Source organism: Phyllostomus discolor, chromosome 7 (genome assembly GCF_004126475.2).
Source record: "Phyllostomus discolor isolate MPI-MPIP mPhyDis1 chromosome 7, mPhyDis1.pri.v3, whole genome shotgun sequence".
NCBI classification, from domain to species: Eukaryota; Metazoa; Chordata; class Mammalia; order Chiroptera; family Phyllostomidae; genus Phyllostomus; species Phyllostomus discolor.
In genome coordinates, this window is record NC_040909.2 from 7,604,798 (window position 1) to 7,748,976 (window position 144,179).

At 43.8% G+C, this 144,179-nt stretch overlaps 3 protein-coding genes and 1 pseudogene across 9 annotated transcripts; 2 read left to right on the top strand and 2 right to left on the bottom strand.

The window, feature by feature from the left end:
- The first annotated feature begins 465 nt into the window (after positions 1–465).
- On the top strand, positions 466–20,732 carry ZNF445 (zinc finger protein 445). Of its 4 annotated transcripts, none has more exons than XM_028518330.2 (7): positions 466–601; positions 11,465–12,034; positions 14,183–14,351; positions 14,690–14,766; positions 15,062–15,188; positions 15,689–15,805; positions 16,537–20,732. In XM_028518330.2, exons 2-7 carry the CDS (start codon positions 11,606–11,608, stop codon positions 18,696–18,698), a joined length of 3,081 nt encoding a protein of 1,026 aa, XP_028374131.1. In that variant the 5' UTR covers positions 466–601; positions 11,465–11,605; the 3' UTR covers positions 18,699–20,732. The 4 variants fall into 4 exon arrangements, with proteins under 4 accessions (XP_028374131.1, XP_035886343.1, XP_035886341.1 ...); XM_036030450.1 differs by having other exon boundaries at positions 15,689–15,796; positions 16,534–20,732; XM_036030448.1 differs by lacking the exon at positions 466–601 and adding an exon at positions 739–899.
- A 7,377-nt stretch (positions 20,733–28,109) lies between these two features.
- TCAIM (T cell activation inhibitor, mitochondrial) lies at positions 28,110–55,687 on the bottom strand. Of its 4 annotated transcripts, none has more exons than XM_036030451.1 (11): positions 55,528–55,685; positions 47,491–47,562; positions 44,754–44,889; positions 44,125–44,278; positions 39,664–39,916; positions 38,119–38,241; positions 36,548–36,645; positions 36,177–36,268; positions 32,540–32,772; positions 31,785–31,916; positions 28,110–29,751 (listed from the first exon to the last, which is right to left on the bottom strand). In XM_036030451.1, exons 2-11 carry the CDS (start codon positions 47,517–47,519, stop codon positions 29,511–29,513), a joined length of 1,491 nt encoding a protein of 496 aa, XP_035886344.1. In that variant the 5' UTR covers positions 47,520–47,562; positions 55,528–55,685; the 3' UTR covers positions 28,110–29,510. The 4 variants fall into 4 exon arrangements, with proteins under 4 accessions (XP_035886344.1, XP_035886345.1, XP_028374215.1 ...); XM_028518414.2 differs by lacking the exon at positions 55,528–55,685 and adding an exon at positions 55,016–55,133 and having other exon boundaries at positions 28,121–29,751; XM_036030452.1 differs by lacking the exon at positions 31,785–31,916 and having other exon boundaries at positions 55,528–55,687.
- A 2,074-nt stretch (positions 55,688–57,761) lies between these two features.
- On the bottom strand, positions 57,762–109,783 carry TOPAZ1 (testis and ovary specific PAZ domain containing 1). Its single transcript, XM_036031509.1, is given in 22 exon segments — positions 57,762–58,129; positions 59,388–59,571; positions 62,116–62,319; positions 63,527–63,691; positions 70,121–70,286; positions 72,733–72,833; positions 73,504–73,678; positions 74,818–74,884; positions 77,929–78,044; positions 79,146–79,238; positions 79,446–79,597; positions 81,391–81,454; positions 83,190–83,315; positions 84,035–84,120; positions 85,925–86,061; positions 87,924–87,991; positions 95,553–95,680; positions 96,355–96,416; positions 106,194–107,064; positions 107,067–107,177; positions 107,180–108,640; positions 109,195–109,783. Coding segments are annotated over 22 exon segments (5,346 nt in total). The 3' UTR covers positions 57,762–57,909.
- Positions 63,658–64,421, top strand: LOC114501757 (annotated as a pseudogene).
- Positions 109,784–144,179: the final 34,396 nt, after the last annotated feature.

The following is a 144,179-nucleotide window of genomic DNA, read 5'->3' on the forward strand; positions in this document are numbered from 1 at the left end:
AGTTTCGTGAGCCTGTAGCTGGGAAAATACCCTCTCCCCCGCCCCACTCCCCCACCCTCGTTTGTGGTGGTGACCAGGGACGAAGAGGCTAGCCCTGGACACTAGCATCTGGTTCCCCTCGTTGAAGGGGGACCCAGCGAGTCCTGAGTGACCAGTTAACAGCTTCTCGCTGCCAGGACGGGTTGGCGGTCAGCTACGTCTTCCTGATCCCTCCTTTGACCCCTGGCTTTGGACCCTATTATTCCTTGGGGCGGGGAGGTGGGCGGTGCGAGGCGAGGGCAGTCCTGCACGCACATTGGGAAGGAGGTGGGAACACGGGCCAAGGCTGATAGACCTGTGGGGCCCGAATGGGCTTGGGAGGGGCGCGGGCAGGCGTCTTGTGCAGGAGGTGGGGTGTGCTGCGGGTGAACCCCCCAAAGGCTCAGGGGCGGGCCAGCATTGCCCTGGCACGGGGGAGAAGCCGAGATGTTGGCCCTCCCAATTTCCTAGAGAGGCCGCCGAGGCCCGGGGCGGTGACGCGCGTGCGCGACCCGCGCGACAGAGAGACCCTCGCCGGGTGTGCGGGCGGCCCGAGGCCCTAGAGGGGGCGGCGCGGGAGTCGGTGAGCGATCGGGTTGGGCGGGGTTGGGCGCGGCGCGTCCTGGACCGCCGTGCGGCGCGGGTGCGGGAGGGCGGTGGCGGCGGGGCCCGCGGGGGGCCTGCGCGGGGTCGGGCGGCGGCTGGGGCCCGGGGCGGGGTGGGCTGGCCCGGGACCGTGTCCCCGCCGTCCTGCGGGCGGATGTGGGAGCGCTTCGCCCGCCGCCCCGGGCGCCTGGAGGAGAGAATTCGGATCAATGGTTTCCGTGTTCTTCCAATTATGCAAACAAAGCGTACTCATTACGGACGATTAGGTGACTGGGGTGAGTGTAAGAAAAGTAAAAGTAGCCGCAATCTGCCGATGTTTTCTTCGGGAGGCTTTCTGCTATTTTAAAATTTATTCGTAATTATGTAAACTTATATACATATAATGAAATGGGATCATAGCATTGCTAATGAAACGTATTGTGATAAAACAATGCTGCGGTGAAATAGACATACAACACCGTATGCTACATAAAAATTTACTGTTTTAACCTTTTTAAAGTGTGTGATTCAGTGGTATTAAGTACATTCATACTGTTGCTTATTGGAATATTACGATATCTTCAGTTTGCGAAATGCCGGTTAATTTTGGTGGTAGCATTATGATACCACTAAAACATATTTCCAAGTATAGTTAAAAGGAAACATTGTTTGCTGCGTATTTCCCATTGTACCTATTGCACGAGGCTGTAAATGCTCAACAAGTGCCGTTTGTGGAGAAAAATAGAAAACCCTTGGTTATGAGGTTGGTTGTTTTCAGAATGAGAGAGTAGCATGTGAAATGCAGTTTGTTGAACATGAGGTACATCTTTGATCTGACACCTCTGGGCTGTCTTCTGGTTTGCATAGGCTCACAAAACCAAGAATCGTTTCCTTCCGAAGTTACAAGTGGTAGCTAGGTAAGAGTGCTGGGTTTCAAACTGTAATTCATAAGTGAAGGCTCATTAATATTAGTTGGTTATTTTACAAGGAAACCTCAGGGAGTGTTTCTACCTGTTTTTTGATGAAAGACTTCAGGGAATTTCCATCTGTTAATATACATGTGCCTGTATTCATTCAGGGATTGACCTGTGAAGCTGCTCTTACATGTTACGTTGATGCTGAAGGTATGAGACAAATTTGGTTTAAAAAGTAATCCTTCCTGTAAGTTGAAAAGACGGGACTGTTTTGAAGATGAACTTCAATATGTACTTAAAAGAGGAACTAACGAAACCATCAAAAATACTAAGTTTTCTGTGGTTCCCAGTATCCAGGAAGTAGTAGCGTGTGAGCAGTCTGAGATGACCTAGGGTTGCGTGAGAGTACAAATGCGTGAAGTGTAGGAAACAGAGCTTACCTTACTTTGCAGTCTCCAGTGTTTGCACATTGGAAACTGTCTGAAAGCACTCCCTCCTTTTATCACACAGTGTAACTTAACACCTGCCACTGTCTAACACACCATATGTTTGATTTATTTCATTGTCTGTCTTCCCACGAGGTCTTCAAGGCAGTGCTTTGTGTCTGCTGTATTCACTGCTAGGACCTTAGTGTGTGGCACAAAGTAGTTGCTTATTAAATATTGTTAGTGGAAGAATGAATCTCAGTTGAAGATAAGAATTCATTGTTATCTAATGCCCTCCATTGCCAAGTTAATCCTAAATATCTAAGATAGGAATCAGAAAAAAAACACAGTAAGAACTCAAACTTCTTCCATTCTGAATCACTGCAGACTTCACAGGGGGTTGCTGAACTGCACGGAGTCCCCTTCTCCTCCCACCCAATTTGCCTTAGGTCACACCTTGTAGAACCCCAGTGCAGCACCAGCAGGAGACATCGACGGGGGTTCAGTGTGATTGGTGAGACCGTGGCTTTAAGCAGAGTTCCTCAGTGGCTGACCGTTGGCCCTTGCGTGCCAGGACTCAGTCTGGAGTCCCTCGTGTCCTTAGTTGTCATGTCTCCTTACTCTCCTTCCACGTGTTCCCCCGCCGTCCTCGTTTTCCATGACGCTGACACTTGGACATGCTTCAGATTTGTAGTTTTAGGGTGACCACCCATTTGGTTTTCTGTTCATTCTCTCCTGTATGGGTTGAGAATGACGTTGAGTCTAATCACTGGTGATATCGACCTCAACCTGTGATGACTGCCGGGTGCCACGCTGTAAAGACAGAGTCTTTGCCTTTGTCATTGGCGAAGTATTTTGGGGAAGATAGCTGGAGACTGTGCATAGGAATGTCCTGCTTCTCCCTGGCTTTCACCAGTCAGCCAGCATTCTTGGTGGAGCTGGCCCGCAGCAGTTACTACTACTGCAGTGTTCCAACGGTGACTGGCAATTCTGTGACTCCATCTACTTTGATTACCTGCAATTCTTTGTGAGGGAGCGTTGTGCCCCCCTCGCCTTTGTTTATCTGTTCAATTAGTTCTACCTGCCTGTGATGTTGGATGTGCGATTTTTTTTCTTTGGCTTACAATGCAGTGCCATTGTTGTTTATTTTGTTGCCTAATTTGTTCTAGCTTTGGCCATTGGGAGCTCTTTCAGGTGTCCCCATGAGGTGTCCCCATCCCATCCCTTTTTGTGTCTTTCCCTGACTTTCTGGCCCCAGAAACTGCTCCTCTGGTGTCTTCTCTGCCCGCCCTGGAATCAGCCGCTTCTCCACAGGCCCTGGTCCTGTGTATTAGAGACTGGTATTTAGGCATCAAGTTTTGGGCACTGGGTTTAAGCTCCTTTCTCAAATGAGGTATTTGTGTAACTGCTATTTTATGATTTTAAACATGTACTAGAAGGGAATTCTCTCTTTAGTGGTGATTACTGAGAAACTTGTTTGCTTATTATTATCCATGTATAGGGTCAACCTATGTACCCTCACACTGGAAGGAAAACCATGAGAATAAGAGACTTTGTAATGAGGATTTTTAAAGGAAAACCAACAAAATTACATTGGGTGTGAGTTGAGGGAAAAAAATGACAAAAAGAAGAAAATGTCCATGAGAAATGGGCAGATATTGCTTGGGAATTTCTCTGTTCTTTTCAAAGCATTTATTTTCCTGCTGGGAATGAGAGCGGGTTAAGGCAGGGGTCTGCAGCCTCGGAGCTGGGCCAGTACCGGTCCAGGCATGTTAAGAACAAAATGTGCCTGACTATAATGCTCTTGAATCATCCCGAAACCATCCCTCCCGCCCCCCAGGTCCGTGGGAAAATTGTCTGTCTCGAAACCGGTCCCAGGTGCGAGAAAGGTTGGCGAGTGCTGGGCTAAGGTGCGACTCTTGCAGAGGTGAGACCAAGCCAGCTCACGTTTCCCGTCTGTGGGCTCACATTTGTGAGAGAGTCTCAGCGTGTAAATGAATGAAGCCTTTCTCCTGTCCTCCAGAGCCAGCTGGGACTCGAGGGGACCCTGTCACATCAGGACACCTGAGCTTATCCGGACAAGTTCAGTGGCTCCCATCTCTTTCCTACACTCTGGGTCTTTCATTCAGAGTTTGAAAGGTCCACTCCTGGGCCTTTTGTCCTTAGTTTTATCCAAGTTCACGGTTGTAGAGGGTGGTCTCCCTGTTTCTTTGAAGACCCGGCGTCCTTTGCCACATCATTAGGCAGTCAGCCTCCCTCTCCTGTTTGCCAGTCTCTGGTCAACAGATACTTCACTGACCTTCTCCAGACTTGAACAGGCCAGTGTGGAGCTTTTTATTTTTATTTATTTTTATTTTTTTTTGGGGGGGGTGCTAATTTCACTGTGGGTCTTGATTTCCTGAGACCCGGCATTACCATGTACATTTCTTACTGGTTGCATTTCTTCAAAATACTTGTCTGGCCTCAAGTTCGTTGTCTCTAGCCTCACTGCCAGATTTCTCCTCACCTTTAGCATCGCTTCGTTCTTCAGTTTTCTCGCTCTCTCTGGTCTGCCCTGCAAGTTTGGCCGGGAAACTCAGTCTGCTCCTTCCTCTGATTCCAGCTTCCTTCTGAGCAGTGTTTCTGCTTCCTGTCTTTGCAGCGGGAGCTCAGCGGGGCTGGGGCCAGGGCTGGGCCCCCAGAAGCACCCTTTCCTCTTCTGCCTGCTTTCGCTAGGGCGTGTCTCCATTTGTACTCATCCACTCCATCATCCCTCTCATTTTCCTTTGCTTTGTTTTCTCTGAATATGTCCTACCCCGCCCCCTTTTCTCGGGGCAAGGCTGCTTTTCTCCCACACAGAAGAGCCCTTAATGTAGTTCTCCCCAAGCCCTGCCCTGGAGCGCGGGAGTCTCTCCTGGTGGCTGGCTGGGGGCCTGCTTTCTGAGCAGCCTCGTTCCTGTCGCAGTTTCTGAGTCTCTTCCTGGGGGCCCTGGCAGCACTTGCTGAGTCCAGGGTCGATGGCCGCCGGTCGGTTTATACCGAGCGTGGAAGAGGACGGCTGCTGTTTAGCGCCGTGGGTGAAGGCCGTGGATGAAGGCCGTGGTTTCTTTACCTTTGCCTCCCCAGGGGTGAGGGATGGGGGGCGCCACAGTTTCTGCGGGATGACCCTCGTCTGAGACTTGCGCACTTTGGGGCAGGGGCCTGCTTGTCTGTCTTCACCCTTTGTAGATTTTTGCTTTCTTTTAACATCATTTTATTTCTTTCTCTTTAAAAATTCTTTATTTATTTGTATTTAGAGGGAGTGGAAGGGAGGGAGAAAGAAAGGGAGAGAAGCACCAATATGTGAGACACAGGGCTGCCTCTCACGTGTCCCTAACCAGAGACCCTGCCCGCGACCCAGGCACGTGCCCTGACCGGGAATCCGACCGGCGGCCCTTGGGTTTGCAGGCCAGCGCTCAGTCCACAGAGCCACACCAGCCAGGGCCCATAACTATGATTTCTAAAACTTGCCTTTTACTTTAATTTTTACTTTAGGAAACTGGGAAATGACAAAAATATAAAGAAAATACAAATATAAAATAGGAAGAAAAATGACACACAGGGGTAGCACTTCTAACATTTGGGTGTGTTTGCATTCCTCACTTTCTGTGTGCACTTGAATTAAAAAAAAAACGGAGAGACCTAGAACATAAATTCTGTGTTAAAAAATCATTTTACTACTGCCCTGGCCTGTGTGGCTCAGTTGGTTGGAGCGTTGTCTTGTAAATGGAAAGGTCGCCGGTTCAATCCCCAGTCAGGGCACATGCCTGGTTGCTGGTTCGGTCCCAGTTGGGGTGCATGTGGGAGGCAACTGATGTTTCTCTCTGGCTCTTTTCCTCTTCCCCTCTCTCTAAAATCAATAAGCATGTCCTCGGGTGGGGGATAAAAAGTAAATAAATAAAAATAAATGACTACGGGTAAAGTAAAGTAAAATCTCCTTTAACTACTATTCCCAACCTCTGCCCCATCAATCAGTTTTTGTGAATCCTTCCAGGACACATTGAATTCCTTTGAGAACTTCTGTGTCCATCCAACATAGACACACGTGTGATTTTAGGTTTTTTTCTACAGTTGTATCTAGGAAGTTCTTTTGAACCCAGCATGTGGTGGTTACTGTTGGCAGAGGCAGTCCGGGCAGCTTGGAGGGAGTGGCCTTGCGCGGGGAATTCCCTGTGGAGAGGTCAGGAGCCCCCACAGCCCGTGCTGGGCCTTGGCCTTGTGAGGGGCTTCTTTCCCTGTTGGGTGCTTCACGTAAGCCCTTTGTTGTGCTTGCATGCCTTGCCGGTGGCCCCGGGCCCAGCCCTGCTTTCTGAAGTTCAGCCCCACCTGCAGGGGGTCGAGATCCTTCTAGGGCAGCATGAAGTGTGCGGCTCAAATCCACACCACCTGCGTAATGTGGGCTGTGAAGTGGATCCGCTGTCTCGGGCACCAGTGGGTTTTGAGGGGCCGAATTTCTAATAGTCTCTCTCTCCTCTCGTCCTGTGAGTCAACACTGTGCCCTTGAGCCTGGTGTGCTTGTCTTCTGTCTCAGCAACTTAGTGTCATGCTCTAGTCTCTCCTGTGGGTGACACTTACTGCTTTTGAACCTTGGTCGTGCAACCTGACCATCCAGGGAGCAGTGAAACTGTGATGTTTGAGGTCCCACACCCACATGTCATGGATAAAAAAAATTCGGGAGGGATATTTCAGGAGTGAGGAGTCCCAGCCCCACACCAGGACCCCCAATTCAGGCTTCTAGTGCTAGGAAGATAAGTCCCCACAACTTCAGGGATTGAGTTCGTAGCAGAAACTCCTGGAGCCATAAGCAGTTCCTTGTAAAGAACCCACACACCATCTCGCCTACTGAGACTCATTCCTTCGGAGCTCCAGCACCGGGGTAGTAGCACGAAAGGCACCAGTGGCACACAGGGAGGAGCTAAAGTGTCTGGCATCATGGTGAGCAGAGGCCCTTGTCCCTTTTCTAAACCCTTCCTCCACAGAACTGGAAAGCTGGTGCCATATCTTGAGATTCCATCAACCTGGCTACACTGTTTGACCCTTTGAGATCCCCAGGGACTCTGCCCCACCCAACTCATGGGTCCACTGAAGCTGCTTTTCCATATGAATGACTGGTCTTGGCGCATGCTTCACAACTTCCTTTTTTTTTTTTAAAGGTCTTATTTATTTTTAGAGAGGGGAATGGAGGGAGAAAGAGAGGGAGAGAAACGTCAATGTGTGGTGTCCTCTTATACAACCCCTACTGGGGACCTGGCCCACAACCCAGGCATGTGACCTAGACTGGTAATTGAACCAGCGACCCTTTGGTTCACAGGCCGACACTCAACCACTGAGCCTCACCAGCCAGAGCACAGCTTCCTAAATTCCATTAAACAAATAACAGTTGGCTTCAGTGAGCCCCACGCCCTAAACTAGCAGCAGCCAGCCTAGATTCACAGCTTGGCTTTGCCTGGGAATCTCCAAGCCCAGCACAGGTAACAGCCATCTCAGATTGCTCTATAGCTCAGGCAGGGTGGCCCTGGGCAAAACCCAGGTGGGGGCTGAACTTGGCCTGCACGATTTAGGGAAACCTGAGGGCCAACACACCCAGTGGACAGCTACAGACCACGTCAGAGCACCACCCTCCTGTCTCTGCACAGCTGATCCTCCATGGAGGGTGGAGATTGGTGGTGAGTGGTCACAGCCAGTCCTTGCAGCTGACTGGCCTGGGAAAATCCCTTCCATTGACTTGCCAACAGCAACCAAGGCTCAACTGCAAGAGGAGGGTGTACTCAGCCTACACAAAGGGTATACCTTGAGTACCCACCTTGGGTGATGGGGGAGGCTGTGCCAGTGGACCCTACAGGACACCTACTACAGTAGGCCATACTACCAAGACACGGAGTCAGAGCAGCTCTACCTAGTACATAGAAACAAACACAGGGAGGCTGCCAAAATAAGAAGACAAAGAAACATGGCTCATTTGAAAGAACAGATCAAAACTCCAGAAAACTGAATGAGATGGAGATAAACAATCTATCAGATACACTGGTTATGAGGATGCTCAACAAACTTAGTGAGGAGCTCAGAAGCATAAATTTCCAGTCAGAAACAAAGGATATGCTAATTGAAATAAAGAACAATTTACAGGGAAACAACAGCAGAGTGGATGAAGCTGAGAATCAAATCCGTGATTTGGAACATAAGGAAGCAAAAAACAACCAATCAGAACAACAAGAAGAAAAAATCCCCCCCACCCCGCCCAAATGAGGACAATATAAGCAGCATCTGGGACAACTTCGAGAGGTCCAACATTTGCATCATTGGGGTGCCTGAAGGAGAAGAGAAAGAGCAAGAAATTGGAAATCTGTTTGGAGAAACAATGAAAGAAAACTTCCCCAATTTGGTGAAGCAAATAGATATGCAAGGCCAGGAAGCACAGAGAGTCCCGAACAAAATGGATGTAGAGAGGCCCACTCCACAACACATCACAATTAAAATGCCACAAGTTAAAGATAAAGGGAGAACCTTAAAAGCAGCAAGAGACAAGCAGTTACCTACAGTGGAGTTCCCATAAGACTGTCAGCTGATTTCTCAAAAGAAACTTTGCAGGCTAGAAGGGATTAGCAAGAACTATTCAAAGTCATGAAAAGCAGGGACCTACAGCCAAGATTGCTCTACTCAGCAAAGATATCATTTAGAATCGAAGGGCAGACTAAAGAGCTTCCCAGATAAGAAAAAACTAAGGGAGTTCATCAAAGGGGACTTATTTAAGAAAAAGAAGATCAAAACTATGAAAATAAAATGGCAAAAAATAAATATCTGTTAATAATTAAGCCTTAAAAACAAACTAGGCAAACAAGAACAGAGAGAGAATCATGGATAGGGAGAGTGTTTTGATGGTTGCCGGATGGGGGCGGGGAATGGGTGAAGAGGTGAGGGGATTGAGAAGTACAATAGCCTGGGTTGCAGGCCAGGTCCCCATGTGGGGTTGTGTGAGAGGCAACCACATATTGATGTTTCTTCCTCTCTTTCTCCCTCCCTTCTCCTTTCTCTACATATAAATAAATAAATCTTTTTAAAAAAGCACAAACAGGTAGTCACAGAATGGCCATGGGGATGTAAAGTACAGTACAGGAAATGGAGCAGCCAAAGAACTTATACTGTGTGACCTGTGGAACAATGGTGGGGGGATTGCCTGAGGGAGTGGGGGTGCTGGGTGAAGGGGAGCAAAGGAGAAATCAGGACAATTGCAGTAGCATAATCAATAAAATATATTAAAAAATAAAAAATTTTAGAGTATGAAAAAATATTTGTGAAAATATGAGTGTAAATAACTATTTCTTTTTCTTTTTCTTTAAAAAAATTTTTTAATATATTTTATTGATTATGCTATTACAGTTGTCTCATTTCCTCCCTCTACCCTGCACACCCTCTCCCACCCACATCCCCCTCCTTTAGTTCATGTCCATGTGTCATAAGTTCTTTAGCTTCTACATTTCCCATACTATTCTTGCCCTCCTCCTGTCTATTTTCTACCTACCACCTATGCTACTTATTCTCTGTATCTTTTACTATTCTCTCCTCCTCCCACTCCCCCGTTGCTAACCCTCCATGTGATCTTCTTTTCTGTGGTTCTGTTCCTGTTCTAGTTGTTTGCTTATAGTTTCTTTTGGTTTTGTTTTAGGTGTGGTTGTTAATTGTGAGTTTACTGTCATTTTACTATACTTGTTTTTTTATCTTCTTTTCTTAGATAAATCCCTTTAACATTTCATAAAATAAGGGCTTGGAGATAATGAACTCCTTTAACTTGACCTTATCTGAGAAGCACTTTATCTGCCCTTCCATTCTAAATGACAGCTTTGCTGAATAGAACAATCTTGGTTGTAGGTCCTTGCCTTTCATGACTTGGAATACTTCTTTCCAGCCCTTTCTTGCCTGTAAGGTCTCTTTTGAGAAATCAGCTGACAGTCTGATGGGAACTCCTTTGTACGGTACTGTCTCCTTATCTCTTGCTGCTTCTAGGATTCTCTCCTTCATTTTTACCTTGGCTAATGTAGTTATGATGTGCCTTGGTGTGTTCCTTCTTGGGTCCAACTTCTTTGGGACTCTCTGAGCTTCCTGGACTTCCTGGAAGTCTATTTCCTTTGCCAGAATGGGGAAGTTCTCCTTTATTATTTGTTCAAATATGTTTTCAGATGCACAGTTCAAAACACTGGTGATCAGATAGGTTGGCTATCTCTCGGTCGCTTAAAATGATGGGTTCTGGGGCCTTGATTTGTTCTTCTGTTTGAGCCATCTCTCTCTCTCTCTCTCTTTTTTTTTTTTAATCTGGTCGCACCTGTTACAGTGAGGGGCGGAGCCTTAGGTGTTCACCAGGGCGGGGCACCCCAGTCGCTGGGTTGTGACGTTTATGTGGGGGCGGGGTCGAGAGGGAACAATGGCAGTTGCTCCGTTCTTCTTCTTGGGACCTCAGTCCCCTCTGCTACTTCCCCCAAGCAAACTGGGCCCCTCTGGTGCCAGTTCCCGTGTGGGTGGGCTTGTGCTCGCCGTGGGACCCTCTAGGAACCTCCCCTGTGAGGCTGGTTGCCTCTCTCTGCGCCTCAGCTGCCACAGGTGACCTCAATCAGTGTCGGGGGCTCTATTTCCCAGCGCTGTGATCCTGGGTTGCGTGCCCTGCCTTGCTTCACTATCTCGGTCTCACTGGGTCTGCCGGTTGCTGGTTGCCACCCCTGAGCCCGGGTCTGCCAGGTGCCGGCTGCGCACTCAGGATCCACCCGCTGCTGTCTTGCGCGCCCCCGGATGCTTTACTCGCTGGTCCCGCTGCTCTCTGCTCTCGGAGGCCAGACCCGTGCCTGGCTGCTCGTCCCCGCCCCTCCTACTGGTCTGGATGCACGGGTCTAATTCAACTTCTTGGTTGTTCAACTTCCATTCAGATCCGTTTTCTGTCATTTCTGGATGTTATTCTGTTTCTAAATTGTTGTCCCTATTTTGGTTGTGCGTGGAGATATGGTGTGTCCACCTATGCCTCCATCTTGGCCAGAAGTCTCATTTTTCATTTATGTCATATGAGTCTTTTTTTCCCTTTGTCACAATAGCTAGAGATTTATCAGTTTTGCTGATTCTTTTCAATGAACCAACTTTTTATTTCATTGGTGGTTTTTCTTTTTTAATCTCTTTTTCATTAATTTCCAATCTACTCTTGATTCTTTCTTTCCTTCTGCCTGATTTCAGTTTAGTCTGCTCTTTTCCCAGTGTTTTAAGGTGGAAGGTTAGGCTGTTGACCTGAGATCTCTCTTTACGTGTGTGTATAGGAATAAAGCCCTGGACGTATTTTACTGTATTCTGGGGTATTTTCTCAGTTTACCCTGACACGTGACAATCTAGCCTTACTGGACACTGGCCGGCACCGCTGTGCAAGTGCTCACGTGCCTTCCTGTGGTACATCCAGAGATGATCTGAACTGACAGTGTCAGGCTCCACTGTCATCCTCACAACCCCCCCCCACACTAATATTCATCATTTCAGTCTCTTGCAGGTGACCCCTGATGTCCTAGCAAATGGCATTTCCCACCACGGTGCTGAAAAGGTACTCCCGAGGCTCCTGCAGTGACTCGGATACCACAAGGCTTGGTGTGCGCCCAGCTGGGTGGAGCCTGAGGAGCGGTGATGCCTCCAGGCAGGTGGTACACTGTCCACCCGGCTCAGGCCCAGGCTTCCAGGGAGCGAGCGCGCCTTCAGGTTATAAAGAAGGAAGAGGAGGATGAAGGCTACACTTCAGTGCAGGCTGCTAGGCCCCAGACGCTCAACCGCCCGGGCCAGGAGCTGTTCCGCCAGCTCTTCCGCCAGCTTCGCTACCACGAGTCTTCCGGGCCCCTGGAGACTCTGAGCCGGCTGCGGGAGCTCTGCCGCTGGTGGCTGAGGCCCGACGTTCTCTCCAAGGAGCAGATCCTGGAGCTGCTGGTGCTGGAGCAGTTCCTGGCCATCCTGCCCTGCGAGCTCCGGACCTGGGTGCAGCTGCATCACCCCGAGAGTGGCGGGGAGGCGGCGGCTCTGCTGGAAGACCTGCAGAGAGACTCCAGCGGGACGCCATGGACGGTGAGTGTGGCCGAGCGCGCGGTGCCCGGTGAGCTCCGTCTGCCGAGGGCCAGCTCGTCTGGGGTGGGCTTGGCCTCTGAGCCTTCCTTCAGCCTGGAGAGTGCAGGGGAAGTCTGCCCCTCCCGTTCCCGTGGCACCCACGCAGCCGGGCACCGGGCCCTAAGCTGAGGGCCTTTTAGCAGGCAGCCCGCCCACCTTCCCAGAGGACGATCGGCTGCAGGAGGAGGGCCCGCCAGTACCCATACATAACCGTGGCACATGTTTGGACGTGGTGACCAAGAGTGTGCAGAGTCCACGGCGCATACTATCTACTGGGAGCTGATGCTGGCCTTAGAGTGGGGTGATGTCTCTTGCTCGTAAGGGGGAGGATTCGAGGCTGGACTCGTGGCGTCTGCGTACGTATTAAGACCTGGAAGAGCAATCTAGTACCGTTTTGCTTTCTCCTCAGTAAGCCTTTTGAGGGTTTGTTCCACGAGGGATGAGACGCCCTCCCGCAACCTCGGTGTTCTCACCGATGATGCTGTCCCTTTCAGAGCTGCCTCAGTTTATTGAAAAGAAAATGCAAAACTGATCTAACAGTGAGAAATTGTTCGGTATGTGTTTGAGCGTCTACCGCGCCCTTGGCCGTGGCCTAGGTGCTGTGAGCGGAGTTGCCAGCCCAGCGCCGGCAGGGGAGCAGCGGGCGGGTCACGGACACCCCGCCGCTCCCTCGCCCACGGGCGAGCTGCTCAGTGCTCCCCGCGTCTCTGGAGGTTTCCTTTCAGACGGCGTTTACCGTTTGCATAGACTTCTTTAAAGTTGTCATTTCTATAAAAATATCTGCAACTCTACGGATATTATTCATGCACAAATAAAAGTTACTTTTAAGATTTCTGAAACATATTTGACCTACTTTTCCCACATTTAATATAGAAGTAAGTCAGTCACATAACGCATCTGAGCATGGTCTACCAGCCGTAAATGGTGATAAATCGATACGAGGTGTGAGTGTTTAGAAAAGGAAACCTCTAAAAGAGCAGTTATTGTAATTTTTACAATAATAACGAGATGGAAAGGACCTAAACGTGATTTATTAAAAGAGATAAGGTACACGGGTATAAAATTGTGGCATGGTTGTAGTCAGCTCATTTAGATCCACACATAAGGGTTTAAAAATCCATGGAAACATTACCGAACGAGCAGAAAGGCCCACCTGGGTGAAAGTTAGCTAGAAACGAGAAAACCAGAACCGGGCCGGGAGAGGGCCTCTCAGAACCGACGTGCTCAGGATGCACGTGAAGTTGCAGAATCACCCCGTGGTGCCCCCAAAGGACCAGCCCGGGAGAAACCAGCGTCCGGGAAGGGAGAGCTGGGCTGTGCTTCCATGGTCGCCGCGTCTCTCTTTCCTCCCTTCGGCAGGTTTGGGAGGGACCAGAGATCACCATGAGCAATAGCGGTTGGTGTCGTTAGTCCGTAGCTTGGTGGCAGGTGCCTCCCGGCCTCAGCCTGCGTCAGCACCTGTGTGAGTGGGGACGTCGTGGCCCCAGGACCGGGAAGCAGATGTCGCTGGCTCGGTTGCCTGTGCGCGTTTGTACACGGGGTAGTCTTGCTTCTGACACCAGCACTGTGTGAAGGCCCAGAGTGGAGGGTGCCTCCTTCTCCCTGGGGGGCACTGCCATTCTTTTGGCAGCTGAAACATTTTCTTCTGTGCTCCGTGGTTGACCCTCGCGGTGGCTTTGCCTCTCTGTCAGCGTTACTGCTCCAGTCAGGCGGACGGCCTGGGAGCCGTGCTGCCGCCTCTTTGGGGTCGCTTCGCATGTAAGGGCGTAGGGCTTGGTGGACATTGTCCATCTGCGTCTCTGCTTAACTCTCAGGTGTAAACGTCGTTCGTTTCTGAGTTCCAGGCCAGGGGTAGGGGCTGAGGGCTAGTGGGGCCGGTGTTACTGCGGCACCTGAGGCCTGACCGCTTGCCAGGTACTTTCTGATGTCGAGCTGGACTCCCTGGCTGCACCGGTCACCCCGATGGCCCACACTAGAGCCCTGGGAGGCTGAGAGGTGAGGGGTCCTTCCTGGGCTTTGCCCTCCTCCTCTCCCCGTAGGTAATAAAAGGCCTGGTTCTGAGGTGCTTCCTGATTCCCACGGGGTCCTCTCGCATCTTCTTCTCCCCAGGACCCAGCCCCTGCCCGGAGCCCAGACGTGCGCTGGACGGGCACGGGAGCCCTGCGGGCTGCGCAGACGTGGCCCTCGGCGCCGCCGCTCAGGAGCAGCCCCGCCCTGGGGGACCGCCTGGAGCCTCCCCCTGAGACGGCAGTGCGTGACTTCCTGGCTGGGCAACCCGGTACTCACCGCCTGGCTCCGAGCCCCCAGCCTTGTGCCACCTCCCCAGATTCCTGTGGTGCCGTCTGTCCTCTCCCGAGACCCCTGCCCCTCCTGGCCCTTAGCTCTGTGTCTTTCCCTCCTCTTCCGTGACCCTTGTCCGCCTGGCCCCTCCTCCCGCTGTGCCCCCACCCCTCACTCTCCGGCCGCCAGCAAACACCGGGGAAGTTGGAACTGGGCGTTTATCGCAGGCCACGCCTGCTCATGGGCGCAGGAGGGCTCTTGGGGGGGCGGTCAGAGGGCCTCGCAGTGGGGTGCCAAGCGCTGGGCTGCCCTCTCTCACGGTTCTTTCTTCTTCAGATCCTCCAGCTGCCCAGGTGCCTGCCCTTTCCCAGAGAGAGGGGTGCCCAGAAGACGGGGGGACAGCCCAGCCTCAGGTGAGCCACTGGACCTGCAGTCCTTCCTCACATCCCAGCGTTGCTGCCTGATGGGGCAGCTGCAGCGCCCCGTGTCCTGCGTCTCCGTCCAGTGACCTCACACCCAGAGGCCCATGTCCCAGAGACCAGGCTGTCCCCCGAGGGACCAGTGCTCTTCTGCGTGACGGTCTTCTCTTTCACCCTTGCCAGGCCCTCCCCGGACTCACAGAGCGCCAACCCCACCCCCGCCTCCTGATGGGCGCTGTGCGCCGGGAGCTGTGGGCTGGCTGTGAGTGCGGGACCGTTTTTTTTTCAGGAGGCTCTGATTTTCAAGGACGTGGAGGTGACCTTCTCCCAGGATGAGTGGGGGTGGGTGGCCCCTGCTCAGAGGAACCTGTACAGGGACGTGATGCTGGAGAACTATGGGAACCTGGCTTCTCTGGGTAAGCCTTGCCGGCCCCATGCTCCTGCCCACTTTGCTCCTGCCGCCTCAGCTTTCATTACGGTGCCCACGCACGAAGGGCCTGCCCCGGGCTGAGATCCCAGCTCTGTGGCCCAATGACCAAGCCACTTAACCTGTCGTCCAGTCTCTTCTCTTGAAAAAATGGGGGTGAGGGTGCCTGGTGTGCTGGGTCGTTATAAAGACGAAAAGTCCCATGCGTCAAGTTCCCAGCCCGTTTAGGCATCTAAAGTGCGTCAGCAGGTTTACCCGAGGGAGTCGGCATGTGGTCCCCTCCTCCAGAGAAGCCTGGTGGTCCTTTCGGCTGTGACTTCTTCTCTCAGCCCCTTGTCGCCGCTCGGGGCTGTTGGGAGTGGCTGGCTGGGCCTCCTGCCTCAGCCTCCCCTCCCGCCTTCCTGGCCTTCCCTCCTCCCAACCAGCCCCCAGGCCCAAAGGGCCCTGGGGAGGGGCTCTGTGTGACTCCCCTGCCCTCCTCCTCTGCAGTGGGGCCGCTAGCCAAGCCTGCGCTGATCTCCTGGCTGGAGACCAGGGAGCCGTGGGGCCTGAACGTCCAGGGAGCTCAGCCTAAGGGCGATCCGGGTGCTGCCCCTGCCCCTGCAGGTGAGTCCCAGAGAACCTGCCAGATCCTGCCCCCCCCCCCGCCATCTGGTCTTCTCTTTCTGCGGTGGTCTTTGGCACCGGGAAAATCGTGGGGCGCTCCCTGCACGGTCGGCTGGAAGGAAGATCCTCGGTGGTGTGGCTGAGGAGTGCCGGGCCCTGGGTGTCTCCCGTCCAGACGGGCCTGTTAATTAGACATTCGTGTCTGGCCCTGCCCCTTCCCTGGACAGCCTTTTAGTGACGTCCTTGTCCATGGGAGGGCCTCACTGTGCCTCCTGTTTCCATCTGCTGGGGCCTCTCAGTGCTGTGCTGCACTCCCGTGGAACCCCCACTGCCTGCTCCTCCCTGCTCCGAGGAGCCCTCCTTCCAGTCCCACTCCCCTGCTCCAGTCCCGCCAGGACAGCCCACCCTCCTCAGGGCCCTGGCCCCTTTTTGTGCCGTGTTTCCTCTCCCCGCTCTCGCACTGAAGTATCACCCTGGCCTCTCCACCCTTTTCCTTTTGTAGCTGCATGTGATTTCTAGCTGCTCTGCCCTTCTTCCCTCCCCCCGTCCCTGCCATCTGGGACACCCTTCCATGCTTTGCCTTGCCGCTGACTGTTCTGTAAAGGTGTCGGCAGTCAGGCAAAGGACACAACACCTAAGTTCATGGCCCGTTTTTGTCCTTCGGTGCTTTCAGCAGCTTCAAGGGTGGGGGAAAAAAAGAGTACATTCTCTTGTGTTTTATTTTGTGTCAGGAGGTGAGCTCCAGATGAAAACAAACAAGCTCATCTTAAATCACGAGCCTTTGGAAGAAGCAGAAACCTTAGCTGTGTCGTCAGGATGTCGCGTGATGAGGGTGTCCGAGGAGACCGGGCTCGGAGAGCCTTCGGAACCGCAGAGCAGCCCGCAGGAGCGGTGTGGCGATCCCACGCCAGCGAGTGTTAAGAAAAACGAGCCCAGCTTCAGTCTCAAGACAGAAGAGGAACCGGGGGAACCGGGAGGGGGCAGCGGCCTCGGCCTCAAGCCCGTGGCGTACCTGCGAGTCCCCAGGAGAAAGCGGGTGCTGAAGCGCGGCTGCGGCCGGCTCCTCCGGGGCGGGGCGTACCTCCTGGACTACAAGGAGTTCGGCAGGGGCCTCTGGCGCCTGCTCGGCGGCTTCGGCCTGCGGCAGAGGCTCCACGCCGCGCTGAAGGGGGCCGCGAAGGACACACACGGGAAGGACTTCCTGAGCTCTTGTCTGCAGCGGAGCCTGCACGTGGCGGGGACTCTGCACAGGTGCAGTGACTGCGGCAGAACCTTCGGCCACCGCTCCCACCTCGCGCACCACCAGAGGCTGCACACTCAGGAGCGGCCCTTTAAGTGTCGGGTATGCGGGAAAGCCTTCAGGTGGAGCTCGAACCGCGCGCGGCACGAGAGAATTCACACCGGGCTGAAACCTTACAAGTGCGGTCTGTGCGACAAGGCCTTCCAGCGCATGTTCGCCTACCATCTGCACCAGGAGACCCACGCTAGCCAGAAATTTCTGGAACCCGCTCAGTGTAAGGAAGAGCGCCCCTACGACTCGAGGCTGGATCATCTGCAGGACCAGAGTGGGGAGAGCCTCTTTGACTGCAGCCAGTGTCGGAAGTCCTTCCACTGCAAGTCGTACATCCTGCAGCATCAAAGGATCCACACCCAGGAGAAACCCTACAAATGTACCAAGTGCAGGAAAACCTTTAGGTGGAGGTCCAACTTTTCTCGCCATAAGAGGATGCACCAGGAAGACAAGTTCTACAGTCAAGACAAAGGCGGAGAAGACCCCCGGGAGCCCCCCGGCTGCAGCCAGCCGCAGAGCGCCCCCGCCGTGGTGGAGAAGGTGTTCCTGTGTCAGCAGTGCGGGAAGACCTTCCCGGGGAAGAAGTCTCTCCTCAACCACCAGAGAGTCCACACGGGCCGGGAGCCCTACCGCTGCGGCGAGTGCGCCAAGGAGTTCGCCCACAGGTCGGCCTTCCTGGTCCACAAGAAGCAGCACGCCCTGAAGAGGAAAGCCGAGGCCGGGCCCCCCCTCGGCCGGGACAGGGGGCTCCCGGGCCCCCCGAGCGGCCAGGCCGCCGCGGAGGAGCGCTTCAAGTGCAGCCAGTGCGGCAAAGCCTTCCGCAGCCACTCGTTCCTCCTCATCCACCAGCGCGTGCACACGCGCGAGAAGCCGTACAAGTGCAGGGAGTGCGGCAAGGCGTTCCGGTGGAGCTCCAACCTGTCCCGCCACCAGCGGAGCCACTCGCTGAGCAAGCTGTTCGCGTACCACGACAGCGGCGGCGCCATGGACCTGCAGTCGCAGGTCCTCACTGGCCAGAAGCCCTTCTGGTGCCAGGAGTGTGGGAAGACCTTCACCCGCAAGAGGAGCCTCCTGGACCACAAGGGCATCCACAGCGGGGAGAAGCGCTACAAGTGCAACCTGTGCGAGAAGTCCTACGACAGGAACTACCGCCTGGTCAACCATCAGAGGATCCACACCAAGGAGAAGCCCTTCCGCTGCCAGTGGTGCGGGAAGGACTTCATCGGAAGGCACACCCTCTGCATCCACCAGAGGAAGCACACCCGGGCGGCGGCCCCCGACGGCCGCCCGGCGGAGGCGCCTCCCTCGCGGGACACAGGGGCGGCTTCGCAGGAGTGGAAACCCAGTGGGGAGGCGCCCCTGGACGCCCGCGAGGTTGCGTGCGAGAGGCGCGCCAGGCCCGCCGGACGCGAGGACGAGCCCGCGGGGAAGAAGTGTCACAAATGTAGCACGTGTGGCAAGACTTTCAGCAAGACCTCACAGCTCATCAGCCACAAGAGATTTCACACGCGCGAGAGGCCCTTCAAGTGCATGGAGTGTGGGAAGACCTTCAGGTGGTCTTCCAACTTGGCTCGGCACATGAAAAGACACATAGGTGATTAGCCGGGGGCCTGGCGGTGGGAGGAGAGGGGTCCCCGGCCCCCCTGCTGGGGAAGCCGCGGTTGCAGGTGGTGCGGGCACAACCTTCACAGAGCGCCCGGCCCTTCCCTTTTCGGGCGTGAGTCACAGAGCCTCCTGAGGGTTTGGAGACTCAGGGTGGCCACCGTCCAACCCACTGGGTGGCGAGATTCTCCTCGGTGACCTTTGGGAGACTCGGGCCCTCAAGGGTGGCCTGTGTTCTATGGCCCGCCCGGAGCTGCCCCAGCGGGTCTTCTTCCGTAGCTCTCCCGGGAGAGACCATCGCCCTTTCGTTTGACACAGTGTCTGTAGCGTGGTGGGGTGTGGCTGCTGGGAAAGGGGCCGGTGGGGTCGTGGTTCCCCCTGGGTCTGACCGTTGTCACGGTGCCTGTTCTGTTTGACCTCGTAAATGTGAAGCAGCTTGAACTCTTCCCAGTGGCCCAGGTTCCTCCTGGGGAGTTCTGCCCATGGCCTCCCCCGCACGGCCAGCTTTGGGTGTCTGCCGTGGGCGGCATGCGGAGGGGAGCAGGGTCCGGGCTTCCTCCCTGAGGAAGGGAGCTTGCTGTGCCTCATCACCCTCTCCCTGCCACAGGCGTGTGCGGGCAGCGATGTGCTGGGCTCCCCACGTGCCAGGGGCTGTCGTGTGCGCCAGAGACCCAGCAGGGCCAGGACAGAGAAAACAGTCTGTGGTCTTGGATCATGACAGATGAGATAAACATGAGACACATAGTGTTCGGTTGGTGTGTGTGTTGTGGACACCTGAACCAGAGGAGAGAGAGGGTGTGCTGGATCGTGAGGTGCGTTGCGATTTCAAATAGGCTGGTCATGAAGGCCCTCAGAAGGTGTAATCGGAGCAAAGACCTGAAGGAGGTCAGGGAGGGAGCCCTGTAGGTGTTAGAATCAGGCACAGGAGGTAGGCTCTTGGCTGGCGTCCTCAAGGAGTGACAGGAGGCCCCTGCGCCAGGGTGGGGTGAGCGGAGCCGGCTGGGCCCAGCCCTGTGAGCGTCTGGTGCTCTTGGGCAGTTTGAGTTGAGGAGTGTTCGCTCTGAATGCGAGTCACCTTTTACACGAGATAACCACAGACCCAAGGACTCGGTGAAATGACAGGGCTGAAAATTTTGTGTGCAGTTAGCCCTGCTGCCAGAGTCCGAGAGTAGACTCCCGTCCCACCAAGCGTCTGAGTGTCCTGCCAGCACCACGGCTCTCCGCAGGTGTGAGCAGCTGTGGAGACGGCAGCCTCGCGCCCCAGGCCCCGGTCTGTCCCTGCTGGCCCTGCCTTCCCTGAGCCTCTTCTCTGTAAGCCCTCTCTCGTGGGACCCCCTCTCCTGGTACCTGTGTAGTCTGGGTTTGCAAATGTGTCACCCCCCACTGCAGTCAGTAAGGCCAGGGTCCGGCGCTTGTTTATCTGGGTGCCTCGCAGAGGAGGTTTTGCACACGGTTGCCTCTGTGAAGGACCGCACAGCTGACTTTAGGTAAGTCTTGACTGGAAGTTTTGAAAGGCCCCTCACCCCCTGGTGAAATGTCGATGGGAGGGTGCCAGTGGGCAGTGTTGGGCTGCCCCCACCTCAGCTCCCACCTTGCACTCCACGCAGGTTGGATCACACCCCTTTTCTCAACCTGCCCCGCCTTCTCTCACTCTCAGGAGGAACTGGAGTTGGGCCCGAAGACAGCCAGGTGGGCGGGGACTCCCCCCGGAGCCGAGTGGGGCACAGGCCTGTCAGTCAACTGTTCTGTGCGCTCAGCCCCACCCCTGCTGACCCGGACAAGCAGCTCCGGCCAGTCGCAGTGGCGGGCAGAGAAGAAAGCACGGGAAATGTAAATTCATGTGACCTTCTCACACTCATCCACCTGGCAGATTTTTAAAAGCCCTGGTGTGAGTGTGCACCAGTGGCAACACCTTGCGTTGGGAGTGGAGGTTGTGACAACTTTGTGAGAAGCAACTTGAAAAGTCCGGTGGAGTTGTGTGCACTCTAACCCGGTGATTCTGCTCCTGGGTAAACCACAGAAGGACTCCGCGTGTAAGACTCGGCGTTGCACTGGCGTTCCCTGCAGTGTTGTTGGGATTGCGGGACTGGGGACAGCTGCAGTTTCCATCAACAGAGGACCAGAGAAGCGGGCTGTTTTTGCTACTTCAGAAGTGGATATGAAAGAGCTCGAATTATATCTTTCACAGATCCATCAAAAACGGTGCTGAGAAAAGTGGCGGAAGTTACATGCAAACACCATTTCTGTGAACTGAAACGCCGTGCGTCTCTGGGTCCCGTCACTTCCTATGTGTTTCCCTTTTTCTCTCTAAAATGAACTTGAAGTGCCGGCCTCCCGGGGTGGCGGGGGGCGGAGGATGGCTAACGAGGTAACGTGTGTACAGTGATTAGACTAGTGGCTGGCATGTGAGCGTTGTTGGCATATAGTAAACCGTGTCGTTACTGTTCGGCGGCGCCGTAATGTATTTCCTGTGGACTCCAGTTACACGACGTCAGGGTGTGGAACCCCGTCCTGGAGTGACGAGCGAGAGTCCTGCTCTGCCGATGACGTCGGGGCGGGCACCCGGAGGCTGCAGTCGTGCCGTGGTTCTTTAAAATAGATGCAGACGATTTGGCATGTTGATTTAACAGCATTGTGCAGTGGGTTCTTTTCGTTTTTCTTTTAACTGTTTGCTTTAAATACTTAAAAATAAAAACTTTTAAAGCATGGGCTCTGACCTCTGATTTTATAGGAGTCCTGGCCCTGCCCTTTAGGCGATGTTAGAATGAGTCAGTCTCTCCAGGCTTCAGGCTCCTCCCCTGCGGAAATCGGGAGCAGCACAAACAGCGCTGGGGAACGGAGTGGCTAAGCTGGGCCGATGCGTATAGATGTAACACCGTGTGACTTAGACATGATGTTCCCCACGTGTCAACATGTGATCTCCACAATGTGCAGCTCACAGGAAGTTGTAAGCTATCTTTCCTTCATTCCTCCTTGCCTGAGAGTAGCCAGGAAAGCCAGAAGCCACCGACCCTTAGTTTAATGACGAGATGGGCTCTGTGGATGGAGATGCTCCGTCATTCATTCCGCCTTGTTAGGGAGGTGAGGAAGGGTTCGTGTACCCACTACCACAGCTCTTAAGTATCAGCCAGGTTTGTGTCAGGAGCCAGAAACCGTAGCGATGATTTTAACAAAAAGTGTGTAAAGAATTGTTTGTTAGATATGTTTAAGTAGAAGGCAAGAAGGAAATGCGAAGGTGTCAGGGTGGTGGTGACTGCGAGAAGCAGCTGCCAGCCCAGCCCTGGGTGAGCTCATTTTTGATGTTTGACCATTGGTAACTTGGGTTAACTTTCCAGCCCTGTTCCTTACACCGGGGCAAGCTGATGGAAAGCCAGGTGCTCCTTCTCAGCTCCAGAGAGGGGGTTTATGCAAACCCCAGAACCCCTGCCCTTAACCGCAGTAAAAACCAGACCTGCACACCCCTCCTTTCAGTCAAGGTAAACCAACTGGTACGGGTGCCTGCCCCTTCCCCAGAGAGCCTGGTTATGGGAGTAACTCGCTTTTCCGTAACCTCTTGATGTGTGTGATGGCCTTAGCCTTGACATTGAACCAGTTCGCGTGGTGATGGAGTGTTCACCCCACCTCTACTGTGCGAGCTGGAAAGCAGGAATAGAGGGGTTGGAATTGTTCGAAGGTGAGACGTGGGAAGAGAACCCCTGCAGGTGCAGACCTGTGAGGAGGGGGCACCGCGGGGCCACTGCCAGTGCCGACTCCGGAAGGGCCCTGAGTTGCCCAGTCTGCAAGCCGGATTCAACTGCCGCCACCAGGAGCAGCTGCCGGTGCTGGGGTGAAGGAGCCTCGGGGACAGGAAGCAGTGCCCACACACAACAGGGCAGGAAGGGGCTCCTCTTCCTGCTTGTACTGGCTTTCTCCAGAGAAGCAGACTCAGTAGAGTGTATGTGTCTAGATAGAAAGACTGATTTGAAGGAACTGGCTCGCAATTATAGTGGAACCTGCAGGGTGGGGCTGCAGACTGGAGGCGGGGGAGAGCCTCTGCTCCAGCCCGCCGACCAACTGGGGGAGGCGGCTTTGTCTGGGGAGGGCCGGTCTTTCTGTTCTACTCAGGCCTTCAGCTGATTGGATGAGGCCCATCCAGATTATGGAGAGTGATGTGCTTGCCTCATAGTCCACCTGTTTAAACATTAATCCAAAAACACCCGGGGTGGGGGGGGGGGGAACCCAGAACATCAGGCAGCTCCCGTGGGGGTTTACGGGCTAGGCCAGGAAGTAGACATGAAATTCATGGTTACACGCCCCCAGCATCGTGGGGCATCCTCTTCTGTCCCTGGGTGGCCGCACTGTCGGCACTACCCAGAGCTGTGCTGCCCACAGATTCCCAACCCATCCCAGGTCACAGGCACCCATAGAAGGGCACACATTTCAGGGTCCGGAGAGAAGCAGCAGGTGGCGAGGGAGGCCCTCTCTTGCACGTGGGTGGGGGTTTGTGCTGGTACGTCAGGCACCCACACGAGCGAAGGTAGAGGCCTGTTGCTCCACTGCAGCCGACTTGTCCGCATTGAAGGAGGTGAAAACCCAGGAGAGTTCTCCATCCGCCCGCTCACCCAGCACGGCTTCCAGGAAACCCCGCGGCTGGTGGGCTCCAATGCACTAGCCGACCCCCGCCCAGCGGGCCACGGCTTTGCTCAGACACCAGCTTTTCCAGAACACGAGAGACTCCACATCACTCCGAGTCCCTAGTGGTACCGGCCGCTCCGCCTCGGGGAGGACGGCCTTTCCATCTCCTGTCGGCACCACGGGCTAGAGCCCCGTGACAGCCGACAGCTGCTGGGTCGGTAGAGGGACCGAGGTGGCTAGGCGGGGAGCGGGTCTGTGAGACACTCGCCCCCCCGAGGGCCCCCGGCATCCACCACGGACGGTGGACGAGCTCTGCCAGAGGAGGGCGTGCCCCTAGTTCGAGGTTTCCGTCCTAGAAAGAGCAGACGCCGCCTGGGGAGCCCTGCAGGAGACCCGCAGAGTGAGCTGCCGGAGAGGAAGGGCTGCGGGGGCGGGGGTGGGGGCGGGGGCGGGGCTGTGCGCGGAGGCGCCTTACACAACAAAGGCCAGGTCGCTAGGGGCCGCCCCCTCCACGCCCCGCCCCCTCCCGAGGGCCCTCTTCCTCTGTGAAGCTCCCTCCAGTGACTCCACCTTAGACCTTCCCGACAGGTGAGCTTCAAACTCCTCGTACCTTTCCACCCCCCAACTCCTGGACGCCGGTCGAACCCGCCGTGCCCTCGCTAGCGCTGCCCCGATTCTGGGCATCCCTGGAGGGTTGTGCTGACTTCCCCATGGCCTTGTGGACCGTCAGCAGAGGGTGGCCAATTTATTTCCTTCTCCAGGCTTGCCCTTGGCCCCTGCCGTCGTCACCAGCAATGGCAGGAGAGGCCTCCCCACACTTAGAGAGAACCTCTCATTCCTTCTGCTGTGTCTCGCGGACTCAAGCCACAGAATGCTCTCTCTTTCCAGGGCGGGCTCAAGCTCCTAGGCTGGGGCACCGGCTAATGCAGGCTAGTGCCGCTAGTCGAAGATCTGTGGTTTTCATCACATCTGTAGGGTGCCTTTGCCGTGTGATGAAACACAGTCCCCGCTTCTGAGGGCGAGGACATGGCCATCTCTGGGGGGGGCATCCTGCTGGCCACACACCGTCATGTTTTTGTAAAATTTAAAAGTGATTTTTTTTTAAGAAGATCCACCATTCTCTATTCTGTTAACACAAGAAAGGTGTTCCCCCCCCCAGCTGTAGGTCATTAATCATTGTTGCTTCCTTTACAAAGTAAGTTTAAGGAATGGCAACCAACCTTTGCTTAATGGATGTAGAATTGAATTGCATAGAAAATTCCATAGAAGATGTTGCACATAACCCTTTGTGTTCCACGGAATTGTTAGTACACCCCCCACCCCACCCCTGACCCTGCTCTCAGAATTAGGTCCAGGTGTAAAGTATGCTTCTTAGTATACTTAAGATTTAAAAATTTTAGCCCTGGCTGGCGTAGCTCAGTGGATTGAGCTCGGGCTGCGAACCAAAGTGTTGCAGGTTCGATTCCAGTCAGGACACATGCCTGGGTTGCAGGCCATGACCCCCAGCAACCGCACATTGATGTTTCTCTCTCTTTCTCCCTCCCTTCCCTCTCTAACAGAATAAATAAAATCTTAAAAAAAATAAAAGATTTAAAAATTTGAAAAGACATTAAGACCCTAGAATTCATCTGGAGCCTCCAGTTAGGTGTGTGCTTGGTCCTGGGAAGAATTTTTAAAAAATAATTTATTGTTTTTTTAGGGAGAAAGGAAGGAGGCAGAAAGAGGGAGGCATATCGACTTGTTCCACCTATTTATGCATTCCTTGGTTGTTGTTTTTTTTTCACTTTTTTTTTAAGATTTTATTTATTTTTAGGGAGGGAAGGGAGGCAGGGAGAGAGGGAGAGGGAGAGAGACAGAGAGAGGGAGAGGGAGAGAGACAGAGAGAGATACAGAGAGAGAGACAGAGACATCAATGTGCGGTTGCTGGGGGTCATGGCCTGCAACCCAGGAATGTACCCTGGCTGGGAATCGAACCTGGGACACTTTGGTTCCCAGGCCGCGCTCAATCCACTGAGCTACGCCAGCCAGGGTTCCTTGGTTGTTTTTTTAAAAATATATTTTATTTATTTTAAGAGAGAGGGGAAGGGAGGGAGAAAGAGAGGGAGAGACAGCAATGTGTGGTTGCCTCTCACGTGGTCCCCAACTGGGGACCTGGCCCGCAACCCAGCATGTGCCCTGACTGGGAATCCAACCAGTGGCCCTTTGTTTCGCACACGGGCACCCAACCCACTGAAGCCACACCAGCCAGGGCTCCTTGGTTTTTGTGTGTGCCCTAACGGGGATCAAACCCACAACCTTGGCATATCCAGACGATGCTCAAACCAACTGAGGCCCCCCACCCCCACCCCACCAGGGCTTCTGGAAAGACTTCTGGTGCATCTGGGAGGGGTCTCCCTGACAGAGCCCGAGTGCCTGTGGCGGCTCCCTTCCCCGGCGGTGCAGGTGGAGCCGCCGAAGGTGACCTGTGCAGTCTGTCTTCTCTCTTGTAGCGATGTCTACGAGTCACTTTGATCAGGGGAGGAAACCTCTCAGTACGTTTTTCTGGGTGAACGAGATAACTGGAGAAGTCACCTACCCGCCACTGACGGCAGCTGAACCTGCAGCTCCTCTTGAGCACCCCCAAGAAAATCTCAGCGTGGGAGTGCTCTCGGGGCTCCACCAGGGCCTCGCCAGCCCCCCCGAGCCACGGGCTGACTCTCCATCCCCTCTGACGGCTTCGCTGAGGTACAGTGGCTCAAGAAACTCCCTCCCACCTACACTGACCCACCACCGGCCGGCTGAAGCTGCAGCCAGGAGCCCCTCGCTGGTCTCCGCGACCCCTATTACCATCTCACCACCAGGAGGCGCTCTGTCAACATTGGTCCCCTGTGGACCAGCCCCTCCACCACTAGCCTCTGCCTTTCCTTCCAGCACTTCCATCCTCTGGGCCTACACCTGCAAGCTGAGAAATGCCCTTATTGGGAAGAACTGATTTTCCTTTTGAGCTGGAGAGTATTTGCCTGGCCATGCCCCTTAAGAGCCTTTCTGCGCCAGAGTGGCCTGTCACCTGCACACCTGCGTGCCCTGGGAGGACGCGACTGCCTACCCTACATGCCTGCCCGCAGGCTCTCTGCTACTTTCTTATAGGAATGTGCCGGCTGCTTCCACACTCAATATAAATCTCACTTATATTTGGACATGCAACGTTTTTAAGACTTCCTTTGCCTCCGAGCCTATTTTGCATTTTACTCTGAACTCCTCAGGGGTCGATAATTCGGCTCTGGTGTCGGTGTCATGGCAGTGTGTCCAGTTCCCCGCCGGCCCGAGGGGACCTCCGTGGTTGAGACAGAACAAGCGCAAGCTCAGGCTGCGGCCTGTGCTTCTGACCTGCTGGCCACAGGTCAGAGGGTCCCACCCCCTCCTCCTTGGGTTCCATAAATTCACTAGGGTGGCTCACAGAGCTCTGAAACCTTTTACCTGCGAGACCCCTGGTTGTATAAAAGCACACGACTCAGGAGCAGCCAGAGGAGATGCGCAGGGCGAGGTAGGGGAAGGGGCTGGGGCTTCCATGGTCCGAGCACTCCGCACCCCAGCACAGCCCTCCATGTCCTAAAAGCCCCCCCACCCTTGGGCTCTAGCCTACCTTCCCGCTCCTCATCCCCACCCTGCCCTGTGGCTTCACAGTGCCCACCCTCATGTAGCCTGAGTGGTCCTCACCTGCCAGTTTGTCCTTAGGCCCGTCCATACTGCGAGGCCCCAACCATGCAGGTAACAGGACCGTGGGGGCTCTTCCCTCCAGAACACACCTGGGCTGCCCCAACAGGGAGAAGTGGGTCCCAAAGCCCATGCACTTTACTTTGAGGAAGACGCGCTGCTACCTTAGCTCTAAGGATGTACGCTGCAGTGACTTTTGTGTTTTAAATGAATGAGCGGTTTGCTGGCTTAGGACTCAGCCGGCTGCAGTGCTCAGGAGCCAGCCTGGCCTCTTTCTTGCCCTTGCTGGGGGCCCTGCTGGGTGGGAGCCTCAGCCTGGGTCCCAGCAGAAGCCAGAAACCACACAGCAATTGAAATGGGACGCTTAGTACATAAAACCCGGCAAACTTGGGTGGAAGGATGACTGCAGACGGAGTAAAACCTTATGGCACTCCAGGGAGGAGGGCGAGCCCCCAAGGAAGAGAAGGCTTGGCAGGGGGTCACCTCTGGAGGACTGGTGGTCAGGCCTCAGCGGAAAAGGGGTGGCCGTGCCCCCTGGATGGCAGGGGAGTCGGCGGCAGCCCTGGCCATGCTCTCCAGTCACTGGGGCAGCAGGAAGCAGCCCCAGGCACGAGTGAGGTGCAGGCAGGTCAGCGGAGGGTGGGTCCTGCGGACAAGCACAGGAGTCAGGGCGCCCGTGCAGCAGAAGGCTCAAGTGTGCGTGAGTCGAGAGGGTCGCCAGTTCCGGCCAGGGTCACGTGTTCTGCGCCCAGGGCTCCTACCGGATTTGCCACACCCACCCTGCGTCCAACAGAGCAGCTTCAGACCAGTAGGGGGCCCTCCTCCCGCAGGGTCCCTGTAGCGCCCTCTTCCGAGAAGGCTTACCCTCGCCGCGCTTGTTGCACTGGCGGTTCAGAGCTGTGGGGAGGGCAGGTCCCCAGGAGCTCGGTGGTTCAAGGGCCTGATCCCGTCTGTCTGCGGGGCTGGGGCGGAACGTTCTCTTTTAGGTTAGACTGGGAGAGGAAGTCGGCCAGGCACGCCCAGGCAGCTGATTTCCTGTAATTTCCTATCACGCTGAAATAGTTGTACAGCTATTAATAACTGAATAAAAAGAGAAAACAGTGATCTGATTCACATATTTATTATGTAACAATTAGTTCTGAGACAAATTTCAATTCAAAACGTATTACTGAGGGTCCTATATTAGCTGATTTTAGAAATGGCATAATCCAAATGCATTTTTCCAATAAACTTTCTTACATAACAAGTAAGGAATTTTTCACTCCCATCATTTGACTCTGGGAACATTTGTTACATTAGAAAACAACGTTAAGTACAGCTATTAGGCACAGGTTCAGAGGGATGATATGCACGCGCACGCACACACACACACACACACACACTAAAAATTACAAATCAATATTTCTTTGGAACACATTTAAAGTTTAAATAATCAGTGTTTTAGATTGATTTAAAACATACATCAAGAATGTTTCTAAACATCTTTCCTTTCTAACGCACTGGGGAAAGTTCCTGTCTTGCTGTTTCAGCACCAAGAGGCATGGAAACAGTGTCCCAAGTTAGGACACAGCTTGTCTTCCGCAGAAACAAGCTGAAGGGGTTTCTAACCCGATACAGCAGACAGCGGAGTCTTCAGAGCGGCCACACCACGCCCCTTGGGGCTGCTGGGCTGTGTGGGGGTGGCTTGCTGGGTTTAACCAGCACTCCAGACGGTGGCCGGAACGGGAAGACAGGCTGAGAGGGGTGACGGAAAACCCGAGTGTTTGGAACCATGTTGCACTTGACCCCACTTGCTGGAACTCTTGGGAAACAAGAATTTTCTGGATAGCGTTTTCCACGGCAACAAACGAGTCACCTCATTAAGTGATTCCGGAAAATCTGCTGTCCGTTGGTTTCACGCTGCAGTCACACCGTTCCAAGGGGAAGGAAAATGTACGGACTCAACACTACATTCTGCCTCTAGAGATGTTGCAACAAACTGGTATCTGACTGCTGAGTTCATTGTCAGCACCACATATCTGTTTGATTGCTTTTTCCCTCTATTCTCTGTTCGGCAAAATTCAGTCGTCTAGTTCTTGCTGCCCACCAGTCTTCTGTCTTGGACACCAGCTCTCCATTCTGGCTGCAGAGCGCATGCGTGTGCTCATGCACGAGACGTGACTGTGAGGTTCCGTGTGGAACAGGGTCACACGCTTACCCACATTTGCTCATATAAAAATATACATCGTTAACTCTGTAATGCCTCATTTACATACCACAAAATACATTCTTTTTTCCCAACAGCATTTTACCTAGTCTTGCCAATCCGGTAAGACCAGGAGTTAAAACCTTTTGAAAACAAGTTTCCCAACAGAAATGAAACTTAAAAAAGGTCTACTTTTACAGCAGCAGCAGCAGTCCCTTTGTTCTTGGAGCAGGTAAATAATATCAACGTAGTGAATCGTGGGTTTAAATACGTTCAAAGGTTTCTTTCTTATCTCTTTAAAAATAATGCAGATTTCTTGGTTATTTAGTGGCTCTTCCATTCTTCCAGTTCCAGGGGATGCAGAGGTCGCCATCCTGCATGACAGAGTAGAAGTTCGAGACGCAGAGGTGCATCCCGTGCAGCCAGGGCAGGGGCCGGTCCAGCAGCCTCGTACAGCAGTCCACCATCTGGACGCTCGAGACGCTGGGGTCCTTATAAAACCTTTCCAGGGAAAATTTTTTTGTTGAAGCCTGTATCAATTCACTTTCAGTAACCTTCAACCTGTTATATTGAAAATAAAAATGATATTGCCGCAGGCACATAAAAGGACGTAAAATGTAAATGTATTTTCAGATATGGGGGCTACACCTGTCTACTCACAACACCGAAAACGGCGTCCATAAGGGCCGCACTGTATGGTTCTAGAGACACACCTGTGGGTATCACGCACGGCCTGTTATTTTCACACGGACCTCTGAAAGTACTTGTTAAATCTTTGTAGTAGTAATGGAGCAACAGTAATTAATACATAATTTAAAAAGCTCTTGTCCTGCCTCACCTAGCAGCTGGTAGCAACTGAAGAAAGCAGGAAGCTCAGTGTGTACAAGACCCCGAGCCTGACCCTTGGGCAGTAACGACTCGCAGAGACTCCCCCGTAGGGAGCAGGCTCACGACTGCTGGGTACCCGAGGCCAGGCCCTCTTCACGCATCCGCTGCTATGCCCACCCTCCCAACCCCCCTCTCCTTCGCTGGAGGCTGGATGTGTCTGTTCCATTGAGGGCTTGACCTCAGGCAGAAAGTGAACAACTCAAGGTGGGAAGAGCCCAGGCCGCCCTCACCTGCGGACAGCACAGCACGGGGAAGCCGCGGCAGGGGAGTGGAGCCCAGCTGTCAGGGCTCCTGAACAGGTCTAATTTAGGTCCTGTGCTGGTCAAAAAGACCCAAATATGCACTTTTATCTGATCTTAAACTCTGATAAGAGGGAAGCGTGAGTGCAGTAAAACGCCCAGAAGCTAGGGGGTGTATGGAAACAGACACGGTCGCTGGGGTTAGTCTGCAGCTAGTGGTGCTGGTCTGTCGTCACTGAATCCCTTTGTGCAACAATGTCCCGAGCACTTTCTCAAGCACTGTCCCTTTCTCCTGTGAGGTGACTCCTAGACCAGGCTGCTGGAGGTTCAACAAGGTGGACAGGGTCAGGGTCGCCGGGGCTTCCAGGGTGTCTGCTTCGGGCAGGATGAGACAGGAAGAGTCTCCGGCGCCATCGGCAGCAGGGGCACCGACGTTCCCTGCCAGGGCCTTTCTCCAGAGCCCCGAACGGTCTGGCTAGGGAGCGAAGAGCCTCGGAGCGCGGCCAGGACCCCGCGAGGCTCAGCAACGCTGCCCTCCACACTCTGTGCCGGGGGTGCGGCGCCGGGCTGGGGTGCCTCTACTGCCTGTAGCAGACTAATTTTAAACATATTTAAACAATTCTTTTGCCTTTCCTTGTAGTTCTCTGCTTTATTATACTCATACCGAAAGGGAAAAAAAAAAAAAGGAAAAAGGGAGGCCGTACAACCAGGGGAAGCACCCTGACGTGGCGAGTGTGGCTGGTGGGGCGTTCTCTCCCTTCTCTAATGCCAAGCAGTGGGCTGCCACTTCCCTCCTTTGACACAAATTATGTCTGTTTTTTTAAATCCTCACCCGAGGATATTTTGTTATGGGTTTTAGAGAGACAGGAAGTGGGTGGGCAGAGAGAGAGAGAAACATCAGTGTGTGAGAGAAACATTGACTGGTTGCCTCCTGCATGTGCCCTGACCTGGAACTGAACCCACAACCTTTCTGGTGTACGGGACACACTCCAACCAACCGAGCACCCAGTCAGGGCTCCTGAGGCGACTTTTCTTTTTCACAAGCTCTGCTTCTCAAATCGAGGGCCACGAAGTAAATGTAATTTGGGTTATTAGGAAACAGCCACAGCTAATCCCTGGCAGAACGAGGTAGGGAATAAGTAACCCATCAGCCCATTTCCTAAGTTAAGTACAGTGTTACTGTTCCATATTTATGAGTTCTGAATATCTGCATTTTTTTAAAAATAAGATTTTATTTATTTTTAGAGAGGGAGAGAAACGTCAATACGTGGTTGCCTCTCGAGCACCCCTCCCTGGGGATCTGGCCCGCAACCCAGGCACGTGCCTTGCCTGGGAATTGAACCTGTGACCCTTTGGTTGGCACTCGGGCACTCAATCCACTGAGCCATACCAGCCAGGGCTGAATTACCTGCATTTTTAAAAGTTAGACTGAATGACAAGACCTCACAGAGGGCTGACAGCACTCACTCATTTTTCCTCTTCATGTTCTCTCTGGCCTGCTGGGCTTTGGTGAGCAGGAACCACTGCAGGTATACGAGGTCACAGAGGGTCGGGATGTTAAAGTGCCCGAGATCATGCAGGCTTGGAGCATATCTGTCACTGTAATGAAACACAGGGGAAGAAAACCATCAGTTCCCTCCACCCCCCACTCCACTCCAAAGAAAACATTGTACGAGGCTGATTAACGGAAGAGGAATTCATCAGGGAAACCTACCCGAAAGCTGCAGCCAAACTGACACGGAGTTGTGCTGCATGCAAAGAGGCACACTTTACCAGGACAACCACACACTCCCCAGCCCTGGGACCGTCCCCGTCTGGAAAACGGGGCCTGGACCCCGTTCCACGGTGAAGGCGTGAGAGCGAAGGAGAAGGCACTTCGGCTGCAAGCACAGTGCCTGGGAAACGGCGTGTGCGGCACACGCACAGAAAATGCGGGCGACCGATTTAACGTCAGTTCGAGTCTCCTCAGGACCTGTCGAGACTCCTCAGGACTGACTTCCTCTGTGAATGGCCACCTATTTACGGAACGTTCTAGAGAGTCAATCCTTCGGTTCCCTCTTGTCAGCTTTTCTAATGTTAAAGCGCGCTGCTGACAGGTGCAGCGACGTTCTGTTCTGTAATTCCTAAGAGGCGCACACTGAAATACTAAACGACCGCATGGACTGACTCACAGACCCCGCCTCGGTGAACAAGTAAGAGCCATTCTTGTTTCAGGTGTTTACCTGTTGAGGATCATCTGTAAACCACGCAGACTTCGAGGGTGAAAAGGTATTCTACTTTTCAACAGTCGGTTATAGAACACGTCGAGAAGCGAGTAGTATTCCTCCAGTGTCAGTACTGGCTGTAATTCTTCAATATAAACAACCTGTATGCCGCCGAGCAGGTAGCTTATTTGGTCTTCTAAAAACATCAGCTTCCTCTGGAGGTCAAAGTAACTTGGTAATCTTTCAAAAAGCTACAGGATTTTTTAAAAAAGGGAAGACATATTTAGTTTTGCATTATAATAACTCAATTTTAAGGTTCCCAGAAAAATGGCATTGAGATATTTTAACAAGATAATTATTTCCCTAGAAGGAAAGTTCAAGTAAGCAATAACCAAGAGACTTAATATAATGCTGGCAATATTAATATTCAAAACAAACCACATTAGAATCTTAGGAATTTTTTTTTAAAGATTTTATTTATTTTTAGAGAGGGAAGGGAGGGAGATAGAGAGAGAGAGAGAGAAACATCAATGTGCGGTTGCTGGGGGCCATGGCCTGCAACCCAGGCATGTGCCCTGACTGGGAATCAAACCTGCGACACTTTGGTTCGCAGCCCGCGCTCAATCCACTGAGCTACACCAGCCAGGGCTGAATCTTAGGAATTTTTAGATAGGAGAACATTGCAGAAAAAAGGAAATGCGTTCCAAATAAAAATAAATCCTACGTACTAATAGATACTTAGGAAGAATCTCAACTTGGTTTAGAGCAGGGGTGTCAAACTCATTTTCATGGGGGGCCACATCAGCCTTGTGGTTGCCTCGTGGTTGCCTCCAAAGGGCTGAATGTAATGTTAGGACTGTATAAATGCAACTGCTCCTTAACCAGGGGCAGGGAGCTCGGTGCTGCCGCCGGGCGGAAACAGGGTGCCGGGCCGGATAAAACAAGGTGGAGGGCCGGCCCTCGGGCCTTGTGTTTGCCACCTGTGGTTTAGAGTGGTTAAATAGTATAATAAAGGTTTTACTTCAAGTCCAAGTCTATTTCTTCAGAATTTACTTTAATCCACCTAAATTAAATTAAATGCAATAAACATTACCGAGCAGCTACCACGTACTTAGGCAGTAAACTGGGCCCCCGGAGCACACAGAGTGTAAGAGTTTGTCCCTGCTGGCCAGGGCTCACAGTGGGGGGAAGAGGAATAAAAATAAAAATCAAATTCAGCACATGAGGTGCCTCAGCAGGGTGAATGGACACAGGCGGCGAAGCCGAGGTTTCTAAGGAAGTCTGACGGGGCCAATCGGCCACGAGCCCCCGGACTGAGGAAGGGTCAGAAGTGAATGGGGTGTGTTAAGGGAAGTCAGGAGGGCCTGGGCGAGCGTGGATGCACGCATGGGGCAGCATGCTCACACATGAGGAGTCCAGTGTGGCCGGACCACGGCTGCCTGTGAGTGGACAGACAGCTGAAGAGGCAGCCGGCGTGAGGTCAGGGGCGCCCTTGGGTGCCACGTTAAGGACTTAGATTTTGGACAGAATGCTGTGGTCAGGCGGCTTTCAGGGCGGTTGAAAGGCAGCGAACACTCTGCTATAGTAAAAGCAACAGCAGTATAAAATTTCTACAAATGATTTATAATGTACTTCTAACACTTTGCGAAAAATGATTTTACTACTTTTTCAATTTTCTTCTGAAGGGGTTATTTACAGATGGTAACCACATTGTAAAAACTTTTTCTTTGGAGCTCACTGTAGAGTCACAATCTCTCACCCCACTTCCCCAGGGTGGCACCTTGGGGACTGGAGTACCCTGTCACAACCAGGAAACTGGAGTGACACAAGCCACTACCCTTGTCAGATGCCCTCCGCTTCACTGGCACTCACTGTGCATTTCACTGCGTGCAGTCTCAGGTGGCACAGCCCCATGAAGACACCGAGCAGTCCCACCGCAGGGTCCCCCGCGCTGCACTTGTATAGTCGCAGGCACTCCTCGGCCCCTGGCAACCACAGACCCGTTCTTCCTCTAATTTTGTTATTTGAAGACTCTTACAGATGTGGAAACACGCAGCATGCCCCACCCTTCGAGGCTGGCTTTCCCACTCAGCACAGGCGCCGGTATTGCAGGGCCCTCCTCGCTGCGCTTTGTTCAACCCTGAGAGCCCCGCGGGGCACTGGGGTTCTCCCCTCGTTGCGGGCTGTCACGAACATTTGCGTCCAGGTTTCTGTGTGAATGCAACTGTTCACTTCTCTAGTGTAAGCGTCCAAAGGCACCGCGGCTGGGCCCGGGGAGCCCACGCTGAAGGTGTAAGCAGCTGCCGTGCTCGTCCCCAGGGGTGTGCCCGGTTCACACTCCTGCCCGCAATGACGGAGGGAGGCCGTTTCCTGCATCCTCCCGAGCACTTGGTGGAGCCGTTATTTTTCACGTTAGCCACGATGAGACGTGCGGTGACTGCTCGCTGTGGTTTTGGTCTGCGTTTCCCCAGGGCTCGTTGTCTATGGCACATGCTTGTGTGGCGCCTGCCTGTCTTCCTGTGACACGTCTGTTTGTGTCTTTTGCCCACTTTCTAGTTGGATTCTTTCTTTCTTTTTTCACTGTTGAGTTTTGAGAGTTCTTTATATATTCAGATACAGAGACTTTGTCAGCTATGCGGCTTGCCGATATTTTCTACAAATACTTGATCTGAACAGACTCTTCACAAAGAAGATGTGTGGGTGGCGAACAAGCACATGCAAAGACACTTCCCATCGCTTGTCATTAGTGAAGCACCCATTCAACCCACGAGGGGACAGTCCCGCACACGTCCTAGAACAGCTCAAACGAGAAAGGTGCCGGGGCCAGTGCCAGCCGCTCCTTCCACAGTTAAACGACCCTAACATACTCAGCTGGTCCACTTTCAGGTATGCATCCAAGAGGGAGGGAGACAGATGTCCGGAGAAACATTTATAGATAATGCTCATAGAAGCTTTATTTCTAACAGCTAAAACCTGACACAAGGTCAAGTCTGTCAACAGGTGAGCGGATACACAAGCAGTGGTATATCCATATGATGAAGTACTACCTGGCAATAAAAAGGAGTAATTTTCTTGACACACGCAACAGCGTGGATGAACCTCAACGTGGTTATGTTAAATCAGACCACCCCCAGCCCAAAACCACATTCTCTGTGATTCCAGTTATACAAAACTCTGGAAATACAGGCTATCTGCAGCTGCAAGAGCTGGCCAATGCTGGCTGGGAGGCGTGCTGGGACGGAGAGGGCTGACAGAGAGACGGGTGCACACTTCTCTGGGTGACGGGCATGTTCACTGTCTTGACTGTGGTAACAGTTTCATGGATAGTCACATATGTCAAATCTCATCAAGTTTACACTATGTATGCATGGCTTGTTTTATGTCAATTATGCCACAAGAAATCTGTTAAAATCAAAACCACAGATGCAGGCCTTTAGGCGATGTTTCGGGAAAGACCATAAAATTTCCAAATAAAAACTGACTTAGGAATCCAGTCTTCTAAGTAGTATTTTGATTATATGATATTAAGCATCTGATCTGAAAAGACCTGCAACTACGATTAGAAACTTTTTTATTTCATTGACATCATAGCATTGTTGGAAATGAAAGTATGTCAACAACAAATGAGGTTTTTCGCATCCAAGCCACTCCTTACCTTGGTCCAGTGGTGGTGCACGTCCATCGTCCCCAGCATCACATGGCCCACTGCGCTCACCCCGGAGCGGTCTGTGAATATCACCGTGCATCCTGGCGGGGAAACACAGACCCAGGGTCACCGCCAGAGCTGCCACCTTCCGCCAGCATCACGCAAACAGCTACTTGAGTTTAGTGTACAAATTCAGGGTTAAAGTCAGCAGAAGTCTAAAGGCCAATTTTATGTTGCTGACTTATTTGAAAGAATGGATTTAAAAATTTAGCTGTGATAAAGTCACTTCTGCAAAGACTTTTAACACTTCGTTTTCCTCTGTGCTTACAGATGTGGATAGCAGCTAAGTAATAGTTTAAAAGAAAAGGGAAATTGCTTACCTTTAGCATTTTTAAGTGTTTCCAGGTTCTGCTGTGCCAAGCGGCCCAAACTCTGCAGCTGGCTACAGCGGTGGGCGACGCCCCAGCTCCGCTGCCACCTGGTCCGACAGAGAGCACAGTGGCACATCAACACGGGGCACCCGGGGAGGAGGGGCACGCGCTCACCCTGAATGCTCGAGTATGCACGTGTTTCCAAACTAGCTTAGCATTCAAGAAGCAACCAAATGGAAAACAGACTGTTCACTTGGTAAAAATATTACTACCCGTGTTCAGGTACTAAAGATTTAAAACAAGCAAGTAGCAAGTAAGTTTCTATTTTAAAATAAGAAGGTGAAATGGGAAAGACTTTGAAAAGATTTTTTTCCCTTCACATTGTTCACAACAGTGATGATTTTGCTTTCAATTTAAGTCCCATTAGGAATTCCAGTTAGGCTTATCAGAGCCTTTTTTCTTATTGTTGAGAAAGTGATTTTTGTGACACCACGTAATCTGCTCCTTTTATACGTGAATATTATTGGATCTTAGTGACAAAGTGGAACCTGATGTTCGCGTGATGTCACAGTGGTGCCGCTCTGTAGAAGTACAGAGGACCGGTCTCAGGCAGCATGAGAAAACCCACCTCTGAATCCTAATCTGGCATTTACCAGCTCTGTGACCTTGAACGAGTTGCTTCTAGCCTTCCTACGGTTTCTCTTTCATATGTGCAAGTGCGGCCCTGACCTACGCCCCGTGGTCTAAATCAGAGGTGAGTGCGTGAGAAGGGGTAAGGCACTCTGGAACAATGGAGGTTCCCCCTTCAGCCAAACACTGAATCTGTGTTCTTACTAATGAACGGTCTTTCACACAGGCTGTCCGGCATTAGGAACCGTGTCATTAGTCGCAATGCCTCTGTCTGCGGGAGACTTGGCTGCTCTTCCAGGAGATGGGGAAGCCACCCCGTCCGTGGGCCTCCAGTGCTGTGGTCTTGGGACCCGGCTGTGCGCTCAGACCCCGAGAACCCCAGCGGGCCTTCGTGTGTGGGGGCGACGCTTGTCGCCATTTACTGCATCGGGAGTTAGAGCCGAGGAATTTCTCCACGGCATCGTACGATAAAGCTTATTTCTTTTTCTGTTTAAGAAACCCTTTCATCTTTACTAATCCCAGTCTGCCTTGGCAAATCTTTTAAAACTTCTAGAAAAAGTTATTTTCATGTACACAGAGACAACAATACAACATTCATTTTCTTTCTCCTTTCCCGTTTTAAACTCGAATACCAACCTCACATGCTGGAGGAATAATTATTTCTTACATGTTATGAGTATATGAAAAAGGGTATTTTCTTACGAACCCATTATGTAAAACAGTTCACCCAGCTACAGCTACATCAGCATCTAACCCTTACTTCACTATTTTAAACAAGAGATTGACAGTGGTTTCCTTACACACATATTTGATTACTTTCATAAAAAGATAATAGAAGAATATTTAGTTATCTGAATAATTAAAGAGATGCAAACGTTTAACTGCTGGAAAGCTCTGCCACTAGGTGGCGCATGCTCATTCTAACTTGTGAACTAGGTTCCCTGCGGTACCTGATGTCTGAGAGCTGCAGCTGACGAGACAGCTCCTCTTTTAAACGGTCTAGTTCTTTTCTGAGTGGCAAACTGTTCTCCAGCCTTTTAACCGCACGTTTCCCATTGCTATCTAGCCAGGATCTAGAGAGAAGAAAACAGATACACGTATGCTAACTGCAATGCGGACATGCCTACTGTTAACAGACATAGGCACTCCTTTAAAGTAGCCCCACGTTAAACTCCAGTCAAACCTTTACCAAGTTACAAGTAAAAAAATAAAAGTGTACATGGAAGTGGCTGAGGTGAGGCCTCAGCTGGGCATTCGGTCGAGGGGCAAGGACTGGAGGTGGAAGGCACACCAAGGCAGCAGACCCAGCAGCCTGCGGGAAGCAGGTGGTTTTGGAGACTCCGTGGCGAAGGGACCAGATTGCTAAGGTCTGCTGGATGAAGCCACTTGGACAGAGACGAGGGAATATACGTTGAGAGCTCTGGGCACTCCCAAGCCAGACTAAAATAAAGGACGAAGCTGGGGTCCACCCAGCCAGAGCCCACACAGCAGCCACTGCGAGCTCCTGCCTCAGGTACCCACTGCCCTTTCCGTGTGGCCAGCCCCGGCAGACAGGGCTTCTTTGCTGGCGACCCACAGTCAGGAGTGTCTTACACGGTGACTCAGTGCACACCCACACACGCTTACTTATATACAGAAATGTAACGGAAACGAGTGTTCTGAAAACAGTATTTAAACTTCTGACAACATATATTCGAGATATGTTAAAAAGGAACAAAGCAAAATGACTTTGCTGGCCCCATGTCAATAAAGTGTGTTGGGATTTGCAATTTGAGAAACACCGACTTAGCCCGTAATCACGGGGAAAAGCAAATAAACGCATGCACGAGGCAAATCGTGACTACAAAGTCCCGATCCCAAACATTCTGCAGAGATAGTTCCAACGGGCAGTTGTCCAGTGCGGCCTTCTATGGACGCCAGGATGGATTCAGAACTTAAGACACTGAAGGCGAAATATAACTACTTGAGCAAAATTCAAATAGAAAAAACGGAGGTCTCATATCAGAACACATTAAAGGCAATTAATTACAGACAAGACAAATGACAGAGAAATGTTTGTATGTGGTTTTTATCATTAAAACTTTTATCAATTTGTTCCACATAGTGTTTTTAAATGTTGACACCATATATTTTTATGACACATTGATTATTCCAGCAAAAGACCTTACTATTGAACTCTTCAAAGAAGCTGAAAATGCTTAACACATGAAGAAGCTTCCATGAAAAAGATTTAGATGTGTTCTTTCTTCATGTGCTAGGGGTAACTTGAGGACAGAATTTTAAAAACTTAAAATGATTTCCTGTTTGTGTTTGGTAGGAAAAGATAAAAAAATTTAACATAATTGGAAGTATTCTGCCAACTTTAAGAAGCATGAAACATTTTTTTTCACATAATTACTGTGTTAACTGTACTGATAGGATTACTTTTCCTGAAAAAACCTGACTTTAATTTTAAATACAAACTTCAAATATGTTAAGTGTAAACTTGTACGTACGTTAGGGTTGTTTCCGCTCTTGAGACTTGTTCGAGGTCTTCATCCGGGTCCTTGAATCCAGTAAAGGAGTAATAAGACTTGTCCCATTTGATGGGCCTGTCAGGCACCCCTCTGGCCTCTTTGAGAGGCTGGGGGTGCACACTGCTATTCGAACTTTGGACGTGTTCAACTGACAAACTGCAGGAGTTGAGAATATATAATACTGTGCTTAGCAGATCTCTGGTGTGCAAAGTAAATTTGACTGCTCGAAATCCTAGAGAATATAATTCCCCCAGACAATGAAGATGGTTGATTATTTGCTTCATTTAAAATTTTCTTCATACAAAATTTATAAAATCAAAACCTTCTAAAACATTCCAGTACTGATTCAAATGCGTCCACCTGTCAACGGAACACTACTTCCCTTCTCCAGATCGGCGCCAACACCATCCTTGCCTTCACAGTCCCTGGGCCAGTGCCCGTCACTAGTTTGGCACCAGCGACTAGACCTGCCCCAGCCCAGGAAGGGGACTCGGAGCAATGCAATGCTGTCCATTAATTTGGTGTCCGCGGTCTAGGAGATGGTAACACTCTCACATGAGCAAGGGTCCCCTAAAGGTACTTTCTACGAAGAAAGGGGAGGGAGACAGTGGGGGGCTCCCCTGTGACCAGCTTGGAAGAGGAGAGGAGTCTGACAGCCTAGTCTCAGTGGTGCCACAAACCCATCTAGAGTCTTCTCTGTGACCGGAAGAGCTTGTCCTCATACTTGCCTACCCAGCTGGCTCGTAACTCAGTGTTTTCAGGGTGATTGAAAATTCCCTCCCTGTTTAACTGTGCTTCCCAGTCTGACTCTGATACTGGGTAGTCATCGGGCTAGGGTTCGTCATCTAACTTGTTAAGTCATCAACAGGAAATCCACTGTTTGGTACTTGTCCCCTCCTTTGTTGGAATGGTGCTTAAATCACGTCACTTTCCAACCATCACTCCCCCCAACTGCACCCCCGTTCTCTCTCCTTCCAGACAGGAACACAGACCCGAGGCTGGAAAGGCTGCAGCAAGGGCTTCAAGCTAAGCTGATGCCAACTCAAATATTTTCTCCACTGCGACATGTTTTTTCTTTTTTAGAAAAGGTACTGTAATTGGTTTTGAAAATTCTATCAGTATTCCGTAAGCGCACCCTTCTGGTGAAATCAGGGAGACGCACCAGTGCAGACACGGACCGTGCACGTCACTGCAGGAAGCTCTCTTAGGCAGCCCTGCTCTAGGCACTTTCTCTGCGCTGCGTGTGCAAATGTGTTGACACAAACACAGTCCCACCATGTGAACGGTCACGCAGCCTTGGTGACCTTTCATATCTACGTGGTCAGAGCAACCTCCCTCTTTGTGGTAGTTACATGCTGGTCCATATAATGAAGGCAGTGTGAGTTATTGAACACTTCTGAAATTGATGGACATAAAAACTGTATTTAATTTTTCACATTCCGTAAAAAGCTGACATGTATTTTGTCTTTGCCAATGACGACAGATATCACAATTTAAGTCATTCTTAGGGATACGTATTCTCTTGCCCTATACACTTAAGGAATTCAGAACATGCAAACTAAGAAGGATTTTTTTTAGTTGAATCATTCGGTGCTAAAGTGGGGAATACAGGCATGACCCTAATCAGTGGAAGAGGAAAGGAAAATCCAAATTCCTGCATTTGAGGTTAGGAAGAGGCAGTTTATCCTTAGAAGAGCTAAGTCAAGAAATAAATCTCAGTTTCCATCTTGTCAATTCCATGAGTTATTTCATCCAATGTGAGGGAGGCCTGCATCAGATGGCACAGGTTCTTCCCTGGAAAACAGCACCTAATTCATTTAGTTTGCATTTGATTACTAAAGGAAAATAATATATGTATTTATTAGCTATTTATATGCATCATTTCCTGAAGTGTTTGTCACTGTCTTTGCCCATTTTTGTAACAGAGCTACTCTGTCTTCTCTTTTGATTTCTAAGAACTTTTTATATATTAACTTTATCTTTTTGCCACGTATGCTGTATGTTTTCTCCTATTTCCAGTTTATGTTTTTCTAAAATCTATTTTTGTTTAGTAAAGGGTTCAGTTAAACATTAATTGAAAGTAAAGCAGTTTTGTTTTTACTCAGACATAGCTGACTACAACGATTTATTTCTGCATTTAACTCACAGAGAGCTCTTAGTAAATCTTTAACTTGTTTTAAAATTTATTACAATAAAGTTTATTTCTTCATAGACCACCAAAAAAATGGGATGAAGAAATGACCCAGGTCTTTAATTTCAGTAATCAATATCACTAGTAAACATTTTACTTTACTACCATCTCAATTATCAATGAAAAGGTAACTGATAATTTCTAATGTTCTAAAAATAAAAATGTAGAAAGAACTTGATCTTAATTTTATAATCAGGTAAAAAGATTAAAGCCATAAAAATGTTTTAAATCTTTGTCAAGAGTGCCAATCTTTGTCATAAAGGCAAAGGCAATGATTGATAACAATATTTTAAAGGAAGAACAGAAAATGTAGAGCATACACCAAAGCCTTAGACTAGGAATTTCTGGTACCAGCTATTCTTTCTAGTACCAGCTCTATGCTAATTTGCCATGTGAAACTTTCCAAGTTCCCCTGTTGGTTCCTTCCCTCACAAAGAATCTTGGTTTATTCTTGAACTCCACGGTATTCAGTATCTATCTCAGACAAAGCCAGCTGAGGTGGTAGGAAAACAGCAGCTGAAGCTGTAGAAATGAGCTCAAGTCTCCCAAACACAAACATAGAAACGGACTGGTGATATTTTTGCTTTAAAAATTGTGAAGGGTTTACTTTTGCCCTTATAAATCCATCTGTCATGGAGAAATCGTAAAATCCTGCGTAAGTAGGATGGTTTTTGTCAATTCATAGCCTAACCTTGACCCTGAGTGTAACAGAAACATCGGTCTATTTCACGGTACTTGCGCGTCTTTGGCCTCACCCCAGCGAATGACAACACCTCGGCTGCTCACACGACTCTCAGGGCCGAGACCGGCACAGTCACCGCGATCACCTACACTCTCACCCTGAACCGTGTCACTTAGTGATAGAGACGGTTACTCATGATGGTTACTACGAGTGCGTATTTACAGCCTTCTCCAGTGGAGCTGTTCCCTTCCTTCACAACAGGGTTGTGAGTTCACGTTTTGTCTCTGAATACTGAAGAGCAGGGTCTATTTTAAGTAAAACTCCAAATCAGACGGAGATGGAGAAACGGCCAGGGAGGGGACCTTGCGATTCCTGGTCTCCCACCTTCAGGCAGGGGAGGGCGAGAGGTGGGAGAAGACGTGCTACCAGACTCGAGTCCCAGGAGAGACGGGGTGAGCCGCTGTCTTAGACATGCACACCCCGTTTTGGTGCTTTTCAGACCCAGCTCCCGTCACGTCACCTGAGCGTGAGGCACGAGCCTGAGTGTCGGCACTCACACACGGCGCGTCACTGGAAGAGCTAGAAACAGACTGGAGGTCTTAAAAGGCCTATCAACTTCTGACTTTCATTAATAGTTTGTTTTAAAAAATTAGTGTGTATTTTTTTTGTCCCTTTTTTATCCTCACCCAAAGCCATATTGTTGTTTTTTTTTTAATTGCCTTTTTAGGGAATGAGAGAGAAACATAGATGTAAGAGAGAAGCATCAATTGGTTGCCTCCTGTACCAACCTAGGTATGTGCTCTGACCAGGGATCGAACCTACAATCCCCCAGCTACGGGATGACGCTCCAACTAACTGAGCCACACGGGCCAGGGCTACTGTGTGTTTTCCAATTGTTTTAGTCTTAACTCACCAAAAGCTCTTAGTAAATCTTTAGGTTGTTTGCAAGTTCACTCTAAAAATAAAGTTATTTCCTCAAGGATAACTGAAAAGCTATATATTTGGAGAAATGACAGAACCGTATTTGCCCTTAATTTTAAGTAGTACTGGTTCATGGATGGCTAAAGCAGTGACAAAGGACCAAACAGAGGCTGTATATTTGGAATGACTAGATTTCAAAAAGCAGCCTAAGGCTGGAGTTAAGAGACCTGGCTGGGTCCCCGCCCCAGGCTCTGTCTCCACAGCCCTGGGGAGGGCACGGGACGTCGCTAAGTTACAGCCGGGCACACGCTGCCCGCCTTGCAGGGAACACGGAGGAAGGAATAAGAGAATGCAAGCTGCACTTTTAAAAAGTATCAATTGTTACACAGTTTGACACTTCAAATAGCACTAAAACAGAAGGGGACACTTCAGTTTTACAGACAAAAAAGCTTAAACAACAAAAAAATGGCTTATTGAAACACATGCGGCCAGGAGTAGATTCTAATTCTGGGAAAACCAATCAATTAAATGATATCATTTTTCTATGGCCACAGCTTCAACCCGAAGGTATTCAGGCACCATCAGACTGAACGAACCTATTGAACACGAAGCTTGCAAAGGACGAACCAGCAGTAGGAAAACGTACCGAAAGTACTGAAGGTTGCCTGGCTGTCAGGGGAATGTTGGTCTGTCTCTCTCACATAAAATGTGAGCTGCGTTGGTTTCAAAGACTTGAAGCCTGGTTTCTGGAGGTTTTCTAAGTAGACACTTAATTTCTGAAGAGAATTCTCATTAACTTCCTGGAAAAAAATTATCAAGGGGTATTTACACAGAAAACAGAACAAGGGAACAACAGAAGTCATGTCCTGACCTTTTTAACACATACTGTGGATACTAAATGAGTCAGTAGTAAAAGATGCTGGGATTTCACAGCACTGGTAACTGCCGGAGGCACCGGAAGGGACCCCAGAGGCCTTCCGCATTCTTTCATACCTTCAACTTGACTCGAAATAGAAAAACCAGTATAGGAAACACAATGAAAAATACTCTAAAGAGTTCATAGCTTTACTGCCTACATAAAGAATGTCAGATTTCATAAAAAAACAACATGATTTCAGTTGGTAGTATCTATATTTCAAATTGGGTCAGAGCAACGATTATGTATCACCACAAGGGAACTGCAAATTTACAGAACCCTCCGTATTTCACCGCGACCCAGGTAAACAATCTAAACAGAAACGCAGGCTAAAGGCTGAGAAAACAGGGAATGCTTACCCGTTCCCTGGGGTGCTGGCCGAAGAAATCGGGATGCACCACGAAGTAGAACGGCCTCAGAGCGTTGACCGCTTCGGCTCCTGAGAAAGCTCTCGAGCAGGAAAGCCAGTGTGGAAATGCCTTCTCCAGACACAAGCTTTCAGAGAGACGTGGACTGATTAATTGCGAGGGCCCCGGTGTACAAGCGGACCCCCAGTGTACAAAGTGAGGGCAACATTAGACTTACTCTGCACGGAAAACACCACAGAAACAAGATAGCGAACAAAACCCAAAACTTTGTGGTTTTCTGAAATCTACCAAGTTTTAACAAGCAGTGAGTGCCTTGTAGTTCCTAAAAGCAGTGACTATAAATTCCTCTGATACAATAGGAGAATATTCATTAAGAATATAATTTCCCCTCGGAAAACCCACTTGGAAATGTTAACTGGTTTTGCTGCAAATGAGGATGATTTTGGCATCATCTTTTTCTCCAGATGGGTTAAAAACCACCGATATCCAACAGTGTCATCTTTTTATAGTGAAAAATACTTTGAGAATTGTTATGTTTAGAAAGAAGATACAGATCTCTCTCCATTTACTTTCTCATTACTGGCATGCTAATATTATTCTAATTGTATAACTTGACATTTCATTCTTAAAATTTGGCATAACTCATCTGAGAGTGTTTTTTTAAGTATAGTTTTAAATTTAAATAAAATCATTTGTAATTAAAAAAATACTTTATTTATTTTTAGAGCAATAGGAAGGGAAGGAAAAAGAGGGGGAGAGAAACATCAATGTGTGGGTGCCTCTTGTGTGACCCCAACTGGGGACCTGGCTCGCAACCCAGGCATGTGCCCTGACTGGGAACCGAACAGGTGACCCTTTGTTTCACGGGCCTGTGCTCAATCCACTGAGCTACACAAGCCAGGGCTCATTTGTAATTTTAAGCAAGCACTTCCCTGACACCTATTTTTGCATGTTATAATTTACTTTTTCCATTCTATAACAGACTACATAAAGAAGTCTCTAAATATTGGGCACATTTTTATTTCATATGCTATGTATACTGAGTCTTTTGAAAAGCTTTCTATTTTTAAAATGGTAGGACTGGAGAATCATTTCTGCAGATTTTTTTCCAACAATCTAGAGACCACCAATATATTTTCAGATTACCTTTGGTTTGGTTTTGCATATATTTGATAAAGTCAACACACAAGTTGAACATTAAAGATTATAGTAGGAGTTTGGACAGTAAAGGAAACAATAAGCCCGGTATGAAAGTCCTCCGTAGGAGGCAGTGTAAGAAAATGTGAGTGACAGCTCCATTTATTCCCCATCCGAGCTTCAACAGACACTTAGCTACCTGGCCAGCCACTCAAATTTTACAAGTCCTTTAAAAATAGGAGTAGCGGTCATCAATTCCCTTCTAAACTCGGCCTGGATACGGAAGGTGAGGGAGCAGTCAGACAGTTCACCCCAGGATTATTTCCCTTACTGGGGTCCCACTTTCCCCGTGCCGCCAGAGCACAAAGCCTCAGACCTACTTCTGCCCGAGCCAGCTCGCCCTCCCTAGCCTGTTTTCAGTTAGTTTTGTTTTTTCTCGCCTACAGCATCCCCTGAAATCCTCCTCCTGCTTCCTGCTACCAAATATCCCCACGTAACTGGACTGCACAGCCCGTAATCAGTCTACTTTTCCCTAATGCTGAATGTAGGTTAATTTTCCTAAAGTCCCACTATCACCGTATTCCCTCCTAAAACACCACTATGGTCTTGCAATTCCTGCAGAATAAAATCCACCCCCCAGTCCAACGCAGTAAGTTCTCTCTAATCGTTTCCAATCTATCTTTCAAAGTTGATCTCCAGCCAGTCCTTACAGAAACCCTCAGGCCAGCACCCGATGATCATCCTCACCTTTCCCCTTCTTCAACTTGACGTCTGAGCTCTCACACACCCTCCCTACCCCTCACTTCCATCTGTCCAACCTGCATACCCACTACGTGCCAGGAAGCAGGGTCCCCCAGAACCTTCCCTTTTAAATCCTCATTATAAATAGTCTTTCCCTCTTGAGAACTCAAACAAACAAACAAAAACCAAAAAACTGTTTGGAACATAATACTGTTATGTGTAAATGATATATTTTCATTTGTTCTTCTTTCCTTCCACCTACCCACCCTCAACTATTCCTGTATTCTTAAAGGCAGTAAATATGTTTTAGGTATGTCGTCATTTGCTGTGTTAGTTTGCATCTGCTGAAAGCAGAGGTCAAGACAGGATTAGACATGCAAGACAATTATTGGAAGAGGAAGGCAAAGGTCAGAGAGCTGTTTTAACCCTGATTCAGGTCTGGCCCCTGTAGGAGGAGAGCAGGAAGGAGGGGGTGTGGAAAAGGGGGTCTGAGGCTGAGGTACAGTGCCAGGAAGGGCTCAGCCAGGCCCAGGAGGGGTCCTTGAGCTAAAGTCACCCACGGGAAGAGTCCTGTGTCTTGCTGGAATGATTCTGACTTAGGATTTATATTACACACACATGAATAGCAAATACAGCAGTCAAATGACCTTAGTATACAATTTAATTGCAGAGTGGTTTTCCAAATGTTAACAGGAGGCTGTTCATATGAATTTTCTTTTTTTTGTTCTTGCCCTCCACCACAATATATCTTTAGAATTTGAAAAATAACAATAAATTAAAATTAGCCAAATGCACAACAGATTCTCTTCCCCCACCCAATACTAACTACAGATTGGACCATGAAGCTTACCTCCTTACAGGTCTCAGGTGGCAAAACATTTCTGAATGTGTATGTACGTCAACTTCCAGGCATCATTAATTGCTAAAAAATTAAGCAGATATCAGTAATGAACAAGTTAAAAACATTACCATTTACATTAGCCCTTGCCTGAATGAAATACTTAGCTATAAATCTTAACAAAATATGTACAAGATCTATATGAGAAAAACCATAAAACTGTGATAGAAGGAGTCAAAAAGGAACTAACTGGAGAGAAAGTCCATGTTCATGGGTAGAAGAATGAACATTGTCACGAGGTCTGTTCTTTCCAGCCTGCTCTGTGGATTCAATGAGATTCCAATCCAAATCCCAGCAAGTCACATTCTGGGTACCGACACACTCACTCTAAAGTTTGTGTGGAAAGCAAATGACCCCGACTGGCCAGCTCCGTGCTGGAGAAGAAGGGCTGTGGGGCCGACACTGCCCAGTGTCAGTGTTTAAAGCTACAGGGGTCCAGCCAGCACAGGACTGGTGAAAGAATGGATAAACTGAACTTCATTAAAATTAAAAACTTGTGCTCTCTGGAAGACAATGTAGAGAGAACGAGGAGGAAAGGCACAGACTAGGAGAGAAATATTTGCAGAAGACATGCATATCTCAAGGATTTTCAAAAATCAAAACCAGACTTAGTTAAGAGAGCACAGGTACAGGGCTCCGAGCTTGCAGAGAAGAGACTAGAAGGACACACATACTAGATCTCTAACTAGCTGTCTCTGGTTAGCTGGTGGGAGGATGTTAAGTGCTTGACTGTTTTATTTCCTAGTTTATTAACAATGACCATGTGACATATGTTCTTAAAAATTAAAAACATACATGCTTTTAGCATACAAATTAAATGAAGCAAACGATTCTGACAAAAATGAGCATTTTTAAAATATATTTTATTGATTATGCTATTACAGTTGTCCCATTTCCCCCTTCACTCCCCTCCCCCCTGTACTCCCTCTCCCACCCACATTCCCCCCCTTTAGTTCATGTCCATGTGTCATACTTGTGAGTTCTTTAGCCTCTACATTTCCCGTACTATTCTTGCCCTCCCCCTATCTATTTTCAACCTACATTCTATGCTACTTATTCTCTATACCTTTTCCCCCTCTCTCCTCCTCCCATCCCCTGCTGCTAGCCCTCCATGTGCCCTCCATTTCTGTGGTTCTGTTCCTGTTCTAGTTGTTTACTTAGTTTCTTTTGGTTTTGCTTTAGGTGTGGTTGTTAATAATTGTGAGTTTGCTGTCCTTTTACTATACATGTCTTTTTTTATCTTCTTTTCTTAGATAAGTCCCTTTAGCATTTCATAAAATAAGGGCTTGGTGATGATGAACTCCTTTAACTTGACCTTATCTGAAAAGCACTTTATCTTCCCTTCCATTCTAAATGAGAGCTTTGCTGGATAGAGCAATCTGGGATGTAGGTCCTTGTCTTTCATGACTTGGAATATTTCTTTCCAGCCCCTTCTTTCTTGCCTGTAAGGTCTCTTTGGAGAAATCAGCTGACAGTCTGATGGGAACTCCTTTGTAGGTTACTGTCCCCTTATCTCTTGCTGCTTCTAGGATTCTCTCCTTCGTTTTTACCTTGGCTAACGTAATTATGATGTGCCTTGGTGTGTTTCTTCTTGGGTCCAACTTCTTTGGGGCTCTCTGAGCTTCTTGGATTTCTTGGAAGACTGTTCCCTTTGTCAGATTGGGGAAGTTCTCCTTTATTATTTGTTCAAATAACTTTTCCACTTGTTGCTCCCCCCCTTCTGGTACCCCTATAATTCGGATGTTGGAACGTTTAAAGGTGTCCTCAATGCTCTTAAGCTTTTCCTCGATTTTTTGAATTCTTATTTTATCATGCTTTCCTGCTTGGTTGGTTCTATCTTCCTTCTGGTCCACTGTATTGTTTTGAGACTCAGATTCCTTCCTTTCACTATTGGCTCTCCTCCGCACATCTTCCTGCATCTCTTTTATGGTAACCTGCATCCTTTCATCTAAATTGCGCCCAAAGCCAACCAATTATGTGAGCTTCCTGATCACCAGTGTTTTGAACTGTGCATCTGATAGACTGGCTATTTCTTGGTTGCTCAAAAGGATGAGTCCTGGGGGACTGATCTGTTCTGCTGGAAACATGTCTTATGTCTTTCCCTGTCTCTCCTATTTTTTTTTTTTCCGGTCTGGTTGCTCTTGTTACAGTGGGGGGGCGGAGCCTTAGGTGTTCACCAGGGCTGGGGACCCCAGTCGCTAGATTGTGACGTTATATGTGCGGGCGGGAGCGGGACAGGAGGGAACAATGGCGGCAGTTCCGGTCTCCTGTGCTCAAACACTTCCCTGGGACCCTGGGCTGTGAGCTCTGCCCTGGTCCACAATCGCTGCCCCACTGGTTCCCCCAGACGCTGCTTGCGTACTCAGGGATCACCGCTGCGTTCTTGCGCCCCAGATGGCTGTCGCGCCAATTTCGCGCCAAACCTTCCCCCGACCTCCACGCCGCCGCCGCCCCGCGCCCGCCCGGCTCGTCGTCCCCTACCAGTCTGGATGTACGGGTCCACTTCAACTTCTTGGCTGTCCGACTTCCATTCAGATAAATCCTCTGACAGTTCTGAGTGATATTATGTCTGTAAATTATTGTTGTTCTATTCTTGGTTGTGCGAGGAAGCACAGCGTGTCCACCTATTCCTCCATCTTGCCGGAAGTCCCTGGCGCATTGTTCATTCAGTATGTGAGATGGGTCCCTGGACCGGGGAAACCTGTCGGCCCAAAGACAGCCCTGGACTGTGGTCGCGATCTAGCCCTAGAACAGCTCTCCACACTCACACAGAATGACAAGGACACCGGCAAAGAGACCAGTAAGTAAGCTAAAACTGTGGATAAGAAATGGGGAAGAACACTTGGGATGCATGTGATCATCCAAGAATATGAACGGGACGTAGATTAAACTCTATGCAGCAAAGCTCCAACCACCATCTGTTATTCAGCATAAAAGGATCCTAGAAGCAGCCTTGCAAAGCCAGAATTACTACACAATGCAAAGCACCTAGGCCTTGCAACAACACAACCTGTTTTAACTGTTTTTTTTTTTTTTTACAGCAGTATCTTAAAAGTGCATAAAATCAGAATGTCTGCGACTGATGAACAATGTAGGTGATCCAAATGACACGCGTTGCTCGTCATTTGCAAAAGCAAGACATCAAAACAAATGAACCACTGAAAATAAAGTGTTTTGAAATTTGAAAGTTAAAGCAAAATAAAAAGACAGTAAGAATTTTGATGTCAATTTAGGAAAGACTAGCTGCTTCAAATTTGATTCATCACGGATTTCAGAGGCAGGCAGCCAAGTCTCTGTTCAGGAGTTTACACATTTACACATTTATGAGTGAGAATCGGTAGAAGCAGTGGCTGATTTGGCCACGAAAACAGCTTGAAGGATTTGTTTAAAGGGTTTGGAATTAAGTCTCCAAAGAATTACTTACAGCAAAATTGCAAAAACTGGAGAATGTATCCTTAGTGGCTTTCAAACATGGAATGGGGCACAGAGAGCTATTTAGTATGTTTTAGAAGTTTCCATAAAAAATAATCAAAGCAGAGCCCTGGCCAGGTGGTTCAGTTGGTTGGAGCCTGTATACCAAAAAGTTGCGGGTTCAATTCCTGGTCAGGGCACATCCTTAGGTTGTGGGTTCGGTCCCCAGTCGGGGACTATTCAGGAGGCAATTGATGTTTCTCTCACATCAATGCTTTTCTCTCTAAAATATCCTCAGGTGAGAATTAAAAAAAATAATAATCAAAGCAGAAAAAAATGTTCCTGTACTTAAAGTACTGGTCTTCAGTTGTCCCAAAAAATTATTCATTCACTGTTCACTTTGTAATCGTAGGGTATAACTAAACTACTACCGGGCAATGACTAATAAAGGAACTTAAAACTTGGAAATGTTCTTGGCAGGTTCTCACAAGGAAAAGAAAATGTTTTCAAATACAAGTATGAACATTAAATCACCGTTTCTAGACTTAGAAACAATTTTTTAAAAAAGTTATCACAGGTTAAGAGTTAGGTATGTCCTGCCTGCTTTTTCTGTGAGTAGGCTGTTTCTTAAGAAAGGTTCCCACTGCAGTAGGTTAGGAGAATTCTGACCTCGGCCTGTGCTGCATAATAAGGTAGCCGCTAGCCACATGTGGCTATTAAGCACCTGAAATGAGGTGTCTTAAGTGCCAATTAGATTTTAAAGATTTAGTATAAAAAATGCAAAGTACTTCACCAATACTTGTTTATGTTGAGATAACATAGTAAAATTAATTTCACTTGTTTTTGCTTTTTAAAAAGCAAAACACAACCTGGTTTGAATTATTTCTTGCAATTTGCTAACAGGACATGTAAAACGACACCTGTGGCTCCTGTTAACTTTCTCCTGGGCTGCGCTGATCTAAGCGGAAGCAGGACAGAACGCGTGAAGTTAACACTCGCTGTCAGGGAAGGCAGTCTACTGGAGGGCTGGGGAGGGAGGCCAGCGGACAGGCGGTGGGGGTGGGCAGGGGTGGTGGTGGCGGCGGTGGTGGGGCGGGCCTGAGATCTGTATTGAAATCCAGACTCCAGCACTGAGTGAGCAACTGAGCGAGCAAGGGCACGTTATTTAGCCCTCACGAGTCAACTAGTAAATAATACAGATGGTCCAAGATCAGACTGTTCAGCTACAAGAAGTTTCTTTGATGTGAATTGGGTGGATTATGTGCAGTTGGTAAATCGGGAAAGATGTATCATACGCAGCTTTTCCCCAGCATGTTAATGATTTGGAGTAATCAGAGGTGGGCTTTCTACAATCATATATGCTTTAGCTACATAGAGAGGCTTAAGGAAAACCCTGAAAATCCTCCAGTAGTTCCTTTCTTTGGTTCAAGAAACAGATGGTTAGTGGCTTCAGGTATCTCTACATTTCCCACGACATCAGGCAGTCTGGGAAGCTGCTGATACAGGTGAAAAAGCCAGAGATTCCAACAGGTCTTGTTTTGAGTGGTATTTTCCCCCACAGACCCTGTGACTTCAGTGCCTTGTCTTGCAGCATGTCCAGATTTCCAGGAATCATAGCGCATGTCCTCAAAGTGGAAACACCTGTGTGACGTGATGTACTATCACCCCAAATTTCAAATCACCCCAATTTGAAATTTAAAAGTTTTCATTACATGAGAGAATACATTCAGCTAACACAACAGGACAGTCTGCTAGGCAGGAATTTAGCCAGAAACTATCTTTGTTGTAGAAAATGTTTATACAGTTAGTGAATATTTTGCGGAATTTTGTCTTAATTTAGTAGAAAAAGAAAAATTACAATTCTAACGCTAGCAATAAGGGCTAACAAGTTTAACATAAATGAAACAACAGTAAATATATGTATCATTGGTTCTTAGCTGGTATTTCCTAGACTGAAGTTATCTTCACTGTGTGTTCAGGAAAAAATTATGAAATGTTGGAAATATCCATTAAAGATTTTCTAAAAGGTGAAATGTAATCCAGAACACTATAATTGTTTTAGCTCTCTCGATGTAGAATTCCACATCACATAATTGTACACATTTTTAGGAGTACATTATGTGTGAAAGTAGGGGACAGATAGAGGATTTTTGTGAAGCTTAAGTAAAATAATTATGTATAACATCTGGCACATAAAAATTCATAAAAGTGGCAAGTGTTATTATTATATAATTCCCTCCTAATAAAGGTTTACATGTTGCTAGGACATGCACTAAAATACATTTTGATTGGAAAATTAAGAATGATCAAAATAAGGGATCAATGTCCAAACGTCTTTAATACTGTGTGAGGCTATGAAAAGTTCTGCTTGAATTAGTTGTTTCCTATATGGTTTGCCCTCTTCTTGAGATTAAAAAAAATCTAAGTGGAAGCAAGGACAGAGCCCAGCTGGCTGGCGGGCTGGGCTGCTTGCCCTTTCCCCCATCCCAGATCTTGGGTCAGTCCTCCTCTTTGGAAGACCAAGGTCCAATTTTGTCACATCCACCGAAAACAAACATGTCTCCAGAAAACAAAACGTTAAGGGATCTGACTGCTAACTACAATGTTTGTTTACTATGTTAACTTATGTTAAAATTAACTTTTTAATTTACTACGAGAAGTTACTTGCTGAGAAGACTAGAAGATTCGTATCTGCGGTTCTTTCCCTTACAGGACTAGCCACACAGGGAATCAGAATGACTATCAGCACACTGAGAGCACACTGCTTCAGAGCAGAGCTGGGTGCTCTGTCTGCTGGTGAGAAGCAGCTGGAAAGCCTAGGGCACCCAGGTCAACTACAGGCTTCTTGTCTTCAGACAAATTCTTGCATGGGTGGTTCTTGTATGCACCCCATGGGGCCCACTATCCTTCCATTGGGAAAAACCTCAAGCGTGCTGCAAAATAACTAAAAAGTTTACACTGTCTTATCCTACTTGGAAGGCACTCTGGGTCCCTAATTCACCCAATTCATCAACAGGCCAGGTTCTGTGCAAAGTCTTGGGAATAAAAAAGCATTAAGACAATGCCACCTCTCCAAAAACTGTGTCACAGCCCTAGGAGAGAGGCAGTGGAAAAACAGACATAAGCAGATAATTACAAACAATGCCGTCAATGAAATAATAGCCATCTGCAGGGTATTATGGGAAACTCGCAAGTGCTACACCTGGAATTGGGGACTGTGGAAGGTCTTTTCCAGGAAGATGGCATCGTCCTGTGTAGATGGAGGGTGGGAGATGGGGAAGGACACAAGTCATTCAGAAAGCAACGTAAGCGTCTGCTATAATCCACTTAATAGTGATATTAGCTTCTATTTCATAAGATGAAAAATTCTGATTTTAAACTAAATTCTGAGCTGTGAAGTGAGGCGTTAAATATTCTGTTCAGGTTCAAGTCAAATTTTGTAGAAAGAGATACCTAAGTTGGTGGGAAAGTCAAATTTGGGTAGTTTTAGGAAAACTTTCAGTTTGCTTAAACCACTTTAGATACAGGAACACTAATGTGTTTGTCAAACAGAGGTCCTACCATTGATCTTTGGCCATTTGGCACAACTTCTGACAGCAACTTATTTTGACAAAGTTAATATCCTCAGGCTACTCTCATTTAAGCTGTGACTACCTTACTCGGTTTTTAAAAGCAGCTTTTTCCATCAAAGAGGGATGTCAAAGAAAAAACAAAAGTAGTAAGTCCTGTTAGATAAACTAATAAACTGTCGTAAGAGCAAAGTATCTACTCTTTAGCTTCCTTTTCTAATCTATTGCTATGAGATTAGAATCATCACAAGTTCCTAAAATAAGGCAAAGACTTCGGGTAAACACCACAGTCGGAAACAATGAAGCCTAAATAAATCGTCTTCGGTTCCTCATTTCAAAACACGTTAAAACACGAGGTGCAGACACTCCGGCCCCTGGCAATGTCTCAGTTCGCGTTAGCACGTCGAGCTAAAGTCAATGCTCTGCCCACAGCGACCCCCCGTTATCTGCCCTGAGCAGCCAGAAGGAACTGGAGCCCCTCCCCTCCTGCGCCTTACAGTTCCGTCAAGGATCCGCCGGGAGGGCTTTCTCAGAATTATATCACCTCCGAAATGTATCACCTCCGACCCGTTTCACCTCCCACGGGTACTAGTGGGCCGTGCGGGGGCGGGCGCGGCCGTGCCCGGGCGCATGCGCATCAGGGCACCAGCGCCGGTCCACTAGCGCGCGCCGGAGGGTCTGGCACTCCCACCCGCCCACGCCCACTAGACCACAGCTCCGAGCTTCCAGAGCCCCCACCCTTAATATCCCAGCTGGGCGCGCCCTGCCCCACCCGGCCAAAGTCGCCAGCCGCGGCGCGTCCCCGGAGGTGAGAAGCGGCGAGGGACTGAGCCGCAGAACACGCCCTCATTGGCTGAAGCATGCCAGGCCTTCCAGCCTGGAGCGCCTGCGCGCAGCCGGAGACGTGGGTATTGAGCCTAGCGTGACCCAGTCCCGCGCTGACGTCAGCGCCCAGGTGACGTCCCCGCCTTCCCCCCTCTTTCAGCACCTCGCGCGTCTTCCTTCTTACCGGCCGGAGGGAGCTCCGCGCGCCCGCAGGGAGCTCCAGGACGCGCGAGCGAGCACTCCGAATATGAAGGGCCGGGCCGGAGGGAGTCGGATGTGATTGGGCGGCAGGTGGCGGGGCCTGGCCCCAGGGTCGGTGGAGCAACTGAGCACGCGCTGGAGGGGTGGGACGGGGGAGGGCAGGGCGCGCTGGAGGACGCGCGCATGCGTCCCCTCCCCCACAGTCCCCACCTTCCCAACCGCCACCCCCGGGCGCCCTAAGAGGGGGCCAGGCATCCTCCGCAGAACCGCCCGCGGAGCTTTGAGGAGCTGACGGCTTGGGACGATTGTCAGTCCCGAATATAGCTAATTTAAAAAAAAAAATTTCTCTTCTCCGGTTTGCCTTTCCTTTTTATTTGGGCTCTGTCAGTATCTGGCTATTTTCAAACTTTAAGCACCCTCCACTGTCAGCTTGGCTTTTTACTGTTAACTGTATTTCGCTCCTATGACTTTGATTTCCCCTTGAAACGGCCACGGATGAAATTCGGCAATTAACAATAACCTGTCTTTTCTTTTTTCTACCTTTTGGCATCGTTGACTGGGGGAAAGAAATAATCTGGTCACTTGTGATTTTTTTCCACCCAATGTCGTTTTTCTAAAAGCTTCATTTAATCAACTCTCTAGTCTTCATCCTTTCAAATGCTTCTTTGCTTGTCAGCGTCTAAACAGGCTCATATTTAATTCCTTTCTTTGGGTTTCAGTGACTTCTTATAGAAGAGACTAATTTATAATTGCCCGTTTACCACTCTTCATTTGCCCTCAGAGACACTTCAAACTGATGGTAGTAATATCCAAACCTATTTTATTTCCTAGGTGTCGCATTTAAATAGTGGCAGTTACAGTCGCCCAGTTTGTTCTCGCCAGAGAACTCGTTATCTTCGTTGACGTCTCCCATCTCGCTTCCCATACCTCATTCATGATACCATTTATTCCTGCTGCATTTCGTCATGGCAAGCCATTATTTCTAAGTGCTAGGGTTTAACTTTTTTAGTCGTGTGAGGTTACAGACTCATTCCAAGGGTGCTGCCATTACCCTATTTTGGGAACTCCTTTAAGAAGTATTTTTCAGCTCCTGTAGTCATGACTTACTCTTTTATGACTCACCTTTTCAGACTTTTTCCCCCAAAGACTTTAAATTATGGTTTAAAGTGTCAAATCTAAAGTATCAAATTAAGGATTGAGGGTGACCATTTTAGAGGGTGATTGTGGTACAGATTCTGAAGGTGACTTCCGAAAAGGCGTTTTAACTTTCTAAGGTGCTTTGGAAGGGACAATCCTTGTTTGGAAATTTAAGTTCTGGTATATTTGTTTAAAATACTGTTTTCTTTAGTCATACCTAACGTATTTTCAAAATACATACAGTATTCTAAGACACACTAAAGGAAAACTATTCACAGGGTAACAAAATTTTTTGGTATGGGCTCTGGTCAGGTAGCTGAGTTGCTAGAGCATTGCCTAGATAATGCCAAGGTTGTGGGTGTGGGTTCCATCCCTGGTCAGGGAACATACAAGAATCAGCCAACAGCCCTGGCTGGTGTGGCTCAGTGGACTGAGTGCCAGCCTGTGAACCTAAGGATTGTTGGCTGGATTCCCAGTCTAGGGCACATGATTGGTTGCAGGCCAGGTCCCTAGGGGTCACATGAGAGGCAACCACACATTCATGTTCCTCTCCCTTTCTTTCTCCCTTCCTCTCTCTAAAAATAAATAAATAAAATCTTTAAAAAAAAGAATCAACCAATGGATGTATCAATAAGTGGAACAAGTCGAAGTTTCTCCCTCCCCCATCCCAACCCCTTTCCCTTCCTCTCTTTAAAATCAATCAATAAAAAAAATTTGATATAACTCGTAAAGTACTCTGGTATTTTAGTGTTTTGAGTCATTTTTCAGTATTACTTTATTATTGTATATTACAGATTTAGAATTAGCTTTAGAAACTGGATTGAAGAAAAAGAAACTGGATTTGAGTATAAACTCAACCTAACTTCATACCCCTAAAGGTTTTCCTGAATATTCTTCCAGTTACCTGCCTGCATATTTCCTCTTTTATGGCTCCCTCTTATTAAATGCTGCACAACATTCAGTTTGTGATTTTTCAGTGTTTGAATTTCAGAATAAACAGGGATTTACCATATTTAGATTTACTTAAAAAGAAGTCAAAGAGTGATTTGAAAAATCACTTCAGTGGGGGTAAAACCATTATATATTGCATCCATCAATCAAATTTTTTAGTGTTTGAAAGTTAGTAGTTTACTGTAAATAAAGGGCAAAGCTGACTATACCGAAAACCATCTTTATTTTTATTGCCTTTCATTTTCAACAATGATTACCTGAACTTAAAGTCCATTAACTAGTGGTTATTGAAAAGCCAAACCTTTCCAGCCCACTTCATGTTCTCTTTCAGCCACTTCAGGGCAGAGCAATATTCCAAACTGTACACCTGCTCCCTATTAACATTGACGGTCATGTGCTTAATGAAAAGCTTCGGATCTGACAGACGAGCAGCCATCATTAATCTTTCCACTGCCGCTTGATAATCGTCCTTGCTCCGAGATTTGTTTTCTTCACATCTACAAAGTAAAGACCTCACAAAGTCAGACACTCTAAAAAGGGATGCAATTTCTTCAAGAGATATTTACATTTGTTAGTACTAGTTATGACAAACTTTTTACTATATTCTTCCACCAGTGGCTTTCAAACTTTTTTGACCATGGCACAGTAAGCTATTTGGTATTGGGACCCAGCATATACCCTCATACATAAAAACTGAAAAGTTTCAAAAAACAAGGCGTACCCTATGACAATATATTTTCCATTGTCTCATTTTTAAAAATGTGGTTGCAAGTCCCCTAATTTCACCACACAAATGGGCTATAACCCGCAGTTTGAAAAACAGTGACCTAGAACACTGATAATAGCCTCAATCTTTGTATTTTCAAAGTTAATGATCATATTTTATGATAATGCGTAAAAGAATACTGAATTTAATCAAGTTTGGAGTTACATGTTTTACCTTGATATTGGCTATTCTGAATTGTAAATATATACTTACTGTGTAGGTAACATTTGGTAACAGAAATTGTAGCTGTATTCCTTTACTACATTTTTTATTATTTTTCTTCAGTCTGGCCTTAGGTACTTCACAAAATGCTAGACTTTATTGTCTAGTGACTTCTAACGGTCTCTACATTTTATAAAATTCTCACCTAATGGCTGTTTTTCCTATGGGACAGGGAGTGGGAGGCTTTGAAGTAGAGGGGGGCTGTTATATTAAGCATCATTCCTTCTTTCGTGTTCAGTGCATTCTGCTCTTGGCATGCATAGGGTCCAGCAGCAAGGCCCAAGCGTGGGCCCACCTGCATTAACAGCACAGTGTGGTCCACAGGGTGTGGGGCTGAGGACTTCCACTTAGAACAGGAACTGGTGGTCACAGCGAGGAGAGATTGGTCAGGTGCCTTCTAGTAGTTTCCGGCTTAGAAATTGATGCCTAGAACCTGGTAGACCAGGGATGTGCCAACTACGTGCAGTTTTTAAAACTGTTAGGATGAATACAATTTTCTCTTACAGAGGTTATTGTAACAAGAAATTAAAATTTTTATCGAATGCTAGTAATTTGGTTTTCAGTCTCAGGTCACATTAGTTCTCAATTTAACTGTTAACAAAAGTTCACAAATGCACACTACAGTATCATATAAATATAAGCATATGTAAGTACATATATATACATATATAAACATACATAAATACTATATAAAACATTTACATCCTAGGGCAGGTATAGGGAGGCATGGCCTGCTTTCAGGATACAATTAGACGTCGTCAACCAACCTTTTGAGAACTATCTGCAGCACCTGTGTGGGAGTGCCAGGACTCTGAATGCTGCTAGCATTAGACACCAGGAAGATCTCCACAGTTAAAAGCATTTCAATCTCAGATAAATAAGAAGGAATCCGTAGAAGTTTTCGATATAAATTTCCTTCTAATGGTGGGTAGCAACCCAATGAAAGAGCACCTGAAAATCAAAGAACAGATCAAACTTTACTAAAACCCTAACAGGAGAAAACCTAGACTTCCAAAATATGCGTAGGTGATAATTACTTGCAGTGCAGAATATTCTTCACATTAGAAGCAGATTTATTAAATAAATTATATAATAGCTTATCCTGGTACATTTAAAATTACTCTTTGTAAAATGTTTCTGGAACATTAAATATGAATTAAGAAATAGATTTAAACAACTATGAAAAATGACTTTTGAGTCTCATCATGGCAACCACTTATTTGAAGCTCTAGTCAATAGAACACAATTTCAGAATTACTAAAAAACCAGAATAGCTACTTGGGTTTTGTTTTAATGGGACACAGCCTAATAGAAACTACATATATTTATAATTATTGCCTATCTTGAATCATGAACCTAAAATGTAGAAAGAAAATAAAAATTACAAGTAGATTTTATTTTCTATCATATTATTATAGTCTTTTTTACTTATTGGTTTTACAAAGAAAGAGAGAAGCACTGATTTTGTTGTTCCATTTATGCATTCACTGGTTGATTCTTGTACGTGCCCTGACAGGACTGAACCCACAACCTTGGCTTACTGGGATGACACTCTCACCAACTGAGCTATCTAACCAGGGCTCCTATTGTAGTACTTTTGAGTACCCTTATTTATAGTGCTTTTATTGGGAAGTTTTTGGGGATCCAAAAGTTATCCACAGGTTTTTTTATTTAAGTGGGTGTGGGGTTGGCACCTCTAACCCCCATGTTGTTCAAGGACCAACTGTAGTCTATGCAATAAATATTTATTGACGCTGAACTAAACACTAGATATAAAAATGAGTAAAATCCATCTTTATCTTGCTGGTACTCAGTGTGTTGTAGCTATCCTCACCAATTCAGGTTCCATACATTTTACATAAATCAAAAGAAGAGATTTAACTTTGAACTGTTTAGGTGCTCATTACAGTGACGCAGACATACAGGGGAACCCCCTTAAGTCCTGGGACATCCAAATTGTATACAGACAATATTAATTATATTGCTATCTTTTACCAAAACCAATTTACATCTGTGTGGACAATATGTTTAAAATGTTTTGTTAAGTTTAAGAAATCTTTCCAATGTGGATGATGGCTAATCTTTGAGGACCTACCACCTGCCAGGTGCCTGTGCTAAAGATGTAGGTTTTATCTAGTTTTAACCTCACAGTTTACGACCTTTGAGGTTAGGTATTGTACAGACACTCCCATATTATGGGTGAGGGGCTTTGGGTAAGCACTCTGGCCTTCTGACTACTGATTTTGGACTCCTGACCACTAGGTAGTCTGCCTCTCTAGGTCACTTCCAGGACTAACAAACTATCCAGTCATTAGTTCTCAAAACTTTATTGGTTAAAATATTTACTTATTAGAGAGAGAGGAAGGGAGGGAGAAAGAGAGGCAGAGAAACACTGATGTGAGAGAGGAACATGGATCAGTCGCCTCTCTCATACACCCCAACCAGGGACTGAACTTCCGCTCTGTGGGATGCTGCCCAACCAGCCACACCAGTCAGGGCCCAAAACTTTTTATTGTAACCTACGATAAGAAATACATTTTACATATTCATGACCCAGTATATACACATACATGTATGTATGTGGCTGAAATGAAAATTTTATCAAATAATACTTAACCTTCCTGCTTGTAATGCACACTAATACTACATGTTTTCTTTCCCATTTCATTGGGGAAAAAAGTTACCACCTGCTAAACTGATCACAGCTAGTAGTGTGAGAATTATTTCCAAGTTCAGAGAGGTTTTTTGTGAAGGTAAGGGTGGCTGGGATGTGTGACATATTTCTCACAGTGGTGACAAATGTTAGGCATTCAAATGTTTGTTACATAGATGACAGTGATAGAAATGGAAATACAAGACAAATCACTGCAGGAAGGCAGAAGAGAATTGTTTTCTAGATCTAGATGCTACCTGGAATTACTTTCTAATTGAAATGCCTGCAAGGTGGCTGGGACTAAAGGAAGCATTAGTTTTCCAGGCTTATTGGTTAGAGAGAAACAGCTATGAATAGATTAACAAAGTCTATTACTAGGAGCCATGTAAAAAACTTATGAATCATGTTCACTGTAATGGCAACCTCTGGACTTCCTATATGGTCTGCCACAAAATATTGTAGGTTTTAAAAACCAGGGCTATAGCAGGGGTAAATAAAGTATGTAATTATTTCTTAAACTTCACTGCCTAACTCTTTGACTCCTATATATTTTAAAGATATGCTTAACTGGTTCAAATCCTGTCATTTATTCCCTTTGCGTACCCTTTAGTGGACATACTGATAATGTGCCATGAAATAAAGATACAGTAATTGGAAACAAGAGAAATAGCAAGTTTCAAAATGGAGTACAAATCTGTTTAGACCACTATCTTTGCATATGCATCAACTGCTTTTTGTACATATTTGAATGTCTAGTCGTAAATATTATACAAAGATTCAGCATTAGAAAATTAAAGTCAAAACCAATATAGCAAATTTAAAAATTTTAAATGTTAACTTACTTTTGTAGTGGACTCTGGCTTTGAGCCATAAACAACTCCTTCCTAAAGAAGTAATTAATCTTCTAAGAAAGGAAAAATCAATGGGGATGTTCTTTGAAATCATGAATTCTGCTACAGAGGATGAAATACCAAGACTGTTGCTTTCTATACAGGCATCGAGGAGTTTGTTAAAAAGGAGGCTATACTGTGAGACCTCCACAGTTTCTGAAAAGAAAAACATAATGGGTACAATGAAGTGGCTCTACCTGGGCTCCTCAAACTTCTCTTACTACTGTCCTCCTCCCTCTGCTCCCCCTGGCATTTTCGGAGTCACCGCCACTAACATGCAATCAGTCATCTCACGTGATCGCTAGGTTAACAAACAAGGGCGTGCGACAGCAGCATGTAACGGAGAGCAGGAAAGGAAGCCTGGCAGTGGTTTCAGAAGCTGCGTTAACACCTCTGTCTGTGACCCCCTCCCCCGTGAGTGCACTGCAGCTTCTGCACGGTGGCTCCGTCGCGTCCTGCCTGTCGGTCATACCTCAGATGTGTACTTCCCATGACTAATAAGAAACCATCACCTCATAAATATTCACTCACAAATGAAAAAAACCCTTCATCGGGTATTTCTATTCCTTTCTCTTCTTCACTTAGAAGGAAATGAAGTCACATGGAGACTCCCAAGTGTTTTGTGCCCTATATTCGGTCAGTTTAATCCATAATCCAGGCTTTAGGTCTTTTCATCATTTTTAGGATTTTTTAGTGGTCCAGGTCTTATCAGGAATTAATCTCCTTACCTTTAGTCTCTTCCTAAACATCACCACCAGAGGAAATTTCCTAAAGCACTAACTTTGACTGACAAAGCAATGAGGGGAGGCCCTCAGGTGTTAACCCAGCCCTCCGAACCCACCGCTCAAACCCTTGCTTGTCTCCCTGAACCGGGACTCCTGAGCTTCGGCACTCAAGAGCACTACGTGCCACTGCCCACATTAGTGGCCTTTCCTTGAACTTGTCATCTGCTTAAAGTCCTCTACTTAGTCCATGTTCACCTATGTTATAAGGTAATGGAAACCCAGTTGTGTATTTAAGTAATAAAAAGTATTCTTCATTATTCCAATGCAATGAATTCTCTTAAGATGTAAAGCTTGCTGGGGGTACGTAACATACTGTTGGCTGATGACTTGACTGAGGTGGGGCAAGGGGAGTGATGAGAAGGCTTCCGGTAGGAACCGCTAACAACACAGAGACAAGCATCTCTGCTTTTTAAAAAAAAAAAAAAAATCAGGAAAGCATATTCAATTTGCAGAAAACATCATTAAAATATATATTGGAATATAAAATTAAACCCAAACAGGTGGAGCACTGTATCTTATTCATAGTTAAATATCCAGATGGGCAAGAGATAATTCAGCTACACTTTTAAAAATCATACCTTGGGAATTTTGAAAACCTGGTAGATTTTGCAAAACTTCAAAAGTCTGTCTGTAAAGGCTCTTGGCTAAGATTTCGTGTGCAATTGTACAGAGCAGATTATGGCGATTGAGTACGTCCAGTCTTTCACATGGCCACAGTGGTGTATTGATTATCCATTCTGACTCTTTCAAAAAGAAAAAAAGTACTAATACTTTATACTATGAAAATTACATTTAGTATAATCACAACTCATGTTTTTCAATATCTTTTGGAAAGTGACAAAACATAAGTATATGTACTCAGAAAAAGTAACAATGGCTCAAATTTATTAGAAACTTACACAGTGATTATTGTGATAACTTATTTTTAATTATTTGTTTTTCTTAGCACACTAAACAGTTATTGATTCAGAAGTTAATGTTTAGCCCTGGCTGCTTGAGATCGGCCACCATCATGAACAACACAGTAACTACCTGGACCAGGAAGTCCATGGCCAACAGATACCTTCAGCAGAAACAAATGGTCATTGATGTCCTTCACACTGAGAAGGCAACAGTATCCAAGACAGAAATTTAGGAAAAGCTAACCAAAATGTATGACCACACTGGCTGTCATGCTTGTGTTTGGGTTCAGAACTCATTTTGGTGGTGGCAAGGAAACTGGCTTTGGCGTGATTTATGATTCCTTAGATTATGCAAACGAAAATGAACCCAAACATAGACTTGTCAGGCGTGGCTGTATGAGAAAAAGACCTCAAGAACACAGAGAGAGGAGCGCGGGGTCAGGATGGGGAAAGTCGGGGGACTGCCAAGGCCAGTGTTGGTGCTGCGAGAAGTCAGCTGGAGATGGACCAGGGAGGAGTCAAGGATTCCTCAGTGACTTCATCTGTGGGGGCTGGGCAGACTTTTTCCTGAGAAGGTTAATAAACTAAGAACTTTAAAAAAGAAGAAGTTAATGTTTATTTTTACATGACAAAAATGTTCAGATTATAACAAATACTTGTAATAATGTAAACTAGTATTTGTGTGAACTTCAATCATTTTAAATAAAGAATATATCATTAGTTTTGGTCTTCTTGAGGAACAGTTTTCCCTCTCAATTTTAAAAACAATTTTTATTATAAAAATATCTGAGCCCTGGCTGGTGTGGCTCAATGGATTGAGCACCGGCCTGTGAACCAAAGGGTTACTGGTTCGATTTGCAGTCAGGGCACGTGCTTGGGTTGTGGGCCAGGTCCCCACTAGGGGGCATGTGAGGGGCAACCACACAATGATGTTTCTCTCCCTCTTTTTCTCCCTCCTTCTCCCTCTGTCAAAAGATAAATATATAATATTTTTAAAAATATATTTGATATGTAGGAAAGAACAGATAAGTTATAAAAAAGCATAATAATAAAATGAACTCTGTGTACACATCAAACAGCTTTAGAAAAGAAAATATTACCTATAATGCTGAAGTTCTTTGTTTTTGTTAGTCATACCTGGTACATAAATAACACACATAAAAACAGACTATATGGTCTTTTTTTAATAAAAATTGCATTGCTCTTTATTTAGTATTCATTGTTTACTATTAAGGTAAAATAATGCATTTTTGAAAGGCTGATATATTTTAGGAGAATTATTTTGAAATTTTGCCAAATTATGTAGCTATATTAAAAATCTGAGTAAGTTGATTATTTTATGTACCAAAGTTAACTGAATCTAATAGTTGGGAAGTCATTTGGAAATGAATAAGCTCAATTCAACACATTCACAACTTTATCAACATAAATACTTTAATGAAAATTTTATAAGGACTCTTATAAGAATAAATTCTCATGAAGAAAAACCAGTTTACTGTGTATTTAATACTAATTTTATGGTGATAAAAGTTCTTATTGCATTAATCCTCATATTTTTCTCTGTTCTATAGTTGGGAACTATTTTCCATTTGTCTAAAAATCTCAGGAGTCAAAGGCAAGCAAATTTCCTGTAACAGACACTCTTTATCCACTGACTGTGCAACACATGCACACCCAGTCGTTACCTGTGCAGACTCGGAAAGCAGGCACTGAGAACGAAAGGCTACAACCACCATCTGCACTGAATGAATTTCCAGGCTAGTCAGTGTCACAACCACGCACCCCTCGCTTACAATGGAGAATACGTGCCGGGGGTGGGGGGAGATGGCTGAACATATCCTTTCTCCCCTACAGAACTGTATTAAAATCTGACACAATAATTCGAAAATATATTCCAAAGAATAAACAGTTGAGGACAGCGGAAAATAGTATGGAAAAGGAGTGAGGGTAGCCTTGCCTAAATAAATAAATATTATCACTTATTCTAAAGCTGCATTAACTAAAAAGAGCATAGTGCTATCAGAAAAAGATCTCTGGGAGAAAAGACAAGTATAGAACCAACCCCAAGCAGATATAAGATTCTAATATATAAAAGCAGTGTTTCAAATATGTGAAGGATAAGTTGGGATATTTGGGGGAAACAGATAATATTAGGTTTCTACCTCGTATCAAAATTTTAAAGTAACAACAAAAAAACTTGAAGACCATAATGGTGAACATATGTTTTTGAGATAGCTAAAGACTGCCTAAAGCATGATACAAAACACAAATTATTAAAGGTTTAAAAAGCAGTTTATATTAAACAGAAAATAATCAGTTGGGCAAAAGAAAAAAACAAACAAAAATACAATAAAAAATTTTCCTAAGTGTAATATGCACATCATTGATGGTACCTGAACTAATTTTAGATGTTACATTATAATTTAAATAATTTATCTGTGTGTTATAAAAACTATACAAATAAAAGGATCACATTAAATATAAAAATCACATCAAACCTGTGATTTCATATACATTATTACTTAGAATGAGGCCAAGTTGGTTGATTATTTTAAATCAACCAACTTTTGTACTTTTAAATATAAACTATCACTAAAAAATTCAAGCAAAAGAGAAAAGTTCAAAGAAGAAATGAACAGAAATCTAATATTCCATCACTGAAAATGACCAGTGCTCACATTTGGTGAAAATTATTTGGGAAAGAGGTCGTAATGACCTACACAGCGGCCACACGTAGATAAAGTGGGTATGAGTGGAACTGTGGTGCACAAACAGGCTGACGATGGACTGGCCTATCACAATGTTGTGCTGGGAAAGCCACTTGCACTGATTGAAAATGAAGACAACAGTTTCAGAAAATACGAAAAGTGTTTCTATGCTTCTATTAGTACTGTAGTGACAGTCGCCACAGTGCAGGTGTTTGAGCTAATCCTTCTATTAAATTTCCTAGTACAAAGAAGTTAACACTTAGAAACACACACACACACACACACACACACACACACTTTCAAAAACTCCAGCCTGAGACAACATGGATGGACCTTGAGAGCATTATGCTAAGTAAAATAAGTCAGAGAGAGAAAGACAAATATTATATGATCTCACTTATATGTGAAATCTAAACAACAAAACCAAACCAAAAACTCAAACACAAAAAGAGGTCAGAGTTGTGGTTACCGGGGGCGGAAGAACTTGATAAACGTGGTCAAAGGCGCAGATTCCCAGTTGTAACATAAATCAGTCTGGGGATGTGACGTACAACATGGTAGCTGGCGTTAACCCTGCTGCGTGGTCCCTCTGAACGTTGTGAAGAGGGGAGATCCTGAGGGTTCTCATCACAAGGGAAAAACGTTTTTTTTTTCTTTTCCTTTTTTCTATTTATATGAAATGACAGATGTTAACTAAACTTACTGTGGCCATCATTTCACAATACATGTAAATCAAGTCATTAAACTTATTCAGTGTTGTATGTCAATTATCTCAACAAAACTACAAAAAATAAAAATAAAAACCCCTCTCCCAAACAGCAATTTCCTCCCTAGGAAGGTACAAAGATAGGTAAGTGAAGCAGATCCATGGATAATCCATAATAAAAAAAATCCAAAATAAAAATAGTAATGTTTATGGCAGTGGTCAACAAACTGGGGGAGCGACTGGAGGAAGTACGGTTTTGGGACTCAGGGGAGGTGTGAGGTCACCACGCGAGAGTGCTGTAGACCAGTGGCCTTCACAGTGAGGTCCCCAGACCGGCGGCATCATCGGCCGTGTCTGAGAACTTGTGAGAAACGCAGGTTCTCAGGAGCCATCCCAGCTTAACGAATCTGAAAATCCTGGCCCACGGAGTCTGTGTTTCCACAAGCCTCACAGGGCATTCTGGTGGTCAAGTGTGAAAACAAAATCAGAATCACCATTCTGCTTGGTAGTTGACCAGCTTAGTCTGGGTCTGTTCATGTGATTTGTGCTTTTGCCCTGCTGCAATTTTATCGAGTTCATTTAAAGGAAAGACTAGGTAAATAATAATGCTAGTATAGGGCTTAAGAATATGGATTTTGTAAACGGGAAGGCCTAGACTGGAATTCTTTTTTTTAATAAATTTTTTTCAAAGATTTTATTTATTTGTTTTCAGAGAGGGAAGGGAGGGAGAAAGAGAGAGAGAGAAACATCAATGTGCAGTTGCTGGGGGCCATGGCCCGCAACCCAGGCATGTGCCCTGACTGGGAATTGAACTGGCGGCCCTTTGGTTTGTAGGCTGGCAGTCAATCCACTGAGCTACACCAGCCAGGGCCTTAATGTATATTAATGTATACTCTTGCGAATATTACTCTCACTACAAGTGAGGCTCAACCACATGTCTTTCCTTTGTTGAGAATGGCCTCGTCACTGCAGAACCCTTTCAAGAACAAAAAAATTCTGGGGAGAACTTAGTACTTCTGTGGGCTCTTCTTTTGAAGAAATAAAATTTTACTTATGAAAATGACTTTGAATCGGAACACTCATTGCAAAAGAGAATCCTGTGCTTATAACTTATAGAAATTTTAAAGATAATCTCAACATTAAAACATCAGAATGGTAAAGATTTTCAATGCCCTCCGGCCATTCCACACCCCTCCCACGAACTTCCCGTCACTCTGTAATTTGAGAAAGACCAGCTGTGCCAGATGCTTTCAGGCAGAAGCTTCCTGTTAGAGAGCGACCCAAGCCCTGTTTTAGCAACTATTTCATTTAATCTTTCCATTTCTTGCCACGACACTCCTTTGTAACAGAGCTTGTGCACTCTGGCTTGCATTTTACTAACTTCTGTTTTGTATGTTGGTTACTCTTCCCCACTTAGCAAACCTCCCTGGTTAGGTTAAGCTGAAGAAAACTTTTCCAACAAGCTTTTGATCACGAAGTCCACCCACAACGTCTGTGTTGCACACACTCTCGCACTGAACAAATGCCAATATGAGTATGTCCGTGTGCCGATACGTGTGTCTGAGTGTTTGTGTAAAGGTTATCTATTTGTGTTGTGCATATATTCCATCTTCCCATTTAAACTCTTGAGATTCTCGAGGTTTCTTCATTCACATCCCATTTTATCAGATAAAGTCTGCCTGATGGTCCAAGTAGCCAGAGTTACTGTAGGTACCGTGCTGTGCTACCACTGTGTTCTCTAAAGCTTCATCTGCCTCATACCAAACAAACCTTCGTTGCTTCTGCTGGCTTAATGTTAACTTTTACTAAACACACTGACTTACTAGGGAACGTAAGCTTTACTTGTCTTTTTTGGAAGTCACGTTTGCCTATACGTACAAATATAGAGCTTATGCAGACTGCAATCAGAATTCCTGTCTCGGGTCGCAGCTGAAGCCTGGGCTCCAAACCTGGACGGTCTGGGTTTGAATCTGGCGCCCACTCCTTACTTGTTACGCATCTGGGGCAAGTTGCTTCTTGTCCCTGACAACATTTTTTTTAAACCCATAAAATGGGGATAGTAATAATTCCAAACACACAGGACTTCTATGAAGATAAATTGAGATAATCCAGGTAAAGAATTTAGTATGGTGCCTATGTCACAGTAAGAACTAGCTTTTCAACAAAGTTTCATACAATTTCTTTTTTTTTTCAAAGATTTTATTTATTTATTTTTAGAGAGGGGAAGGGTGGGGGAATGTGAGAGAGAGAAACATCGATGTGTGGTTGCATCTCACGCTCCCCTTGCCGGGGACCTGACCCGCAACCCAGGCATGTGCCCTGACTGGGAATTAAATTAGTGACCCTTTGGTTTGCAGGCTGACACTCAATCCACTGAGCCACACCAGCCAGGGCAGTTTCATATAATTTCTTTTTTAAAATTAGGTTAACTTTCTCCTTTCATTTTATACAACTAGTTTTCCTACACACATGACCATTAGGGTTTAGACCAAATTATATCCACAATTCAATGTCAGCTTAAGGCAGCAATTTTCAACAGGTGTGCTGCAAGAATTTTTAAAACATGCAATACCTGACTATTTAGTTAGGGTCACTGAGCTCTTTTCCCTTAGACTGTCAACAAAAAAATGACAACCGCCAATGCAACAAGAGCTGTCTGGTGTGGCTGAATCAAAATTATACCTATTTTTGTCAGATCAGCAAAAATATATTTTTTGGTGTGCCACGGAATTTTGATAATTAGTTTATGTGTGCCATGAGATGAAAAGGTTGAGAATCACTAACTTAAGGTAATTCACTACACAGACAAGAATTTATAACACAAATTATTTTATGCTTGCATATATCAGAACTTACCTCTTAATACCCAAATGGCACCATCTAGGCTTCCACTTTTTAGAAAAATTTCTACTGCAACATTCACAATTTGACATCTTGGTGCTAACTTCTCAGGCCCTGTAAGTCCTTTTAAACTTGTAAAATGTATTTTTAATTCATATAGTGTATCTAAGACCTTCCTTCCCTAGAGTAAAAATAAAGAGCAGTAATTGAGAATCACTCATGTTGAGTAATACAGAGATACAAAGTCACACTGATAATTACATGGAAACCAACTACCCAATTGAATCATCATTCTAGACGGAGAGTTCTCAAACTGCTCCAAGGGGAGCAAGCAGGGCTTTGCCTCTGGTTACCCGCCCACTCCACTGGCCCCTTGCAGCAGCTTCTCCTTCCATGTGTTTTATACACTGTGCTTCCCCTAAAGATTTCATTCGGCAAAAGGATTTCACGCCTTGGTGTGGGAAACTATTGGTTATAAGTTCTTGCACTTTTTCTGTTGATTATCCTGAGATCCAGGAGGGAGAGAAAGTGAAAATGAAGATAACTGAGGTAAAGAATGATAGTGAAGAAAAGGGTAAGACTGTTGGCTGAAAACTGTGTCTTTGATTCAGCAGATTATTTTATGTGCTCTACATATAGACCATCTCTAGTCTGGACATCAGAAATTGGACATACATTATTATTTTACATCAAGGGTCAGTGCACTTTCTCTATAAACAGACAGTAAACATGTTAGGCTTTGCAGGTCACATTTGGTCAGTTGTACATTCTTTTTTGGTTGTTGTTTTTAATTTGTAACTCTTTAAAAATATAAAAAAAAACACTCTTAGCTCTTGAGATGTACAAAAACAGGCTGTGGGTCAGACTTGGTCCTTAGTTTGCAGACCTTTGTTTTATATCACATTTTATAGTATTTTGAGTTAGATGCATATAAGTAGTGGATTTTCAAGAGTTCCTTTAGTTTAATTGCAATGATTTTATGTTAAAAAAAAGGAATAGGTTTCATTAAAAATACCAAGATAAAATATTCATTCTAAATAAGATAGCGAATTTTTTTAATCTTCATCCGGGCACATTTTTTTTTCATTGTGTTTAGAGAGTGAGGAAGGGAGAGAGAGAAACATCTGATGCAGGAGAGAAGCGCTGACTGGTTGCCTCCTGTATGCACTGGACTGGGGATTGTATGTGCCCAGACGGGGAGGGGGGATCGAGGATCAAACCTGCAATCTAGGTATGTGCTTTGGCTGGGAATTGAACCCACAACCTTTAGGTCATGGGCAATGCTCCAACCAACTGAGGCACACCAGCCAGGACGATAGAGAAAATTTTTAGTTAAAATACAAACACAAATTCACCAGCCTCTTAAGAAATAATAATAACCTAATAAAATTAAAATATACTCTAAAATTTGAACAAATTCAATCTGGGTTTTTAAAAGGGTCTTCCTGTTAGGTAGTCCTTAATTTCTCAAACATTAAATATCCAAGGTATTGCCACTATGACCAACCTCAAGCTAGACCGTAGGGCCAGGGACAAGGTGCCTTCTGCCCATTCCAGGCCTAATGCCCAAAAAGTGCTCAACTGCTTGGAAGCCTTTGAGACCAAGGACCTTTTGTACAATGATTTTGTTCTTGTTTTTTTTTTTTTTAAAGATTTAATTTATTTATTTTTAGAGAGGGAAGGCGGGGGAGAGAGAGAGAGAGAGAGAGAGAGAAAGAGAGAGAAACATCAATGTGCAGTTGCTGGGGGTCATGGCCTGCAACCCAGGCATATACCCTGACCAGGAATCGAACCTGCGACACTTTGATTCACAGCCTGAGCTCAATCCACTGAGCTACACCAGCCAGGGCTTTGTTCTTGTTTTTAATTTTAAAAAGTTCATGACTTTTTTATGTGTATGAGTGACCATGTACTTAAATGCAACTGAATTCATTCAATTTTGAAATAACTGCTTTATAAGAAGAAAATAACAAAAGATACATATTAATAGTTGATTCAATAGTGGCCGCACTCTTCACTGTTCCACGTTCTACATTATTCTAGCACTTCCTCCCTATTTTGGATTTTCCTGTCCTCTACTTTACCAAGTCTATAGCTCCACCTGCCATCTCCTGGGAAATCTAAAGAATGATAGTATAACACGGTCTGGAATCACTAGACCACTTCTACGATGAGCTAAACCTCAAAGGTAGACATCAAGATACATAGTATGTAGTGTTCCAGAGCACTCTAGGAAGTAGTGATTTTTTAAAGGGGTTCTATTAATTGTGAGTATCCTGGTTTCATTTTTAAAAAGGTATCTTGAACTCTTGCAAAATTACAAGTCTACTGATGGATAGTCAGGCACTGGTGAAATAAATTTGGAATTGAAAGTTGCTTCAAATAAATATGACATTTAGCACAGCTTTCTAAGTGTTCCCTCCACTGAAATTCTTCCTAGTAGCCAGTCGGATGCCACCTCCTTTCCACATAGGCCTAATATACCACCTAATAATTCACTTACTAATCTGGGACTCATTTTGTCACTTGTGATGATTAATAGCAAATTCCTAACTCAACATATTCTGTTCAAAAATGTAAAACTAACACTTTCTATACCAAGCCCAAACAAAAACTTAATGACCTACCTTGGACCACTGCAATAGCTTGTGATAGAAGTACATAGCACTGATTCCAATTCTTCCCAGCAAAGTTTTATCTACTTCACTGTTCTGTGGATCTTTGCTAACTGGAACACAAAGCAGGCATATGGAAGAAAGTGAAACAGTCACATAAAATGATGAAAAGGCAAGTTAATATGGAACTACTGATACGCCACAGATACCAGGTGTCGGCAAACTATAGCCCACAGGCCTGTTTTTAGATCTAACCTGTGAACTATGATTTAAAAAAAAATTAAAGGGTTGTTTGAAAAGAAAACAAAACTTTGTGACACAAAATATACGTGATGTGTGCAAAGCCTAAAATATCTGGTTCTTTACAGAAAAAGTTAGCCGATCCCAGACAAAGAATCTAGCAGTGAAGAGCTCATGTTTAAAAAAAAAAAGCCTCAAAAATACACCAAGTTTAGTGACTTGAAATAGTGAAGATTATGACAACTTCAATGACTGAAAAATTCAAGTGCTTCGGTATAATTTGCTAGCAATAGTTTTACCAATCTGAATAAAGAGAAAAATAAGAACATGAAACGTCTGATATTAAAATACCAATATTTGACCTCATATCATTAGTCTAACTTAATAAATAAGTGGAAATATTTTAAAAACAGAAGACGTGTCTGTAACCTGTAGTATTAACTTATCCTCAACGCGGAAAATACTAGGAGCTTGACATTCCTGTTAAATGAACATTACGTCACCCTGACACACAAGACTCAGACCAAAACGGTGTCACTTTACCTGTTTCAGCAAACTCACAAAACGGAACAACTGGTCTCTCTTCTTTATAGTCTTTTGTTAGTGTTTCAGCAATACAAGTACAAAATCTCTGGAAATCTGCAAATTTTTCACAGCCCATTTTTACCTTAAGGTATAAATTTCCCAATTTGGTCCAGTCACTTTTTTCTTTACAATGCTATCAGAATTGTTAAAAACAAAACAGAAAAAAGAAAGCAAGCTGTCATTTATGCAAACATATTATGGAGCAGGCATACGCAGTCATTAGACACACAGGAATGAATAAGACATAATCTCTGCCAAGCCTATGAACTTACTAACAAGTGTTACATCAGTAACATGCTATTATTGTACAGTTTGCTTTTCTGACTAGTGCAGAGCAATGGGTTCTAGATGGCAACGTACATTTATTTTACCTAGTTCCTACTGTGCTTATGATGTCACCCCTGAACCTGAACTAGACACTGGAGATAGACTTTATGGAATTTCTTCTACAAAAGGGGTTACAAAGTAAATTTCAGTAAACTTACTATTATTTTCTATTATAAACTAAGCAATAGTTTTTCATGCCAACCAACCAAAAATTGTTTAAAGAATGTAAATACTAATTAAGATTAGACCAACAAGTACTATATGAGTATAAAAATGATCTTAAGTTAAAATGTAAAATCATCCTGAAAGTCCTGTATTTCTTACACTCTAAATGCTGGGTGAGTGCACGCTGACCTTGGCTTTCCCCATCATTTCACATACCATGGCCATTCGTGCATCACGACAACTAAGTCAACTTTCTTGTGCACTGAGCTGAGTGAGCCTGCCCCACGACAGGAAGTAAAGGCTAAGCTTTAGAATATTACATCTTAACATAAGTTAATTTTGAAACTAACAAATCATTTTCAGACTTATTTTTAGGATAATCAACAATTCTAGAAATTATGTTTGTACTCAAAGTATTAAAAAAAAAACTAGCCCTGGCTGGTGTGGCTCAGTGGACTGGGTGCTGGTCTGTGAACCAAAGGGTTGCTGATTTGATTCCCAGTCAGGGCACATGCCTGGGTTGTGGGCCAGGTCCCCAGTAGGGGGTGTGTGAGAGGCAACCACACATTGATGTTTCTCTCCCCCTCTTTCTCCCTCCTCTCCCCTCTGTCTAAAATAAATAAATAAATAAATAAAATCTTAAAAAAAGTAAACTTCTTTTCCTTGATTATTTTTTCCAATGTAACGGCCACATTTCTAAAACTTTTCCTAAAATGGACTTACTAATCAAAGTTTCTAAGCAAAGATGCCAGCAATTTATTTAAAAAATAAGTGCCATACCTCTACTTCATTCAAGGCTGAGTCTAAGTCACAGGTCCAGTTCTTTTTAAATTGCCTCATTTGTAACCTTTAACAATAGGAAAGTGTTAATTAATTGAGCACCTCGAAAGTCATCATTGCTCCCAATTCATTTATTTTACAGCTTATACCTAAGAGACTGGAGGGAAAAGAATGCATTAATATACTAAAAAATTCTTTAGAGCTAAAAAAAATCAACTTCTTAAGTATGTACCTCACATTGTTTCCTCCCCAGGCCATAGGCAACAAGGAGAAAAAAAAAGTAAATTCCACACAAAACTGCAGCTTCAAATAATTGTGAATAAAAAGAGAAAAAATATTAAATCACAGCACTTGATCTCTAGTTCCCACTCCACCCTCACTGCTCCAACAAGCAAAGTCAGACCAAAACAAAAACAAAGCAATTAAAAAAAAAAGTCTGTGGGGAAGAACCAAAAAGGGAAACTACCAGAAGGATCTAATAACAAAACCACTACAAAACCAAGTCCACACTAAGTTTGAAAATGCTAAAAAGAATAAAAGCTTCTGGGTAGGCAGAATGCAGACCACACAGAAGGAACTAAAAAGTTTATATGATTTAAAGAAGGCAACCTGAAATGCAAAGCTTGTGGGAGAGAATAAAAGACCAAAGTGAAAAAGATAAGTACCATTTGGCAACTGAAAGGAGGAAAAGAAGAAAAAAGGGAAAGAAGAGGGTATAACAGCCAACTACGGGGTCAGTGTTGGTAATTAGTCCCAACATTCTACAAATTATTACAGATCATTAAATAGGAAGAACCACTTCTTAATTCCTTTCATAAAGCGAGTATAACATTGATACCTAAACTAGATAAGAGACAGGACAAACTGTAGAACAATATTACTCATATGGTGATGTAAAAATATTGATAAAATATTAACAAACAGATCAGCTTTGTAAGATGTAAGAGTTATGGGGATGGATAATGGTGATAGTTGTAAAAACAATGTGATTGTATTTATTTATTTATTTGTTTGAGATGTTAATTTTTTTTAATTCAAATTATTTTATTGTTGTTCAATTACAGGTATCTGTATTTTCTCCCCACTACTCCCCCTCACTCCCTCTAAACCCAATGTGAATGTATTTAATACTGCTGAACTGTACACTTAAAAATGGTTAAGATGGCTTTATCAACATTGTATCAGAGGTATGAGCCAATACAATTTAGACAAGGCAGATCATTTAACTGAATAAGTAAATAAATGTAGGAGAAGGGACAGCTCTTCTTTACTGAAGAATTCCAACTAATAAATATACAAGAAATGGGGAAGACACCGAATCACGACTAGGCAAATACCAGAGTAGCAACCTGCAGGAAGGATCCACCGATGAATACTAAAATTGATGCATGAGGGAGCGAGGAGAGGCAGGACACTGGGTAATGCTAAAGTCTCTCCCTTGAAATGCTTATTAACTACAAAGGGACAAACAGGAACTGTACAGTGTAGAGACTGGCAGCTGACATTTTTAACTAAGTGCTCAAGGTAAACTTAACCAGCAATAGGAGACAGTGATACCATGTGCACCTCCTATGATGCACTGAGATCTATAGTTAATAGATTGTACCAAAGTGAACTTCCTGGTTTTAGTAAGTGCATTTTTATTATGGTGGATGTTCACATGAAAGGAAGCTAGATGAAGGGTACATGGGAAGTCTCTATGCTAATTTTTCCAATATTTCTGTAAATCCAAATTATTTCAAAATAAATTTTTAAGCCATTAAATGTATGTTAACAAATTTTGTAGATTATAGACACACCTATATTCTCACTGATGTCCTCAATATAAATGTTAGAATTTTTTGTAGCAGCCTTATCTACTGAGAGTGAAAGCTTTCCAAAAGAACTATAAACTATTTAATTAAAAACTATAATAAAAATCAAAGTATGAGTGTTTATTAAATCTAATTTCCCTAGCCCAGAAGAGGGTATTTATTTCAAAGTGTGTCAGAGAAATTCAAATATAAAATAATACACTATTTTTTTTCTTTTGCCTTGAGGCTGGGTCCACATCCCCAACCACAATCCATACCCTTTAACTAACTACCGTTATTTGCCTACTCTTACCTTCATCAAATACGTCACCAATGTTACTACCTCTGAAAAAATACTAAACAATTGTTTTGAATCAGGAGCATAGGAAGGGGCAGGGCATATGAGGATACAATTTTCAAAAAAATTAGGGGCTGTAAAATAAACTGTAAAAATATTTGTGTGATTGCATCACTGAAAATTTAAAAACAAAGGCTGGTTTATTCTGGAGTCTTCCTATACCAAGACAACCTTTTCCCAGTTATTGCACGAAGGGCGGAGTTGTGTAGCTGTCCTGGGCACAAGGGTACTGCTGCTTCGCTTGAACTGGGATGCATATACTTCCCCTGTGCCAGCCACCACTGAATCTGGTAGGGGACTGACATCTGCCAGCCATCTGAGCTCTCTGCCATAGCTGTCTCTGCCCAAAATGTCAAGTTTTCAGTCTATGGCTCAAGGGAAGAATAACATAATTTGGAGACTTTTCTCTATGTATGTACAGCTTAATAAATTTTTTTTGTAAAACCATGGCTTTCCTTTTACTCAATACAGCTATATTATGGTACTACTCTTACAATTATCATAGTTTTTTGAAGACCTTTGGAGGCCCATAAGTTGAATAGGAAAAGTAAGCAGTGAGAGAGAAAATGGAAGGAGAGGAATTAAAATAATTTTTAGCTAGCATGACAAGAGGGTGAGAAAGAAAAAAGAATTAAAGTAATTTATATACATATAAGAGAATGCGTTAAATGGAATTAAGTTGTAAACCAGAGGATATGAGAGATTCCTTTTACACTTGATGGGCACTGAGATGCAATCGGATGCTGAGAAAGATACGGTGAGGCTGGCCAGGAGGGCGGGCTAGAGGCAGCCTGACCAGCGACAATGCCACTAAGACACAGCGAGAGATGGGAGAAGGGCTTACAGCGGGCAACCAGAGGTCTGGACACGTGAACCGCGATAAATGCTTTGCCCTCATCCTTTATAAGTCCCCCCACAAACATACATATTTTTAGTCTTAATTTTAATAATTTTTCTTACCTGGGTTTCATTTTTAGAACTGCAGTTATTTCTTGTTTGGAAGCCTGCACTTGGTACAAAAGCTTAACAATATAGTTGAAGTGTTCTGGGTCAAGCACCATCCCAGCTTTAACAAGCTGCAGAAGAGAAAAAACATTTTTTCTTTAGCCTTACAGTAGTCACTCTTATAAAAATATGAAAGAGTTGAAAACCAGTATGTGTGAAACAACTAAGAGACTGATGGAAGTGAAACAGGCAAGTAGAATTAAAACTCCTTAAAAAATTAAGCCGTATTTTCTTTAATATTTGAGAACTACAAGAAGACACCCTACTTCAAGAATTTAAAGTAAAAATAAATAATTTGAGTATGCCACTTGAATATTCTTCCTGTTCTCCAAGTTGCCTCAACAATTTTGTCACTTTACCTGCTGTTTGCTACTCATTCTGTCTTTTAGTACAGCACTGATGCACACCTTATCCCTGAGTGAGAACTTCCTGAGAAGTGTACAGCTGGCGTCTGCTACAGCTACTAGGGGTCATCAGTAATATATTATTAAAAACATTTCCAGGCAAGTAATTCTGTCCAGTTTTGTCATGTGGAACTAGAGGTGTTCACTGAAATATTTCTTCAGGTGCTAGGGTAGTTTCAATGCTGCTTCCTAAAGAAAATGAGGGTTTTTCCTGCTATTAGGCTTATTCTGAAATGGGTGGCTGGGTAGTACCGAATAACAGGAAGTATTCAACAAAAGTAAAAACTTTTAATATTTTTTAGAGAGACATTAATTTTTTTGTTTATGCCAAATATAAAATTTAATTCCTAGCCACCATTTTCTATTTACTTTCTTGTTTTGGTCAAGATTTTCTATTCACATATTTATTCATGTATTTCTGTTAGAAATGACCTCAAATCTTTGTAAGAGGAGAATTTTCTGGAACCATCTTTCAAGTGTAGACCTGAGGATAGTTCATGAATCAGAAAGAAGCCATCCGGAGTGTTTGGAACTATTTATTTAAGGGGAAGGCCCATCAGTCATTGGAGCCGGTTTATAAACTCTATTTCAGGAGAAAATAAACATTCCAGAAAATAGAAGTCTTTGGTATCAAGAAAGTGAATAAAAGGCAGTTTAAGAGTATAAGTGGAAATGATTATTTTCTTGCAAATCATTTTTCTAAATCATTACTTTCGTTTCATTGATTATTCACTACCAGAAACTAAAAGAGATAAAATAAAATCATACCTTGCAAAGGATATCAATTAAAGCAGGTACAGCATTCCTTAATTTCATAGTTGCCACATACTCAAATATTTCTAGTAATATTTTCACAGTAGGCTGGATAAAACAAAAAAATCACACTCATTTTCATGTCTTCTTTCAGTACACTTTAGGTATCTCAAATTTGTTTATGCTGAAAACACAAGTGTCCTCCAGGAAGTCTTCAACAAACGTGGAAATTTAACGGCTAAATTATACAAACTAGAACTATAATCGAGGAATTAACTTAAAATATTAACAATGATATATTTTCAGGTTACTTACCAGCATTTTAACCATTATGCTGAGGTTCACTACCTGAAACACTTCTTTCAATAAACAATGCTTGAGCAGAGAATTCAGAAGGTCATTCAGCACTTGTAAATCAAAGTGTATGCCGGGAGGAAACTTTCTGTAGTACTCCATAAATATGTTTACTGAAGGTGAAAAAAAATATATTAAAGACATTTACTAGTTTTAAGATATTCACCTTTTCTAAATCGGATAATTTTTCTCTATTTAAAGACTGAGTAGTAGAAATTCATTTTGTTAAGGGTACACTTGTAGTATCAGAAATATCTGATGAAAATAATTTAAAGCCAAAGTTAATGACAATGGCATGTGAAGTCACCAGGCATGTCAGAAACTAGAGGGGAAGCTAACTCATGTGCCCTTCACATAAAATGGGTCCAAACTGCCTCCTACATCATGGTCTCAATATGAACTCCCAAGAGAGTTCCCTTCAGGCAGTGGCCTAGTCACGTGTGAGAAACTGTGTAATTTGGGGATGGATACAGACTATTTTGACACATACCCATTCTTGTTGTTTTAACCCCACCAACATAAGTATTTGTATATATGTTTTATATATAAACTTTTACTGCCTAGGGTCCTATTGTTTCACCATGCAAGCAAATGAACTCTCTCAGCTTTTACCTATATTTATCCCTCATTTTTGAAGGACAGTTTGGCTAGATATAGGGTTCTTTGATGACAGATATTTTCTTTTAGCATTTTGAACACTGACCCACTGCCTTTTGGCCTCCAAAGTTTCTGTTGAGAAGCCTGCTTATAATCTTATTAAGGAGCTCTTAAATGTGATGATTTTATTGTTTTTTAAGAATCTTTGCTTTTGGTTTTAGCGAGTTTGATTATAATGTGTCTCAGTATGAGTTTCTTTGAGTTCATCTTACTTGGAGTTTGTTAAGCTTGGATTTTATATTCATGACTTTGATCAAATTTGGGACATTTTCAGCAGCTATTTATTCATATATTGTCTCTGCTCCTTTCTCTCTCTGGAAGTCTCACAATATGTATATTGGTCTGTTTAACGGTGCCCCACAGATCCCTTATGCTGTGATCACTTTTCTTCAATGTTTCTTCTTTCTGTTCTCCAGACTAGGTCATTTCCATTGTCTTATCTTCCTGTTTGCTGATTCTTTTGTCTGCTCAAATCCGTCTTTAAATCCCTCTAATGAGGTTTTCATTTCAATTGTTGCACATTTCAGATCTAGAATTTTTTTGGTTTCTTTTTGGGTTTTTTAAATCTTTTGTTGCTATTTCCATTTGGTTCATATGTTGTTTTCTTGACTGTCTCCATGTCTTCCTTAGTTCTTTAAGCATCTTTAAGACAGTTGTTTTGTCTAATATATCTGTTATCAGATTTTTTACAGAGAAAATGTGTATTGACTGAGGTTTTCCTTTGAATGGGCCACCCTTTTTCTGTTTGTTTGTATGCCTATGACTTTTTGTTGAAGTGGGCATTTGAATGTACTATTCTGGTAATAATAGTGCTCAGATTTTTCCCTTCCTCAGGGTTTGCTGTTTTTTTTTTTTTTTGTTACTGTTTTTAAACTTAAAATTTTTTCATCATTATTGTAGGCTGTCTCTGTGGGAGAATCTGCCTGAAATGTAAACTTGAGGTTTTCTCAGGTCTTTTCTGAGCTTTTCCCTGGGCATGTGTGATCACTTAAAAATTTTCCCTATATATTCAATTGTTTTGAATATCCTCACCTTTAATGTCTGGTTCTCAAAGGTAAAAAAAAGAAAAATGAAGGGAAAGAAAAAAGGTACTAGTTCTTTAAATCCTCCGGAAGTCACGTTAGTAAATGGGGGAGGCATTTGGTTTTCCCACTTAAAAATACTAAACTACTTTCAAACTATAAGACTTAATAGCACACTGTTTGAAACAAAGTAATGAATTTATAGTAATCATTCCATTGTGTCATACCTGCACGTTGTAGTAAACACAGCTCGTTGATACTTATATATTTCTTAAACACATCCATGCAAATCTGTAAAGATTGCAAAAAAATTAAAAATTACCTTTTTATTTTTCATAAAAATTACACAAATTTCAATCCTATCTTTATGCTTATACCAATTTTCTAAAGTGAACTTAAAGCAATGGAATAAAAAAGCTGATGTTAATTTGAAATGTATACTGACTTTATTATAAAAGCCCTAATTAGAGAAGTTCTGTCAAAGAAAGAGTCAAGGAAATGGAGTCAAAATTACAAGTAATTGAAGAAGGGAAGAAAATCCTTGAACATTATAATAAAGACACCTTATTTAGGTCATTTAAAAAATAACCATTTATTGACTCAAGGGTAAACACACTTACCAGTGGGTTAGAACAGAGCACCTAGAAGTAGACCTGTTCATATATAATTGGCTGATTTATGACATGGTGATACTTCAGTGCATAGGGGAAAAATGGTCTTTTTAGTACTGATGTTAGGTATTCTGGGGATCCACATGGGAAAAAAATATGTATCTTGACCTCACATCACAAATAAAAATCACTTCTGAACTTTGGCTTAGAGTTATAAATGCAAAAGATAAAACAATAAAACTTTTATAGGAAAAAGAAACATCTCGATGATCTTGGCAAAGATTTCTTCAATAGGATGGAAAAAGTTAACATAAAAGAAAAACTGATAAAACTGGGCAAAAAAATTAAGAAATTCTGTTTATCAAACATACCTTTAGGAGAGAGAAAAGGCAACCTTTAAAGTAGTAACAGTTATCTGCAATATATTGTACATATCCAACAAAGAACTTGATTCCAGAATATGTAAAGAATTCTTAAAATGGATAAGAAAAAGACAATCCCATAGAATATAGGCAAAATATTTAGAATTTCCAAAAAGGGGATATCCACATGTTCAATAAAGATTTTTTAATTCTTTATTTTTTTATCCTCACCCAATGACATTTTTTCCATTGCTTTTAGAGAGAGAGGAAGGGAGGAAGAGAAATATCGATGCAAGAGAGAAGTACTGATTGGTTGCCTCTAGCACATGCCCCGACTGGGGATCAAATGTGCCCAGACTGGGACCGAACCTGCAACATTTCCGTTATAGGACGACGCTCCAACCAGGTGAACCACACTGTCCAGGGCCAATAAAGATTTTGAAAGCTGCTCAGCTTCATGAATCATCAGGGAAGGCACCACTTACCACCCATCAGAAAGGCTAAAATTAAAAGGTCAATAATACCAGGAGGATATGAAGCAACCAGAACTCTCAGACATTGCTGGTGAGAGTACAATCTGGTAAAACCACTCTAGGAATGTGTTGCATTATCTACTAGAGTTGAACCTATGCAGACCCTATAACCCAGCAATTCCAGTTTTAAGTATAACCCATCATAATGTGTACATGTTCACCAGACATAAGACATAACATTGACAGCATTACTATTGTAATTACCAAATTTAGAAACTGCCCAAATGCCCATCAAACATATATTTACTGACATACTTCGATATATTCACATAATGGAACTTCAATATTACATAGCAATGAGCAAGAAAGGTCCACAATTAAGTAAAAGAAAAAAAAGAATCTTAAAAATACCAAGGCAAAGAAATCAGATACAGCAGAATGCAGGTTGTATGATTTCATTTATATAAGGCACAAAGTCAGGCAAAGCTCCTCTATTAGGGGTCAATGAAAATCTAAATTAAAATGTATGATGAGATGGTTATTAAAACATTCACTACTTCAAAGACTCTACATACTTTACCTTTTCATCCCCTGGCTCAGGCACATGAGCAAACTTACACTGTGGCCGCTCACAGCCACGTACTGTATTAAAATGAAATTTGCAATATCCAGGGGGTATCATCAACCCAAAGGGCTTCTGAAACACCTAGAAAATAGGAAAAATTCCCTTTCAGTGTTAAATGTAAAACCCTTATTATATTCAAGTGAGAAAGCATTTGAAGCAATCGGAAATATATACCTAAAACAGTATTAAGATAAATTGCTGACTTTATGAAAAAATAAAACTTCAAACAATTTACATTTTAAAAAATAATGAAGAAATAAATTAAAGTAAGCTGTATGATTTTTGCAATTTCCGTTACTGTAAAATATTCCATCAAAGTTATTATTGTTTGCTTGCACCTTTAAAAAAAGCTTATATATTCCCTCTTCCTTCTTGTGTACCCATGCCGTTTGCTTTCATAAAAAGTTAATTCTATTACAATATGCATATTTCAAATGCACTTATTAGAACCAAAATTTTTCCTCAGCTTTTCAAATTAATAGAAAAAGGCAAATGACAAACTCAAGCTTTTTACAACGAACTTCTCCCATAAACGGCTCTACATCACTATTCCCTTTCATCACAGGGAATATTCGCCCTGTGTTTCCTGTTTTGGATATCCAACCTCTCTTCTGCTTTTAACCTCTTATGTTACTTGCGAAAATCATCTGAATCCACTATGCGTTCTCTTCCTGTTATCGCCAATCCCGATTCAAAAATCCACATAATGTCTCGAGTCGCTTGAAATGATAGGGAAATACAACCAGAAAGGCCCAAAGTATGTACTGTATAAAATTATTATTTTTAAAATGGGGTCTTACCCTTACAGTCTTTTCCCTCTTAAATATTTCACAGGTTTCAGGATTCTGCAACTTTAGGACACAATGTTTTCCTGGAAACCTGAAATCTATAAATGATTGAGAATGACATCACACACCAATAGGTCACAACTCATTTCTTTCATACAGTGAAACACATGACCACTACTATCTGCTTTCAAGTTTCACTTTGGACTATTCATGCTCAGTTCACAGACTGTGCTGCTGTGGAGTGTTCCTGTGGAATACAGGATGATTTACATATTGGGTGCTCCTTAAGCAGTTCCAGTATTATAAGCTAAGATGCTGTCTTACAAGCCTTACACAGCAGCATTGAGCACTGCACTCAAATGACTGTCCCTAAGTTAAACAGGCAAGTGTTACACACAACAAGCTTTTCTAAGGGAAGACGACTACAGATACAACCCCAGGTGCTTCGGCTAAACTGTGCCCCCTCAAATTCGTATGTTCAAGCCCTAACCACTAATCTGACTTTATTTGGTAATAGGGCTTTTAAAGGAAGTATAAGGTTTAATGGGGTCAAATGGATGAGGCCCTGTTTGATAGAAAGAGTGTCTTTATAAGAAGACACACCAGAAAGCTTGCTTTCTTCTATGCACACGCATCAAAGGAAAGGCATTGTGAAGACTTAGCAAGAAGGCAACCAAATGTAGGCCAGAAAGAGAGCCAGAAACTGAACCCTGACAGAACTTGATCTTGGACTTCAACCTTCAAATCATGTGAAATAAATTTCTGTTGTTTAAGCCACCCATGCTATGGTATTTTGTTATCGCAGCCTGAGCTGATGAATATACCAGGCATCATGCCCCTTAATGTTTTTTTTTAAGATTTTATTTATTTATTTTTTAGAGAGGGAAGGGAGGAAGAGAGAGAGAAACATCAATGTGCGGTTGCTGGGGGTCATGGCCTGCAACTGAGGCATGTACCCTAACTGGGAATCGAACCTGCGACACTTTGGCTCGCAGCCCGCACTCAATCCACTGAGCTACGCCAGCCAGGGCTATGTTGGTCTTTTAAAATGAATATTAGGACACTGAAAACTTGTTTCTAAAGATAAAACAAACTTTTTATTTAAATAATTTCATTTTACTTTGGCAGCATCAGATATAATTGGAGCAAGCTAACGTTTTTGCTGCATAGCTTTTCAGTCATTTTCATATGAAACACGTGGATTTCCAGGACAAAACACGTGGCTATTGCGGGTTTGCTGCTGTAGCACATAACACCAGGTGCACTAGGTCAGCAGTGGGAAGGTACACAAGAGTTAGTGTGCGCTCCACAGAGAGATTTCATTGTTTCTGAGTTCATTCCCCAATCTAGCTTATTTTTATCAAAGCAGTATAGATGATCGAAAGAACAGACACAAATTCTAAAGTACATTTAAGTACTCAATAAGAATATGGAATTTTGGTATAACCTATAACTTACTTGTATTGTCATTATCACATAAACACAAATACTTCAGAAATTATTCCATCAAAAGTACTAAGTAAAGGTGTAAAAATCTTTAATTTTAACATATTCTATGCTTATTGTTGATTTTTTTTTTTACTTTTTTGTTTTTGGCAGAAAAATCTCCTATATAGTTTCTATATATCAAAGATCAACAGAATTTCATTTTATTTTATTTTTAAAAGATTTTACTTATCTATTTTCAGAGAGAGGGGAAGGGAGGGAGAATGAGGGAAACTGATGTGTGAGACAATCATTGATTGCTTGCCTCTTGCACACCTCGAACTGGGGGCCTGGCCTGCAACCCAGGGATGTGCCCTGAGCGGGAATTGAACCAGTGACCCTTTGGTTCGCAAACCTCTGCTCAATCCACTGATCCATACCAACCAGGGCCAGAATTGTTTATTAAGAAAACAGTACCATTCATCCACGGCTTCCGTAATGTGTTTTCTTGATAAGCATTTAGATTCAAAGGTGGCAACGGTAAGCACCGAGGTTTTGGGCCCAGTGCTGCTAACTGCCATTCACCAGCCATGACCTCTGCGTTTTTAGAATCTCTGCTGTGTGAGTAGAAAAACCAGAGTCAAAATTGAAAATTTATTTGAAAAACATCAAAATAATGAGAATCAAATTAAGTAAGAACACAACCTAATGCTATGAATATGCTATCTACTATGCTGCACACTATCATCATTCTATGATTAGTCAGTATTTTTAACAGGTTGCTTCTGCCTTCTTAACTAGAAAACCAAAGCTTGTTGAATGACTGCGGTATGGGTGGGAATGAAGTGATGGATTAAAACTAGAGCAAAATATTTTTGATCATGCCAGACAAAACGTCTGAGGAATAACTGGCCTAGCATTCCAATTCAGAAAAGATCATTCAATTACTCTACTAAAAATGCAATAAAAGGAGTAAATTATAAATTATTCTTCAGGACAAGTATACATATTAAATTTATACATGTACTTCAGAGCTTCCTTTGGGAAGAAGGTAAAAAATGTATTGTTCTAGATTGCTGATTTAAACAGCTTTGACTATATTCTAATACGTGAGATTCTATATAACCAATTTTAGAAAAGCAACCTGGCAGTCATTTATCTAGAAAAATAAATAACTTAAGCAAGGGGGAGGGTGGGAAGCATATCAGGACTGACAGATAGAAATGAATTTACTTTTTAGAAGATTACTTAGATACTATGATATTTTATCTTGAAAACAATTCTAGTAAGCTTTTTCAGCAGGGGTTCCTCAGGCCAAAAGAGAATAACAGTAAGTAAGAAGAGGGGCCCACATTTAATAACAGCTGAAACTTAGCATCAGTAAGAGTTTAATTAAAAAAAATACAAAATACATTTATTTCTCTCCCCAACTTGGGACATCATTGATATATGCAATCAACATAATGCTTCTCCAAATAAAACAAAGCAGTAACATAAAACAAAGAAGTAGGAATTATGAAATTTTACAGATGGTTAAAGCATCTCTAGTCAAATTCTTTTATTTTGGATTGGATGACTGAAGCCCAGGGTAATATAGTGACTTGTCCCGTGTCATATTCCTGGTCCATATGGTAGAGCCAAAGTGAGGACAAAACTCTGTAGGCTCTAATGATGCTTTTTAGTTTGTAAGCAAAATGCTTTCAATAGAAAAAAAAGTTAACCCTGGCACTTTTTCTTTAAGATCTAATCTCCAAATGGTCATGAACCATGCTGGGCTACTAGGCCAATCTAACTTTTACCTAAGGCCTTTCCTTAATACAATGGCTCTCAAACTTTAGCATGTGTCTGGTCAGCTGGTGGCCTTGTTGAAACACAGATTCATGGGCCCCAACTCCAGAGGCTGGGGGTGAGACACAATAATCTGCTTTTCTGACAATTATCCCATGATGCTGCTCTAAGGATCACAGTTTAAAAACCACTGGCTTAACATGAAAGACTTGAACATATTCATCACCTGATCTGAGTGTGCTTTGCCTCAACAGCAAGATGGGTGTGGAAGATGGATCAGATGGCCTCTGCCTCTAACTTTGGTACTTGTGTATGTTCTAGTAAGTGTGCTGTAACTCTCAGTACTGACCACTGCAGTCATGTAAAACACCTGCAAACTGTGCTGTTCCATCTGATTTCAGTCACTCTGACTTTAAAAAGTTACATACACATTCTTTATTCTTTTATTTTATCATTATCCCTTATGCTTTCCTCAAAAATATTTTAAGGGCTCAAAAAACTTAGTGACAGCATTAAGGTAATTTACATATCCCTGATAACTAGGTATAATTAGCACATTAATCAAATAATGCCCATGTGTGGCTTATGGCATGCTAATCCAAGCACATACAGTGGAGAATGAAAAGCACACTCAAGGCAAATTATATGAATAATTGTTTGAATGTTACATAACTAAAAATTATGTTACAGACCTTTGAGAACTTCATGCATATTTTCTTTTTCATCTTTAGCACTCACTTTATCTGAAAATTTGCACTGCGAAGATATGGTTAAAAAGTACAAGTGAAAAAATCTGTATTCCATATTAAACTACAAGACTTACCAGATTTATTAGAATGTATAAGCATTAATTAAACAACTGGCTTATGGCCAACCTGGAAAACAACTCTACTGTACATTATTTCAAACACTGAATATTATTTCAGAATTTCCACCATTGCTTGAGAGAAAAACTAATATAAATTAATTTTCTCAGTTTTTGATACTGCCTTTAATTGTACAAGCCAACATTTCAAATTATTATGAACAATTAAACTCCTGCTTCTTTTCATTAAGAAAAAGCTTTGAGTAATTTTTACTTTTAGGTGGTACTTACGAACATAAATTTATTTTTTCATTAGAAGTATTTATATGCATTAGGTCTTAGTTTGCTTCTGGTCAGATGGAGGCATCTGTGCTGAAGGGTCACAGTGAGCTGCAAGCAGATTCAAGGGTGTCTTTGGCAGTCAGCAACATGGTGGAAGACATCATGACCAAAGTCAAGTACTACCAGACCGCCCCTCTTGACAGCTGCTTTCCCCAACCAGAACCAGACCAGGAACTGTTGGCAGAACGACCTGGACTTCCACTGCTGTGAGAAGGCGATGACTGCTAAAGCGGGTGGTCTCCATGTGCAAATGGTGCCAGTGTGCATACAAAGCCCTCAGCCCTGTATCCTGGGTGTCGCCTGGGATGACCGCAGGCAGAAGCACGTTTCCTGGGAAGACATGAACTGGCTGCTCCCCACCTGTCCTCTGTCCTCCATCATTCTCCTAGGGAGGTGAAGGGGGACCTGGGTATCTTCCACTCTGGGATACCTGAGTCATGGCTTAACTAACAATAAATACCTTGTGGGAAAAGTGCAAGACTATGCGTGTAAAAGAACTAGATGACTGGGCAGGAAGCTGAGTTGAAAACATACCTGCACTAGTACGGACTTCAGAGTGAGTATTTTCTGTACCTTGTTTTTAATTTTTATCTTATCAAAAAATGACCACCTCTTCTGTGTCAGAAAGTAGAATGAATGAGTATACTAAATAGCATCAAGCCCCGGCATGTGCTACAATTCATCTAGTGTTTTCCCTTAATTACCTGTACCATTTTTAAAAACTTTCCTAGGTAATTTTTGAGTCACATGAAAATAGTGCAATAAAAACACATAAAAAATAAAAAATATTTATATGTATTTTAAAACAATGCTATACTTGAAACATTTCACAATTGGTGTTTTGGGAATTGTGATTTTCTAACTGGGGTAGGGGATGTGGTGGCAGGAAAATGAAGACACTGTATTTGAACAACACAACAACAACAAAAAAAGTTATACATGCTCAAATGTTAAACCTTTGGAAAAAACAGGTACCAAGGAAATAACCCCGAAATCATCCATTACTTAAGCAGAGATAACCACTTAATATCTTACTTATATCTTTCTAAGTCTTTGAATTTTATTTTTTACTACAGTTTTTACAGTTTTATTGAGAAATATTGATACATATCGTTGTATAAGTTTAAGGCATACCAGAATTGGCAAAAGTAGGTTTATAGTTGTATGAGAATTGTTGGTGAGTGTGGGAAGAAAACTGGCATTCTCATTTAATGTTGTTGCAGGTATAAATCAGAGCAATCTACTGACAGTCCTGCTTCTAGGAACTAACCCAAAGAATGCTTGCACATATGCAAAACACCTTATGCTCAGAATGCATATTGCAGTAATATTAAATAGCAAAAATGGGAAATAAACTAGTGTCCATCATGATACAGTGGGGCTTTTGAATAGAGTACATCCATACAGTGGATAATTATGTTATTATAAAATAAGGCATCATTACATACATTGAAAACAAACAATCTTCATTGTACATTAAGTTTCAAAAAGCAAGATAAGAATGGTATGATCAAACCTTTGTATAAAATTAAAAAGAATACACAATAGGTCCACCCTGAGAAATGGCATGAATATCTCTTATTGGGCTATCCTCCTGAAGGTAACAACATACACTCTGGATAAAACATAAAAAAATCTGTCTGAAAACACTGAAAAGATATGAAAACAGACACAATTTGGAGGGAGGTCTACACTTGGAAATAGGGAATGGCACTGGGTAATGTTCCTGTTTTTATGCCTTTACTCCTGAAGGCAGGCCCTGGTTGGAACTACTTGGCAAGGCCAAAAGTTTGCCCTGCTGACATAAAGAGCCAGAAGACAGAGTTTAGGACAAAGTCAGAAACTGGGAAGTGAAGCTGGGAATCTGGGAACAGAGATAGGAAGCCCTAGAATCTGCTTACAAACTTAGTCCAAATCTCTAACTAACCCTTGAACTATACCTACGTGAGGGAGACTCCAAACAGTCCAGCTTAAAGAACTGAGCAAAGATTTTTCAACGGCCTGCTACCACAGGGGAGTGATCTGAAGGGTGCAGTCACCCAACTTAAAACCTAAGCATGCAGCTATTAAACAATGAATGGGTCAAGAATGATATTAGGGAAGAAATCAAACGGTTTTTGGAAACAAATGAAAACGAACTCACAACAACCCAAAACTTATGGGACACAGCCAAGGCAGTCCTGAGAGGGAAGATCATAGCGATACAGGCCCACCTAAAAAAGTTAGAAACATTTCAAACAAACAACCTAACCCTACGTCTACAAGAACTCGAGGAACAACAACAAAGACAGCCCAGAGCAGAAGGAAGGAAATAACCAAGATCAGAGCAGAATTAAATGACATAGAGACTAAAAGCACAATTCTAAAGATCAATGAATCCAAGAGTTGGTTCTTTGAAAAGATAAACAAAATCGACAAGCCTTTAAGCAGACTCATCAAGAAAAAAGAGAGAAAACCCAATAAACACAATCAAAAATGAAAGAGGAGATTACAACAGATACCACAGAAATACAAAGGATTGTAACAAATTACTACAAAGAGCTGTATGCCAAGAAATTTGAAAACCTAGATGAAATGGACAAATTTCTAGAAAAATATAACCTTCCAAAACTCAATAAAATGGAAGCAGAAAGCCTGAACAAACCAATAACAGCAAAAGAAATTGAAGCAGTAATCCAAAAACTCCCAACACACAAAAGCCCTGGACCAGATGGTTTCACAGGAGAATTCTACAAAGCATTTAAGGAAGAACTAACACCTATCCTTCACAGACTATTTCAAAAAATCCAAAAAGATGGAAGACTACCAAACTCTTTTTATGAGGCCAACATTATCTTAATCCCAAAACCAGATAAAGACACAACAAAGAAAGAAAACTACAGGCCAATATCGCTGATGAACACTGACGCTAAAATCCTCAACAAGATACTGGCAAACCGCATCCAACAGTACATTAAGAAGATCATACACCATGACCAAGTTGGATTCATTCCAGGTATGCAAGGATGGTACAATATACGCAAATCAGTAAATGTAATACATCACATAAACAAAAGCAAAGACAAAAACCACATGATCATAGCAATAGATGCAGAAAAAGCATTTGATAAGGTACAGCACCCATTTATGATAAAAACACTCAGTAAAGTGGGAATAGAGGGAGCATTCCTCACATAATAAAGGCCATATATGAGAAACCTACAGCCAACATTATACTCAATGGGCAAAAATTAAAATCTTTTCCATTAAGAACAGGAACAAGACAAGGATGTCCACTTTCACCACTTCTATTCAATATAGTACTGGAGGTTCTAGCCACAGCAATCAGACAAGAAAAAGAAATAAAAGGAATCCAAATCGGAAAGGAGGAAACAAAACTGTCACTGTTTGCAGATGACATGATAGTGTACATAGAAAATCCTATAGACTCCACCAAAAACTGCTTGACCTAATAAATGAATTTGGTAAAACAGCGGGATACAAACTCAATATCCAGAAATCAAAGGCATTTCTGTACACCAACAATGAAACAGCAGAAGCAGAAATCAAGAAAAAAATCCCATTTGAAATAGCAAAAGGAAAATAAAATACCTAGGAATAAACCTAACCAAAGAGGTAAAAGACCTGTATTCAGAAAACTACGTAACACTGAGGAGAGAAATCAAGGAAGACACAAACAAATGGAAACATATACCGTGTTCATGGATTGGAAGAATTAATATCATTAAAATGTCCATACTACCAAAGCAATCTACACATTCAATGCAATACCTATTAAAGTACCAATGGCATATTTCACAGACATAGAACAAACACTTCAACAATTTATATGGAACCATAAACGACCCCGAATAGCTGCTGCAATTTTGAGAAAGAAGAGTAAAGTAGGAAGAATCACAATACCTGACACTAAACTATACTACAAGGCCACTGTAATCAAAACAGCCTGGTACTGGCATAAAAACAGGCACATGGACCAATGGAACAGAACAAGAGCCCAGAAATAAACCCAAGCCTCTACGGTCAATTAATATTTGACAAAGGAAGCAGCAACATAAAATGGAATAAAATAGCCTCTTCAACAAATGGTGTTGGGAGAACTGGACAGCTACGTGCAAAAAAATGAAACTCGAGCACCAACTTACACCTTATACAAAAATAGATTCAAGGTGGATAAAAGACTTAAATATAAAGCGTGACACCATTAAAGTCCTAGAAGAGAACGTAGGTAGGAAAATCTCAGATATTTCACGCAGAAACTTTTTTACTGACTTGTCTCCTAGAGCAAGGGACATAAAGGAAAGAATAAACAAATGGGACCTCAACAAAATTAAAAGCTTTTGCACAGCTAAGGAAAACAGTATCAAAATAAAAAGAGAACCAACTGTATGGGAAAACTATTTGCTAATGATACCTCAGACAAGGGTTTAATCTCCAAAATATATAAAGAACTTACACGACTCCACTCTAAGAAGACAAGTAACCCAATTAAAAAAGGGCAAAGGACTTGAACAGACACTTCTCCAAGGAGGACATACAGAAAATCCAAAGACACATGAAGCGATGTTCAATATCGCTAGCCATCAGAGAGATGCAGATTAAAACCACAATGAGATACCACTTCACACCAGTCAGAATGGCCATCATAAACAAAGCAACAAACAACAAGTGTTGGAGAGGATGTGGAGAAACGGGGTCCCTAGTGCACTGTTGGTGGGACTGCAGACTGGTACAACCATTATGGAAAGCAGTTTGGAACTTCCTCAGAAAACTAAAAATGGATCTGCCTTTGACCCAGCAATTCCATTGCTGGGACTCTATCCTAAGAACACTAAAACACCAATACAAAAGAACCTTTGCACCCCGATGTTCATAGCAGCACAATTTACAATAGCTAGGTGCTGGAAGCAACCTAGATGCCCATCAGTAAATGAATGGATCAAAAACTATGGTACATTTACACAATGGAATTCTATACAGCAGAAAGAAAGAAGGAGCTCCTACCCTTTGCAACAGCATGGATGGAGCTGGAAAGCATTATCTAAGTGAAACAAGCCAGGCAGTGAAAGACAAATACCACATGATATCACCTTTAACAGGAATCTAAACAACAAAACAAAACAAAAAACTAGCAAAATATAACCAAAGACACTGAAAGGGGATAGTCTCACAGTGGCCAGAGGGGAGAGAGAGGAATTTCAGGAGGGAATGGGTAGGGATTACAGGAACAAATTTGGAGGACACATGGACAAAAACTAGGGGTGGGGGTAATGGGGGGAAGGGGGGGGTTGGGTGGAGGGGCTGGAACGGGAGTAGGGGGAAAACTGTACTTGAACAATGACTGAAATAAAAAAAAATAAATTAAAAAAACAAAACAAAACAAAAACAAACCTAAGCATGCAATTACCACACAGTCCAGCAACTGCAGACCTGGGCATTTATCCCAGGCAAATTAAAAATAAGGTTTACACAAAAACTTGTACACAAATGTTTATCAGTTTTATTTGTAATAGCCCCAACCTGGAAACAACACAGCTATCCTTCAATGAGTGTATAGCTAAATAAACGTGGTAAGCCATATCACAGACTATTATTAAGCAATAAAGATGAGCAAACTATTGATGCATGCAACAAACTTAATGAATATCCAGAGGATTACACTAGGTGGAAAAAAAAACAATCTAAAGAGGTTGCATACTGTATGATTCCATTTATATAACATTCTTGAAATGGCAAAATTATAGAAAGGGAGAACTGATTAGTGGTTGTCAAAAATACCAAACACCAAAATTACAGAGATTGAAAACATATTAATGTTAGGCATGTAAGGGGTAGTGAGGGAGGTGTAAGTAAGGGGTAACCTATGGGAGATCTTTGTAATGATGGAATAATTCTCTTGATTGCAGTCGTGGCTACAAAAAAATATGCACACTTAATAAAATCACAGAACTATACATACACACACACTCATTGTACTATCAAATTCTTGTTTCTGGTATTATACTTTAAGATTAATCATGAGAAAACTATGTGAAGGGTAGACAAATCTTCTCTGTACTACTTTTGCAACTTCCTATGAATCTATAATTATTTCAAAATGAAAAAAAGTTAAAGTAAAAGTACACTAGCATTTTAACTATCTAGGACTCAAAACTAGAATCATTAACAAATTACTACCATGGTAAACCTAAAAATCACTACATATGAATTCAGACTGATACACAGAAAAAAGAAAAAATAAGGTCTCTGGAAAAGACTATATGAGTATGTATACACATTTGTATGTTTGTATATATGTATATGTTCATATATATGCATACACACACACAAAATAAATATATATGGAGGGGGACTAAAAAATCCCAGAATTTATTTATAAAAAATTGTGTATTTATTTTTATGTGTTTAAACTTCAGTTACTTTCAAGGTACTCTCCATTTGATGCAATACACCTATCAAAACATTTTCTCCACTGATCGAAACAGTTTTTGAACTCATTGATTTTGATGCCTTTTAGTACTTCTGCTGTTTTTGTTTTACCTCTTCCACATTGGCAAAACGTTTCCTTTTGAGGAAAAAAGTCACTTGGGATGAGATGTGAATAGGGAAGATTGGGCGTGGGGGTCATGCCACTTTTGGTCAAAAACAGCCAAACACTCAGTGCGGCGTGGGCAGGTGCATTCACAAATCACCTCCTATCATGAAATGGGCAAACGCTTGAATGTCTTCAAAAAAGCCAACACAGCTTCTCACAACAATGCCAGCTGGTACACTGATACAGATGGGTTCCTAGAACACTCACCTAGCGGGGGAAGCCTGTGCTACAAGGGATCTACTCCATAGAAGATAATTCTGTTTTTTGGGGGGTCCCCCCTCATATCCATACATAAATATAATATTGCTAAGAAAGCATTTCTAAAAATACACAGAAAACTGTATAAAAGCAGAAAATGGTAGGTCAGGCTTATGTCCTATAAATCTGAAGTTCCTAAAACCCTCTCACTGTGCTCATGTAAATCATTAAGCAATATATCCCCTGGCCCAAAGAATATGATTCTTTTAGTCAATAAAAAGCAGTTACACACTCATCTGATGACATTGTTAAGATGAATTTCTGTATTACCCTTGTTTAAACCCAAAAATCAGAAAACACAAAATATTCCCTAGTACCTTTTCATCCAAGTCTGAACTTTTTATGTGTTCACTGAAGTCTCCCAGTTTTTCACTTTGAGAGGTCTTATTAGTAACTTCTCCTAAGGAAATGCTTTCATCTTTAAAATCAAATTTTATCTCATCTGCTGAAAAGAAATAATATTCAACTGTAGGAACTACTAACAACAAAATAACCAAGTCCTTCAAAGATTATTCTACAAATGAGAAAGAATTCACAGTCTTTTAAAGTCCAATGTGAAAATATGAAGTAGAGTTTTCAGCAAGTTACACAATTATTCCTCTTTATCAAACAACTCTTATATGGTATAAAAAAGTGGCAGTAAAACAAAATTGAGACATATCAAGATAAATTTAAGAATCCTTCTTGATCATGTCTAGCTATTTTCAATATATTTTTAAAACTTTAAAGTCAAAGTAAAATTAACTTTCAAATTAATTACTTTCTCTAAAGACCTAGATGTTAATTATGAAAAAAATTTAAAGAACTCAGATTTAAAATGTGATAAAACTTACATATATATTTCAATTTCAAAATAAGACTACAAAAATTGCTAAGGTCAATTATTTGTATTTTGTAGATAATGCCTAACAAAGTATTTATGAAATAATCACATAAAATTTCTCAAAATCTGATCTGCCAACCAGGCAATTAAATGAGAAAAACTGACAAACTATAAACATATGTTGTAACAGACTCTAAAATGCAAAGCTTCCTTTAATGAATATATTTTGACTAGGCCTGAATGGAGGTCTGAATAGATACTTTGATACTGAATATACTGAAGATGTGAAATTTTACCTGCTGGTAAGGAAGCACAGTTCTCTGACTTTGCCAATCCAGGATCCAGTACAGGGAGTTCTCTATTATAAAGCAAACAGAGCTTAAACATTATAACATACTCTATGCAGAACTATCTACTTCTCCAAACAGGATATAATACTAGCCTTAGCAGCTGGTGAACATGAGTTCTCCTCCAAGGACAGAGAACTCGAGAGGGACTCAGAACCCAGCATTTCCAAGTAGATTTCTAATTTGGTCCTTCAACTCCATGCGCTTCAATTTTTAGGGATGCTGCCATTCAAACTCTGTTACTCAGAGAGAATTTGATGACATATACCAAGCCTTTAAAATTTTTCAAGTATCACACCAATACAAGATAATGTTTAACTTCTATTCTCAAGTATGTGTATGTATGTCTTATTGCCAATGTAAAAGGTACATGATATGAGAGCAGTTTGAAGTTGTTTTTTTTTAATTTTTTTATTATTATTTTTTTATGGTCACTGAAGACAACATATGGTTCTAAGGTTAAAGCTATGGAGATCAGAGTTAGACCAACCTGGGTTTAAATATTGTTCTACTACTCTCTGTTAACTATGGCGAATTTATTTAACTTCTTTGAGTCTAATCATATGTGTAAAGTGAGAATACCACCTACCCACGAGGTTATTGTGAGGATTAAATGAGATACAATGTTCTTAAAGCCAATAGCATAGGCTTAACAAATGAAAACCACATCTATAAGAGCCACTCAAAAACAAATGGCCAAATACTATTTCATTTTTTAAAATTTAGACAAAAATACATAAAAGTACATAGAATAAGATATAATAGACACTCATAATCCCACCATTTATTCATTTAATAAATGGGTTTTATTAAACCTATCCTAAATAGTCCAGAAAAATAAAAACTGAACACAACATTTTATATACACCATTCTTCGAAGTCTTTGGAAAACAGGAAGTATTTTTTCCCCCAACATACCTTCTTTCCCAACTCATACCTCCTCGGACTCATATGTCTACTGGAATATTTCCATTTCATTATTTCAAACGTCTTTCCAACTCAACATGTCTTAATTTGGCCTCGTGACCAGCACCCCTCCCCAATCCTATCCCTTTGCATAAGAGAATTGTAATACTCCTCTTTAAAATGAGAGAAACCAGGTTATCATCCCTAACCCCTATCACTGGCCTCACTCCCATGTAATTAATAAATCTGTACTTTCTAAAGCTCTCAAATCCACTCCCACTTATGTTGGAAATTCTCATGCCCTTTTGATATAAATATTACAATAGCTCCCTGTTAATTTATTCTCCGCAACAGAGCTGTGATTTTTAAAATGTAAATCTAATCAGATTCTCTTGCTACTTGAAAGTCCTTTAGTGAATCCCTGTATCTCTTAGGATAAAGTTCAAACTCCTAGTGAATTCTAGTTTATCTAAGATGATCTATTCATGCCTGTTATCCTGGCATATTAATTACAAATGCCTCCCCATTTCCATCTCAAAAGTTTTCCAATTCAGAAGATAAATTCTATGGTCATTCTATTTGTAAAGCCCTTCATGACAGAGATTTCTGCACATTCTTTAGCTTCATTTTTTTGTTGTTATTTCTGCTTCTCAGTTGTGACATGCTCTTCCCTGTGGGCCTTTATATAGGCTATTCCTTCTATGACAAAATTCTACTCACTGTTCTTCACCTATTGGCAAGTTCCTACTCATCCTTTAGTGTTCATCTTAAATGCCACTTTGCCCAGGACACCTTCAGTATCTTGCACTTTTATCGTATTTTATAGTAGTTGCTTAATTATTTGCCTTCCTTGACAGACTAAAAGTGCTGTGAGAACAAGGCCCATGTCTGGCCAGTTGCTCTGTATATTAACCTCCTCCTGGCCAGACATGAGGGAGACCCAAATGAAGATGTCTCTCTCCTGTCTAGGAACTCCCAGTGTTAAGGGGGAGGCTCACATACAAGCAGACAAAATATACAAGAAGACTATTGGAACAAGTCCCTAGAAAAACATCTCAGATGTGATTTGAAGCATAACTGAATGAAGAGAAAGGGACTTCCAGATAAACATGCAAAAGGATTCAAGTACATTACATACTGTGGAAACAGTGAGCTTCTTGCTGTGTTTATCTTTCATTAGCCTTTCACTCCACTTTTTTTTATCCCCCCAACAACATAATTGTTAAAGAGAAAATGGATGTAGACCTACTTACTACAGAGCCTTAAAAAGCCATACCAAGCAATTTAGACTCTATCCACCAGGGGCTGAAAGCCACTGAAATACTGTGAGCAGTCATTGACACATTAATATCTATTTCATAGTAACACCATAGAGAGGTTATACTAAAAGAGTTCTGCAGATTAACCAGGAGCTCATCACAATAATCCAAGAGAAAGATGAGTAAGACACTAGCAGTGAAAATTGAGATGAGGAAAAATCATGAAATAAGGTAATAGCATGAACAGGATTAAGTGATTCAACAGAGAAGGACTAAGGGATGTTTCTGTGGTTTATAATTAATTACCCTGAAAGTTACATTCATAATAGGTATGATCTTTAGACATAGAGGAGGTTATTCCTGAAAGAACAAAAAATATAAATAAGTATAGCAAGTGAACGGCTTCAATTTCAAAGTATTAGATTGTATTTTAGTATTGCTGACATAGTTTACAAGTGTGAGAAACTTTTTAGTATGAATAACTAATTTACAAGGAAAGTAAAACTGCATGTGCCACCCTTGTTATAAGTAATTTAGTTTTGTTTCCAATTTGAGGGACACAAGAGGTTAAATTCACCTAAATTAAAAAATAACAAATTATGCAAAATTATAATCCACATGAAATATTTTACAGTTTTGTATTTGTAGAGTGGAAAGTTATAGTTCTGTCTTGATGGAACGAAGAGGGAAACAAAGAGTAGAAGGAGCAAAAGAGGAACAAACAGAGGTGGCTGAGGCTACAGAACAGAGAAGCACAAGAGAAGATTTGAGCGAACAGGAGAGAACAAGGGAGGCTTCTGAAGAACTACTCAGATTACAACACTTATCTTCTATCAGAGAATTGTTTAAGAGGGTGATGAAATTTAATGGGTTCCAACCAGGACTATTTAAAAAGAAAGATTTTATTTACTTATTTCAGAGAGAGGGGAAGGGAGGGAGAAAGAGAGGGAGAGAAATCAATATGTGGTTGCCTCTCTCATGCCCCTACTGGAGACCTAAACTGGCCCACAACCCAGGGATGTGCCCTGACTGGGAATCAAACTGGCGGTCCTTTGGTTCTCAGGCTGGCACTCAATCCACTGAGCCACATCAGCCAGGGCCAGAACTATTGTTTTTTAAAATAAAACAGACTAAAGTACAAAATATGGTACATCACTTGAACTAAGGAAAATACTGTTTTTGTAAATATTTCACACATTCATAAGTATGTACTGGATTGCAATGTAAAATGTATCTTTACTGGGGTAATTGACAACAATGTTTGAATATGACTGCTCAAGAATAATTACTAGCAGAACAAGTTTGAAAACTATTGCCCAAGAAAAGGTCAGAATGTTATTGCTTCCTTTCAAGATACTAAGTAGTTGATTGTGGTCAATGTTCATTTACATTCACATATTCTGTTTCTGAATAGGACTGTCAAAATTTATTGGGCAGTTAAACATTACAGTATCTATTTCATTAGGTCAGAGGTTCACTAGCCTGATGCCATGTTGTGAGGTGCTAGGTCTCCTGATACTACAATTACTCCATCAAGTACATTGCCATTTATTTCAGCAAAGACAAGAAACGATGGTATATATGGCCCCCCCAAAAAATAAAAATCAGAATTATGCTTCTTTATATTGCCCCACCAGCTACTTTAAAGAGTAGGAAGAGATGAGGGAAAAGATTAAAAGTAAATAAAGTACTGTGGCAATCTGTAGAGCAATCAAATTAAAGTCATAGAACCAAAAATGCCACTCTTTCAAGCATGCTGTTTTATGCAGGGCAGACAAACTTTGGAGCAGGTTGCCCTGGGTTTAGATCTCAGTTCTGGCACTAGCTGTGTATTCTTTGGAAAGTTAATCACTTTGACTCAATTTTAAATGTAGTAGGGCAGTTTCAACCTCCGAATTATTCCACCACATGAAAAAAATGTAAGCGACGTTATCTAGTACAGGGTAGGCACCAAATATCAGTTCTCACAATTAAGTGTAAAATGTTGCACTATAGTTAAGAGTGCCTCAGAAATTTGGTGGAGAGAATGGAACAAAATAAACTTCCTGAAAAGCAGGCCCAAAAGTCCAAATACAGGGGTGAGCAAAAGTAGATCTACGTTGTTCATATGGAAAGGCATGCAGGTTACAATTAAATAATATAAGAATAAACTGTGTGTTTCATGTACTCACAACTGCAAACCTACTTTTGCCCACCCCTATAAATGAGGGAGAGAAAAAATGACTTTTACTTTCGGTGGAAACTTTTTTTTTGTCATTTGGTGTAGTACAACTGGTGATTAGACTACTCTACAAGGCCAATCTCTTGGGGGAACAAACAGGTTAAATCAGATTCTGAGAAAACAAGTGGATTGTTACTTGGGATGATGTAATCTGCCCAGGATAGATCCATGCTAGGTATGGGTCTAATGGAACACAAATACCTGGGTAAAAGTGATAGGCTTTTATTTTCTGTGCATTAGTGCTAGGTATTTCCAAGAGAAGTTTGTGTTTATTATTTACCAGCTCTAGAAGGTACAATGACTCATTATGGACTTAAGTCTAAGTCGCAAAGGTGGTGTCACTGATCCTCATCAATCATCAGCATCAATTCTGTACTGAGTTCAAATTCTGATGCCTAACTTTCAAACCTTCTTAATGTGACATCACCCCAGTTATCAAGTTTTATTTCTCAATATTCTTCAACATCAGCATAGAAAGAAAGAATTTGGTCTCCATTTACATGTATTTCAATGCTTGAGAAACAGCCTACAATATAGTAGGAACTGAAATCTTAATTCTCTCCCGTTCCTCAATGTATGAGTGACTGGGCTTACAAAGTTATATGAGACATGAACATTTTCTACCCCAAGAAGTCCAACAGTTGAGCAGGTGAGAGAGATGTAAATTATATTATCATGAAATCAGTACCATAAGTGAGGTAGCAAAAGTTGCTGTGGGAATATAGAGGGGCTCCAACCTCTATCCAAAAAAGTCAGGCAAGACTTCATAACCTTCCCACGCAACCATATCCATACCTATCTATACCTTTTTGGCGCACATTTTCTTCATTATTTCTCTTCTCACAGCAAACTTTTTCCTTTTGTCCCTTCATCAAGCTAATCAATCCAAACTTCCTGAATCAGTACCAATTTTTACTTTTCCAAGATGTCCTTTCATTGCACTTTTCTAAACTACTAGTATTCTTGGTACCTCAGTTTATACATCTTTGTTCCAAACATATTAGTTTCCCCCACTACCCTAGTTATATAGTAATTCCCTTGACTACTTGGCAGATTCTTAAAATCTCAATAACCCACTGTATAATATCACTCAACTGTTATTTTAGCACATAATATAATTGTGATTGAAGATAATCTTATATTCTAGTACAAATTAACTGTCAATCACTGGCTATTATAGACATTCTCAGATCTCCAGCTATACTTACAGGCTAATACAAAAGTTTTACAAATTATATTTCCAAGCTCATTAGTTCAAGTTCTAATAAATTAATTCTAACATGCTTCTAATGCTTTGGGTTTTAATATGAACTTACCCCACTGTGCAGACTGACAATGAATAAGCATTCTAACATAACTTAAACACTTAAGCATTCTCCGTAACCAGGTCTGAGAATACTTCTCCCAACAATGAAATCAACTCAAGTTTGTCTACCTGTTTTTCCAGTAACAGGCAGTCCAATTTTGAGGCTGTTTGGGCCTAGTCCTCCACCTTCAATTTCTATTTCTGTAAAATAGAAACTCATTCTAAGAGGCTTCAACCTCTTAGTGTCTTAGAGTGAGGAAAAGGGAGTATATGAACTAACAACTTACTGCTAAAAAGGGAGAGAGCTAAAATCTGGAATTATATTTTAAGCTTCACTTAGTTTTAGAATCATTAACAACTTTTTGCACAACTAGTAGCAGACCCACTGGCTCTCATACCTCTATTTTTTCATGTTAAGGTTTATCCTGGCACTATGGTTGATTATAAAACTCGTATTTCCAGTGTAGAAAAAAGAAAATATTAAAATAACTTCTAAGGGAATTTTCAAGTTTATTTAAAAACCAAAACTTCAGAAGCAGATATGAAAGAAAAAGAGGAGCCAATAAAAGTATAATTGGTGCTTTTGAAGTAAAGAAACGTGAAACACTGATTTGAAAGAACACATGCACCCCTATGTTCATTGCAGTATTATTTACAATAGCCAAGATTTGGAGGCAGCCCAAGTACCCATCAGTAGATGACTGGATTAAAAAAACTGTGGTATATTTATACAATGGAATACTATTTGGCCATAAAAAGAAGGAAATCTTACCTTTTGTGGTAGCATGGATGGACCTGAAGAATATTATGCTAAGTGAAATAAACCAGCCAGAGAAAGACAAATACCGTATGATTTCACTTACATGTGGAATCTAATGAACAAAATAACAAACAAAATAGTAACAGACTCATAGATATAGAGAACAGACCTCAGCTGTTAGAGTGGAGGGGAAGTTAGAGGACTGGGTAAAAAAGATGAAGGGATTAAGCACAACAAACAAAAAAACAAACAAACCCAAAACTCATAGATACAATCAACAGTATAGTGATTACCAGAGGGAAAGAGGGTTGGGGGAGGTAGAAGAAAGACTTTGGGTAGTGAATACACAATAAAATATATGGATGATGTATTAGAACTGTACACCTGAAACCTGTAGAATTTTATTAACCAATGTCACCCCAATAAATTCAATAAAAAATGTTAAAAGTATATAAAAAAAGAAAAATCAAGTTCAAGACAACAATAGAAAAACTGTCTAAATTAAATTTGAATCAAGCCAAAATGGTTCACCTTGTCCAGGAAAGACCAACACATAATTACCCATACCAAGAAAGAAGCAGGAAGGGGGAGAAAAAGAAGGCACTTCAGAAAGGGTGACAGAGAATTAGTTTGGCCTCAGACTTTTCCACTACAATACTCAAAGCCAGAAAGCAGAAAGAATGGCTACATAGTTGAGAAGGAAAAATGTAAACTAATAATTTTATACCAAATTTGCTCTTAGACAAGTCATTCTATGTACCCAAGATCCTAAAAAACACAGCAATCAGGAACTCTTCAAAAAAAATTGCTCTGAACTCTAGCCAACTAAGAAATGAATCAAAATGGTCAAGATTAGAGGAAAGCCAAAGGATTGGTGGTGAGGACTGAATCTGTTTCACAGAGCTAAGAGTAAGTGTCTTTGGAAACTCAGATTATTGAAAATAATGGAATTGGCACAAGGTTTACCAATATAAAACAAAAAATTTTAACAAAAATGTGGGGGACAAGATTGGGAGAAAAACTGAATATGTATTATACGTTTATTTTTTCATATCAGGAAAGCAAATGCTGCTGTCTGAAGTTAGAACACAATTTTCAAAAGTCACAACAAAATTCAAACTTATAAACTTTTTTTTATTAAGTGCCTTTTAGGAACTAATTTCTTGTGGTAAAGAAGTATATTGATTCAGCAATTCTTTTAGTTTCATTTCAGTCCCCCCTCCATCCGGTGAAGTGTAAATAAAATTAAATGTTATTACTAAAAAAACAGCATGATCCAATTGTTCTAAAATTGTATTCGGATATATGCCTAGATAGATGTCTGGAATGATGCATACAAATTGTTGGCAATTAATTTGCTATTTGGGATGGTGGAATTCCATCCCTTTTACACTTTGATGTAATGAACATGTACCATTTTTACAAAATCAGTCATTATTCTAAAGCAACAACAAGAGAATAAAAATTAACTACCTGCCCAATTCACAGTATTTCTCTATCTCTGGCAATAGCTCATTGTTGACATCTTGTTAGCTAACAGAAATGTTTGCTCTTGAATGCAGGATGTGCTCTAATTTCCTTTCATATTCCCCAAAGAAGCATGGTATATAAGAGTTAAAATCATCTTCACTACCTTTTATCGAGCCCTTACTACTTACCCAGTGCCCAGCTAAAAACTTTCCCATCCATTCTTTGATTTAATCTTTACAATCCTGAAACAAGTTATCCTCCCTTTTTACAGTTAAGGTAAAATAATCTGCCTAAAAGATCACATAGCTATTAAAAAGTGAAAGATTTATAAAATCTGAAGAGAAGCCAGAGTATTAAAAGACCACATAGTTATTAAGTGGCAAGGAAAAAATTTAAAAACCTAGGTGAGACTATAATGGTCAAGCTCTTAACTACTAATTTTTTTAAATTCTCACCCAAGGATATGTTTACTGATTTTAGAGAGACTGAAGGGGTGGTGGAGGGGGGTGCAGGAGGGAGGGAGAGAGAAGGAGACAGACAGACAGACAGAAAGAGAGAAGAGAGAGAGAGAGAGAGAGAGAGAGAGAAAAGAGAGAGACAGACATTGATCAGTTGCCTTCTGTCCTATCCTTAGATTGAACCCCCCACCTATATATGTACCCTGATCTGGGTTCAAACCCACAACCTTTCGGTGATGGGATGACTCGCCAACCAACTGAACCACCTGGTCAGGGTTTAACCACTAATTTTAAACACAGGCCTGGGTTCAAATCCAGATTCTGTTACTAGCTGTGTGATCTTGGGCAAGCAACAACTTAACCATCTTCATTTTTTCCATCTTCAAAATGGGCTGATTACCATCCTACTTCATTACATTGTTAAAAATAAATGATAAAGCTCCTAGTTCTCCATTTGACACATAAAAAGTACTGCATGTGGTGATAAATTACAAGTTCTTATAACACCAAGAACATCAAGAAGGAACATCAAGAATATGGCATCACAAAAGTACTAAAATTTATAAATACTAGAGAGATTTAAGTCATGTACCAGTGAATCTTAGTGGAAAGTATTTTCATGTTTCCTTTTGCGTTTGTTCACAGAACATAATAATATTCAAGTATTGTAACATACAAATATAACTTAGAGTTTGGAGAATTATACAAGTTTATAAAATATAACATACTATTAAAGAATATTTGGCCAACTCAGAGTAACTCAAGACTGCCACTTGCCTCCATTTAAAGTTGCACCAGGCAAACCTGCCCTCACTGGGTGCTAAATCATCATTTAAAATCATAACCTTAAAGCCACAAACAATTTTATTCTCTTTTCTTCTGAAAATTAGTCTAACTTTTGATTCTACTTCCTAATTACTTCAAATAAACTTTTCCAAGACTTTTGCAAGACTTCTCTGTTCCCTCAAAAATGAATTTTTTATCTAACAAAGAAGTCACAGAAAATGGGTTAAAACATATAGCACTATTCTTAATAAGTACCTTGGCTGAAATGAAAGTATATCTGTATATTGACAATAATAAAGAACACATGAAAATAAATTGAATTGACTTTGAAGGAAGCAATCTCAGTAATTTAAAAAGCAATTTACTAAACCACCATTTTAATTCTTAACAGTCAATCTGCTCCATTAAAATTTCCAACATATATATAATTGTTTTATTTCAATGATGAGTTTTAGCATAATGACATTTCCCTGTCTCAGCAATAGTATGCTATGTCACATTTAATAATTCGGTTAAAAATAATGGAGCTTCAATGATTACTAAATAAATTAGTGACACCTAAGAGAACAAAGTGCTTTTGAAACTTCCTCAAGTACCAAGAGGCATACTTGAACATGCATACCTTAAGTTATCACATGGTTCTTTCTTGGGGGGAAGCTCCACATGCTTGGAGTCTGTTGATTGGTGCTCTTCAGCAACACTGGGCTCCTGGCTTATCATGGGGACCTCTGAAGTAAATGAGAGATCCCCTTCATTGGAGACTCCAAAGAGGTCTGGGTCATCTTGAATTACATCAATTAAGAGGACATCATCTTCATATGCTTTAAGAATATCTGGAATAATTTTAATATCTGAAAAGTTCTTAGTTGTTTTTCTCTCACTAACTTCAGAGGAAACTTGTTTGAATGTTTCTGATTCATTAGAACAGAAGGCAGGACTTTTCTCTATACAACCAGGATCACAAAAACAAGTATTATTTTCAGTTGTGAGAGAAACAGCTTTCTTATTAGAAACAGTATTGCCTAGTTCAGAGATGTAGTTAGAAGGTTTATTAGTATTACCTTGCTTTGGGAAACTTGAAGAAGTACTACAGGAATTCTTATTGCAGTATGAGTCAGAACTAGCTTGCCCTGGAATGACACTATTTTGTATGTTCAAAGATTGAGGTCCTGAAGTTATCGTGGAAACGGTCTCTTTACTCTTGTTCTGTCTTACCTCTGCCCCAGATAAATTGTCAAGAAGCTCTAGGGGACTATATGCTTCTCTCTCTGATGATTTGGCATTTATTTTTCTTTTTTCTGTTTTATTCTTGAGTAAAGGAATTTTAAAATTAGTCAGCCGTCCTGTGTTCAACATTTTAACCAAGTCTGGAACCACAAGTGTTGGTTTAGCAATACATGCTTTTCGGTGAATAGTTTTGCCTGCAGAGTGATTTGCCTCTTGGCTGTGCTGGGAAGTCACTGTCAAATTAAGTTTTGTTAAAGTCCCTCTATCTTTTTTTTACTTCCTATTAGGTTTTGAGTCACATTAGTTAGTTGAGTATCTTCAGTTGTATTAGAAACTACCTCTGACCCACTACAGCTCGGTTCCTCAGACTTCATCTTTTATCATCGATTATAGGTTCCTTTGTAACCTTCAAAGTACGTTGTACAGCAGAGACTACTTCAGAGACTGAAGGCAAAGCATTTAAATTAGAATCCAATTTTTCTTTACTTGAAGAGTCACTGTTTGCCTCTTTTATGGAACACTGTAATGATAATCTGGAGTCAGTTAAGTGAATTTGATTTGTTTGGTGTTTAGGAAAATCATCTTGCCTAAAACTTGCCCCAGAATCAGGAAGAGAGTAATCTGATTTTGGCATGGAAGTCTTTTTCCAACACTGAGCAGATATTCTAGCACATGAATAACAAGGCCAAGTTCTTTTACCTGTCATTGGAATTGTTCTGTGACAGCTGAACTTTGATTCTTCAGTTTCATTTCTTAAGTCTTCCCATGATCTCTTTTCAATAGAATGGCAATTACTAGGTGATTTCACTGGTGAGCTTTTCACTGGCTTAAAATATTCTTCTGGCTCCATACTTTCACATCCTAAGGGCTCTGACACATTCTTTGTTTCTTCTTTCAAAAGTGGCTCAAGGGTTTTCTGAAACATAGTATTTACATGATGCTCAGGACTTGTGTCTTTTCCTTCTGTTTCTGGAAGACTTGATAAATGATCCATTGGAGAGAGTGTATTATGGTTTACTTTTCTCAAAACGTTTAAAGTTTCTGCTTCTTTGCCTTCAGCACCTATTTGGTTTTCTTGTAACAGCAACTCAGGCTTGTTATATACATTAGGGAAGTTCATCTTGATAACCCTTTCATCTCCTTTTTCAAACATCTTCATCCTTTTCCTGGGTTTTCTCCCAACATTGCTTTCCTCTACTGAGTATTTATTTTTTTCACCTTGAAGACAGGGAAGCAAGCCATTAGTTTTACGTTGGTATAAATCAGTTTCTTCAAGCAGTAATTTATTTACTCCTATTAAGTTTTCTTCAGTTTTTGAAAAGTGAGGAATATTATTTGTGTCCCTCTTATCTGGAAGACTCCTAAGGTTTTCCTTCTTTAACTCTGAGGAATCCTCTGGTACGTGCAGACATCCACCATCAGGTTTATATGTGAGGTTATTTTCATCATTACTATCCTTGGAATGGGGGAAACGACTGCAATCATGTAATTTTAAAATGGAATTATTTTCTGTTGCAGGTGACAAGCTGTTATAAGAATATTTTGAAGTATTCTTGCACAGTTCATCTTGGCATCCAACCTTTATATTTTGTGTAGCGTGATTTTCAGTTTTTTTGAAAGGTGGGCTTTCTATGCTTCTGCGTTTTTTAATTCCAATTCTTCTTTTAATGCCGTCTACCAAAACTTCCTTACCCAAAGACGGTAAGACAGCTGTACTTTGAAATTCACCACACTCCACTGTTTGGAAAGATTCCGAACTGGTTAATGATTCCTTTCTTACCAGGTTAGTCCCTGGCTGTGGATCATCGCTTGAGGCTCCAGTAAGTTTTCTTTTTTCCCTGGCTGATCAAAACGACAAAGCATACCAGAAAAGATTTTATGTTGACGTGTAAAAGGCAATACTACATGAAATTAAAAAAATGTGATGCCATCCAGTTGTATTTCCCTTGAAATCGCCCTCATTTCCGTTAAGGAACTACATACGAACCTGTAAATTCTAAGACAGCTCAATACCCCCCATAACCTCGAGCATCGCTCATTGCACACGAGCCAAAATGGATCGCTGACAGGAATTCCTTTTATGGGAATTCGGACCAGGAGCTCCTAAATGAACAAACACACCGTCTTCCACCTCTGTCGTGGTCATCACGAAAGCCCACGCTGTTTCCACTCTCGTGGTCACAAAGATGGAGGGGGCTGGGGTGCAAAGGCTCGAGAGGGAGTGACCCCCGCCCTGCATGCTTGCTCTCTGTCCTCTGTTTGCAAGGGGAGCTCCAACGCCTCCTCTGCTTCCAAGCCCTGCTAGGCCCACGGGTGCGAAGGTCCTACGTGCCCTCCCACTCCCGACCCACCCACTCGCCACCTCCCTGGGGCCTCCCCAGCCCCGGACGCCTCACCTGCCGTGTCATTCTCCACCTTCTCTCTCACACACGCCCGGGCCACCATTCTCCTCTTCTGCCTGCTCTCCTCACGCCGCCCGGCTTCAGGGCCGCGACTCCCGCCTCGCCCGGCTGTGGGCCGCCCTCGCTTCCTCAGGCCTCGCGCGTCGCCCTCACGCATGGAGGACGTCGTGGAGCCTGAGGCCGGTGGCCGCCTCATCAGCTCCCTCCCGCCGCCCTGCCCGCTGAGGAGCCCACGGTCCGCGCGAAGCTCTGCTCTCAGCGTCAGGGTGCGGATGCCCTCCTGCCTGCCCGCCCGCCCGCCTGCTCCTCTTGGCCCACCACCTAGGGCCGACCGGAAGCGGAAGTGGGCAGCCGGCCGGGCCGGGGCAGGCGCGCGGGCACGGCGTGTGGAGGAGCTGCCGGCGCCCTCTCGGGCTTCTCTGTGGTGAGGGCTCGCCGGGGTCCCCGCGGTTTCGGAACCCTTTGGGGGGCTCTTGTCCCCCCTGCTGCCGTACGCCTGTGTGCTCCTAAACCTCACCGTCAGCCGAGCCTCCGGAGGTCCCATTCCATCTGCCCGCCCCGCCCGGTATGTTCGCTCAGCCATTCCGGAGGCAGCCCTGGCCTCAGGCTGGGCCTGCTGGGCGCTCCTTCCTCCCAGGTCGCTCCTCACGCTCCTCACGCTCCTCGCGTGTGGATGGTGCACCGCGTGGATGGTGCACCGCCGGCCACCCCGCTGCCTGAGCCGCGAGCCCGGGAACCCTGACAGGCGCTCCTTTCCACGTCCTCCCCCGCACCCACGTCCGATCTGTCTGATCCTGCCTTCGGTGCCTGTCAGCCCCTCTTCCCGCTTTGCGTGCCGTTGGCCCGGGCTCCCAGTCTGCCAACGCCGTTACCACCTTGCCCCTGCCTTCTGACGGCGTCAGCCTCCGCAGTGGGTTGGCGCCGCCATCTTGGTGCTGTGCCAGTCGGGCTCCCACCTGCTGCCGGCCGTGCCCCTCCGAGGACGGATGGATCGTGGCATGACCCTTAACAACTCCTTTGCCCGAAGACCGAGACTAACACAGTCTAAGCTCTTCAGTGTGGTGTGTACCGCCCTGCGATGCGGTTCCTGAGTACTTACCTCACTTTGTCTCACTACCATTGTAGGGGAGAGTCGGGCTTCCAGTGGGCAGTTTTGCATGGGACTGGACCCTTTTGCACGAGCTGATTCTGATTCTGCGGGACCTGTTTTACAGCTGTGTGAGTTGTAAGTGGTAGCAGTGCAAGACAATGACCTATAAACATGCAAATTCTGTCCTATAGAAGTTCAATTGACTTCCCTCTCCCACTGTAGAAGCAGCCAGCTTGCATCCATTTGCACATTCCTTTCCATTTTCCTGGGTTGTAAATGCATCTGTTCTTTGGAGTTATCCTTTCGACTGGTGGTTATAAAATCTGCCTGATGAGAGAAATAAAATCTTTAACACATGCTCATTTTTATATCTATATGAGTCATGATTTTATCGTTTGCGGGGGAGGGGGGAGGGGAACGATTTTTTTTTAAGATTTTTAATTTATTTTAGAGAGGGAAGGGAGGGAGAAAGAGAGAGAGAGAAACATCAATGTGCAGTTGTTGGGGGCCGTGGCCTGCAACCCAGGCATGTACCCTGGCTGGGAATCGAACCTGTGACACTTTGGTTTGCAGCCTGTGCTCAATCCACTGAGCTACAAGCCAGGGCCTGGGAAAGATCTTTTAACCCTACACGTACCCTGCCCTTAAACCATGCTGGGTTACTATTGGAGTTCCCCTGATTCCGCATGCTCTGTCAGGCCTTGACCTCTACGTGCTAGTCTTGGACATTCTTCCTTGGCTTATCTGCTTGGAGAACTACACGTTTGCTCCCCTTCAATATTCACTGCAGTGACCACCCCTCAAGGGAAGCTTCCCTGCTACCTTTCTCCTTCCGCTTGGAGGCGTCAGGTGCTGACGCCTGCCTGCTAACATTGCTTTCAACTGCGTCCTTGTGTCTCCCTCAGGGCAGATACCTTCTGTTAGTCTTTGTATTTCACATGTTTAAAGAGGAACTTGTTGGTTTTGAACACAGCGTAGGTTATGCATTAAAGAATGGTAGTGTGATGAGGGAGAGTGATGCGGTTTGGATGAGGAGTTTAAGTGGAGTATCCTTAAGGAGCTTTTGGAAAATAAAACAGAGCCGGTGTAAAGGATCTAGAAACTTTTTTTTTTCTGTTTGTAAATTTTCCCTGGGAAAAGGGAAACAAGTTTAAGAATAGGAGAATTTAGGAAAAACTGTTTTCAGGATTTCAGGCTACATGTTCATTCCAAGTTCACGTTGAGCCTCAGTTTCCTCATCTGTAGAGTGAAATAAGAGTATCTCCTGAAGGAAACCAGAGTTATGTTCTCTCAAAATATGTCTCTTTAACATAAAAATTATTGTAAACTGAAAGCTTTCTCTGGCTGATACTAAGTTGGAAGCAGAAACAAAAAATTAGGTAAGTTGTTGATTACTAATCAAGTCCTGGTCATTTGGGGCTGATTGTTACAGAAGTTATTGGCAAGCTTCCTGGATCATTAGTAGGTGGCAGTCTGACTGCTCACAAGTCTATGTATAGCAGGCTGGCTTCCTGGGCCATCTACTGCAGTAAAGGGTTAGTTTACCGGACAGGTTGCTGCAGGCTGGGTCAGAATTCTATTTTCATATTATCATTTGGCTGTAGTCTTATTTGCATATTTAGTCTCCTTTTCTCCTGCCTCAGAGAATGAGCCACTCTTCATCTTTTCCCAAAGCTGACCCAACACTGATGATCTCAACATCATACAGCCCTGCTTACCAAATTCTACAGTACCTTTCTTCCTTTTTCCTGCCAGATGCTCTGAGTCTACCTAGTCATGCTTTTGCTCTTAGTTCCTGAAAAATTTGTTTCCTTCCCAGATGCTTAAATGAAGTTTATATGAAATGAGATTACAGGTTTAAAAGCTGACAACACAACATTGCAAAATCTATACAAGTAACATAACGTCATTATTATATTTAAATGTCTTATTATGTATATATTATGCTATTATTATGTTAATGCTTCAAACTACCAGTTATGAACAAGTTTTAAGTGACTATGCTCAAGGAAAGACCAGATTTTTATTCTCTCTAGGGAAATATTATAAAGCTATTTATTGTCAGATGAAGAGGTAATCAAGTATGTATCCCCCCAAAGTTAAAAGTTAAAGTAATATATTATAGCATAATAATATATGATATATAACATGTGACATACATTATTAGGGTTCCAGGCTTATCTCCTACATTTCCTGTCCTGCCCCTGGGATTATCCACTTGGCCAAGAAGCCTTGGTTTCTCTTAATAGGAAATGGTGTTTTAAGACCACAGTCTGAGTGCCATAGGTGCTTATTGCTGACAGGTAGATCATCTGGGCCTCTTCAGCAGACAGAGTTAGGAAGCTAAATAAAAATACTTCGAGTTCATACTAACACACTTCTATTTCAAATTCACAACTGCAGGATTCCTGCTTAACTTCTTTCATCTTATCTCCGTAGTCTCCTTTCTCCCTTGTAGATAATACTTGTTCTCAAGGAGACAGGGGATGATAGATTAGAATATCTCAGAATTACACATTTGCCCTCCCATGCCACATACACTCTACCCTCAGAGCTACAAAATTAATGCTGCCACCACCACCAAAATGATTACTGAAGACAGCTCACTTTTCCATGTGCTGTCTCTATTTCTCTGCCTTTAATGGTTTGCTGTATATACATTAGTAATGTCAGAGCAAAAAGCTTTTATAGCAGGTGCTCAAATAACCCAGCAACTTACACCTTATTAAGCTCCTCAGGTGTGACCCATGTACAATGAGGCCTGAGTATCATGTACTTAACCCATGCTTCCAAGTGCTGTTTGGGTGGTAGTTGCACCCCATAATACCTTAGACTTGGGGGAATGACCCTGTACTTTCCAAAAAACACAGCCACTCCAGTTTTTTTAAGAACCCACCTAGCATATTTTTGTAATCATGGAAGTGTTGATTGCTTAACTAATTTTCACTGGAGGCCACATCAGCCTCACAGTTGCCTTCAAAGGGCCAAATGTAATTTTAGGACTGTATAAATGTAATTACTCCTTAACTAGAGGCAAGGAGCTTGGCGCTGCCTTGGGGTAGAAACAAAATCCCAGGCCAGATAAAACAAGGTGGAGGGTGGATTTGGCCCTTGGGCCTTGTATTTGCCACCTGTGGATTGTTAGAAATAGTAAATTGTTGCTCAGGTGAAGCCTCCCTTGTGTGAAGCAGCTGAGTGAAATTATGGATTCTGCTCCATGGCATTCCTCTTGCTCAGGTTTTCCTAAGCAAGAAATCTAGTCCAAGGCTATAAAGGCTCTCGCTGAGCCAGCAGCCTCTGCCATTATGGGTCATGGGGGAATCTAGCCTGTGCCTAAATCCTTTTTTGAAGCCAGCTGCTCCGGTAGCACTGACAAGAACTTTATGACCTTTGGAAGGTGAGCCCGGGATAAACAAATGGGTGTATAGAAAAAGCTGAGTGCCTAGGAGTGGAGGGGAGCTAAGGTCAGCAGTGTGTCTTCCTATCTCCAAAGAAATGAGCTCCTCTGCACATTTAATCTGCTCTCTGGAGAACACAGAGTCCAGCCACTGCCCCATCTGTCCGAACTTTGCTATGAGGAACCATGGTGTCCTGTGCAGTTACCAGGGGAAAGAGCAAGGTCCTAAGCCAACTGTTGTTTCTGTGGCATGTTTGAAAATCCTCTCCTTAAATCTTTGGAAATTTGCAATGGCCTCTGTGGAGTAACTTTTGGTTCCAAGCTATTTTTTTTGTATTTTAGCTTAATGGCTTTTTAAAATTGATAAGGGGTTGAATTTTAGCTTTTGAAGTCCTAAGTAGGGAGAACTCTGCATCTAACATTAGAATCATCCCTAGAAGGGCACAGGGCCTGGGGTTATTTTAAACCATCTTGTCTGCCCACTATAATGGCCCTTGAAAGGAGGTTGGGCTATTAGTATGTTTCATGGGTCCTTGAGGCTTTGGTTAGAAAGTGAAATTTGGAATTGAATTATAATGATTAGAAAAAAGAAGTAAAGTGCAGTGGTATATGACGTTCAGGGGGACCTTGTCGCCCTACCCAAGGGAACAGGCCCGTCTGCAATGGTAACAACTGAATCACCATGGCACACAACCCAGTCATTTTAATTTTGGTCATGGCTATGAAAAGGCCAGATGTTGCTATTTTAGTTGATAGTAAACTCCTGGGTTTCTGTTTCAACTTGGTTCAGGTGTCGGGCCTCGATTCTGTTTCAAGGCTGTAATGTATCTGGAGACAAGCCAGGACTGAGAACCTGTGAAAAGTGAACATTACTAAATAAAAAGGTAGTGCTTCTTTGGGCATCTGCTCTAGTTTGTTAGCACTGGCTTTGAGTCACCTCTTACTGGCCACCCAGCCTAGGTCATTAACGCAGCCTGCCAATGTACCCCAACCAAAATGATGCAGTGCCTAGTCTGAGCTCTGCCTCAGAGCTCCATCTACGCATCAAGGCCTCACTGGCTATTTCTTTTTCCCTTCCATGGGAGACCACTGCTGCTCTAAAGACAGTTTCCAGTGAGAGAACTCCATTGACTTTAAACCTGGAGATGTCCTTGTACTTTTTCCCTAGTATTTGGGTTGGCTTATGAGGCTGTATCCAACCCCAAGAGGAGGTGGGTGGGAATAAAACAACCAGAGAACTTGGCTTTTCCCATGTTTGCTTGGGCTATGGATCAAAAGTCTTTAATGCTGAAGTTTATTTTTTTGATAAAGGGAATTAGTTTTTCAGCTACCATGAACTCCTTTATTGTGACTCCTCCCTCTTCATATGCAAAACACATTGATAGCAGAAAGCAAGTCACATATTCCCATAACTCACGCCGAGTTAACTCAGTGCCGTCTGTAAGGTATTGGGTTTGCCAAAAAGGTCATTTAGTTTTGTCTGTAAAATGAAAGACATATTTTTCATTTCACCAGTAACTTTGTTGATTTGGATACTTTTAGTATGTTAGCTATCTCCCACTCTTGATGTCTAGTGGGTAGAGGCCCGGGGTGCTGCTAAACATCTTTTTATGTATAATACAGCCCCACAGCAATAACTTATTTGGCAAAAATGTCAATAGTACCAAGAAACTTTGCAAACCACTTTTGACACGTTCAGTCAGTCACAGTAACTTCTCTATTCACTGCACAAATCTTTTCTTGTGGTTTAGTTGCATTTTACCTTTCTTAAAATAGTAAAGCATAATACGCCAAAAATGTTTTATATCTTCTTCTATCTTCAATGTCCATTTTAACATTCACAAAATTTGCCAATTTTGATAAGTTTTTTAAATGCACATTGATACGACGACAATCGCAATACAATCTAGCAAATTATTTGAATGAAGTTAAAGACAACTAAGTGCTACTGGAGCCATTGTTCAGAAAACACTAAACAAATGTTTTGGCCAGCGTAAGTGCTACTGGAGCCATTGTTCAGAAAAACACTAAACAAATGTTTTGGCCAGTGTAATACTTCACACCTTCTTTCAGGAGGTTGCTAGCCTGGACTGAGGCAACAGTCCTCTTTAGATGTTATTTCTAATTCTTAGTGTGTGCTCTTACGGTATTTAACAATCCGATGTTTCATGTACAGATATAGCTGGTAGGGACCCAACTGGCTGGTTTATTTCTCCAAAATCCATCGCTTCCTCTTTCAGAAGTAGTCATTTCCTTCTGGCCACTCTCCAGCTGTGGCTCCATCTATCTCTTGTCTCCACCTGGCACAGGTTCAGGACCCCCTAAAAGAAGATTCCTTTGTGATCCCAAAGGCTATGTTGGTTCAGGAGCCCAGCTTGGCTTGCCCTTCCATGTTGATTAAAATATCATTGCTTTTGGCAGAAAGCATTCGACCACGTTCTTGGCGTTGGTCCCCAAGAGCAGTTGGCACACTCAAAGCTAGAGCTTTGAGTGGCACCTCTATGGGGAGCTGCAATCTACCTCCATCACCTTTAATTATAACCTTATGAATTATGCATCCATGAAGATGGCAGGCACTGTGTGTGAGATGTATGATTTTTCTCCATCTAATTTTCTGTAACATAGAACCGCTAATGACAGGGCCCCCACCCTTCCTTTTACTGGATGGATTTCTTTTGGTATTTGTTTCTAGATGTTTGAAGGCTATTCTGAGGAGCAGGAGTAATGAGACTATCTGAGGCAGTTTATGGAAGGGCACTCTTTGTTTAGTACATACTCTCTGCCAGGACTGTGCTAGACTAGACACAATTCCTTTAATTTTTACAACCCGGGCTGAAGTGTCTTCTCAATTAAGGCTCATGGAGGTTTAAATTACCCAGTGTCACACATTCTTTTCATTGCATCCCTTTGGGAACAGGGTTTTCTCTAAGTATAGGATATTTATGTTTTTGCCTACATGTAGTTATTGTATTTCTAAAACCACTTCTGGGAAAATGTTGTGTTATTACTATAGCACATGAAATGGAAACCAAAATTTCCATTTATGTCTCTTTTCTTTACTCGGGATATATACTGTTAGGGTGGCTGGTTTTAAAGTTGAGTTTCCTGGAGATCTGCCCGCCTACGAGCTGGACTTAAAATCCTTGGCTGTGGTTATGTGGTCCTGCAATGGAGTTTTAGGACCTGTAAGTTCCATTAAGGTCAAGATTGTAAGTTGAGTGAACTTTGAGGCTTGTCGTCTGGTCAAAACTAGAATCATCTGTGTAGGGAGTGGGCGACACTAGGATTTGTAGCAAATTGTTGAGTTACTGATCCAATCATTATGCACTGGTTGGCTCTTTTATTCAAACATATACTGAGCTTATACAGGGTGGGGCAAAGGTAGGTTTACAGTTATTCATATGGAAATGATGTAATAGTTAATACATAATGATACAAGAATAAAAGGTGTTTTGTGTACTCACAACTGTAAACCTACTTTTGCCCCACCCTTTATTTTGTGGCAGAGCGTGAAACTGTGAACTCCGGACTATCTTGCCCCTAAGACTCTCACAGCCTTATGGGAGATAGATTTATAACCAAGCACTCCCCAGAAGTCGTTTGTGTATTCACCTCTCCTCTTCCTTTGTTCTTTCTCCTTCCCTTCTTTTTTCCTCTTTTACCAGGAGTAGCACACACACCACTTCTTTGGTACCCAGTAAACCTCCAGGATCAAGAATTTGCTGTGTGGAAGTACTCACATACTGCTGGTTCCTCTGTCCCAGAGGAAACCTCAGTGAAGTTAGCTGCTGATGCCAGAAAGTAGGAAGTCACATTCCTTCTTCCTGCCCAGGGGCAGGCTGTTGAGAGTCACAACTAGCCAGCAATCCAGTTGATAAACACCTTATCAACTGTGACTTCCTTAAATCTCATCGTATGTCTCAGAAAATGAGATTAAACTTTTGGAGTATCTAAAAGGTATTTGGGAATTTCTTAATGACTGAAATTTTATGTCAACAATATCAGATTGTTCCTATATGTTTTAGATTTTTGGATTTTCTTGGTGTTCTTAAATCAAAATATAAATTGCCTCTTCAGCAAATAGTGTGTGTAGGTATTTCTTTCCTGCACTTTGCTGACCCCCTAGGCAATCAGATTCTCCAATATGAGGCGCTAATCTAAAGAGACAGATTAGAATAAGTATCCTTGTATCTCATCTCCCTCCTCTGTCCTTCAGTTCTGCAATCCTTGCAGACCAACCCTGGGGGCCATGGTGGGATGGCCAAGGCTTCATTTCTCTAGATTAAAAAATATAATTTCACTACCTTTAGGAAATGATGGTGCTTCTTCCCCCTGTAAATTCATGCTGAGGCCTTTTATTTAAGAGTTATTTAGTCATCTAGAGCCAAATCTATAGGAGTTAAGCAGGTAGCTAATGTTGCTTGCCTTAAGAATGTTCATCTGTCAAATCCAGACAAACACTGTGGGCTGTTGGTCTTTTAAGAAAAATCAACCCTAGAGAAGTAAGAAGCAAGAATGAACTCTGAATTTATAAAACAATTGAGAACCTCTGGGAAGGTGGCCCCAGCTATCAAATGTGAGGTAGCTGAGGATGGTTATAAGAAGAAATCTTCTTGGTTCTGTTCATGCTCTCCCTCTATGTTGCCTGGGCACAGTCACTACCTGTTCCTTCTCTGTTGGAACTGGGAGCAGCCCCCAGCTCCCCAGCGAAGGCCAGAAAACACCAGGGCAGCAGATAGACAAAAATCCCTGCTGGTGTGAGGAATTGAGGAAGTAAAGGGAGGGCTGACCAGCCATGTGTGGGCAGTCCTGTGTCTGCTCTTCCACCTCTAGACCCAGGGGTGGTGCTCTGTGGCTCTTCCCCATGACCATGTCTTTCTATGGGTATAAAGGTGAGAATTGTCTGGTGGAGGTCAAAGGTGGTTTTGTGGTGCCTGGGGTTCCTCCCCTGCTAACCTTTAGGCTCACGAGGACCAGATGAGAACCTGACTCTCAGTCCTCTCCTGGGCCTATTACAGGTAAGGTAGCAGACACAGTCTCTATGACTAGACACTGGAGGAGTGCCGTTACATAAAGACCGCAAACTGAAATGACACAAATCCTCTGAAACAGAACCATTGGAGCAGATGGTTAAGGACTTGCAACAGGGATGATCAGTGAACTTGATATAACAAACGGTGTTAGCAGCATGAGGCAAGAGCAAGAACTCAAAGATCCAGGTGGAAACCTGAGAAAAGGACAGATGAAGAGCACATCTATAGAATAAACAGTAGTGAATATAGCCAAAGAAGGAATTGATGAAAGAGCAGATGAAAGGAACAAGTATAAAGAGACCATAAAAGAAAATATCAGATAGGAAGGGTGGCTCTGATGTCCAGGAGACAAAAGCGAAAGGCGGGGACCATGGCTGACGAGAGAGGTGGAGACACTTAGTGTGTGGCATGATGTCCCCAGAGGCATTATTTGGCTTGCACATAAGTTAGGAAAATTGAGACCAAAATTTAAAAAATGGCATTTTAGCTTCTCTCGAGGGGAAAAAGAAGATCAAAAGACTTCCACTCAAACCAACTTTCTTGTTTCTGCTTCATGCTGAAGTCCACTGGCTATGTGATGTGTCTGAGCAGGGGAGGACAGACTGTTTGTGCATACCCCCATCCAGACCAGGTCACGTCTCTCTAAAATTATTGAACTATATGAAGCTATATTTAAAGACAACCCTAAAATCACAGTGAGCCATGTACAGCTTTTCGGTTTGGAGAAGGTATACTGCAACCCACCAGCTGCCTGGGCCAGGAGTACTGCCGATGGGTGGGGAAAGCCCTGTGGTTTCTGCTGGGACACAGTTCTTGTCATCTTTAGTTAGGCAGTTCTTCAGTAGGTATGGCTTTCAGAAAGATTCCGGTTAGCAGGCCTGCTGGCAAGCCTGGACAATTGTTCCCGTTAGTGTTTAAAATCTGAAGTTACCTGACAGGTGGCTGGGGTCTGGCTGCCGGTGTATTTCACAGGCCTTTTATCCCAGGCTTCTAGCTGTCATACCGCCCTAGGGCAACCCCCAGGCATCGTTTCCTGGTCTGGAGGATGGAGAATCAAGCTTGAGAAAACAGCTAAATGGCCACTGCAGCTCACAGGTTAGCTGTCAGCTTTTCCCAGTGAGTGGCAAGCCCGTTACCTGAGGGCAGAGGACACAGAGCAGCAGGTCCTGCATTCGCCGACACCTCTTCCCGCAGTGCCAGAATCAAGGGGCTTAAAAAAGGGACAGAGAGAAAGTGCCCTGTCACCTGTTTCCAGACAACACTGTAGTCTCTAAATGAGGCAGTATTAACCTTGGGGTTCATGGGAATAAGCTTGGGGAGGCGGGCAGTGAACTACTCAAAATCAAATGTAAGATTGTGTATGCGTTTTTCTGGTGAACGCTTGTTTTACCTCCCAGAGGTATTTATGCAACCACGAAGGGTTAAAATCATAATTCCGTTTGGAGGTCACAGAAAGAATCATGGTCCTAAAAATAGGGGAAAGAATGGAAGCTTTTCCTTCATCAACTTTTTGCCCTTGCTCCATGGAGGCGCCACCTCTGCCCACCGCTCTGGCTGCCCAAATTTGTGGGTGGTTGTGGAGGGCAGCAGACAAGCCTGGATGGCTGGGTTTAGCTCTGAAGAGTGGTGAGTTGAGTTTTATGTGTAGGAATAGTTATTGGCTATAACACTGATTGTTGGCAAGGATATTTGAAAGCTTATCTTGCACCAGGAAGGGTCACAGCATGTGTAAGTCACTTTTATCCTCACAATAAACTTAGGGGTAGGTTCTAGCACCCTCACCTGAGATAACGGAAGGGCACAGGCTCATGCAAATGAAGGCAGTCTTCTCCACCATTATTAAAGTCCAGTGGAGTGCCCCTTCTTCAGAGAAGGTCTAGAATGCAGAGAAAACGGGTCGCAGGCTGCATAAACATCCCTTTGCTCAAATGAGTTTAAAAAATATAAATAAATAATAAAGCTTTTGAGTTCTTCTGGTTGCCACTAGATGGTGGTGTGCCAAAGGCTATTTTATACCAGAATGCTCACTGCCAAGGAATGCAAAGTTTTGCCCTGGAGTGTGAAAATTTGCCTAATAGTTTGAAAGAAAAGTTCTGGGAGTGAGCTAGGGACTTCTCCTAACCTCCTGCTGCTGGCCTCACCCCCATGCCCCAGACAATTCAAAGTGAATGTTTCACATTTTGGTTCCCTGTATCTCCTATGTAACACATCCTGCCTGCCTTTGTCCCCTGGCCTAATTCTGGATTTTCATCTACAGAGCCGGTGTGACGATTGCATCCTCAGCAAGCTGAAATGGTTTCACAGAGCCGGTAAGTCATTTTATCTTGACATCTTTACACAGTTCTTATGGTGCACAGGTTCAATGCATTGAAGTCTCGAGGTGCACAGGAGTGCCGAGACTGCAGGTGTGTGTTGAAACCTTTTATTGCTGAAATTGAAATGAGACAAGAGCATTATGACTTTATAGCTTTTTCTCTATTGTATACTTTGTCCTTGTAAATGAAATCCTGTTTGGGTATTCCCTACTGTTATCAGTAGCTTTCAGCCACCTCCCTAAATGTAGGCAAACAATCAAAATGCATTCTGTATCACTAGGAGCTAGCCCTTTCCAAACTACACATATGTGAGGACTGCAGTGAGACCAAAGCAATCTCATTCAATTAGGAGTTTTTCTTTAAGTAGTAGTAAGTACAATTTTAATGACTGTTGCTATTTCCGTGGGGCTTTAAATGTATTTTTATTGCACCCTGTCCAGCAGTTAGATAGCGAGATGAGTCTCTAGTCTAAAGAGCCTCATCTAAGATCATATATAATTCACACCCTAAATGGCTAAACTGGAACTGTGCCTCTCCTCTCTTACATAGGAACTTAAAACAGCAGAATTATTAAGTGGTTGGATCGTCTTCCTTCTCGTGTGTACCTGATAAAAATGTCCTACAGCTTTGAGCTATTTGTTTCTGGAAGAGAGCTAAAGGCCAAGTATGAATCACTGCATGTGATGTGTGTTCAGGGCTTTGCAATTCCTTTACAGATCCGTGGCTGCGTTTTTAGTTGAATGGAGGACAGTCTCAGTGCTCATGTTCCTGTTTTGAGGCTCCTATTAATAGCCCTTGGGTTATCAGATTACTGTTTCCTGCAAACTTTCTTTTGAAACACATAGACAAGCCCTGTATTGTCCTATGGTATCTTTACATCTACCAGAAAATATACACCATCCCATTTTGCAAATACAACAATAGATACCAAAGCACTTTCTGTAAGTATACTTTTATTTTTTGCAAAGCAAATCGTGCCATGGGGCTTCCAGTTAAACAGTCTTTAACACTCTCCTTGTATGCTGACCACACAGACTCCTAATGGCATCTGCCTTCAGTCTTCCCCATCTTCTAACATGTTGTCTTTCTTTTGTCTCCTTTGCAGTTGCTAGGTTGAGCATCATTTTGTGGCCACACGTTTTCTCCCCTTGTCCCTAAAACCTACTCCCCGTCGACCCCAGCCTTTCTAATGCGTCGAATACATCTTTGTATATGTACGATTGCTTCAGTGTACAGTGGAATGTATCCCAGTTACATAAGTGGTTCCACATCAGTCTTCCTCTCTACTCAGTGTTGTTTAAGAAGCATGCTCAGCTATGCGGATATATCTTACTCACAGCACTTAACTGTGGCGTGGTGCTCTAGTGTTTATCCTCCACGCTTGCCTTATCGGATCCCCTGATGATGGTTGCTGAATCATCTATGGTAATATTAGCTAGTCGGTCAAACCTGACACATTTATTACTAGGAATATCAAACTAGTCATTCCTGATAGCAAGTATCTTTTTCTAAGCAGGGACACAGGCACCTATCTTGTACCTCTGTCATCTTCAAGGTTGTCAAGGCTGCCAATGTTTCGGGTAAAGATAAAGCAGGGGAGAGAGGACTGAGGATTACTTGGGAGGATTTTCTGGGCTATGCCCAGAATGGTGCAGAACACCTCTAGCCACATTCTGTTCACTATAGGTTGGTCACAGGCCACACCTAATGCCAGGGGGGCCGGGAAGTTACTGCAAATAGTACTGCTTTTTAAAGTTCAGTGTTTAAATTGGTATCTAAGTATACATTTTTTCCAATGTTGACCTTGTTACCTGTTAGCTCTAGTAATTGATATATAGGTTTTTAAAACTTTTCTGCAGAAACACTTACGTCATCTGTGAAGTCTGACCTCTTTATTTCTAATCATCTTGGCTTTTCTCTTTCTTTTTGCAGTAGCTACAATTTGTAGTACAGTTTTGAACAGGAACTGTGAGCATGGATATCTTTGCCTTTTCACTGACTGTAGGAGGAAAGCATTCAGCATTTCATCATTGGCTATGATGTTAGCTGTAGGTATTTTGTTGATGCTTTTTATCAGATTGAAAAAATTCCCATCTATTCCTAGTATGTTGAGGGTTTTTTTTTTTATTAGGCATTAGTGTAGAATTTTGGTAAATGTTTTTTCTGCATCTATTGAAGCAATCATGTGATTTTTTTCCTTTATAATATTAATATGGGAAATTTTATTGATTAGCTTTATTGATTAGCTTTCAAATCTTAAACCAACTTTGCATTCTGGGTAAAAACCTCATTTGGGCACAGTGTACTGATTTATTAGTATTTTTAAGTACTTTTGTTTTTGTTCCTGAGAGAGATTGGTCTGCAGTATTTTTGGATTGCCTTTGTTTTGGTATGAGGGAAATGCTGGCCATAAAACAAGTTCGGGAGTGTTGCCTGCTCCTCCTTTTTCTGAAAGAGTTTGTATAAGACTGGTGTTTCTTTGAATGATTGACAGAATATGCTAATGAACCATCTGGGTCTGGAGCATTGTTTGTGAGAAGGACTTTGATAATATATTTTTAAAATTTTATTTTCAATTACAGTTTACATTCACTATAATTTTGTACCAGTGTCAGGTGTACAGCATAGTGGTTAGACAGTCATCTACTTTACAAAGCGCTCCCCCAGTGTTTCCAGTCCCCACCTGGCACCATACACAGTTGTTACAATATTATCGCTCATGTTCCCAATGGTGTAGTTTACACCCCTGTGACCATTCTGTGACTACTGATTTGTCCTTCTTAATCTCTTCATTGTTTTCACCCTCTCCCCTCGGGCCACCACTAGTTTTCTCTCTGTGTCTGAGTTTGTTTCAATTTTTGTTTTGTTCTTTAGATTTTACATGTCAGTGAAATCATTTGATATTTATCTTTCTCTGACAGACTTCTTTCATGTAGCACAATACCCTCCAGGTCCATTAATGCTGTCACACATGGTAAGATTTCATTCTTTTTATGGCCATGTAATATTCCATTGTATAAATGTACCACAGCTTTTTATCCACTCGGCTACTGATGGGCACTCGGGTTGCTTCCAGATGTTGGCTATTGTAAATAATGCTGTAGTGAACACAGGGTGCATATATTCTTTTGAATTAGTGCTTGGGTTTCTTCAGATATATTCTCAGAAGTGGAATTGCTGGATCAGAAGGCAGTTCCATCTTTAATTTTTCGAGGAATTTCCATACTCTTTTCCAGTGGCTGCATCAATCTGCATTCCCAGCAATGGTGCATGAGAGTTTCCTTTTCTGTCCATCCTCACCAGCACTAGCAATTTCTTGTCTTTTTGGTGATAACCAATTTAACAGGTTATGAAGTTCTTTTTAAAGGTGTCATTACACTGACTTTTGCCTCTATTTTTTTCTGATGAGGAACCACCTGTAATTCCTAATTTTGATCCCCTATTTGTTTCCTTTTTGTTCCTTTTTCCTTCTTTGGTTTTCAGCAGTTAACTACGATGTGCTTGGGTGTAGTTTGATTGTATTTATCCTGCTTAGGACTCACTAAGCTTCTTCAATATCTACATTCACATTTCTCATCAAATTTGGACATTGGGACTATTATTTCTTCATAGATTTTATGTCTTATCTCTGTCTTCCCTCTTTTTGGGTCTCCAAATACAGCTATGTTAGACCTTTTGATATTTAACCACAGGTCATCTTATTTTCCCCTTTCATTTCAAATATGCTGTTAAACCCACCTAGTGAAATTCTGAACCCTTCAGATAGCCAAAATCCTCCTGAAACACTGCTTTTACTAGGTAGGTCTTTTAAGAATCTACAACATGATTTATTATATATAAATTATGCCTCAGGAAAAAGTAATACAGTACTTCCCTATCACTTACTAAATGCAGACCTAGTGCCTTATCTCGGCACTCAAGGGTTTTTAAAATAGTTATGTATATTGCTTATATATGCAAAAAATTGCTGTCTGGATAATGTTAGTTTCCTCTAGGGATGGGAATTAGGTGGTTGTGACACAGGCACGGGAGGGAAATGTTCCAACATTTACTTTAGAAATTAGAATGTACTTACCCTAAAAAAACAACAGTACCCGGAAGTATGCAGTCCTGTCCCTATTCTGATCAGTCACCTCTTCCATTCCTGGATGGTGCACTGGTTCTTTCAGTCTGATCACCCCTGCCCACCCCATGCTTTTTTTCCATAACACATGCCCAAGGGCTTACCTTGCTTTTAAGACCCAGTTGGCAGCTCCGTTTATGGAGCCTTCTGTATTAGGGTTCTGTAAGGGGCAAGCTTCAGCCTTTGCCCAAGACAGGGGGCACGTAGGGCTGATCTCAGGGGTATCTAGACTGGGGGACAGGGGGCATAAGGGGCTGATCTCAGGGGTATCAAGACTGGGGGACTTGGATGTCACTGGGACTCCCCAGCTTTTGTACCTACCTCTCTGCATGTTCATTTTCTTTCCCCAGGCTTCCTATACAGAGGAAGCTAGAGCCAGGGTTTCAGGCAGCTCCAGACTTGATTTTTTATAGCCAGCCATATGATGCATTTCTTTGATAATTCAGTAAGAAGAACCCCAGGGAGGGACTGATTGGCCTGAGTTCAGCCAGGGCAAGGCCATGTGACAAACCACGGATCAGCTCAACCTGCCATGGGCAGGTTCACCAGAGCTGTGTGGCTGGAGGGGTCGGGGAGCAGTCCTCCAAAAGGAGAGGAGAGAGGAGACTACTTTGACAACATATCAATACACGCTCATTGCTCCTTCCTGGGCACCTGCTGCCCCGCTGGGCTATCTGTGCTTCCCATATCTGTGCTTGTCTTTGATATGTGTCAGGCTGTTATGCAGAATATGCCTGTATTCTTTAAAGTCTGACACAGGGTAATCTTATCTCCTCCACATTTTAATTTCTGAGAAAACAAGGCTATAAGTGTTGAAAACACCAACAAATCCTGGCACAGACATGAACGTGAGGGTTTGCTAACATGTCAAAGCTAATGTCGGATGTTGTAGTATGGCTGCTTGAAGAGTTCTCCGGGCAAAGAAACATTTGGAAGGGAAGCACGTGCTTGGGCTGAAGTTCAGGGTAACCACAGCGGGCAGTTTCTGACTCTCGTGCCAGCTGGGCTGCTCCCTCCAGAGTCAGGGCCGCTATCTGTCAATGACAGCGCAGTCTATGTTGAGACGACCTTATAACTTCTGCATTTGTAATGGATATGTGACACCGATATTACACTTTAATAGCCACCATTTTTAATGTCTTCAGACCTGTGGGTGCTGTTTGAATCTCGAGTCTCATCCTTGTAGAAAAAAGTACAGCAGGTCCTCAAGTAATGTTGTTTCGTCCAATGTTGTTTTTATAACGTTGAGTTAAAAAATGATTCCCAGCCGGGATCTCAGTCTGTGTGGAGCTGGCATGTTCTCCCTGTGTCTGCATGGGCTTTCTCTGGGTACCAGGGTGTCCCAAAGATGCACACGTGAGGTGGGTTTGTGTGTCTACATTGTCCTAGTCGGAGTGAGTGTGTGGCGGTGAATGGCCCTGTGATGGAAGAGTGTCCTGTCCAGGGTGGGTCCCTGTACTGGAAAAAGTAGGTTAGAAAATAATGGTCTTACTTGTTTTCATTCATTGTTCTTGAATGTATATATAGTTCACATTTGTTTCAATGTTTAATATGAGAAGTGTTTTGCATCTCTGTTTAGAGGTTTGGTGATGTTTTTGTGACCAGCAGTATGTCATAAGAACTTAACTCTTGTTCATATCAATCAGGCTATGGTAAAATTGATTTCATTGTACACCATTTTGTGTCTAGTCCCAGTTTAAGGATCTACCCACGACATGAAGAGGACCTACTGTGTTGTAACAGCTCACCTTCACTTAGTGGACTGGAGAAAGAAATTGGTTAACTGAGTAAGCTTTAGTTTAGCCTTACAGGGAAATTCTTTGATGCTGACAGATGTGTTTAGTGACAGTAAGAGGCCGTGTTACAGTGTCACTGGAAGTGGCAAATGAAATTAATATAAATGTTAGCTTAGGAGAAACAAATCAACCCCAAACTCTTTACTTCATTTATAATTTACTTTGATACTCTGTCAATGATAATATAGTCAGAGATATTGCTATGTAATTATGGCCAGAATCTGCCCCCACCCCAGGCTTCCTTTTGCTAGTGCTGTCTATGCTAGCGATTTTGATAACGGGCATTCCCCAGAACAGGATGAAGGGAGGGTTTTCAAATCTATTTGGAAAAAACAACTTAAGGTCAACAGTTCTGGTAGCTAGAAAAGGCTGAAACCTGTAAAGAAGAGCTTCAGGTTATCAGGTTACCAGAAGAATAAATGTGCCCTGGCTGGCATAGCTCAGTGGATTGAGCTTGGGCTGCGAACCAAAGTGTCGCAGGTTCGATTCCCAGTCAGGGCACATGCCTGGGTTACACGCCACAGCCCCCAGCAACTGCACATTGATGTTTCTCTCTCTCTTTCACCCTCCCTTCCCTCTCTAAAAATGGATGAATAAAATACTTTAAAAAAAAAGAATAAATGTGTCGTGCACACTTTTTGCCCAGGCTAATGTCATGGGCAAAGGTTGGCTCTACTGCCATCAAAGTGGTGAGGGGCCCTGACTTGTGCCTTGGCTTAGTCACATCTGACCTGGGGGGTCTTTGCAGGAGCTCTGTGTACAAGGAACAATGGGACACAGGAGAGCAGCGTGCCGGTTTCGCTGAGTCTGTGCCCTAAGTCCCCAGGACCCAATACAGAGTCTGCAAAGACTGGGCTGGAGCCTGAGACTCATGCTGGAGGCTTAAATAGGGTCTCTTCCTCTGAGCCTCGAACCCAAAACTTGGGACCCTGTTCCCTTGGCCCAGCCTCATGGTGATGATGAATCCAAAGCAGTGATGCATAGGGTTGGCCTGTGCACAAGGAGGAGAGGCCAAGACCCAGCAGGATCTATGTGTTGCTTCCACTAGAGATGTGGGGCTTGTTCCAGAAAAAAGCATTGACAGCGACTGAACTCAGGCAACAGTATTTTTAACAGACAGACACCATAGTACTAACCTCAAGAGTCTGAAGTGCTATGAGAGTAGCGCCTGGGAGGAATATTGAATGACTTACCCACTGCCTCCCATCTGGGAGCCTAGGTTACAAGTATTGACTGAAGCAGAAGAGAAAGTAATTTGCAGGAAAAGATGAAAAGGCAGATTTGGAGACTGCACAGCCAGGAACAATACCCCAAAATAACGTCACAAAACCGGTCCCCTGAGAGATGCACAGGTGACGTCATGTACAACCACTCTCCAGACCCTGAATGTGCAGCCACTTAACCCCCTGCCATGCTGCCATCACCAGAGCCGTGCCTGCTGGCAATTCCCGTGGTGCTTAGTGGGACCCTAGCAGAGCCCTGGGGCCCCTGTGACTGACTATTATTCCACAAAAACAGAACAGACATCACCCTGAGCAGCAAAGCGAAGGGGACCCTTTGGCCACATTCAAAGATGCCATTTAATGTTACTCTGTAGCTTCTAGCTAGGTGTAGTGAGCCTCTGAGTGCCGTGTCCCTTCATTTAATCAAAAGTTTTCACTTTACCTGTTCTTCACATTGGGGTTCTTATGTTAGTCTAAGTTCAGAAACACTGCTTGTGGAAAAAAGCATGTTTTAAGTGTCAGGAGGCCTGGGAATGGGTATGTAGAAGAGGCTCCAGAAAACATCTTTCCAGATGTGCGGTCTGACCAGGGAGGCCTCTCTGGACACATCCTCTGATACGTTCCTACCAAAACCAGTCAGACGGTCCACGGCCCCTGTTGACAGCAGGCTAAGCCTCCGGCTAACCTAACCGTCTCCCGCTCTCTGGAGTGCCCGTGGTAATGTTAGAGAAGCAGGTTGCAAGTGCCACGCCAAGGGACTGAAGGAAATGGACTGTCACCGCACGGCCACAGGCTCACGCTGGTGACATGAAACCTTTCTACTTGTCTTCTCGCGCAAGATGGACACGAATCTTTTGCAATGCCTCTCATTCTGAGCGGAACAGATTCTGACAAGGCCGAAGTGTCCAACCACAGACTGGGTTCCAAGGGAACAGATGGAGTTAGGGATGCAAATGGTGTCGGGAATTCCCCTTCCTTGGGGGACCAGAGCCATGCTCAGCTCTACTGAGAATGACCTTCTCCAACAGCTGTGTCCCACTCCGTCCCCTGGGCCTCGAAGCAGCTCTGCCTGTGTCCTGAGTGTCATCAAGCTTCTCGTGAACTCATTGACCCTTGTGCCCCTCCCCACAGGTGTTCAGACCCCTCCAAGGGGCAGGAGAAGAGCTGTCTCCATAGCACCCCTAGTCCCTGTCCTGGTCAGCGTTCTCTGCACCCCTCCCTTACCTGTCCAAACCTCTTCTTACAGGGAGGAAGCAAACCCTACATGTCATCAGATGCAAAGAGAGGCCGAAGGTAGCACAGAGGCCCTGCTCTGGCCATCAGCCCAGCTCTGGCCATCAGCCCAGCTCAGCCCATCCAAATGCCCAGGATAGAGGCCACTGGCCATTCACTTTGGCCTTTCCTTAACACTTGACAGAGGCTGCCCATCAAACTGCCCTTCCCCAGATACCATGAACTCAGTCAGTACTTCTCTGCTTTCCCGCTTCCAGATAAGAGTGTAAAATCAGACTCAGTTCTCTGTGAATGGATGCCTTATCACGAGGTTAAAATTAAGGATCATTGAGCAAAGGTGACGTGAATGCACCTTCTTGAGAGAAAGCCCTGTGCCAACTTAGAGGAGTCCTTAAAGTCTCAGGATCCAAAGTGAATTTGTTCAGGATTGTACACATTTCTGGTGAGAACAGTTGGCAGCGGTGGAGCTGCCCACGGTCCATGCTTTGGGGAGGTCACTGGCACCATTCTGGAAGCACCCTCCTGTGGGATGTCTCCCCAGACAGAAGGGTGCCTGTGGGCAAACACTTACACACTGAAGGAAGGACCATGGAACATCTCTGCAGAGCGGGTTGGGTTCCAGGCTTTCCCACGCCGGCTCCCCTCCTGGGCCCTAGGGTCTCCGTTTTGCACCCATTAGCTTCATAGGCCATGGAGAACAAGTGCCAGGCATGTCAGGAGACGAAGAAGTATTGGGTTAACCCTTCAGTGCTTCAGCTGGTACCCATTCCTGGCTTGTCCTTGGCGTGACTGTGGCGCTAAGTGATTAATGGCTAGCTTGAAAATCAGCAAGTGCCATAACACTCCATTCCCAAATGACAAGGGGGCAGATGCTAAAGTCTCTAGGCAATGAAAAAACAGCAAATGTTCCCCCTTCTGTGTAAAAAATGAGTGGGAGAAAGGAGAAGTGACTTGCAAAGATTCGCTGTTCTTAAAAATTAGTCTTTACCTTAAATCACCCAGTGCAAGTTCCTGTGCTGCCCAGCCCGTGGGGCTTTAACCTGAGGCTTCCAGGGAGACAGAGAGAGGGGAGGAGGGAGGGAGGGAGGGAGGAACAGGGAGGACAAGGAGGGAAAGAGAGGAGGAGAAAAAAATGCAAGAGCATGAGAGAAGCTGCAATCTTTTTATAACCTAGTCCTGGAAGTGGATTGTCCTCACTTCTGCTGCATGCTATTGGTCACGCACAGCCCGAACCTGCTACAATGCGGAAGGGTGTGAACACCATGGGGTCTGAACCATCGGGGTGTGAACACCCTGGGGTGGGAATCATTGGGAGCGCTTTGGAGACTGCCTACCACAGTGTCTGTTGGAGGAGGAGCTTAGATTCAAGTTCAAATGGTGCTTCTGACCTATCTGCCTTCACCTTTAGTTCCTCTGATAGGGAACCAGTTTGAACCTCAGTCTACAAACCTAGGTGCGTGAAAAAAACCTTTATGGTGAGCCTCCATTTTATAGGGTCTCCAGAAACTTTAACTTCCCTGTTTTTCAGAGGGGCCAAGATATTGGTAGGGATCTCCGTGGTTATGAAGCACTTGTCAACACAAGTTCCTGCTGGGATATTCATTTTCCCGAAGGCTCCCTGCTGCTTCCAGGCTGTAGCCGGGAATCTGTCTGGGTGGTCTTGTAGACTCTCAGTTGCCTGGAGGTATCACATCCCTGTCCTTTCTGGGGTCTGGCTGCTTCCCAGGTGGTTCTTCCTGGGAGGTGAGGAGCAGGTTGCTTCTTTCATGGGACCCCCAGACTTCTCGGCTTGTTTTCACTTTCACAGCCTCGGGGAAAGCTCTTCCTATGTTGGTCCCTTCATTTTATGACCCAAATACCTTTCTTAAGAATTCTATCCTAGAATCAGGGGTTCGGACTCTGGAAACATGCTCTGCAGAGCCCAGGCTGCTTGCAACTTCTGCCCTGAGGCAGTGAGCGCAGGGCTCCCTGTCCAGTTGACCCTTGAACAAGGTGGGGTTAGGGGTGCCAGCTTAGCAGACCATCAGGATCCATGGGGGTTGGTTCCAAGACACCCCCCACCAAAGCTACCAAAATCCACAGATGCTCAAGTTCGTCACATAAAATGGTGTGGGTTAATGCATCCAGTGGGCCCTCTGCATCCATGGGTCCCCATCCACTGCTCAAAAACAGTACAGGTATTTACTGGAAAAAAAAATTTGTGTGTAGGTGGGCCCATGAAGTTCAAACCCATGTTGTTCAAGGGTGGACCATGTTTTGAACGGAAGAAAAAGGAAGGCGAACTGTCCCGCCCCCCCCAGCATGCTCCCTGGGTTTGGCTGTCCCCAGGTTTGGCAGGTTTACACGTACCTGCCTGCAGCTCTGTGAGACCCCTGCTCTCTGGGCGCTGTCTTAGACGTGCCTTTTTTCTGAAAACCTTTCTGACCTCCGGCTCAGAGTCAACCCTTTTTATTTTATGGAGCACCCTCGGTCTCATTCCTTATTTGCTGTAATCTTCTCTGTATCAATTCAGAGATCACAAACTGGCAGTCTGTTTGCTGCATCTGTCCCAAGGATGTAGTCTGACCCATGCCACTTTTGGTTTTTAATTTGAGTAAGTTGCCACATTGAAAAAATGGAGGGATTTCACATAAGTTTGGGTTCTGGGTGGCACTGAAAAGTTGTATCCATTAGTGCCAGACTGATATTCCCACGGAGTACAGTGGGTGGGGCCGAGCAGCAGCTGCTCCCTGTAGGTGGGTCCTCCTGGCCGCAGTGTGCACCTGCCTGCTTCACTCTTCCTTGTCACCTGCTAGACCTGTGTTTGTGACTCCTGCCCTGGTTGCTTGTTTAGCTACCTCACCTCTCACAGGCTGATGGCTGTGGATGTTCTTCTAATCCGTTTAATGATTGCCCAGCACATTGGGCTGAACTGCACACATCAGAAGAAAGTTAAAGCCGTGTCATCTGTGTATTAAAAATTAGGAAGGGCCTTCCTTGATAATTGGCCTTGTCAGCTCATTTCACTCAGCATCCAAGAGCTGAGCAAGCAAAGTCTTCTGTGCGTTTGACAACTCTTACTTTATAATTGGCTTATAGCTAATAATCCCAAGCAGCCATTTCCCTTCTTAGTCTGCCTAGATACATGGTAGTCCTCCCTTATTCATGGAGATACATTCCTAGACCCCCAGTGGGTACCTGAAACCACAGATAGTACGGAACTCTATATTGTTTGTTTTTTTCCCCTACATACATACCCACAATAAAGTTTAAATTATAAATTTGGCCCAGTAGGAGACTAATAACAATAGTAAAATAGAACAATTATAATAATATACTTAATAAAAGTTATGTGGATGGCTTTGGGGCTATTATTAATAAAATAAGGATTGAACACAAGCATTACGATACCACAATAGTCGATCTGACAACCGAGATGGCTATTAAGTGACCAATGGGAGGGGAGTGTCCACGGCACATGTATGCTGGACAGACGACAGATTCATGTCGAGGGTGGGGTGGAGCAGGATGGAGCAAGATTTCATCACACTACTTAGAATGGCATGCAACTTAAAACTTACGAGTTGTTTATTTCTGGAACTTCCCATTTAATATATTTGGACCATGGTCGCCTGAGGGTAACTAAAACCCCAGAAAGGGAAAAAGTGGATGAGGGGTTACTCTTTTGTAATTCACTTGCAGCAGGGGCTGAAGAGACCCTCGCGAGATGGAAATGCTTGTTCTTTCTAAGAGTTCAATTTGCTCTCCAGTACAGGTCTCATTTAGGGAAACAAGTGCAAAGGCCCTGGGGGGAGAGAGAGAGAGAGAGAGAGAGAGAGAGAGAGAGAGAGTGAGAGTGTGTGTGTGTGTGTGTGTGTGTGTGTGTGGTGGAGGACAAAGTAGAGGCAAGTAGTAGGAAATGAGGCCAGAGAGCCCATAGGAGGCTGGCGTGTGAGTGCAAGTGACAGGAAGTGCTAAGGGTCTGGCATTTACGTTGGCTCAATCTAAATGAGGTCCCCCATCCGTTCTGCTGAACAGGGCTCTTGAAGCTCCCCTTTGAGAGCACTCCCAGGAACAGATGCAAACCTTTAATTTCCCATGCTTTCCTGTCACCCTCTTGCAGAGCCTGTGATTCGAGGCCTCAGGAAGCTCATCGACTTGCTCAAGGTCATAGTCAGCAGTGCCAAGCTCCAGGCCTTTATATCCAAAATGCAGAACTTCTGCACTTTCTTGGGATGCCCTTTGCCCCAGAGGCTGCCAGCCTTGTCTGAGAAATGTGGAGCCTCTGGGAGCCCAGGGGGCTCTTCCCCTGTCCCCCGTGGGCTATTCAAAGCAAGCTGGCAATTGCACAATAGCTCAGTTCCTTCATTCACAACCCTACATTTCCTTCTGCCCTGCTCTTTCCGTGCCTTCTTCTGGTTTCTGCTGTGACCACCCTTTGTCTAGAGTGACTCTGGTACAGAGCTGTTTTGACTTTGGAGGCTGTTTTGCAAAATTAAGAGCCTGCTTTGACATGGCTTCAAGGAACACCCCACAAGCCTCAGCAGTGGCTTCATTCAATCCCGGGATATAACAAATGCTCCAAACAGGGCCACGCATGCCTAGCGTTGCACAGCCACCCAGCAAGTGGCCATTTAATCTCAATTGCTCCCCACAGCGTAGGCCAATTAAAGAGGAAGCCAGCGGGGCCAGGATCACTGGTGAATCTTCTGAGGGAAGGAGACCCCAGAGCTGCCTTGCCGAAGGCTCTCCCTCTCCATTCATGCGCTGTGTGAGAATGCAAACCATGGGCTGCTAGTTGGATGGAGGGCTGCCCCAGAAACGGGAGCGGAGATGCAGTACAGATGGCACAGAGAGTGGCAGCGACGCAGAATAGTATCCCCAGGGCTTGAAACTTCCAAAATGAGATTTACAGTTCTGGCCCGCCCTCGTTCGGGAGGAAACACCTGCTCCAGCAGCTTTGGGAACGGCCTCTGATTATCAACTTCTGTGCCGGGATCAGATTTTTGCAGCTAACTAGTGCCTGGTGTGAAATAAAAGCTATTTTGAGGTGGGAGGAGTTCTCAACCTTTTCCTCTTTGCATTTTGGGTCCTGATTAATTTCTCTCTCATCCTTTATTCTCAAGTCCCCTTTCTCGCACAATTCTTCTGCCTCTAGCTTGCTTTCTACCCTGTTCTCCTCTCTAAATATTTACAGCCTATGCTTTGGAGACCAAGCCAGGGCTCACCAGGGGTTCCCAAATCTATCTGTCCATCAGAGTTGCCTGAGGCCCCAGAATAGTTACTCCTGGGCCACTTTCCAGACTGTTTTAGTCAGAATCTCTAGAGCTGGGCTGTCAAACTCATGTTCACCGGGGCCCACATCGCCCTCGCCTTCAAAGGGCCGAATGTAATTTTAGGACTGTGTAAATGTAAGTACTCCTTAATAGTTAAGTGAGAGCTCGGTGCTGCCGCCGGGTAGAAACAAGGAGCCAGGTGGATAAAACAGGGTGGAAGGCGGGATTCAGCCCATGGGCCCTGTGTTTGCCACCTGTGCTCTAGGGGCGGGACCCTGGCATAGAAATGTAAATTCCCCAGCTGATTTTAATGTGCAGCCAAGGTTCAGAACTGTGGGCTGTAGAAATGGTAAGGAATAAGGTAGATTTGACTGTCCTGATTCACTGGAGTTAGCTTGATGCCCACACATGAGTTTCTAGAAGCAGGATTTCGTCCCAAAGATGAGCTGTAAGGAATCAGAATCTTTTTTTATGGTTCTCCTATTACACAAATGATACATGCTCACTGAAGAAGATTTAGAAAATGGAGAGAAAAGACTCTATAAATCTAGCTACTTAGAACCACCATTACTATTTTAATGTATTTTTTTTTATTTTTTTAAAGATTTTATTTATTTAGAGAGGGAAGGGAGGGAGGGAGGGAGAGAGAGACAGAGAGAGAGAGAGAAACATCAATGTGCGGTTGCTGGGGGTTATGGCCTGCAACCCAGGAATGTACCCTGGCTGGGAATCGAACCTGGGACACTGTGGTTCCCAGCCCGCGCTCAATCCACTAAGCTACGCCAGCCAGGGCTTAATGTATATTTTAGTATATGTTTCTTTTATTTTATACACACGCGCAGAGAATTTCTTGAATAAAAATGGGATTGTGCTACATCATAACGCTTTTCCCTTAATATCATGAACCTCTTTCCATGTAAGCAAATGTTGGCTAGAACACAAATTTTAATTGATGGCATAATATTGTCTAATCAGTCTCCTGCTAATGGATTTTGGGCTACTTTTGTTCTCGTATGATAAACACTGTGATGTCCACGACTGTAGCTGAATCTGTGCCCCCATCTGCAGAACCGGTCTGGTCTTTTCTCTGTACTCGTGCCTGTCTCGTCCCATGCTTCCAGTCAAACCCCAAATACTAACCCTCCAAAGTTTACGTGCATTTCAAGTCACTTTTGTTCCTAAGAAGCTCTTATGATGCCCCTCTGTTTGCCCAAACCTCAGTTCCTATCTATGTCTTATATATTTGTTTTTTCTTCAAGCCAAAAATCTAGACATCACCTTTCAGCTTTTCCTTCACCCCATCAGCACGGAGCCTCTCCCCACCGATCCATATACAAGACATGTTTGTTCGAGCTCCAGATTGTCTTGAATCTACCTACATCTTTCCATCTTCCTATCACCACCTAATCCAACCATCTGCATTTGAACTAAACTTTTCACTCTTGACCTTCTATTTTTTCCTCTGAATTGCAGCCAGAATGGTCCCCTTCAAGCATAAACCAGATGATGGTGCTTCCTTCTTTGAGGAGTTGCATGGGTCCCTATCTTCAAGAACAAAATTCAGGACTTGTTGCCATGATCCACAGGCCTGCAAATATGGGTCCTGCTTACCTTGCTGGTCTCTTCATCCTAATTCTCCCTCTGAGGACCAGGCTCAGGGAACACTTGTATGCTTTGTGTTCTTAGCGTATGCCGTTCCCACCTTAGGGCTTTGATACGCACAGTACGGCCTCTCCCTGGTGCAAGGGGAACTATGCAAACATGCAGCTTATGCTTCTTGTTCAATGAATAATAAGGTCCTTTGATCCAAGAGTCTCTTATCTTCCAGCATGGAACTGTAGCGGGCTGATTCGTTAGCTTGCAAGTAGGGTGCAGACCTCAGAGCCTTCACAGTTGTGGGCACTCACCGTTCCAGTGTGCTTGGGGAGAAACCCTGCCTCAGGGGAGAGCAAATGTGCGTGTCTGCTTGTTGGATACACTGCCACTGGGCAGGCACGACAAACATGTGCTGGAATTTCTCCCTCCCCGCCACGTACTCTTTCAACTGAATGTTAAACAGTACTGCCTCGTGGAAGGGCATTAAGAAATCTCAGCTGTGAGAAAATGGGTAGAAGAAGCAGGAATGATAATCTCTCCACTCTCCTGATTGTCCTGTTTGGCCTATGAGTAAAGCAGGCAGCTCCCAGAGACTGAATATCGGCTGTCGTGGCTTTTCACCACGCCAGACACGTGAAAACTATTCCGGAAGTCAGACAGGCTCCCATGAGCTAAAGCTTGCTTTTCTTTGTGAATTTTGGAAGAAAGCCAGGCACAATTCATTTTCTTTTTAAAAATTGTTTTATTGTTTATGCTATTACAATTGTCTCAAATTTCTTCCTTTGCCCCCCTCCACCTAGTCTGCCTCCCACTTCTGTACTGTAGTCAGTCCCCACACCGTTGTCCGTGTCCATGTGTCCTTCATACTTGCTCTTTGACTAATCCCTCCACCTTCTTTGGATGACTTGCCTCGTCTCTCCTCCCCTCTCACCACTGTCAGTCCACTCCATGCTTCTCTGCATGATTCTATGCTTCTGATTCTATTATGCTCATTAGTGTATTTCGTTCATTTTCTTAGGAATGAGCACAGTATGCATTCACTGTCTTCCTGCAAGGGTACTTGAAGTCTCCAGTACATGCTCACAACTGGGTCAGCAGAGATTTGGATTTGATCGCCCTCAACAGTCAGCTGTTTTTCAAACTGATGATACTGTGATGGGCTCCTTCTCAGAAGCAGGAGTCAGGGAAGGTCGGGGAACTCCAGTAGCACACATGACCCGCTAATGACGGTTAATGCACCTGGCTGAAATGTGGGGCCTAGTCAGTTTAATTCTTAGAATTTGTGCTTTTTCCTAAGGCAACAAGTGCTGGATAGTGACTTTATTCCATGTGTCTAAACTAGGACTGACTCTGAAGGCTGCCCAGCTGCCTGTTGGCACGCCTGCCTCATCCTCTGCTTTCTTAATTCCACTCCTCCTTCCTGGGCATTGACCAAAGGGAAAGCAACGGCAGGGCTCACCTTGCTGTCTGTCCTGTGGGGGCCCAGGAAGGCTGAATCCAGAGATTCAGGCTCAGTACCTGATTTGAGACAGGTAAATGAAGAGAAAAAGGGGGAGATGGTGGCAGATGGAAATGGAGCACACGAGTGGGGAATGACGCTGGGAAAGGATAGTGTCATCTTTTCCCAAGATTGCATCTTGGAGCAAAAGAATAATACTTTTAGATGTTTGTGGTGCCAAAGCATGGCAGATGCTGGAAGAAACCTCTAGATTTGCTTTCCCTTGTGAAGGAGACTTGGACCAAAGCCAGAATGCAAGATATATTTTAGGATTCTACCGGGTCGACTTAGGAGAGTGACATCATTCAGCATGCCCTGATGACCAGCTTAAATACCAGCAGGCTGGATGGGGTGGTGGTTGTTTTGTTTGTATGCTTGGGTTACATTTGTGATATTGGGTCTTTTTTAGCCTTGGGAGAAATCCTGTCTTTGAACTGGGTTGGACACGTTGTCTTATTGTGCCTGGCAGCGGACGTGTTGTATGCTTGTGCGCCAGGATGGCATCGTGGTAAGGGTATAGGAGGAGCTGCATCTTGCTACTCACACAGTGTCTCAGAATCTGCTTTGCCTTTTAACTACACCAGATGTGACTGTGGCTAAAAACCAGACGAGCAGCGTTCATGGAGTCAGAGTGGTGTCCAAGGCGTGAATATGTGTGCGATGTGGTGGCCACACAGTGTTGAACCCCACTGGGTTCAGATTAGCGGTGCTGCACAGTGAAACCTGGAAGCCTGGGTTAGTGAGAACTTCTTTCCTGATGGCTGGGATATGGCCATGGCCCGGACCAGAGGGGACCCTGAGTTTCCCAAGCAGGTGGCCTCTAGTGACCACCTGGGTTAAGGAAATAAGTGGTATGTGAGAAAATGGGTGTTTTTGTTTGGAAAGTTGGGAAAAGGATGCCATAATACTAACTGATGTACATCTTACACATCACTTTAATCTCTGCCACAGTCACAGAGTATAGTAAAAGACTCTTAGCTTCACAGATGGAGGCAAATGGAAACCAAACTGATGTAGAAGATCATCTCCAGGTTGAGAAGGTGTTTTGGGAAGTTGACTTAAGCCCCCTGCATGGATGTACTTCCCATGGGAACTTGCCGGAGGACACTATGGTGTTGAGTGCTTCTGTCAGCACCTATAAAAGGGCCAAACAGTGGAGGGAGGAGGGGGAAATGGAGCAACTGCTGAAGGAATATGTATTGGGAAACTTGTGATTGGTACAGGGTCTTGTTAACTTGTTTTGTGGAGAGAATTCCAAAGCTACATTACAGGATACAGATCTTGGTGATTGTCTGTCTCTATTTTAGTATATTTATTTCTTGGGACAACAAATATTGGAGAAGTTGCTGTACTAAGAGTAAGATAACACCTCAGGTGTGCACTGAGAAAGGTTGAATGGGGATCAGGAGGTGAACTGAAAGGAAAGGGTTAACAGCTGGCTCTGTGCTCTTTCCTCCAGCCTTGGGGATATCTGAGGGTTTGGCTTCTGGTCTTTTCTTTTTGCAACATTACATCATTGTTGGGATGATGTGCTACTGATTCAGTAGAGTCTGGCTGAGGATTATGTACAGGTGCTTTGTCTGTACATGCGCAGTGTCGAAATTGGTCACTGAGTAATGAGTAATTGACATTGATGAGATGCAGCTGCCCTGAAAAAAAAAAAGAGGGGGCATTCACATGCCTGAGGGCCGACATGGCCAGTGGGCGCAAAGCGGAAGGGGTTCAGAGCTGATGGCTTTGGGGCTGAGGTCATCTACACTCAGTTTCGTCCCATGTTCAGAATGACTGTGCCTGAGGGTCGCAGGACCTCCCCCGTGCCATTGCCGTGCATGCCAGGACATTGCACGTCCTCTGTCCTTTAGTGAAGCTGCGTAAACTTGGTACTGGGAGGGGCCTGTGTGTCCCCCGTGCTTGATTGTCTGTCTGAACCCGGGTCCACTGTGGCTAGTAGAGCAGAGTGGACACTGCAGTTACCTTAATCATTATGAGAATAAACTGCATTTCATATGCTCAGGACTATAAACCTACTTTTGCCCACCTCTGTATTTTAAAATGTTTTATTCTTAGTCATAGTGTTTAATTCACAGCCATAAGAACATGCGATAGAAGGTAGGAACCATAAGAAACATTGACGTTGAAATATGTATTTAAGACGATAAATGACAATACCTCAAATTTGCCCCAAGATGTTCTTCTCAGATCTCTCAGTTGCATTTATTTGTTCGAGTTCTTTGTATAGCAGATAATGTCTCCCCTACTTAAGCAACCAGTGCTAAAGAGAAAATGTGGTACAAATTACTCCAATTTGGCTTTCTACTTATTAGAAATAAATACTACCCAGATCTGTATGTGTTGTTTGCAGAGAAATGCTTGCAAATAGCAGCCTGAAACTTTGTCTCTAAATTTGCCATTTAAAAAGAAGCCGGTTGATTTCATCTCAAACACAAGAATTCTAACCATCTAATGTACTGACTTCAATTTGTCCCTAATCCAAAAGCACTTGAAGCATCGGACCTTAGTTAGGGACATTGTGAGACAGGAAAAGCAATTTCATTCAGATTCCAGCTTAACTGTCGCCTCTTCAGGGTCTGCCTGGAGACTCTATCTAATGTCTTCCCCTGGGGCCTTCCCTTGGGGCATTTTCCACCCTATGAGTCAGGGTTTTCCATCTGACTGCCACACTGTTTTATTTTGCACCCTGTACTACCTTCCCCTCTCGAATGTAAGCTCCGTGTGGGCAGTCTGTCTTGTTTTAGCGCTGTGCCCGCCCAGTGCCTAAGAACATTGTTTGGAACATAAAAGTCATTTGATTTGAACATATTATTTTCCTTGAGGTGTAAAAAGCAGTTTTTTTTGTGACAACTGACAAAAAAGGAGAGTAGAGACCACACTTTGCAGTTAGACACCAACTGCACAGAACTGGTGGTTCTGTTCTGGTGATTAAAATACATGTTGGATTTTAAAACCAAAGGTGGAAATGCGCTGTTCAGATCTCCTGCCAAGAAGACACAGCTGACTGAATCTACCTGCTGCTACCCTGGATTCACGAAGGTGTTTGAACTGAAGTCATGCTTCCCCTGGGCTACTCCCAGCACGTGACCAAGCATGGTGGGCTTCCTGGTGGCATGTGAGACTCCCCTGACAGCTTTCACTTGAGGACTCCCCGTTGGCTGGGCTGACACTTTCTTGGTGTTACACTGCAGTATTAGACTCTTTCCCCTCAATGCTCCTTTTTTCCTCCCTTCTGGGAGGTCCAGTCAGTGGGAGGTATTGGCAAAAGATTGGAGAATGGGAAGAGGGGAAAAAGCTTAGGTCCTTCTTCTCCTCTGTCTGCTCTCAGCGGCACTTCCAGCAACATCTGTCTGTCTCCTCCACATCTTCATTTCCCTTCATGTCATATATCCCCTCCCTCTGTGGTGCGGTCTCCTCTGGGCTGCCCGTGCTGAGCCTCTACCCTCACCCAATAGCCACTGTAATCAAATCCCTATTGGCTTAGGGATTTGCAAATACACAAATTCTCCCTGTTCCAGGAGAAAATTCCAAAAGAGATCCTCATTCTATAAAAACTAAATATTCCAAAGAGTTCTTAGATTTACAATAGATTATATAGTAAGTGTTGCTTATACAGAAAAAGTATATAGACTCTTGCTTGGCACAATACTGTAAGTTAATAGACAAGAAAAAGCTTGAGAAAATGTAGTTCAGATAAGGGTAAATCTCTATAATATGTGAAGAGCTTGTAAAATATGACAAGAAGGAGGCAACTTGCTGGACAAATATGCAGAAGATATTGAATCAGTAAGGACTTTGGTTTGACTGCTGGTGACAGACCCGCCTGTAGTGGCTCAGAGACTTGGGAGTTGGTTTGCTTCAGTAAAAGGTCCAGAGGGGGAGGTTGCCGGAATTGGTTCAAGGCTGAAGTGTCTCCACTGCTTGACCTTTCTCTTAGGGTGACAAATGGCTGCTAGAACTTCAGACAGGACACACACATTCTGTCTCAGGAAGAAGAGACAGCAGGAAAAGGACAGAAATGGGTTGTCACTGATTTTAGCCAATGACTTCTGTTTACATCCTACCTGAAAACTACTAAAAGCAAACAAGAGTACCCACTGTATCAGGATGATTTTTCATCCAAACAACAGACGATCCAATTGAAAGAAAAAAGAAAATTTTTAAAAATGAGGAAAGATCTTTACATACAAGTCCTGAGGCTGGAAGTTTCCAGGATTAATTCCGTGGTTCAGGGCTATCACATATCCAGATTATTTCCATTTTTTGGCTTTGCCTCCCATGGAGCATTTGCTGTTTGCTGTTACCGCATGGTTACAGGATGGTACAGCTATGTGTATCACTATCTACGTGACAGTGATCAGAGGCTAGAAAAGGCAACCCTGTCTTTCATACCAAAACAGTCACGACCAGGGGATGGAGTTATCACGGCTGAATGATTGGCTTGGACCGGAGTCTTCACCCTGGGCCCACACTCAAAGTGGGAGGCAGTTCTGAGACTTGGATCTTCTCAGTTCTTAGGGCAGCCTGGGTGGGACTGGAGTGCTAAGACCCTCCCGGGATAAATGGGAGTACTGGAAAGAGCCACATAAAAAGCATATCTGGTGTGGGCTTTGATAGGAAAATATACGGGAAGCAATGGCTAAGTAATTCACCTTTACCTCCTGGGGCTGCTGGCCATCCGAAACCTGAACAGCATTCTGGTTCTACCAGCGAGGTCAAGGAGGAGTCATCAGGATATTTGCCTCAAGTGTAAAAGAGCTAGAATCAGATCAAGTTACATTTTTAATATGAGGGGGATTTGGGAGACTGGGTGAAAAAGGTAAAGGGATTGAGAAGTACAGATTGGTGGTTACACAGTAGTCACGGGGATGTAAAGTACAGCACAGGAAACATAGTCAATAATATTCAAATAACTATGTATGGTGCCAGGTGGGTTCTGGAAATATCAGGAGGAACACTTTGTAAAGTATAGGATTGTCTAACTGCTATACTATACACCTGAAATTAATACAAAATAATGAATACAAACTATAATTGAAAAAAATTAAAAATAAAAAAATTATAATCAGTGTCCTACAAATAAAACAATAGGATCACTGCTTTAAAGTGCTGAAGAAAAGAACTTTACCATAGAACTTTGTATCCAGTAAGACTGCTCCAGGTCGGACTCGCAGGGAAGCAGGCGCTGAAGTGGAGATTAGCAGTGGGGAGCCGTATTAGGAGCGACACCCGGGGGAAGGGAAGGAAGCAGGACCAGGCAAGGAGAAGTGCTGGATGGCAGTGGAGCCCTGGCAAAGGCTTCAGCTGACTCCAAAGGGAGGTCTATGGTGGGATGGCCTTCAGAGTTGTTGCATGGTGCTTGGGGTCTTCCTACTCCCATGTGAACCTGTCACTGGGTGCAGGACGCCCCCTGGAAAGGGGCGCAAGCTTGGATGAGGCAGCTCTCTTCAGCAGAGGGCCATTTCTGGAGAGGCTGAAAGGTCAGCTCTGTCAGCCTAGCTGCTGGCCGGGTGGGTGAGTGGGTGGGGGGGTGTTCTTTAGTATTGGGAGTGGGTACTGGGGGTCGTATCCTGTCATTCAGCAGAGAGATTAACATTTTTTAAATATTTTATTTATTTTTTTTTAGAGAGAGGGGAAGGGAAGGGGAAAAAGAGAGAAAAACCATCAATGTATGATTGCCTCTCATGCACCCCCCTACTGGGAAACTGACCTGCAACCCAGGCATGTGCCCTGACTGGGAATCAAACCAGTGACCCTTTGGTTTACAGGCCCACGCTCGATCCACTGAGCCACACCAGCCGGGGCTATCTGCCACATCTTCTTTATCCAATCATCCACTGAGGGACACTTAGGTTGCTCCCATGTCTTGGCTATTGAAAAAAATGCTGCAGTGAATATAGGGGTACATAATGTCTTTTTGAATATGTGTTTTCAAAATTTGGGGGTAGATACCCAGAAGAGGGATTGCTAAGTCCTATGGTAGCTCTATTTTAATTTTTTGAGGAAGCTCCCTACAGTTTTCCATTGTGGCTGTAATGATTTATGTTTCCTGGAAGAGGCAGTTTAAGCAGAACATAGGAGCTGAGACTATTGGTGGTGTCTAGGGGTCCCATGGGGCAGCCTAGAAGGCCCTGGATCCCAGAGGAAGGAGACAGAGCCATGGAGGGGACAGAGATGCTGATGGAGGGGACATAGACGCTGATGGAGATGTCACAGGAAGCAGTGAGAGGAGAAGTACCCTAGTCTTTCCCTTCTTCCCATCTGCCAACCTTCTGCCAGTGCCTCCCGTTGGCTGACCCTCCCAGAAGACGGCAGGCAAGTGAGCCCGGGAACGTAGTTCCCTGGGATACAGAGCAGGGCTGGAGAATGGTGGGGACTGATCTGAAGGCAACCACCATTGAACAACAA

What these genes read in the sequence shown, in the direction of transcription:
- ZNF445 (XM_028518330.2), top strand. Translation starts at nt 11,606, where the DNA reads ATGCCTCCAGGCAGGTGGTACACTGTCCACCCGGCTCAGGCCCAGGCT. An exon ending in CTTCCTGGCTGGGCAACCCG is followed by an intron (nt 14,352 to 14,689) that starts GTACTCACCGCC and finishes TTTCTTCTTCAG; the next exon opens with ATCCTCCAGCTGCCCAGGTG. An exon ending in TGCTGCCCCTGCCCCTGCAG is followed by an intron (nt 15,806 to 16,536) that starts GTGAGTCCCAGA and finishes ATTTTGTGTCAG; the next exon opens with GAGGTGAGCTCCAGATGAAA.
- TCAIM (XM_036030451.1), bottom strand. Translation starts at nt 47,519, where the DNA reads ATGTTTTGCCACCTGAGACCTGTAAGGAG. An exon ending in AGAGCGGAAACAACCCTAAC is followed by an intron (nt 38,242 to 39,663) that starts GTACGTACAAGT and finishes TCTTCTCTCTAG; the next exon opens with ATCCTGGCTAGATAGCAATG. An exon ending in CTGCAGCTCTCAGACATCAG is followed by an intron (nt 36,646 to 38,118) that starts GTACCGCAGGGA and finishes CTGTCGGACCAG; the next exon opens with GTGGCAGCGGAGCTGGGGCG.